This window comes from Meleagris gallopavo, chromosome 4 (genome assembly GCF_905368555.1).
Source record: "Meleagris gallopavo chromosome 4, MGAL_WU_HG_1.1, whole genome shotgun sequence".
NCBI lineage: Eukaryota > Metazoa > Chordata > Aves > Galliformes > Phasianidae > Meleagris > Meleagris gallopavo.
The window spans coordinates 37,938,555-38,060,980 of NC_139407.1; the positions used below are offsets into that span (position 1 = coordinate 37,938,555).

The 122,426-nt window shown below is 40.3% G+C and overlaps 7 protein-coding genes and 1 long non-coding RNA gene across 11 annotated transcripts; 3 read left to right on the forward strand and 5 right to left on the reverse strand.

The window, feature by feature from the left end:
- Positions 1-13,299: 13,299 nt before the first annotated feature.
- Positions 13,300-25,271, reverse strand: LRIT3 (leucine rich repeat, Ig-like and transmembrane domains 3). Its single transcript, XM_003205739.5, has 4 exons — positions 25,064-25,271; positions 23,456-23,934; positions 15,656-15,961; positions 13,300-14,656 (listed from the first exon to the last, which is right to left on the reverse strand). Exons 1-4 carry the CDS (start codon positions 25,177-25,179, stop codon positions 13,551-13,553), a joined length of 2,007 nt encoding a protein of 668 aa, XP_003205787.2. The 5' UTR covers positions 25,180-25,271; the 3' UTR covers positions 13,300-13,550.
- A 62-nt stretch (positions 25,272-25,333) lies between these two features.
- On the reverse strand, positions 25,334-43,243 carry RRH (retinal pigment epithelium-derived rhodopsin homolog). The gene is made up of 7 exons (XM_031553110.2): positions 39,086-43,243; positions 33,937-34,127; positions 32,168-32,267; positions 31,324-31,477; positions 30,768-30,936; positions 27,956-28,134; positions 25,334-27,063 (listed from the first exon to the last, which is right to left on the reverse strand). Exons 1-7 carry the CDS (start codon positions 39,189-39,191, stop codon positions 26,958-26,960), a joined length of 1,005 nt encoding a protein of 334 aa, XP_031408970.2. The 5' UTR covers positions 39,192-43,243; the 3' UTR covers positions 25,334-26,957.
- A 148-nt stretch (positions 43,244-43,391) lies between these two features.
- On the reverse strand, positions 43,392-47,891 carry GAR1 (GAR1 ribonucleoprotein). The gene is made up of 7 exons (XM_010710003.4): positions 47,832-47,891; positions 47,041-47,258; positions 46,806-46,960; positions 45,911-45,970; positions 45,378-45,513; positions 44,510-44,620; positions 43,392-44,140 (listed from the first exon to the last, which is right to left on the reverse strand). The coding sequence occupies exons 2-7, from the start codon at positions 47,243-47,245 to the stop codon at positions 44,127-44,129; spliced, it is 681 nt and encodes a 226-aa protein (XP_010708305.2). The 5' UTR covers positions 47,246-47,258; positions 47,832-47,891; the 3' UTR covers positions 43,392-44,126.
- Positions 47,892-47,898: 7 nt separating this feature from the next.
- Positions 47,899-62,780, reverse strand: LOC146544478 (uncharacterized). 2 transcript variants are annotated; one of them, XR_014883062.1, is made up of 3 exons: positions 62,647-62,780; positions 49,418-50,199; positions 47,899-48,106 (listed from the first exon to the last, which is right to left on the reverse strand). It is a non-coding gene; the product is annotated as an uncharacterized LOC146544478 (long non-coding RNA). The 2 variants fall into 2 exon arrangements; XR_014883063.1 differs by lacking the exon at positions 47,899-48,106 and adding an exon at positions 48,617-48,922.
- On the forward strand, positions 48,176-61,577 carry CFI (complement factor I). The gene is given in 13 exon segments (XM_003205736.5): positions 48,176-48,554; positions 50,478-50,814; positions 51,198-51,263; positions 51,266-51,338; positions 52,572-52,738; positions 53,427-53,537; positions 54,200-54,316; positions 55,518-55,556; positions 56,046-56,149; positions 56,751-56,866; positions 57,522-57,796; positions 59,049-59,150; positions 61,124-61,577. Coding segments are annotated over 13 exon segments (1,785 nt in total). The 5' UTR covers positions 48,176-48,494; the 3' UTR covers positions 61,342-61,577.
- Positions 62,781-62,901: 121 nt separating the features above from the next.
- Positions 62,902-68,854, forward strand: PLA2G12A (phospholipase A2 group XIIA). Its single transcript, XM_085222907.1, has 4 exons — positions 62,902-63,121; positions 63,725-63,801; positions 64,706-64,871; positions 66,163-68,854. The coding sequence occupies exons 1-4, from the start codon at positions 62,902-62,904 to the stop codon at positions 66,279-66,281; spliced, it is 582 nt and encodes a 193-aa protein (XP_085079033.1). The 3' UTR covers positions 66,282-68,854.
- Positions 68,855-71,783: 2,929 nt separating this feature from the next.
- CASP6 (caspase 6) lies at positions 71,784-82,522 on the forward strand. Of its 2 annotated transcripts, XM_085222903.1 has the most exons (8): positions 71,784-71,970; positions 73,841-73,882; positions 75,140-75,182; positions 77,194-77,340; positions 77,786-77,862; positions 78,306-78,481; positions 80,258-80,414; positions 81,036-82,522. In XM_085222903.1, exons 1-8 carry the CDS (start codon positions 71,940-71,942, stop codon positions 81,272-81,274), a joined length of 912 nt encoding a protein of 303 aa, XP_085079029.1. In that variant the 5' UTR covers positions 71,784-71,939; the 3' UTR covers positions 81,275-82,522. The 2 variants fall into 2 exon arrangements, with proteins under 2 accessions (XP_085079029.1, XP_085079030.1); XM_085222904.1 differs by lacking the exon at positions 71,784-71,970 and having other exon boundaries at positions 73,868-73,882; positions 77,174-77,340.
- A 372-nt stretch (positions 82,523-82,894) lies between these two features.
- Positions 82,895-110,641, reverse strand: MCUB (mitochondrial calcium uniporter dominant negative subunit beta). Of its 2 annotated transcripts, XM_085222905.1 has the most exons (8): positions 110,324-110,631; positions 91,015-91,090; positions 90,249-90,419; positions 86,696-86,800; positions 86,323-86,483; positions 85,262-85,465; positions 83,945-84,061; positions 82,895-83,097 (listed from the first exon to the last, which is right to left on the reverse strand). In XM_085222905.1, the coding sequence occupies exons 1-8, from the start codon at positions 110,447-110,449 to the stop codon at positions 83,020-83,022; spliced, it is 1,038 nt and encodes a 345-aa protein (XP_085079031.1). In that variant the 5' UTR covers positions 110,450-110,631; the 3' UTR covers positions 82,895-83,019. The 2 variants fall into 2 exon arrangements, with proteins under 2 accessions (XP_085079031.1, XP_085079032.1); XM_085222906.1 differs by lacking the exon at positions 85,262-85,465 and having other exon boundaries at positions 110,324-110,641.
- Positions 110,642-122,426: the final 11,785 nt, after the last annotated feature.

A 122,426-nucleotide genomic window follows, 5' to 3' on the forward strand; every position in this document is an offset into this window, starting at 1 on the left:
GTCCACTAAAAGCAACTGTTTCTTTTTTTTTTGGAGTCTGTATCCATGTTCTGCTTGCTCAGTCTTCGTTGCTACAGCTAATGCAACTGATTAAATCTGGGCTGACAAATGTGAACCACGTTTTCATATACCCTGCTCAGAACTGAGTCTCTATTCTGTGTGTTATAAAATCCAATAATAGTAATGCAAATTATGCAGGGGCAGACTCATGCCAAACAGTATCTGCTTCTCCAAATAGTCCCCTGGAATACAAAAGGGCAACCAGTGTGAAAGTGGAGCAATGCCATTCCACTGAGGATTACAGGATCCTTCCAGGATCCGTGGTACATGCCACAAGGGTCTGTTCTACTAATTCTGCTACGATGGGTTTCTCCTCACATTATTTTCTTTGCTGTTCACACTGTGAACACACAACCAGAGCAGCTGGGAAGGAATGTGGCACTTCTTTGTGAGTTTGCTGGATTGCGACAGTGGCAGTCCTGGCGCTGCTCCGAACTCTTCCAGAAGAGACTCAGGCAAATCACTGGAAGACAAAACCAATAAACTCCCCTTTTCATGTTAAAATGCAGAAGTAATTTCTGTGTTGCTTCTGAGGCTCTCACATTATTTTAATCTCTCATTTACACTGTTGTCTTTATGGAACAATTCCTTCTTTCTTTCCCCTCTCTACCACTATTCATTTACTCTTTTTGCCTTTACTCAAAACACTGTCAAAACCATGTCCAGACCTTCCCTTTGTTTTCTAAATTAACAGTGAAAAGAGAACTGTCCAATGTGTCAATACCACAATGATTTTTTTCCTGGAAGAAGAGATCTTTTCTCTGCACTCAAAGAGTGGTTTAGAGAGTCATTGATATCACCACCCTAGAAATACAGGGATGGCTTAAAAACAGGATGAATAAACACTTAATAGTAGAAATAGGTTTTTGATTCTTACAGGTCAAAAGTACTCCACTACAAAAATAAACCTCAGCCCAACTGTGTGAAATGATAAAGGCCTGAGGATGTACACGATTGCAAGTGGATAGAATTGATCATCTTCCCCTAGACCAGACCAAGAAATTCTCAACAAAAGATGAAATCCATCCAGCTGTACCACACAGCTAATCCTCTCACACATACCATTTTTCGCCATGTAGTTAGCATGCTGTGCACAATTCCTTCCCACCTGAAATCATTCAACATTTAACTCACTTCAAGTATGCTATCACAAAGCAAATTATTGTGCCCATCTAGAGGTATAAAGTACAGCAATATATTTCAGCCTAGCATTCACACAACAAATCAGATAAATTAATACAGTAGCCTCATTTGTGGCACTCATTACACAATCAGCCCAAATGATCTCAAGTTCATCTGTCCCTGTACATCAAATGCAGAGAATTGATTTAGTTTAAACTGATCTCCTGATTCAATAATTGATAAATTAATAACAAACAAACATTCTTTTCTCCCTTTCTTTTGGAAGCTGGACTTCCCACTATCTCACTGAGCTTTGGAGGGCTCGCATTGCCAAAGCTGGTAAAGATCAGCTAGTCATCCTACTGGAGAGCTTCTTGTCCCCTACCTTGGCGAAGAGCTGTTGTCTGATTCAAGGACAGTATGTTCTGGCTCTTTCTGAGCTGTGAAGGAAAGAGACCCTCCCTCCATTTCCCAGGGCTTTCAGTATCAATATTGTATTAATTTGCACATTGTTCGAATCATATATTGGCTTTTATTCTTGCTTACTATACATTATACTAGCTTGTCAGCACTTCAAATTCTCTTCCTGTCAGCCTCTGGAAGTTTGATCCTGGCCTCAGCCATATTCTAATCTGGTTAAAATTATACTTTATACTTAGTACCATACTAATTACTGCCAATAGAGGTTAATGATTATATACTGCATATAATGATATATGCAGTATACTGAAACAGAGTAGAAAATGTGTAGTGGCTATTTCTATTAAGAGCTCACAGCAGAAAGGAGCACTCATAACCCCACAAAACAGCCGCTCAGATCCATCCCAATGGCCCCAGGGAACCTGCCAGCCCAGGGTCACAGTGCCCATGGGACAGAAGGTATATTGTCAATGAGGCAGGAGCTGATGAACACAAGTAATTTTAATGACACTAAAGATTTCTGATAGCCTCCAGGGTAGCAAAAAAGAAGTAAAAAACAATCAACAAGTGAGAGAGCAACATATTCTAGTGATCTCCAACAGTCAGGAATGTCTGAAGTCTCCTCCCAAGGTATGATGGCCATTCTGTTTTTTGTCCTCAGGCATGCCACTCATTGTTCTACTCAACCTATTTGAAAATGATACTTGGCTGGCAGGATATTTTAATTTAATTTATTGGTAAAATTAATTGGTGAACAGAGCTTTAACCACAAAAGCATTATGGAAACCAAGAGCTTTTGTGGGTAATCTCTTCCCAGTTGTCTCAGTTTCTTTTACGGCAGCAATTACAACAAATACCCACAGGAGTTTTTTGGCTATTTGCAATTTTTCCAACTTCAATCTGATCTTAAGGAAAAGAAAAAGGGAAAAAAACACAACCCACTCAATCCTCTGAAACTTTACTCAACTATAACTAATACTGTATTGTTAAAGCCCATTTATGTTAAACATTTTGATGAGCGCCTTCCACCACTGGCATCCACAGAAGGATCCAGAAGGAAAGTTCAGCATGCTCTCCCTTGCACCGAGACAGACAGAACAGCAGCGAAACATTCTGGGGAAGCCACATAGCACATTGCTGACTTATGACATTTATCAACGTTAGATGCCTACATTAGGCCTCTATGTTAGCAGACATAAAGGAGTGGCTAAAATAGCATGTTGAAAGAGTCATTTGGCTCTCTGAAGTGGAGATAAAACTGAAGATAAAGCAAGTCGTTAGTTACCATGGATAAGGTCCGTGCAGCTTGTTACGTGAAAACGTTTGAGAAAAAAAATCTTAGTAACAGGTATGTATCATTACTTCACTATCAGGGTCAAAAAATGTATCCTCCCCACCTTCTCTGCTCCACAGCTACTTTCCATAGCACACTCATAGCAAAGTGATTTCTTACATATGCATTAGGCCTTACAGCAGATCTCTCCAAAGAAAGACACTCACTGAAATCTGGCACTGATTTTCAGAGCTACTGAGCACTCAAGGGTTTCCACTTATACCAGTAAAAGAGCAGAATTTCACATAGGCTCAAGGTGCTTACTCTGAAGCCCATCTATTAAAAATATTGTTACTTTTACCTCTTTGTTTTATCCCAAGTTCCAGGCTAGAAAGATAAATATTTGAAATGATTGTTTCAGTAAACTTTGGTATCCCCATTACAGACCTTTTCAGCTGGTTTGTTCTTCTTGTACATTTTCTGTACACTTTCTGCTTAAGCTTGTGTCTGTGCATCACTGACGTATGTGGTTGTTAGTGACACAGGACCCAACCAGATGGTTAATAAATAGAAGGAACAGCCATTGCCACAGCCATCTTTCCATAGCAAAGCACCTGAGATGAACTCAAGAGCAGAATTACCAGAGATGGAGCCTGTGCCTGGCACTGAGCTCCCATAGGTGGATTACAGGATGCTCCTTGTTGCTGCCAGACTTGAAAGCTTAATTCGAAATAATGATATCTGTGAAAGCTCTTCACCTGCAGTGGATCTAGGCTGAGCACATACAAGCCTCACTCTCTTTGCAAAAATGCAACACTTTCCTGTGAATGGCCGCACAGCTGCTGCCAGACGAGCCAGTTGGTGAATGCATAGGCAATCAAGAGCAGGTGTAACTAAACATTGCTAACTGTTGGGAACGTTCAGTGTCTTGCTGCTCATAGGATATACTCGGGAGATCTCCAGAACCAAATGTGTCCTAATTAATAAATAGCTGAGCAGCAGAATCTTACAATGAATTTGCCCACAGCCTGCTGAAAGTTAGTTTGCACTGAAAGAGCAAGTTGACGATGTGATGGAATTTAGTGAATGAAATAAATTTAAAGGCACACTGCAGATTTAAGGAAAAAATACACATAACGCAGATCCTACCCACAGTGGCCATAAGAGCCCCACATGTGGATTTCCTATCCCATATCAGGAAGAAGCTGGCAGAGAAAGTGGCAAGTGATCTGCACGGGGCTGCTGGCAAAGGCGGCAGCCTGACTTGACACCACCTCAGAGCAAGCCCCACAGCTGCAGGGAGTGCGGTGCCAGAGCCTCTCACTGACCCAAATGCCACCAAGAGAATGATACCCCAGAACTTGGCATCCGAATCCTGCAGCTATCAAACACACCCTGCTTGGGGCCACAGCTGTCAATTCTCCACCTAGACAGGGACACGAAGAGAAGAGCAGTGGAGAAAAAAAGGCAGGGGCATTTGGTGCAAGCAATAGCCCACATTATATTTAACTTTCAGAGTGTGGTTCTGCATACCCAATAACTCAGACAGATCCTGCACTGCCAGCAGGAGTGTGAACATGGATACTCCAGCTTTTACTTGACTAGGAGCCTATTTCAGAGAAGGGGAGACAACTCTTAGCATCAGTTTCTTTGCTTCTGGTGTCTTGCAAAACACTACTGTTCTACAGATATCCACTGACATTGTCTATAGGACTCAGAGACAGTGTTCCTCGAAGATAACGACACAGCCTTGGCCCAAGACCTCTCAGCGCTAGCTTAAGCATTAAGGAGCAGGGAAAACCAGCACACAGTGACTGCAGAAGCAGCAAACCAAACTGCAAGCAAAATGCTCACTAACAGTAACACACGTTCTTACAAAATTTCTAGTCAGCTGCGTGGCAACCAGTAACGTCTGCCTAGCTAGAGAGTGAGCAAGCAGACTCCTGAAAGATCTGGCTACCTCATTCATATCTGCCAGCTTTTATTGGTAGGGAGATGGATACACAGAATCCATCTGTGATTTTACCAGAGCTAGCACATTGCTTCAGTAGGAGCATATCGTTTTGCATAAAGTAAGGAGAGCATTTCTGAGACTCACTGCCTTGTATGCTACATAAAAAAAATGCTTCACTCTCTCAAGTCATTTCACTTGTTAACAAACTAAAATACAATTATAATGAACACAATAACATAATGTCACAATCTATAATATCTACCCCACCTTGTTACAGCATCTGTTTTAATATTTAGAGTACTTTAGGGCAACTCTGCCTAATAATAAAATTCTTCCATAATTAAGGTTAATTGGGCATTAGGACAAAATCATAAAAGGAGGTACCCACCCAAATCCTTTCCAGTAACACTAACAGGAGGGGGTTGGATATATCCCCTGGGCAGTGTTTTGAAAATCAGCCATAGGTGGCCAGTTTTCCAAAATGAAACAAGACTCCAGTAAGGGGAGAGGAATTCTATTCTGAGAGTATGCATGCATTACGCAGTGCTAAAGAAACTTCTCCCTCTGTGCCTTTTCATTTGACTGTTTTATTTAGAACTGGGCTGATTGGCAAGACAGCATGCATCATCAGAAGAAATCTAAATACTAAAACACCTGGGCCAACTAGTAAAACTCTGATATCATCTATATAAGTCTAGGCAGACTTAGAGAAGGACCTACCCTACAGATGTTGGTATAGAGGTCAAAGACAGCAATTCCTGCATAAATTCTCAATATCCCCTAGATGTTCATCACTGCAAAACATGTGGGCCAATGGCAGGGACTCTGCTCAAGCAGATCCATGTTCTTGGATCACATGCTCATCTTCACATTCCAGGATTAAATACTCAGTGTGACAGCTCTTTGCATTCAGACACTAAGGAGAAACTTATCCTGAGCTAACTGAAATAAATAGCAAATTTCCAATGGCTGCAATAAAATCCCGCTCAATTTGGCATATACTGTGAAAGAGATAGATTCTTTCCCATTCCCATATGGGAAAATTAGCATATTTTCTTTTTCTCCCACAGAAACCAAAACAGATCAACATCTCGGTAAGAGAATATCTTAATGGTATGATCTCCAGGGGTCACATAAGTTGTTTTGTTGTTTTTTTTTTTAAACCTGTACAATGTAATTCAAATCCAGTTACCAAAAATAATAGAAATACTAATACTAATATATGAATATTTTCCTAAAGAGTAGCAAAATTAAAGATAAAACAAAAGTAACATTTAAGTAAGGTTTCAAGATATGTTTTTTAGGCTAGGTGTAAATTTACACCTATCCCAAACACATTGCTATTGCATGAGCATACGATGCAGGCATTTCATTTCTGTCTCGTTCCTAATAGATCTCTCAGCAACATACATTAATTAGCAATCGATAACAAAGTTTCTTGTTCTCTACCAGCAACAGCCATTGCTTACTGCTACCCAGCAAACCAATTACCTGTCAGAAATGAGTTACTGAAAACTCTCCCAGTCATAACACTGCATGGATTAAGTATTCCACTATTATTAATGCTTTTGTCAGGAGGTGAAAAAGAATAAACTAATAAGTGCAGGAAGATTCAAGAGAGAAAAGAATTACAAGTGCTTAATACAGAAAGGTTTGCCTGGACTGCTGCATGGCTGCTGAGAACTCCTCCTATAGCTGGAGCCAGGAGGAATAAATGGTAATGTCTATATTTCGCATCACACTGGTTCTCCCAAGACCCATCAGATGAAGCACCTGGTCAAATTCAGACAGCTGTACAAACAGGGAGAGACTGTCATACTCCAAATTCATGTGTAAATGTAAATCAATTTATGATGAAAACTCTAAAGTTGTCATAATTTCTCCTGATTTACAAGCTGGCCTACTCCTAGAATTAACGTGCTCACCATTAACTAAATTAAAAAAAGAAAACAATTCTTTTTGACACAGCAAACACTTTCACAATCAGCACTCATATAGTGGTTAGGAATTGAAGACATACTCTTCAGATTTGACTGCCAAACCCAAATGAACTGCTTTTCTGTGGCTCCCTGAAGAATTACTGAGGAGCAGAATTTCCACAAAACCAGAAAAAGTAGTCAGCCAACGCCACAGAAGGAAATGGTATGCTACCTTGTAAGTGGCAGTCACTTTACCTTTCTGCAGCACCGTTACTGAGGCAACAGGTACATTAAACTCTGTGAATGGCACCTTTATGGCAATTAGCACGGCTGTTTCTCACAAACTTCTGACCTCTGAGGATGCTGAAACTGCAGTGAAACTGTCAAACAGTTCACTGCTCTTGCACAAGTGCCAGGTATGATGTAGATTCTGGATGGGTATGTAGACAAGCTAGAAAAATTATGAATAATATTCGTTTGTCTGTGATTATCAGTGATTACTTACACACATCAGCTTTGTATAATGATGTAAAGAGAATACACAGTAGCATTTGCACAGGCTTCCTTACCACATGAAAGGTCTTGATCACCTATGGTCTCCCTAATAGGCTGTCAGTTATCCTTGGAGACTTTCCCTGCATCATCATTTTTTGAGATAGTTTTGAAACTCAACAGTAAGGAATGCTTTTTCTAACAGTTACTATCAATACAGCAAGTGGCTTGTCATCTGCTTGTCATGAGGCCAAAATTATTGAGATGCAGAAGCATCCTCTCAATCTCTCCCTTGGCCCAGCCTCTCAGCAGACATTCTCCTTATTTGCATGTACTTATTCTTGGTGTCTGAAAGTTACTTGAAACAATGTGCAACAGGATTCATCTCACTGTAATGGAGTACTGCTTCACATTCTCAAACTGCTGGCATCTGCTGAAACGGCTGTGGGATTAGAAACACCATTGAATGCCAGTTCCCAGGATGTGGTCAGTAAGTTATTTAGAGTATCCTTTCAAAACTTTTCCTAATTTTTATCCCCAAGATTAACATCACACGGTTCAAGGAGAATATGGCCTCTTGCAAATTTTCTCTAAATATTCATCAGAGTAAGAAACCTCATCATTCAGATATATTTTTAGGTGGGATATTTGACTTCAACTTCCTTCAGGCCTGTCCCCCTGCCCTTCTGATGAATCACAAGTTATCTGAACTGTAACGATTTAGTGCATGGTCCATCTCGTTTGTCAGACCTGTGAGGCTCCTTTGACAGCAAAGATGTCAATCACACAGCTCCTCACCTTCATAGCTTCATCAAATTCAAGAAGCCAATTTCTTTCTTGTTTCCTTCAGCCCAAGTCTAGGGTTCCTCGTCCACAAGCCTTGTTACAAAGTAGTTGATATTTGAATTAATATTAAATGAAATGCAGAAATCATGTAAAGGAACACTGTCTTTTATGTATCAGGCCAGATTTCCCTCATCCTACTGAATATTGGATCCTCGATCCTCTACTGGAAGTATTCATCTTCCTTGAAGTTCTTACTGGTGATTTTGTAAGCCCAAAAACTTGAATTAGGTATCTCCACTTAGAGAACTGAGTGGTCTTCAGTAAAGCATGTTTATTTTCTGCTTAATCTTACTTCTGTGTTTCCTGTAGGACTTTTTCCTTCTCTACTCATGCATTCTCATTCAGCGCAGCTTGTTCGATTCTCAGAATCTGTGTTTGATCAGGATGCCAACTTGTTGCTCTCTTCCAGGGCAGATTTGAACATGAACAGCTATACTAAAAATTCTTATTTCTTATCCCACTCTTTCATATTCATATATACATATGTATAGATATATATATTAAAAAAAAAAATGCAGTCATGCACTACTCTAGGTGGGGTTTTGTTTGGCATCAGAGGGCTGATCAACCCTTGAAAGAGTTCTCATTTCTTTATGAAAGTCAATAAGCTTTGACAATCACTTTTTCTTCTCTCAGATTATTTGATTTACACTTCACTTCTACATAAATTTTCAGCAATATGAAACGGAAAAGTTTAATCAACTTGTTACAAGTTGAACTTCTGCCTGAATGTGAAGCATTTCAGATAATCTGTAGAGCTAAATCATCACTGAAAACTCAAGAAATTGTCACTTTTCTTTATCAATAAACAAGGAATTGCATTAGTTCTCTCTCCAAACCTCACCTCATGAATTCTCCTATCACAAAGAAATACTCCATCTATGAATGTTGGAAGACATCTATTCAATCATTGTGCCTGACCAAAACAATGAACGTTATTTGTCTGGCTTGTGAAAAACATGGCTTACATTGTTTCTGCTGCTGATTACCATATCCAAAGAGAATGTCTGCTCCTCTATCAAAGAATAAAGAATGCTCAAGCAAAATGAAAAACAAATAACATTTTTTGTCACAAAAATGAGCCTGTATCTCTCTAGGAAGATTCCTTTCTAATGTAGAGAAATAATTAGAGACAATCTACTAAAATAAACTATGCTCAAATTTTAGGATGAAAACAGATTGGAAGGGATCACTAGAAACTGAGTGCTTTGTGTACAGCACTCAGATGTCGCAGCAAACACTGCAACTGCAAGGTGAAGATGATCCTTATCTATGAGTTTGAGTTCCAGAACAGGCAGGGGCATTAAAGTTTTTGATTTCACTCTCCTGCTTCAGAAGGAAGGAAACCATGTCACCACATCACATTTGCACTAGAGGACAAGGAGTGGAAAAGTAATTTTTATTTTTAAAGTAATCACTGAGAAACTAAAAGAGGTCTCTCAAGATCTAAGAGTTTGCTCTGTGAAAACACTCGCAGATAATGTCATTCACATGTAACCTGAAGCTAACTGCACACTGTGGGATTAGTCTAACATAGAAAAATGTTCTATCAAAAAAGCAGGATAAAATTTAAATTTAACAAATTTAGTGAATTTAACTTTCCATGTCCCATAGCTGGCTGTTTACTGCCCTCTTTTTCCCCTCTGTAATTTAAACACAAGAGACTAGGCTATGAAACAAAACAAAATATAATTGATAAAGGTTATTTTTGGAGGTTCCAATGTTTGGCCAAATCTTAGCAGCATAAAATTCAGGACACATGACTCGGAATCTGATCCGATCAGCTCAAGGCTTTAGACTTCAGCACCATTAATTAAATCAGATTCTCACAGAAAAAAAAATGTACTTACAAGTACTGGATTTAATATCACTTTTCTTCAACAAAAGTACAGTTGTTGTAGAGACTGGAAAATTTTACAAAGCAAACTATTCACACTATTTTGTTCCTATTTATCAAACGACATTAATCTGGGAGAATAAATGCTAGAGAGTTAAGCAATAACATGATTTTGAGAACTGTTTAGGAATTTACTCTTCGAAGGATTAGAGAAACAGCTTGAGGCTTCTAAAGGACTCATACAACTGTATGTCTAAGTGAATAGAAAGACTAAAAATATACCAACAAATCACTTGTTCTGTTTACTGAATAGGCAAGCCATTGAGTTTACGTAACAGCTGCACTGATTCTACCAGTAATTGTCTCTTTGGATGGTTCTTCTGCTTCTGATGTACCCAAGTAGACTTTAATTCCAGTTTCAAGCACACTTTTAAATTCCCCTAGTGCCCTTGTTCCATACTTCTATTTTATAGCTGTCCCCAGCTGTCCCCCAGAATAGCCCAAGGAGGATATTATCCCTCTCAGCCTTCTTTTGTATTTTCTCTCATTTCTTCTCACAGTTACACTCATCACATATAGTCCAAAGCTATAGTTGAAGAAGGAAGGGTCAGGCAAGTACATGGTCACATATAAAAACAGTGTTTTATTTTCACATCAAAACAATTATTACTATAATTACTTCTTTAAGAGTAAAGAGAAAAGGTAATGAGTTTAAAACATTCTTTCCTTAGTCTACTAACTAAGCCCAAGTATATATGGTTATGCTATACAGACATTTTCACAGTACACGTGAAAGAGTTTTCTTTCCTAATCCCTCACTTGGGACAAGTATGAGACTTCTACAGTAGTGCAAAGAATATAAAATCTAGTGTGGGTAACAGCAAGGACCTAAAACATGACTCTAAAGTTTGGCTTAGTAAGTGCACATTGAAGATAGGATTGTGTTTAACTGTAATGAGTGCTGAGCCCCTTTTAATTTTCAAGTAAAAATTGGATCTACTTGGAGTGCAGTTCAGTTATTTCATTGAAGGTAATGTATAAAAAGGTTTCTAACCGTTCTGGTGAAACATGGTATTAATTGAGCCAACAAAGTGCAAAAACATGTGAAAGGCCACACATAAACTTTGCTCAAATCTTCTCCAAAGACTCCTTCTGGCCAACCATAGGTTGCAGTCACTCACTGTTCATCATGACGATTCACTCAGCATTGCATCTTATAACAATTCTATTATGAATCTTAAGAATTTACAATATAAAATCATTCATCTCTTCCAAGAAGTACTTCAGTTATACCAATTCTGGGTGATGCAGTGTGCACATCTTTACTGTGCACTCAATTCCTATTTAAATTCTCCATCAGAAGTTTTGACATGAGGTATAGATACACATTCAGGTTATATAATTCCATTGTTTCAGGAAGTGTGGAAAAAAATAACGTGTATGGTGTTTTCTTGAAAAAAACACGCCCTTCACAGTATACCTCATCTTCAATATACTGATAGCACTCATGGACCTAACTCATTCCTAACTATAAAACATATTAATTCCTCAAAGATTAGTCAAACCAACAGGTTTCACATTTGCAAATGAGCTCTCTCAAATGAGCGTTGCACTACCACAATCTGCTATATTGACACAGTGTCTAAAAATCACCCTAGAATTAGATTCCAGTTTCTCACACAGCTCTGAAACCTAAAATCAAATGTTCTCCAAGAATTAAAATAAAGGTTAAATTAATTACTCTTATTAATGAAAAACACAGTGTTTTTCATTGGGAAAACCTTCAGTGACAGCTTCTGGCTCTACTACCTATATGAAGAATAGAAGGCAAATAACGTAACACTTCAAGTTAACACATCAGATCTCATTAAATTTTATCTCAAATATCTTTTCAGACAAGCTATGTTTTTGAAACAATAAACTACTTCCCTTTAAAAATGTCAAATAAAAAACACAATTCCAAATCAAATTCTTTCCACAGAGAAAACTAAAAGTATTTTTGTTGAAATCAAAATTATCCATGGAAGAAGACAGAACACTTTTTAACCACACACACTAGTAACAGAAGAAACAACAAGGTCAATTCTAAAAGCACATGCGGGTAAAGTAATGTTGCACTTCTGAATATCTCATTTGCTTCCTTAGCATAGCTCCCTTAGTTTCAGACATGGGTCCTGTTATCCCTGACTATGGAGCCCTGACACGTAGATGCTATGGAAATTTTTGAGTGTGCTTTCTGCTATGATCTTATTTATGTTGCTTTTATGACAAATAGTTATCCTCATCAGCCTATACTTTAAACAAGGCAAGCTCTCCAACATTTCAGTGGGTAAAATTTAATGCTACACTAATGACACTAAGAGATGCCACTGTTTTGAATTTAAAGGTAACCTTTGGTTTGTAGCTTCTAGGCAATATTTCTTACTTTGGAAAAAGAAGATTCCCAGTTTCCAAGCAAAGTAAACAGTTCTTCCAGGTATAAAAAGGTCCAAGAAAATAGTGCAGTTTCCATTTTTAGAAAAAAATGTGATTCCTAATTCATGTGTTATTCTAACCGTAATACCTGAACCTTAAACAATGCAGTTCTGTTATTTATTTCAAGTATTGAAAAAGCAGCTTCAGAATAGACAATTCATTATTATTAGTAACAGGTAATTCTACATTCATTGTTATTACTAATGCTGGATTTTCTAAAGATTGGGAAGCATACTCACAATTAACTTTGTTCATTAAACTTCATTAGGCATCCAATGTGGCCTGAGGACAAGACCTCCTCTTACGGTATCTCAAAGTATACTATAGTACTCCAGTGTAGTATGTAATACTGTGTAATATCTATGTAATACACTGCTATGTGACATTGTGTTTTGTATTACAAAATGCCACAAAATTCTCTCTACAGAGATTTCTGAAATTGAGGTATATAGCCACATGAATGCAAGTAAATTCTAAGGCTGGGATTTTGTAATAAGATTGTTTGCTGTAAATTTACAGTATCAATATACCATATCACTCAGAGTTACTCATAATAACATCTTACCCAAGTTTCAGGACACTAAAGAAGCTCCTTCACTATAACATCTCCAAAAGGACAATATGATGTATATTGTAGCTCTCAAGAATCCATAAACTGCGGCTACTTAGGATCACCTCCAGTTCTACATAGTTTACAAACAGAGCTGTATGACAAATTTTCAAAGCTTCAACTTCAATAAAAGTGATTTCAGCTTTTTTTTCCTATCATCTTTAAATACATAATTTTTTTAATGAAAGTTGTGATAATGTTCAATTCACACAACGAGCACATCATACAGTTAAATGAGAGAAAACAATGATGTTTTAATTAAAGCAGAAATAGAAGATCTTTAAGCCAGTAACCATTTTACGCTATATTTATCTTTCAAAGAATGCCATCCATTCCTTCATATTCAAAGTCACAAGTGTACAAAAAAAAAAAAAATCTTCAGTTCCCTCTGCTATCCACCACTCTACCCATCTGGTAGGGTCCATGACATCAGATGATATATTCTAACCACCACCTGACACCAATTTTCTTCCCCATGCAGTATCATCACTTTGGATAATTTTACCCTTTGTGTATTCCATTGCCTCCATCCTTACTCATGTTCAACAGAGATACTCAGACCTAGAGCCTTCACTTTTGAAGGTCATTTGAGAATCCATACTTGACCTAGAACAAAGGAGAAGTCTTTCTGATTCGTCTGTGTATCTTCTTGCCCAGAGTTCTCCTCCTGCATTCACTGCTCGAGGCTTGAGAGAGAGTGTTTCAAATTTCACATAAGTCTCTTTTGCAAGATCAGCTTCCTTAGGAGCTTTGGGTTTCATATGAAGTTTTAAAACTTTGTAGATTAAGAAAATTATCAAAGGTAAAACAACTACACATGCTGCACTGCTGCCCATTATCAGAATAGAAAACTGAGAGCTGCTTTCATCATTTAACATGTCAGTAGTGAAAATAATGCACTGATCTTTTGTAGGTGGCACTCCTTTTGGTGAAACACATGCCATATACTGAGTACTAGGTTGCAAACCATCAATTGTGACTTTGTTTTTGCTAGAATCAGTGCTCAGAGGCAACATCTCTTCATCTCCGTACTTTGAATATAACACAGTCACCGCAGTGTTGCTTGAGGCATTGACAGTTTTCCAAGTCAAGGTCACTCTTTCATCTGTTTCAGTGATCACCCTTAGGTCCATCACAGTAATATTTTGCTCAGCTGTAGCTGCTGCCTTAAGTGAAGTCTCCTCACCTTTCTTGCTTGTCTCCTCAGTCTGCTTTGCCTCCTCACCTTTCTTCCTCATGTCCCCAGTCTGCTTTTTGCTTCCATTTGTCACTGTCTTTGAATTTTTCTTTCCATCAGCCATGGACCTGGATTGCTTCTTGTCAGTAATTCTGACATTTGTTGATCTTTCAGTGGTAACCTGTGCTGTTATGGTCATTGATGTGGTTAGAAGAGGTGTGGTTGTTTTCTCAGGTTCCTTCTTGGATTCCTCCAGTGTGGTATTCTGTCTCTCAGCCTCCTGCTTCCTTCCATACTTCTGTGGCAACACAGTTGTAGTAACAACACCAACCACTGTGACAGTAACAGCAGCTTCTGACATTCCTGCTAAATTCTTTGCTTTACATCTGTATTCCCCTGCATCCTTGTATGAAATCCCTGTCAAGCTTAATATGGACCATCGGACACCTTCTCCAGGTGTTTCTTGAATTACTACAAGAAAACGTAAAGAATAAAATATTATAAAAAGAAGCTAAAGAGAAAGTAATCATTGGATTACCTTTCTTTTTCTTTGAATTATTTCTATCAGAATGAAGCATATGTATTTAAAATGAAAAAAAACATACATACACATCAACTATGGAACTTCTGGTGGAAAAGTGCTCAGCCTGGGTCAAAATGGAGTTTCAGGAGGAATTACAAAATAGTTTTTTAGTTTTATTAAGTAAAACAAGAACAAGAGAAATCAAAACATCTTAAAGCCAAAGAACTACAAAGCGTGTCTCCCTGACTTCAAGAGACACTGAACACAACAGCTATTTAAAAAAATGTCAGAAGTTACCTTTGTCATAAGATACTCCAATACGTAGGATTATTATTCTCTTCAGAACTAAAAGATAACTGCTAGTTACTTGCCATTGACAATATATTTTTTTTTATACTACTGCATAAAGATGTACTGTAGCACATTACAGCAAGAATGATATTAGATAATCACAGTCTCTGTAGTATTCAAGGTGGGCACTGCAAATAAGCAGTAAACATTTGCAAATAAGAAAACATGTTTTTTTGGAAAATCCCACATTTACAGTGCTATGTTTTAAGTTGCTCAGTTATAGCCTCGCTAGCTTTTTCTGTTAACACAAAGATTTCAAATGAAAAAGGAGATTTCAGTAATAAATTCTCCTTTCTGCTTCTCAGCTTCTAAATTATTACCCAACTGTGCTAACCTCTGTTTTTCCTTCACCCTTCTCTCCTTCATTCATTTTCATACACACACTGTTCTTGTTACAGATCACAAACAGAATCAGAACAACTGTTGGACCTAGAAAAAAGTTTCCTAACAGCTGTTCCATGGATGCAACTGCCAGAATGGTGCAATACTTAGTCCACTGTTACTAATAAGAATAATCTCAAAGCACAGGAAACCCAGTAATTTCAGGCTCTCTCATGTCCTATAAAAGAGCTGTTTCTATAAAATAGCTATTATACCTGTATAGTTCACTGGTATATTGTCTGACCTAGTCCAGGTAAGCTGTGGTGTTGGGTATCCGGTTGCATCGCAGCGTAGTAGCACATTGCTTCCCAGCGGGGAGGTGATTTTGGTTGCTGATGTCATCACAGATGGCTTAAGACACTGTTCTAACTCAGCTCTCTGGAACAAGATCCCTGCCAAGCTCTCCGGTCCACTACATGTAACCAGTGGGTCAAGAAGTACAATTGAGTTGTCCACAATTTTGGAGAATTCAATTAACTTTGAAATGCGACAGTCACAAAACCATGGGTTGTCCTGCAAACCTGAAGAAAGAAAGAGTAGGACAAAAAAAAAAAAAAGTGTTGTCAGGCAATATTCAAATACTGTGATTTAAATACGACATACGACTACCATCAAGTACAATCAAGAAGAACCACAGGCCTATTCTGAATTAATATTTTTCTGTTGTTCTCCTCTGTTAGCTGACAGGGAGGGAATTTTTTTTTTGCAGAGGTGAAAAGACTAAAAATGCTTATTAAGTCTTTTCTTCACATAAATTTGCAGGAGCACAGTAATAAATTGGTGTTACCTTTGCTTAACTTTGCTATTTATCTAGGAAAAAAAACACTTTGAAAAGATATCTTAAGATTGATGATACATTTTCACCTGCCCGTGGCTTCTAGAGAGAGCTTCTCAGAGTTATTGCACCCTGTCACCCTCCTCTGCTTTTAGTACTTCTTTGGGCTCATACAGTTTAATCTTCTCAGACCCTTGCTCTGTGCTTGCAGAGAACATGATTGGGGGGTGGGGGGGGAGGGAGAAGGGGGGTAGAGCTTACATCAACATCTCTGCCTATGGGAAAAAAGAATATGGGCTAAGGAGAAAAAGCACTAGGCCAACATTCTTATCTGGCTCTGAACCATACCAATACTCTTAGAAATCTGGTTTTAATTTATGACAGTCTTGGAAACATTCAAATATAAAAGAATAGAGGAAAATGGGAAGGATCCTGAGAAAAGTGGCAGTTATAATGATTTTTATGGTGGCATAGAAGTATACTGTCTCTTCTTTTGTTATTGGCTATAACATTTTCTTCTTGGTTCTAAGGTCTTTGAATGGGAGGCTCCTGCACTTGATGAAGTTATTATGACAAAACAGAGTAGCCACTTCTGAGAAAAGCGTCTAAATCATCAGGTGGTGTCCATTACAATGTTGACCTCAACACAGCAACAGCCACTTTACTAGGTAAAAAACTGCACAGTGCATCACCCGTGAGTTCAAATATTTTCTCCCTTGATTTGTACTTTTGGGCATAACTTTTCCATTTTCTTCTAGCTCTAGCAATAAATAGAGTTCACAGACTGAAATGAAGGATGGTATGTAAGAGTTGCTCACTATTGAATTTACTGACTAGCACAACAGACAAAATCATGTCAACCAATTCACAGTTAAAAGAAAAAAATGAAACATCTGCCAGTATTTCTCAGGGTGCGTTTTTAGGAATTATCACATCAGCAAATGGAAAAAAAAAGCTGCCTTCCATTTTGGAAGAAACCTTTTGATAAAAGAGTATATGAATAATTAACTACTAGTTTCTTTCATCACCTGACCAAGATTAGGTTATTTTAAGCACCATAGCAGTGATTGGCTAAAATAGTGATAAATCCTGATTAATCCCTGTTTTTAAAACAAGACTTGACCTGAAGAGATTCCCTGACTTTGACATCACAATCCAATTTCACCCCTTCAGACACAAGAGATTTTGTATCTATTCACCACCTACTGCCCTCCGGAATGGAGAAATCAAGGAAATCTTATCAGCAACAGCTCTGCTTTAAGAAAAAAAAGAATCTCCAAAATATAAAACTAATTTTCATTGAAACTCAAATATGTATTTACAAGCAAAAATGATATCACTGGATTGTTTGCCATATGTCTAAGCATATCAATTGTTTCCTTATACAAGCTCTGCCCAATTAAGAATATGCACCTACCTACTTGTACTTACCTTTTAATTTAGGCAACCTTAGCTTGTAGTTAGGAATATATTCCTATTTTTTTTATTCTCATTTGCTTCTTAATTTTCCCTACCATCTCAAGCAGAAAAGACCGTAGGAGTATTTGAAAATGAAATTCCCCCTAAGATATAAAAAGGGAATCAAGACCCCCCTGGAAACAAGTCCTCCACCAACAGTCCCTCTGTACCAAATAACGTTGAAATGCACGTGAACTTTCCAGCACAGTCTCTATGCAAAATGATACTAAATATATATCTTATGTTACCTTCTGTTTCCTGCAAGCTTCAGTGCAGGAAAGAATGGATTTATTATTGTTTCTAATAGCAGTGTAAAAGGTCCTTCAAATATATAAGTACATGGTTTTCACATTCTACCAGTGTCGAAGAGGAGAACTAAAGATGTTACAACTTACACAGCCTAAAAGAAATAGGCAAAATAGAAGGAATGGTGAAACAAAGCCATTAGATTGAGTGGTTGTTCAGTCTAGTCTAGGACACAGGTTTGATCATCTCAGATTGTTCTGAAGGCCTAGTTTCAATGGATGAAGAAAGCTGCAGTCCCAGAGGACTCTCTACCTTCTGTATTTCAGTGCAATGGAGCTATTTCAGTTCATCACTTTATCTCCCCCATCTATCACAGTGTCCAGAGACAACCGGCTGAAGAAGCAGAACATACATACAGATAATACCTACAGCTACAGGAGTTACTCCCTTACTTCTGTGGCTCATCCCTTCTATTTATTTGCGTCTTGCAGACACCTGGCAGTATGCACCTTATTTGCAGTAAACTTGCAGAGCCGTTGTAAGTCATCAAGTCATATAAAATCCCAAAATAAAAAGATGAAAGCACTTAGATGCAAGGATAACACACTGAATTTGATTACACTTCAGTTAACTATTGAAGAGAAAAGAAATGGGAATAAACTTCAGAAGTTTAACAACTTGTGTTTACAAGGTGATAGAAGTGAGAAAGAACATACAAAAGAATAAAGAAAAGATTTTTTTTTTAAGGTACAAATTGAAGAAACTAGAAGTTTAATAAAGGAATGTGGTACAATTCCCTCAGAAAAACAAATTCATAAGAAGAGAATTAAAAATTAGTAAGTCCCCAGTGGCATATATATCTAATGGAACACTAAATATTTATAAATCCCAGCCTCTTTTGAAGAGATATTAAAGCAGCTTATTGACTTGAGAGAGAAATATCAACCAAAGCAAAGATAACATTGGATAAATATTTTTGCATTGCAATATACCAATGCAATGTATGTTAAAATTAAATAAGGATTACAAACTACTCTATAAAAAAAAAAACTTCCTTTATTCTAGATTTAGCATATTTGAAGTTTACTTTCACACACTTATACACGTATAATGTATAATGGATATGCACATGTGCATCTATGCATGCATATTTTTTGCAGTCTTCTCAGTAAACAAGATTTTCCCACACCATGTCAACTTTTAGCATTTGAAATAGCTATGAGTAAAGTTTCCTTCATAAATCAGTAGCTGGTTTTAGACCATAACTTCCACTTGCTGCAAAACAATAGTACATGAAATATTCAAGTTTGGGGTTGATGGAAACATTCATCAAGACAACCAACCTGCTCAAATACTCTCTTTTGACGGAAGCTACAAAATTTTGACCCATGAATCTAACCAGTAAATTCTACTTCCCTCACTGTGTCCCAGTGCTTCCTACACACTAGTGTGAAGTTTCAGGAAGAACATCATTTACCTCATAGCCCAGCACAACCAGTGGGAACCCAATAGACCTGCTGAGTTTCAAATTTTTGGCATCTCTACAAGCAGCAGAGCAAGATTTCATTTTACTGCCACTTTGTCAAATCCTGGACTCCTCTCAGTGACTCGCTAGATTTAATTTTCCATATGGAAAATGCTGCTACCATCATTCATGCCAGAAATATCAATCTCTGTACAGCAGCCAGTGCTGAAACTTAGCTGTGATTTGGATCAAAGTATTAGGTTAAAGTTCCATGCTAACCAGGATAGGGCCAGCTGAATTCACACACTCGTTCCTTTATTATTTCCACTGTTTATTTGTCAGCTCATTCCTCAGCTTTGTTCCAAAATGTACTCTCCAAGACAAAGCCAGGGGCTGAGCACCCTATAGGAACCTTTTCTTGATGGGAGTTTGGATGAGACTGCATGAAGGTTGGTTTCCTCTGTCCTATTCATTTTCCTAGCATACGTGCAGTAGGTCTTGCACCTTTAAAATCATCCTGCAGTACCTGCCAGCCCATCAGGCATGTAACATGCGTGCTGTTTCATAGTACAAAAGTGCAATGGTTGCATTTGCTCTTTAACTCAGTTAGATTGTACTGAGAAAAAGACATCCCCACCCACTCACTCACATTTTAGAGACACTGGAACATCCTATCAGAGCTGCAGAAAAACAATGGTCAAGTCCTGCAAAATGTTGAACAGCCAACCCGGTTTAAAAAAAAAAAAAAAAAAAAGAGAGAGAGAGAGAGAGCTGGCTTTGTACTCTGAGGATGTGAGACAGAGAGAACCACTCAGCCACAGGGCCAGGAATCATCCCCTGATCCCTCTTCACATAGCATAGTGTGCATATTGAGGAACATCACGCAGTGGGGAGCAATGAAACCAGCCTGCAGGACAGAAATTATGAATTGGCATAAGGAGATATACTAATCTGTCAGTCACTTTGACTTCTCCAAGAGGCCTCAAAGTGAACATTGGGAACCTGAACTTTCTCTTACATGCAACTCTCTTGATGTTTAGTCAAGACATTCCAGATAAAATTGCCTCCTGGTGTTAAAAAAAAATAAAAATACATTTGCACAAATGAATTCAGGGCTTTGCTGGTGTTGATATTGTTAATTAAATACAAGTGACAATCTTGTTTTGCCAGAAGTAGAAGATGAGCAAGTTCACACCATAAGTACTTACACTAAGTAGAATCTGACTGCTATTTTCCCAACTAGACAAAAACAGCATTTATTTGCTTCAGTTTCCAGCTTCTAGCAGTGCTCTGGCTGCAGTACTCATTCCATGTAGGTACATGGGCCAGACTGAACGCTCCTGCAGAGCACTGCTCTTGAGCATCAGAATGAGTACTGTGTGTAACCATGGGCATCACATTTAAGGAGAAACTCTTTCCTCCCCTACTTGCCCACTCAGCCCCTTCCACTCCTCTCCCCACCCCCCCAAATAAAAAAGTGGCCAAAGAGAACCAGTAAATATGGGAGGAAATGAAAAAACTCATAGTCTATAGGAAAGAGATGAAAGAAATAGTGCAACCAGCTAAGAAAGCAAAAGACCATCAGGAAAGGAAAATGTGTGAAAGGTTATTGTAAGAGAAGGCAATTAGTTTTTCTGCATGTTCATCTCATGTAGGACAATACTTAATCAGCTTAATGAGCTTAGTTTGCAGTAAGGGAGATTGAGGTTAGGTATTAAGAGAAACTTTCTCACTGTATTGAAAGATAAGCACTGGAAGAGGTTGCCAGGGAAGGATCTGGAGCAGTCCACCTCTTTGCCAAAGGGTAGGCAGGGTTCAATTCATCTAGATCTGCATTCCAGCAGGCTAGAGGCCTTTCTGAAATCCTTCCTGGTTGCTTACTTCTATGATCCTTATCTCCACCTCAGAGAAGAGGAGGGGCATCAATGGGATATGATTCTCCTCCCTCAAGCTCCAACACAAGGGGTGTCAGAGAGGAAATAGGGTCAGAGAGCACACTACACTCCTGTTGTTCTGAGCCAGTATCTCCTATGGTTGGAGCAATATAGAGGCACCTCAACTCCTAGGGCATCTTTCTTGTTTCTTTTGACCATTCATTCCTAAAAACTGACTGTTTCACAATAGTCCAACAGTGACCAAGGGTGAGCCTCTGGTAATGATTATGAGTGGCCTAACTGCAACTTTCCAAGCTGCAGTATTACAGATAATAAAGCCAACACCAAGTGGAAACAAAGTTTGTGAAAATGTCTGGTTACACAAAAAGCACTCCAATTTCTAATCTCCAAAGAAAAAGAGCATTTTCTGATTCACTATAGAATTTCTTATACAGCAAGCATTGTTTGCCTGCAATGAAACAGTCATAGAAGGTTATGCAGTCAACAAATGAATATTCAGTACATTACCCACAGATTACCTAAGGTAAATTTATTCAGCACTACCCACAGATCTATATTCTCCCGTTGAAATCTACAGTAACTGCACAGAGCCTCCCTCAGAGTGTAATGTTAAAAAAGGAGAAGCGAGGCTCTGTACCCAGTGCACATCCCTCTCTGCACATCTGTGCCCACTTGTAGTTCATAAGTGATAATGAAAACGATCCAAAGGTCACATCCTACGTTGCTAGAAAAGTCACCGATGGTCTCAGAGGGTTTACCAGGACTGGAGGAGCAGGCAAAGAGTATGCACCAATGAATTGTGCAGATGGCGGGAAAGGGAGAAAGGAGAGGAGAGTGTGTGGGTTTGTTTTTTTTATTATTTATTTATTAAGTAGTAGTAATGAAGGCTATGTAAGCAAAGGCGACTGAATAATCTCAGGGATTCCCACATGAAGACATCATAAAGAGGATTAGACTTAGCCCACTCAGCTCCCGTGTTACTGCCTTCAGTATGGGGTAGTGAGCCGACTTAATTTTACAGGCTTTTTTGTGTTTTTTCTTTTTTTTAAATCCCAAATTAACCAAATTCCTTTTTAAAGCTGCAAACATACAGTTACTATGCGTGCAATTGCTCAGCCCACTATGAAGTTATTTACAATCTCATCTGAATGAGAACTTCAGATCAAACTTTTTGTTGTAAAATAAAGTAGCTGAACAAATGAATGCTTAATAATGGTCAAGAAGGTGGAATCAAGAATGTGGAATTAGTGGGCAGCACAGCGCATGGAGGATCTTTACCAGTGGGTACCAAGCCACCCCTGCAGCTAGATTGTGGGAAGCCAGCTATTCATCTGGTGCTAGTTTTCCTCCCTTCCACTGCTGCACTGCATTACAAAAACACCGAAACACGCACTTACACAATGACATACAAGAAAGCTGTCAATGGACTTGATCCAGCTGTATTCTGAAACTGCAAATGGTAAATGGTTACCTGCAAGGCTACAAAGTGAACGAAAACTAGACAGAGCGCAAGGTCACAAAAAGAGCTAACATCATGATCTAAAAGAAACTGGAGAGAGAGAATAAAACTATGAACAATGAGAGTCCAGCCAAGCTATTTTTAAATGCTCACTTTAAATACTATAAAAAGCATTGCGACACTGTGTGTATCAGGGATCCTTATTCTTCCTCTTGTATTCACAATGTGAATTGGCAGAAATATCAGCTTTAGAACAATGCAGGGTCAACATGAGTCATAGGGAGGCTACTGTATTTCAGAACAGGCTTTTTATAAAGCATCTACTCTAGTTCCTCATCTGGTTTGCAAGTCACTGCTAAAAACAGCTGCAGGTGGACACACTTGTGTTTGCAGCCACATTCAGTGACAAGAGAAATGTCCTCAGAAGCACAGTTTTTGGAAGTCCTGCATTTATTTATCTGGATATTTAATATTTCATTACGAAACAGGAATCCAGTACATTTCACACACTTTTATAACCCTGAGATAACAATATGCACGAAGATCACTATCTTTCCTATATATTTTTCTATCAACAGCAGAAAATAGATGGACAGACAGATGACAGACAGATAGATTGCAGAGCAAGCCTGAACCCAAGGCCCATCTCACCCTGCTCTGACTTCCAACTGACCGTTTAGGTACATTTTAATAAGGAATGATGGAACATTAACATACCCAAAATGACTCTCTGAGTCACCAGAATGTCTGTGCTCTTGGGAGGGACGACTTCTGAGAAGGGCGGCCAAATGTCCATCAGGTCGGAGGGCAAGGTGGTGAGCTTATTGCTGGAGATGTCCAGGTAGGTGAGGTTCCTCAGGTACCTGCCAGCCTCGGCTGGAATGCTGGTCACCTTGTTGTTATGCAAATCGAGAGTCCTCAAGTTGGGCATTTCTGCCAGAGACTCCCAAGGGAAAGTCGAGATCAGATTGCCATCCAGCCGGAGCTCGTGCAGTTGTTTCAGGTTGTAGAAGCTGCTAATATCAACGTTGGCTACACAGTTGTAAGTTACCCACAGATATTTGAGGTCTACTAGATAGTAAAAGGCTTCAGTGGGAATCCTTCGTATGACAGTTTTTTCTATACGAAGTTTTACAGTATCCACAGGAACATTCACAGGGATCTCAAACATGTCAGGGTCATTACAGAGTACAGACCTAGCACCAAAAAGAAAGAGAGAGATCTGCATTTCTTTATCAGAAAGTTGTATTTCAGATTTAAATGCTATTAACTTTTGCAAAATTAAAGTCAGAATAAAAAAAAAAATCAAAAACAATTTAAAAAGAATGTGAATTTTCTAAAGAAAAAATGAATGTAAATAGCAATATTTGTATGTGAAATTTAGATTTGTTTTTTTTCAAAGCATGCAAGCACCACCTTCCATTAATGTTATACTGTCAACTAAAAAGAAAAGTCATTGTATAGTGAATCACACATTTACATTCTCAAGTGGGAGCTGTGTAACATTTTATTATAATGAAGAATGCTGGATACTAATCTTTAGTTTTCTGTCATGATGAAGATTCAAAGCATTTGTATGCCTTCATTTACTTCTCAGAACAGACTGAAAATTGAAAATGCCAGCATATTTCTCAAAAGAAAAGATTGCTAGCCCTATTTCTGATGTCTAAGCAGGAACAATCTGCTTTTTAGTGATTCTATATAACTTCCTGTTCCTATTGATTTCAGTGAAATGAGATTCCTCTGCATTCTCAGGAATCAGGAAGTTTCCCTTCCCTTTCGATATACAGTTTGCATGCATTAGTTTAAAGAGTCCCTTCCTATCTAGAAACTTAGCTTTAATTTACTCCATTTTCTCCTCTACATCCTTCAGTTTTGCTTTCTCCTTCTGTCATTTTATATTGGATATGCTGTGACAAGTAGCTGAAACAGTATCTCCCAAAACTGACACAATATTACCCAATTAACCTAATTTTTATCATCAAAAAGTATGATTTCCCTGTGAATACAGGAAAGAAGAAACTACTGTATTTATTTAAACCAGTATCATTTTACAATAGGAAAAATAAGGGTCAGAAATTGCTTTCTACAATGAAAATGAAGATTTAAAGTAGCTATTGTTAAGCACAAAGCCATTAAAATAAAACAAATACCATCTGCTCTGATTCAGGAACATTGCTAGCTGTGTAATACTAACATAAATTATGCCATTGTTTCAAAGTAACCATGATAAACTGTAATTTGCAGTGTATGTCAGGATGCTATTTCCAGTTTCCTCACTCCTTTTCCCTATAAACCAACTATAAGAAAGAATGAAACACATACCTTGTTCCAGTGCCATCACTTCTGCCGTGGTAAACACAAGTGCATTGCGAAGGACAAAAACCATGCACTTCTGCAGAAATGCTCATTATGAGGCATAAGCAAAAAAGCAGAGACATGGCTTCCTCCCAGCACAACTGACACCAAAAAAACTGAAGACTTTATTCAGACACACGCGTGTGCAGCATGCTACAAATGCGAATGCAGACATCCATTTAGTAACAGCAGATTACATCAGATTAGCTGAGATCTTTAGTTGCTTAACCTTCAAATGTATCCTGAAAGGGATCTGTTAAACCAGCTCGTTCTTCATCATGTCACAACACCACACTGTGTCAAGTTCTACACAACGTGTTTCCAGGCTATTTTAATTCGCACTTGTTGTATGGTTAGTATACAGTAAAACATGTATTTGCTTCTTCTGAGGGGCAGTGCATGGGTTACTGTCCATGCAGTGTTCCAAGGTTCTGGGAAGAAAGCGAGTGCAGCAAGAAGACATTGTATGGCATTTACTTTATTATTGAAAAGTACAAATTAATAGGAAGCATAGACTCTAGAACTTTCAAAAAAACCTGTAAATACAGGTTTTTACCAATAATACACAAATTTTAAACAATAGCTCCACACTGCAAAGCCACACTTTGAATGAATGCATATACAATTATATCAAAATAAAATGGTAGAAAGGAACCATCAGTTGGTGCAAATTGTACTCAAAATTAAATTTCACGTCAGACTTAAAACGTACTTTCTAAAAAGTTTCTTTCCCACCATTCTGGGGGACCTCAAAAAATTACATCACACATTTCACACAAATTAATAAAATTAACATTTAGCTTTCCCAGATGACTGCATCACTTAAAGTGGTACTCTGTCAGACCAACACTAGAGATCCTAGGAGAAAAAAGAATCCAAGCAATGGAGTAACTGTAGCTGCACAAAGTCACAGGGGCTGAGGCATTTCTGAAGGATCACTAAGACTTTGGATTGGCAATCAAAAAAAGATATTTCTTTTCAAAATCTGAGAATCATCAAGAATGTATACTACCATCCATCAATAGCTCTATCTGCAGCCACTCCCTCCAACCCAAATAAATCCATTGCTGATATTGTCAATGTTCTTCTTCAAAAATTATACAATGGATGTCCATGAGATTAACTTAGAAATAATGAGAAATCATCTTTACTGTTTTATGTGCCACCTGAGTGTCAACCAGGGAGCATTTTGTCCCACTGTCAGGATTTGCTGTGCAGGGGCGAGCGCTAGAAATGTACCATTACTAAAAAAAAACTGTCCATCTCACAGATTTATTTGATTCTGTGAGCCAAAACTTCAAAAATACACAAAATATCATGAAAGTCTTTTAAAATCCTAAAAGCTGATAAAAAGCTATATCTGGTTTGGCTAGATATTCTGATAACCTTACCATATTCACAGAAGCAAAACAAATGTCAGTACAGACACATGATATAGAATACATACATACAGGGAGAATCCAGATCTGGAAACTTTTAATTGAAGTTGGGAGAAAGTCATTCGCAAGAGGAATTAAAGGTGCTATATCTGTTACTGAACCTAAGCACTTCCTACTTCAGCCTCTCCCTGCCCTGATGTCACCTTGTCCAACCCTGCAAGTCACATGGAACACTTCAATGGCCTTTTTTGTTTGTGCCAGAAATATCAATCCAATAAGCCTCATTCTTGAAAACTAAAGTTGCAGTGCTTTTTTTTTTTTTTTTGTTATTTTTCTTGTTTTTTCTCTTTAACCTAAAAAAATACTTCAGTGATTAACAGAAAACAGTTGACTGGAAGAGGCAGATTGTTATCCCAAAAAATAAACTGTAACCCAGAATTAATTTGTTTCCACAAAATCTATGCAGAAAAACTAATCGAGTTTTATGACGTCAGTGCACTTTGAGAAACACTCATGGGCAAGGCATTGTTTATAGTTATTTCTTGTCTTGTCTGACATCGCACCATTGCCAGGATTGCTCTCCGAAACCTGCAAAGGACAAGAAAGTGAAAGTAGAAATATCACTAGCTGGAGAACCATACAGAAACACAAACTGGGTATGCTCTTTTAAGTATTACAGCTGCTTTCAACTTTGGTAAAACTTGCTTACTAAAAAAAATTGCATATCTGGAATTCAAAATAACCTGAATCTTTTACATTTCCATGTACAGGAATAACTCAATCAAGTGTTTCTCCCATAAGAGTCTCAAGCAGCTTTTGGTAATTGAAGACTGGATGTGTAGCTATGACAAAAGCAAAGTTTGGAGAACAGGGTGAAAAGGTGATGGACTTTCATGGACTCAGCAGGATCAGGGCAGACAAGCCAGACAGAGATCACAGCCTCTTTGTAGCTTGGTAGTAAAGCAAGGAAGGATTCCTGTTTGCAAAATCCAATTCCCATTCAGAGGCAATGGGTTGGTTAGAGCATTTTATATGCTTCCTCAATACAGAAGAATAGGCTTAACTAGCTTACTTTAGTGGAAAGTGTAAGTCCCTCCTAATCAATCACAATATGGAACATCTCAAGTCAAGCAAGGAATTCCAAAGTTACACTTCACTAAGATGATGTGCAAGACATCTTGGCCACAGTCACTAAAACAACTAGTCTGCTGCTGATGAACTCAAATTCCACAATAAGTCCCTCTGAGAAACCACAAAAGGATTCTCAAAATGATCTCACACAATCTTCACTAATTTGCTTTCAAAAATCTTTATCAATTTAATATATTCTGATGTTGATCAAAGCAATTTCTTTTAGATCTTGCTGCCCAAAACGTTATCTTTGGTAAATCCAGAGCAGCTTATCCCCAATCTCTTCACCAATCAGTTTCTCCTAGTCTACAGATGACCATTATGTAGACCAGTGCCGAAGAACACTTACTTTTTGTTTGCAATGACGTAAATGCAGGGATTATAGAATGTGGAGGATTTTGCAAATAAAGGAGCTATGATGGCCATTGCAGGAGAAATTTTCTTCGGGTCTCCAAAGGAAGACCATAAACACACAATGGAATAGGGAGACCATGCCACCAGGAACATTACAATCATCACAACAGACATCTGTAAAACAAGGGGAACGCACACATAACCTGAAGATTAATCTAACTCAGAAAGTACATACACCTGTGTGATAATAAGAGGTATCCAGAACTAAATAATGACATGTAAATGAAAACATCTGGTCATTCTCAATATCTTATAGCAAAATCTCATTTTAGGGATTTAATAATGCATCATGCTGTATTTTGGCATACTGTTATTTTGTTACCATTTTCCTTTGTGATTAGCACTAACTGTTATTTTAAATTCAATCATCAAAAATTTAAAGGGCCATAGAAGACTTCACAAGTGAATTATGGCCACCACTTCAGTGCTAAAAAAAAAAAAAAATGCACTGCGTATCAGCAAATCTTCTTCTCCAAAATGCACACTAGAGTATCTGTATTACTGTCTTTATTACCACACATATCTCCAACATCCACCAAACATGGCTATATGAAAATAAAATACAATATCAGGTACTCAGTATCATTTATGTTGTAGAAAGTACCAACTTTTGTATAAATCACATTATTTTAAACATTTCCTAGCTAATTCTGTTCTATGTCCAGGTGTAAACAACCTGAAATCTACTTTCTAACCCTGCTAGACAAAATATTATAAACTGGGTGAAATGCTCTGTGAGAACGACAGACTTCCTTTCAAAAGTGTCTTGAGATACACATCAAGAAAAAGAGCTCAGAATGCTTTTTTTTTTTTTTTTTTTTTTTTTTGCTATTCTGAAGAGAGTGGAAGGAATCCAGTGAAAACAGGTCACCTTGGGATGCTATTACAGACAATAAATACGAACAGAAAGAACAAGGAAACTCAACATCTTGCAGACAAAATTTTTCTAGAAATTGATGTTTCTCATTCACACCCAGGAGAAAACATTTTATATAATAAAAAATACATAAAATATCTAAGCCAAACAACCAACCCAATAAACATATTTCAGAAGGCTTAAAAAAGGCCTGATTAAATGTTCTATGACACATGACACACAGACTCTGTCCTTATACTTAAGAAACCTAGAAGCGTTGTCTTCATTCTATGAAGCATGACAGCCACATTCAACCATTATATGGAAGAAGATCTGAGTAGTTAACTGTCTTCTCTGCCTGCCTCTCACAGATAGCAGTCAGGGATGCTGGGACGGGCAGCAGGATACATTAAGTCACCAGCAGACCAAACAGCAACAACCTGAGAGTAGTGGGAGGGCAGGAGTGGAATCAACTAGGACTGACTTTTCTGGCTTTTGTCAGGGATGTGAATCAGTAATAGAAATCAGAATGGAAGCTTCAAATTAATCAGGAAAGCAAAACAAATCACCCCAAAACTAAATGAAACTGCAGGGCTCATTGAATGCTCTCTCTCTACTGTATGATTCTCTAGTGTTGTTCACCTGTGCCCATATTCTGTCCTTCTGTTTCTCATTTTGGCTCTCACTGGAAATAATCAACAAATCTGTGTGAGATGTTTCAGAGCACAACCAACAAGCAAGCTGCACCCTGTCCACAGAAGGTTTTTATTTCAATACTAACACAATGTCTGTAAGAGAATAACTTCATAACAGTGATTCTTACATAAAAGAATACTTCCATTTAGAAGTTGTCAGTGCACAGAAAGCTTAGAAGATGCCAAACTGTGGAAAAATAAAAAAATTTAAAAAAATCAAGTAATCCATTTTTAAAGGATTATGCTTAACCACCAAAGCTTCATTTTTTTTTTTTATTATTTAAATACAACTCATAGTCAACTGTGAAATATGAAAAACACATCTCAACAAATCTGAGTCTAAATCTATAACTGAATCTTCAGTTTAAAGCATTGTAAGTTATTCAGAAACATAAAATGTTCATAAATAAGGGTTGGGGTTTTCTTTCCCTAATTTAGCAACGAGAACATTCTCCAAGGAATGTTAAGCTTGCATTGATAACTAATTCAAATATGCATTCTTTTCAGTCTACCCCTAATTTCTGTATGTTTTCTTCTTGTGCTCAACCATAAACCATATCTTCATCCAAAATCAAAGGAGCCAGTGCACTTAAAGCTTTCTCAAGGACTCTTGTATGTTAAAAGAATGTAAACTTTTCAAGCAGGATGTATCATTCTATGCCATAATTCACATTTCCTATTGTTTACCTAAGAAAGAGATAAGCGCAGTAGACTGAAAAAAAAAACCAAAAAAAACAATAAGGGGTCAGAAGAAGCACACAGTTTGGAAGCTTGGAAATGCACTTTCATTTACAATCCATGAGAGCAAAACAGAGCTAACTAATCCACTTCTGACCAGTTACACTAGTGAACCTGGCAGAGCACCTAAAGACTTTGCTGACAAAGAGTAAAAGTATCTTAGACAATCCTCCTAGGCCTCTGATGAGGTATGTTTCTATACAGTGACAGAGGGCAGAGACAAGGACATGGTTCCCAGGCTTCAAAACAGCTGTTCATCTGGAAACAATAAAGAATCTAATGATGTTAGTCACATCTAGAGATTTCACTAAGGCTAAATTTCAGTTAATATTTAGTAAGAGAGAAGGAAAATGGGAATGTAGGAAATAGAAAAGCTTAAAAGGCTGCGTTGTTCCCCCATTCCCAAAACTAACACAAAAGAACATGCTTAAAATGAAACATACCCTCTTTTACCATACCTTTGTTACATCTACTTGGTCGGACCAATCCATGCTGATGCTCTCCAGGCAGTTACTGCTGGTGTATTGTTTCATTGTCCGGGAAACATTGTAATAACAGTAAAACATGACTGTTAAGGGTACAACAAAATTAACAGCAATTACACTCATTGTGTAGGAAACAAAGGACCTGATAAGACAGAAAAACAAAACACAGTAACTTACAAATATCCATCCATGAAAAGTTACTGAAGAATTTGATATTGTGATTTGACTATGAAATTTGAAATAAAATTCTAGAGAATTAGAAAAAAAAATCTTCAGTCTTTAGTTTTTATTAGCAGGTGCAGAGTTTTGGTTTTTTTTTTTTTATGAACAGTTTTCAAGCATTGCTCATTTCCTACCTTTTATTTAGACTTGCCCTAGAATATATATATTTATTTATTTATTTAAATAAATTATCTTTGTAAATTAGGTTTCATACTTCAAGAATTTATTGTCATTCTGTGGTAAATTAAATAGTCTAAGCCTTCAGTGAGAAAACAAATTTAAAAGAAAAGGTGAGGTGATATCTTACATATCATTTTTCCTCCAATTGACTGTGCAAGTTGCTCCAGTTGGATCTGGAGCATAGCCAGCCCAGCCTACGGTAGGCATGGACGCCCAAAAGACTGCATTGATCCATGCAGCCAGGATTAGAGCAGCATAGTTACAGGTAGTCATTCTTCTTCCTGTGACAAAATACATACATTCACAAATTGTTGTCATCTTTTTCTTCTTTCCAGTGTTGAATTTTAACCACAAGTAGATGAGAGCAAACCTACATGGCGTTAATGATAACGATCCTCTCAGGAAACTACACTCCCAAACACTGCAGCATACATGCTTCCTATCACTGAAATACATCTAAGCTTTCCAGACTTAAATTAATTCCATCATCCACTTCAACTCACAGCATACAGACAAGATCTGACCCTGATGCCATGCCAAAAGGCCTACTATGCACACAGAAAGAAAGAACAAAGAGGAATTGACTGTTCCAATACAGCTGCAATAAAGAAGAGTGAAAAATATTCAATACAGTGCTGATTCAATGCTGGAAGCAAATGCAGACTTGACAGAGGTCAAAACCTCTCATAGCTGAGGCATTTTGTATTATGGATGTGACCTTCTAATGACTGGAAACTGCCAGGAAAATACATGTTATAAAGCAAGTAACAGCCTACCTCTGAAATTCTCTTGTTCACAAGCAGTACCATCCATGCAAACTATATTGCTCATCATGTACTGCAGTATCATACTCTATGTTTTAATTACACCCAGCTCTTTAATTATGGAGTCTTTCACAAGAAAACAATACAATTGGACTCTTAGTTCATAGAATCCTAACAGTGAAGGATGTTCGACAAAACAGACAGTACCTATGTCAGGCCTGCAGATTGTCAGGTAACGGTCAACTGCAACAACAGTGAGCAAACCAATACTCGCCATCCCAAAAAATATATTTAAGGCAGCATAGATCTGAAATTATAAAAAACAGATAACATGGCCTTTCTGAAAAAATCTTTCAAATGCACAAGGAAAAAATTTGCATTATTAATCTAAAGCAATATGATACTTTATAATCAGTGTTTTCTTCTGTAAGCAAGGTGCCGCATGAACTAATTCAGTGCAGGCAATTTGGTGATGGTTCATTTAAAATAAACATTTCAAAAGCAATCTGCCAATTTGTACACCAGAATCCCTAAGGAAGACAGTCTAATACAATATGTGCCAATACGTAAAATTGAGATTCAGAGGCAAAGACTAGGAGGGGTTTTTCAAATCATACTTTCAAATTACATGAAAGAGTCCCAAAGAACATTTGATTCATCATTAGAAGATTAGAACCATGTAAGGCTTTAGCAAATCTGAGGTTCTGAATTATCACTCTTCCCTCTGCTACGTATTTTTTCACTGATATGGTACACTAATTTTCTCCATTGGTCTCCATTTTTACTTGGTGTTGGGTCTGACAAGGCATGGTCATACTACTTGTACACATGCTGCAGTGCCAGCACACTCCAAAAGCACCTGCACTGTCATCCCATAGGCAGCCTGATTGGGAAGGATGACTAGAAGGGTTGTGTTATCATTGGCACCCCCAAAATTCAGAGCCCCATACCAGACCACATGCCACCCACAGCTACAACAGAGCCACATGACATTCATCTGTCTCAGTTGACAGGATTTATTTGGTTTGGGTTGAAACGAGTCACATTTGAAATGATCTCAGGAACTCCCAAACCACTGGTAGTGAGATTTCTCATCAAATTCAACCTACAATAAGTCAATCTAGATGCAAAGATATAAAAAATGAGGCATTCTGTCAAAGAATGACAAGAACATTGAGTTTGAAATAATTGTGCATTCAGGCAAGAGATGCCAGATTATAAATACCCATGATACACAAGCCCAAAATATATAGCGTTGTTAACATTTTTCTTGAGTCACGTTTCTGGCACACAATTTCACATTACTGCTCATTTTCCTGAGCGCTAAGCCTAGTGATCTGTTTAAAAGTTTAAAGTTAAAAAAAAAAAAAAAAAAATCACAGAACGTAGTGAGTAAAGGGCACCTCGTCTGCTACAGAAGTGTAATTTGTTAAGTCACTCTTAAATTTTAAAGATAGGCAGCTATTTAAACTAAGTCAAAATTTTTGATAGTGCCCTTTAATAGTCTCACAGACCTTCTCTTTGGATATCCTTTGTTCCATCCTAAGGAAGACGTATTCATTAGGCAAAACTCACTAAAGTTTGTCAAGCTCATCATCAAAACAGCAGCCATATCCAAAGTCTGTTTACCATTAAACGAGTCATCAAACAAGCATGTGCTACTGCTATAACTTTCTTCATTTGGATATTTTCTTTCCTAAGGCTTGCTTCTTAAAGCTAATATAAAATTTCTGGTTAATAAACGTAAGGTCACATTTGAATGAATTCTAACTTATGATTTAAAGTTTGGAAAAGGATTCAAAACAGAATCTACATGCAGAAATTGAGGCCTTTACAGAACATAAGCTCCAAGTCTGAAGTCAAATTTTGCATTTCCATCTTTTCTCTGAGGAGAACCAATATCAATTAGAGCTACTACTTATTGCTTATCTTGCATTTATGTGCTCAAAATTTTCTCCCTGCCTAAATTGCAATACCTGGCATCCAGTGTATCCAAACTTCCAGCTTCCATGCAGGTCTGAAGCAGCAGACATGGGGTAGCCAATGCCACTAACACCAATGTCAGTGAAAGCCAGGTTGATAATAATTGCATTGGTTGCTGTCCGAAGCTCTTTGTACTTCACAAAGATGCCTAACACAACAATGTTACTGAAAATGCTTATCACTCCTGTGGAAACAGAAAATAAAAACTTTACAAGAAGTCATAGATGAGACAGTAATACCCATGCAAAAGAAAACACAGTCTACTGTAATATTTAAGTCCTAAACAAGAATTATTTTCAATCAAACACGATTTTGCAAAGAGTAAACACCTGAAAAAGAAAAAAAAAAAAGCTTTTGTAATTAGATTAATCTTACTTGGATTCAGTAAAGGCCAAAAGTGGGGTATTTTGTCAAACCTAGGACTTCCTGTACAATGGTAATAGGCAGAGCAGACATCCAAAAGCATAGCGAATTGTTATTTAGACACTTCAGCCACAGAGTACAGTGCTGTTTTCCATGGCCAAAAAGAATGCAGGCTGATGACTGGCAAAAAAGCAGCGCTTTTACATTGATTCACTTGATGTAGTAGGTCAGGTTGTAGTAGTCTCTACCACAACCTGAGTTCTTCATTTCTGAAAGGAAGTTTCCACTGTATATTTAAGTAATATTCCCAGGCAAAAGAATATAAAACATGAGTGGCTAGGCATTGTCTTTGCTCCTCCATGTCAGCCAGTTACAAATCTCTTCTCTACTCACGAGGCCTGAATTCTTTGCAAGCATCATTTCTGGAACATTGGTGGCATGCTGGGCCTGCACAAAAGCTGTTTTCTTTATCTGACAAGCTCCAGTCAGTATCATAATCAAAGAAGTCCAGCTGTGTACTGATTTTGCTCCTACCTCACAAATCTGAGTAATTGTGGTTTTTTGGGAGGGCAGGGGCATGTCTCCTACCCTGTTTCTTTCCTCTGCTTTCTTTTATAGGACTCCAGTGCTCAACCTCCCTGTGTCCCAGAAACTTATACATAGGCATCCCCAAATCCCCAACATGACAAGTGCTTTTACATTTAATTCTTCAGAAATATACAACAGAGGTGGCACCAAAGGTGTCCAGACTCTGCCTGAAGACTATGAGGCAACACCAGAAATGGTGAGTTGACAGGTTGTAATAGAGGGGGGAAAAAAAAAAAAAAAAAAAAAAATAGACTTAAGACTAAAGCTAGCATGCACACTCTCCTGTCTTCATGTCCAATGACTCTAGAATTTTCTTGGAGCCTCACAGTGCTCTCCAAGTGGTGCAGGACACTGCTCCTTAAGACCCTCTGCATCAGCAACCTTTCTCTGACCCTGGTACCTATATTAAAACTTCTTCATCCCTCATTTCTCTTGCTCTTCCTCCCTCTGAGACAAACCCTACTGCGTGGCACTTAGAGTGAATTTACAAAGCAATCCCACAAAATAGGTTTTTTTTTCATTCTTCCGATTTTATTCTCTTCAGACTCAGAAATACTCAAACTACCATCACGTAGATTTCTACTACTCTACTATTAGTTACAGTCATAAGAGCTGATAAAATTAAAATACCAGTCTGCACCTCACCTGAGAAAGCATCACAGCCCTTTATCAGCAAAATGAAGAACTGCAACGTTCAAGAAAACACAGCAATTAAAAATTAAAAAAATAATAAATAAAAAGCATAAACCAACCTTGTAAGTAGTAACAGGAATTAGTAAGCTGCTCATGAATTCCCTTGTCTCATACAGCTGTTACAATACCACTGAACCAAATGCTAAATTTACAGACTTCTGCATAATTTGAGCACCTTAGATTACAACCACAGTGGAATGTTACATTGGTAAAAGTCAAACAGTGCAATATCCATGGAAATGCCCCTCAGAAATCTTTTTTTTTTTTTTTTTTTTTCTCCTGTTAAAACACTTCACCTATGAACCAGAACACTGTAATTTGCATCATTAAAGTCCTGTTCAGATAATTCTATAAAGAACTTTATTGAATAGGTGTTGTGCTGAAAACAGCAAGAAAGTCTGAAATAATACATCGCGTTCTATAAAGGATATTAACTTCACATCCTTAATACCATGGTCACAGGACCAAGCAGATACAAACAAGTACAGATAATAAGGCTCAATGGAAACTGAGCAGCAAGCAATCCAGTACAGTGAAATCCATCTTTTGCCCTCAGGAGTGAAGTAAGGTCTGCAGAAAAGACCTCATTAATTCCCAGTTATTTCTCTTTTCTATTCTCTTTTAAAAAGACCGAGTATGTCTTTCCTCAGGTAGGGCATAGTACACAAGAATAACATTAAATGTGATGGAAGTTACAACCACTCATCTATGATACTTCACACACTTTAGGAACAGCACTGGATGCCTTGAGCCCATAAAATAAACAAAAGCAGGAAGCTGGGGATCAGATGTGAAGTGAGCAACAAGAAGCATCCTCCATGCCAGCCCACTCAGCCCCATTGGTAAGCAGTACATTGGGAGAGGAAGAATGCCAGTCAGAGGTTTCTAAAACTGTATAGGCTTCTTATGAGACATGCTTTAAAAGATTTCAGGTTGGACATAAGGAAAAATTTCTCCTCTGAGACAGTGGTCAGGCATGGAAACAGGCTTCCCAGGGAGGTGATGGAGCCATAGTCCCTGGAGGTGTTCAAGAAACATTTAGATGTTGTATTGAGGGATGTGGGTTAGCAGGGGCAGTATTGGTTGTAGGTGGACGGTTGGACTGGATGATCTTGGAGATCTTTTCCAATCTTGGTGATCCTATGATTTTACAGTTACCTAGAATGAAATCAGAAATACAACAGAGCAGTAAACTCCTACCTTCAGGGTGAAGGAAGGATCCTGCTAGACACATATTTAATGCCCAAACTTAACAAATTAATAATAGATACCAAAAGAAGTTCTGGAGAGTAACATACAAGAAAAAAGATGGACTAAATTGTGAACAAAGAAGGAAAAAAATATACAGACTCAATAAACAAGTATTCTCAGAAAGAGAGAATTTATAAGTCAAACAGAAAATCGAAGTTTCTACAGGAAGCAGTTAACCAGAGCCCATTTCTTAGAGGATAGAGAGTGCAGACAGGGCCAAAGACTTCAGTAACCTCATATTATCAGCTAGGACAAGCTCATCTGATTCAGAAAAAGCACATGGATGCTGCCACTTGGTGTGTGAAATAGCTTAGAGTTCGATACCTATTCCAACATATTTTTCATTACACCTTGTGATTTTGACAATATGAGGATAAAAGGCTCTTATATGAAATGGTCAAGAACAAAAATGTTTATTATTTTTCCTTTTCCCAGAGAAATAGCAAAAATTAAAGGTTGATGGAATGCAAACAAGCCCTAACAGAGAAAATCAGGACACACGAGTAGAGGCATCAGAAACAGTGTAGGAGAAGGTTAGGTCCATGCATTACATGGAATTTACTTTTCCAGTCAGCAATTTAAAATTACCCCAGAGCACTTCACCACTACAAGGTGAAGGACAACCATAAGGCTTCTTCCTGCAGTTTGAGTGTCCCCATTGTCGTCACTGAAATTAATATGTTAAACCGCTGTAGACTGCAATAGTTAATAACGACTTCCTTCCTCAGAAAACAAAGCAATTATTTACGAAAGAAGAAAGCACTCAATCCTTCTAAAAAGGAACAGAATGTTGAACACTGTATCTGACTTTCATTGCATTTCCTAGATATCTGCTTATTAACATACACTAAATTTTCTTGATGTGATATTCGCTGCAATAAACAACCATAGTTTGAAACATGCTATAGATCTTACTGTAAAAAACTTTACTAACAAAGAAAGTAAAGTCCAATATACAGCTGACAGATTTACTAGACTCTCCCATTCTGAGAAGAAGGTGAGTTGATTCTGGATAATACATGATAGATAGTTTTGATTCTTAACATCAGGTGCTCAAACTATCTGAAAATACCAACTGGTTGCATACAGTGTAAATCATCAATTAGAATATAACAGCACCTAATAGATGAAGTTATTTGCAAACGATGTGGTGGTACTGCAGAGTTTATTTGGTCTTCCACTACTTCACCACCATGCAGCACTACGGCTGCTCAACAGGCCCACTTATCTGTGTGTATTCTAACAATTTCAGTAAAAATCTGAAATTAACTATTGCCTTTGTATTTACATTGATGCAAAATGTCCTCTATATCACTGATTTGATATTTCCCACTTCAGACATATATGCTAAATAAAAACTATTTCATATCTCCAAATAAACATTTTAAAGTATTTGAAAAGCTAATTATAACATAGAAAATGTATGGTATAGTCTAGGAATAACGTATTTATAAATTGATCTTATTTTCCATACCAAAAATATAGAAGGCATGTTTCTAAACACAGTAGGTTTCAGTATTTGGACAAGATGTTATTTCATTGCTACAGCAGTCAATGCTTCAGAAAAACATTTCTGCAACACTTATAGTTATAATAATGAGAAATTTAAAAAAGCAAACAAACAAACAAAAAAACCTACAACAAAATCTATATCATTCAAGTTAAGCTAAAGGCCATTGCAGTCACAGAAAACACATGTCAAGCCTTGCAGCATGCTTTTTCTAACATGGGTCATCAGTGAAAAATACATCTGCAAGTGGAGTCTGCTCTTCTCTGATAAATGACCAGCTCCTCCCTCCTCCTCGGTCACATTCCAACCCTTCCCCTTACATCCCCCTATCAGACACCCGCTCACATGCTCAGACTACACATACATTAGTATGAACATGTGGCCTAAGAGAAATCTCAAGATAGCTTCAAGCACATCACAGAAAAATGCAAGATGTGACAGCTATGCCCTATTTTTATCTCTTCTGCAAGCTGGCGGAAATTAATTCTTACTCTCTTCTATAATTACATATCAACAAAATGTATTTTTTAACACATAGCGTTGCCTTCAAATATAGAGCAGAGAGCATGTAGGTTACTGCACACTTCAGTCTGATTGTTGACTTGTCGGTAAAGTATGGAGAAAAGCCATCGGTCACTAGTAAGTCAGAATGGAACACATTGCTGTTACTATACAAAATAAACATTCAATCTACAGTTGTTATAAAAAGTTATGCAACAATTGATCAATGCCCATACCTGCTGTTATTAAGTAAGCTGCGACTATGTTGTGCTCAGTCTGTGTAAAGGCAGAATGAGCTTCAGCATCACTTTCTGAGGAGTTGGCTGAATCATTCCAGTGCATTTTGGACACACAAGACTGTCGTCTATATCTTGCAGTAATTCATCTAGAGGACAAAACACTACCAAACCCCGTCAGACAAATTCTTTCATTATCCAACAGACTGAACAACTGGAAAAAAAAAAAAAAAGGCAGGGGAGGGTTCCTCACCATCAGTGCTGACAGCTTCCAAGCATGATCTAATTGGACAGAACGCAAAGAAGTTTATACCCCCAATCTATGCAGGAGAAAAGCTTGTTAATTGAAACAAAGAGCAACACAGAACCAAGTACATTTCCAACTGGATGCTTAAATTTTATTCTTACTGCTAAAGAGATTAACAGTCACATGTCTCCAAACTTTTTTACTTCAAATCTCTTGTGCAACACTTGAGAAACCTCAGGAGAAAGTTGACTCTGGTTAGTTGGCCTTCAGCCTGGTTTGGAATTACTTCCAACCATCGCAGAGAACACAACCACAGCACAAACACAAATGTCAGCTTCATTAAAATACCTTGACTGTATCCACCCCTTCAAACCCTTAAATACTTCCTTCTCCTCTTCAAGATTCTTAGTTTAACTGAAACACTCAAACTGATGGCAGATACAAGAATGTAATCCAGTATTATCTGAAGTAAAGCTTGACATTCGGAAAATTCAATTGTCACATTTCTAAAATGGCCTGGTCTGCAGAAAATGGGTGATGAACATGTCATAAAGTCTGAACACTCTCCTTCTCTCAGACTTACACAGGGAGGCTTGGGCAAGTTTTCTTAAACAGGAAATTATTGGGCATTTTCCAAAGGTGACATAGCTTTTATTTTTTAAGTTATGAGGTTGCAGCATGCTAGAGGGAGATCACAAAGTCCTTTTACAAAATCCTGTGTAAATATGAGCAGCAACAAACCTTTGCCCAAAGAGTTTACATGCAGCATCAATACAAATAAACAAAGGCCTTTATCACTGGTTCCCCTTCAAACAATTTGTACCCATACTACACATAAAAGTGATATAAAAATTCTTCAGATGTATGCAGCTTACGGGCAGCTCAGACCACATGTATGAGCAGCAGGAAGGATGTACTGCCCCAGGCAGCACTGAGAAACAAAGCCATCCCATAGGAAGGTCATATACCTGAAGAGCTACTCTCTTCTTTAACCCCTGAAACACTCACAGAGCTTTCCCCATCCAACCTCAGCTTTTTAAAATAGACATCCTCTACTTTTCATCCATTTCAACCAATAGGTGAGCAAATTTTGGTATAAAACTTATGCAGTCGTGACAATTAGTTATCATTGCTACAGATCAAGTGTCACAATACTACCACCAAACATTTTACTAGCATAGAACTACACTCACTCTTAGCTTGCAGGGCACTTCTATCAATGAGGTGTTTTCCCTGTCAGAAGAGGATTAGGCAGAAACAGGGTGGGAGGGATTTGAAAGGGAAAATTATCTATTCAGTGATGAATCTACTTCCCCAGTATTTAATTGTTCCGTCTTGAAAGATAAAAGCATAATGATGATTTGGTATCTTTACTTCCCTCCCCTGAAACCTTGGCAATATTTTCAAAAGCGTCTCCAATCATGCAGCTTGCATAGAAGTCAGAGCTTGCAATGCTTACTGCCTTGGTTAAGGTTGCCACCCCACCAGCTCAGCTGCCCAGGGCCCCATCCAATCCGGTCCTGAACACCCCCACGGATGGGGCACCCACAGCTTCTCTGGGCAGTGCCAGTACCTCACCACCCTCTGAGTAAAGAATTTCTTCCTAACATCTAAACTAAATCTCCCCTCTTATAGTTTAAAGTCATTTCCTCTTGTCCTACCACTATCAGATCACGAAAAAGTTGCTCCCCCCCTTGCTTTTAAGCTCCCTTCAAGTTCAGGAAGGTTGCAATGAGGTCTCCCCAGAGACCAGCTTTTCCTCTGCAAGCTAAACACCCCCAGCTCCTACAACTTAGGTAATCTAGGCACATCTCTAAAAGAAGTACCTCTTTTTTTTTTTTTTTTTCCCCTTTTTCCTCCTAGAACACTGCAGTTTATAAAACAAAGCCAAAATATAAAGCAATGAATTCACTATTAACAAATGCCCTTGAATCATGGAGTATTTTCTGTTGACTTGGCTCCGATCAGTACAAAAATAGCGTAGTTTATATTTGAGTCAATCCTTCAATTTGTAGGTGTCTATACAGATATGGGGCAACGCAAGATTTATTACCTGATTTAGCAAGTTGTAAACATTATATTTATATGTAAAATATTTAAAGAAATATTTCAATCCACACATGGTAGAAGTAGAAATACTGCTTGCTTTTCAAAAAAAAAAAATCCTCCCGCATTCATTAAAGTCCATCAACACTAGAGGGCTGTATAGGGCAGTACTTCCCTTTAATCTTAACTCCACAAATACTTAAATGGTTCAAAACCAAAGGCAGACAAATTAATAAATTATGAATTTCTCTCACACACAGTCTCTAGATTTAAACTGTTATTTTAAAAAGTTTGATTCTGTAAAGAGACATACAGATGACTGACAAGATGCCCTGATAAGGGGCCTCCAAATCCTTACTTGCCCTGTTTCACATACTAATCTTGATTTTCTCAAGGTACCATTTATTGCCAAGATAAGACTTTGCCAAACTGAAAGTAACTGCACCAGTATAAGAGTGCAAGGCTTTTGCCTTTCAGTGGCTTCAGATTTGAGTACGACTCACGACTCCACCTGCTGTAAGATTCAAATTATTCACTTCTTGTCCTAGGCTGCAAATTGGTACTTTGTCAGTTGCACGCAGTGCAATCGAAAGGTGATGCCAAGATAGCCAGCCTTTTGATACCCTTGGAGAAAGCACATCTCTAAAGCATGCAGCAAGAACAGCAGCACAGAGCACAGATTTGAGTGTAAGAATGAGGACTGCATTATCCCAGTCTTCCAAAGCCAAAGAATAAGGAAAGTCAGCTATCCACAACTAGGCACAGAAGCATTGGTGAAGAATGCATCTATTGCAGAGAATGCATTTACAAACATGGTTTTGAAGCACTGATATCATACAGTTGCAATGTGGTATGACAGAGATGGCTTACAATGCCTACGATTCTACAATATCTCAAGTCAGAGCCCTACCTCCATAGACCTAGTAACACATAGTAACTAGAGACTAAATGCTTTTAAGGTCTATATTTAATTGACCTAATTAAATGTTAAGTGGGTAGTAACACCAACAAAATAATTGGTATTCTATAATTCCTGATAGTGTTGTGGTCGAATAGACTTGGTTTCTTCTCACAAAAGCAGATCTAATAGAAAATTGAATGTTTCTTCTAAACATTTTTTTAACTGTTGTCCTATATAGAGCAGGTGTTCAGACTAGGCAACTGAGTTCTTGAAGCTTTGTTCAGAAATAATTCAGAACTAAGAGTTGTGTTTTTTAGTGACTAGTAGTTGTCCAATTATAGCACTGACAGATTACCTCAGTTTCTTTTGGTAAGCACAAGCCTAATGGATGCAGCAATTATGGTCATTAAAAGTACAACAGCATGATCAGTTCTGAAATATACTCCTACCCACGTCAAACACGATGCTCAGAATGTCTTCATGTCAATTCATCTATAGATCTCTTCTCAAAAATGCTTGGTATGAGATCTGCCAATGGACTCTGCTCCTGATGAAATGCAGAGAGACAAATTCTTCCTATTCTTACACAATTTCCAAAGTTAAATACAGATGACAAGGTGCTTCTCTGTGCTTTAAGAGAGACGTACAAGCTTTTCAAGACTCCTCATAATTAATCTAAGAGACTGGGAATGTATTCACACAGAATTTTCCACATATTCCACTATAATAGCAGGGTGGCAAAGTTGTTGGCTACAGCAAATGAGGACAAGCCCAAATGCAGCATCCGTGGACAAAGAAACAAAGGAAAAAAGCCACTTACCTTTGGAAGGCCTCAAGGAGGCAGGTATCTCCACCAAAATACCCACACCTCCACTGCCAATCCTTAAATGAGGTCGGGAAAGGGGTGGATTCTGGCTCCATCCCTTCTGGCCTTTCTGCATGCACCTCAGCTCCCCTGGGTTGGATGTGCTCAATGACTGGTTCAGGCCATGACTTAGCATTTCCGCAACAACAGGTTATTACATTTAAGCCCTCCGCAAGCTCAGAGCACAACAGAGGTGATCTGCCAGGACATCAAAACCTCAAGAGAAATTGGCTATGAGGAAGAGGGGAGCAGTTAAAAACTTAGCAACTTTATTATCAGTGAAATTAGATACAATGAGGTGACCTACAAATAGAATTAACTCTGTATTACTCATCAGATAATATCTTCTAAGAGTGTGTCTTAATGCCTTTGCTTTCATTAAGATTCAGGGAAAAAAAATCTACAAAATATTATTTGCTATCTTCCTTTCCTCATATTTATTTTTATGCATTAAAAAAATTTCTAACGACAAAAAAAATCTGAAGTTTAGTTTGTAAAAAATGGTCCATAATGGTTATTTAAATCACACGTCTTTTTTAGGGTGACCCAAAAGACTCCATGTAAAACAATGAGAACAAGGGATTTTATCCAAGTCACACACAGGTTACAAGTTCATACTGACAGATGTGCATGCAGTGAACCCAAAGGGGATTTTCTTAAAAAGAAAGTTTCAGTTGATTGTTTATTCCAGACTCCAACATGAAGTCAAGCATTGACTAAGTCATTTGCCAGAAACAAACAATTTAAGAATAACATTGAACCTTGTCTTAGTTACAAAAGCTCAAGTATGCTCTGAGCAGTCTTCCACTCTTCACCAAGGGCTACACGCTTTGCTCATGTGTTGACAGTCGTTAACTGTCATTTCATAGCTTCCAGTTCTTCACAAATAACTTTTTCATGGTCTTTTACAACTTTTTTTTTTTGCTCTTCACTTCTGCAGGTAACGTGGTAAGTCAGCAGGAAGATTCTCATTGCTCCATTTTTAATGTCCTCTCCCTATTTTAAGAGGGAAAAAGGACAATTAATTCATTATCATAGATACTTAATTCAAATTATCTTAGACACTGTTCAAGTAAATAAATTATACATACAAAACAGCATGAATTGATAAAATAATTTATCATTGTTATCTGTTCTTATAGTCCTTTTCATGCAGAAACTAGCACGATCTTTACAAAGCATCAAAAACCAGAGAATACTGAACTTTGGTTTAAACAAGTTACTGGGAAGCACGTCAAGTTTTTACGTAAAATTATGAACAACCATGCAAGGAAAAAGAAAATACAGCATTCTGTTTAATACTTAGAAGTTTAGAAACTGAGAGCCATTTTTATTATGGAAAAAATACAACATCTGTACACTCACCTCTAAAACCTCCTCCACCAGCTCTTCCTCCTCTGAATCCTCCTCCTCCTCTTCCCCCACCTCTAAATCCTCCTCCTCCTCTTCCTCCACCTCTTCCTCCTCCAAATCCTCCTAAATGTAGGAAAGAAGTTACACTTCCTGAACCACGTAAATTCTGTTATACATAACAACACTGACAGTTAGGAAAACCAAACCAAATCAGAAACAGCCAGCTGCTTCATCCTAGTAGCCTCTTTCTTCTGAGGACCATCCGCAGCATTTTAGGTGTTGCTGAATATCCAGTATCCAATGTCTAAAACACTAATGCTTTAATAAAACTCCAAGATAATTTTTAGCTGTCATGAAAAATGTTAACTACAATTATTACATATGAAATCTTCAAAACAATAACAGACTTAGATATATTTGCACTTCCTTGTACACAGGGTGGCAGAGTGGTGAGAACTCAACTTTAACTGAGTACCTCATAGACTGTGCTTAAAAAGTAAAGGATGAGACCTACCAGATCATTTACTCCTTCTCTCAAACACTGCATTTCAAGTATTTTGTCCAAACTACATTTCAGAACACAGCAGAAGTACACCTTTCATAGTTTTGAATGGGAATTATCCATTAACTTTTACCACAAGCTGGTTAATAGTTATGCTTTCTGGCTTGGTTACAGATCAGTGTACTCCCTTTTCTGCATTACAGAAACTAGCTCTTGCCTTGGAAAGATATCACTGTCTCTTCCACTGAGTTATCAAACTAAAAAGTGCCTATCATTTTTCTTTGCAATAGAAGTGTTTATTCAAGTACGTAATGGTAACTTCACCAAAAACAAAGAAATGAAATAACCTTTCTGTAATTTTCATTCTTGGGATCTTACCTCTACCACCACCCCTTCCTCCTCCACGTCCTCCACCACGTCCTCCTCTACCACCTCCTCGAGGAGCACCTTTTTCTCCAGGAGGCCTTGGTAAAAATCTCTGAAGGGGTAGCAGCTTTGCTGGATCAATGTAAAACTGCAGGAAGAAAGTTCCATTAGGCTTTGAGAAAACCCAGGTTAAATCCTTAACAAACAGCCACAATTTCATCTTAACTCATTATGTCAAAATGCCTTTTGCAAAAAAGCCAAGTAAAAAAATCATATGTAAATAAATCAGTGTTATGAAGTTATTAAAATACAGATTATATACATATTTATTAAGCTTCATTCACAACATCTTCCTTTTTTTGTTATTTAGGAAAGGGAAGTGCATAGCAGAGGTAAAAGTGAAAAGGATGAGTAAGCAAACATTTCCGAAGGACAGCTAGCTTTTAAAGTCAGTAAAATCTCTTAATAAAGCTTTTATTATCTATTTGATTACATATCTAACTGATGACACACACAGTAGAATTCTGTTACTGAGATCAGCTAACCTTTTGCATTTTTTTGAATGAAGAGGCTCTCATGTTCTCAGACAGTTTCACTGAAAAATACTGTTAGTTTCTTTAAGGAACACACCAGGAATAAAACATCAGGAGTAGCACTTTTGATTATTACATGGAACTACATGGATTTACACACTTCAGATATTTTCTAAATTCATATTCCATAAATGAAGCTAAACATCATCACTACAAATGAAAAATTACAACTTAATGATCAGGAATAACTGTTTCTGATTTTCCTCATAGTTACAAAGACAGCATTATATACAAACATTACTTTTTCCTTCCCATGTACTGAGGCATAAAGAACATACCAGCAGAAAAGAATACATAAAAATGTAACCATAAAGAAACAACTTGTTTGACAAGTGATTGTCTCTCAGACTTATCCAGAACAATGTGGATGCTGCAGTGGCTTTGCTATGACCGTCCTGGCCTGTACAGCTGCCTGGCTGTGGAAAGAAATGAGCCAGGAGGGGCTACTCAACCCAACCACAAGCTTTCTTTCAACCCACAGCAATATGGTGGATGCTCTCTGTAACTCCACAAACTACTATGGATCCTGTGGTTCTTAAGTGTGCAAGGATGGTTGTAACCTGCTGGCTGACTCTGTTCAACAGTACTCATGATTAAATGGGGAGCTAAGCAACTGCAAACTACACTTGAGCTCCCTTTATATTTCTAGGTTATTATTATAAGAAGAAAAAAAGTTTCTGAACTTTGAGTAATACTGGTGAAAAAAGTAAATGTGCAAATCAATACATTCAGATCAGAAGGGTGTTCTAAACCTGTTTTAAGCATATAAAATAGGATAAGGAAGTTAAGTATTTTCATATTTTAGAGCAAACCCATTGAAGAAGCCAACAGGATTTGTGAAGGATACAAAGTCTCGTAGCTGCCCAAAAATTTCATCCACTTTGCCAATCTGTTCCTTATTATCCAAGTACACTGGTGCATTGAAATAAGGAACTTTGTTTTCTTCTGTTTTACATTTACAAACAAGATCATCTTCACACGGATGCATAAACTCTCCCAGTACTGAAATAAAGAACAAACAAACTGAAGATCTTCAACACCCACTGAAAGTTAAATAAACACAGCCTCTGCGTATGACTTACAAACTACCCTCTCCGGAGGGCCCTGGTCATATCCGCCTCTGTTGAAGCCTCCTCGTCCACCTCCCCGTCCAAAGCCACCTCGTCCACCACGATTAAAGCCACCTCTGTCACCACCACTTCCTCCACGATTAAATCCACCTCCTCCTCTTCCTCCTCCGCCACCTCCTCGTCCTCCGCCACCACCTCCTCTTCCACGAAAGGACATTCTCTACTGCCTCCTACATTGTAGACAAAAATCAGTTGTTTAAGAAGTACGTATTTGTTGTTTAACATGTTGTCCAACTCAAGGTCTCCCGATGGTGCTACTTAATGGTTACCCACCTCAGCCCCAACTGAAAACTTGCAGGCAAGCCATAATCAAGTTCCCCCATTACACATCGCCTATATTAGGAAAAGTTTCATCTCCAAAAGAGTGGTCGGACACTGGCACGGGCTGCCCAGGAAGGTGGTGGTCACCATCCCCGCAGGCACTGAAGAACCGTGTGGAAGTGGTACTGAGGGACACGGCTAGTGGGCAAGGTGGGACTAGATGATCTCAGAGGTCTTTCCCAACATTAACGATTCTACAGCAATGCCTATCCATCGGGAGGGATGGGCCATATCAGGGTCGCGCACCACGCTCCGCAGCCCCAGCCCCACGGAGAGATGCCGGACCGCCAGCTTCCCACGGGACGGCCTCCCTGGAAGCAGTGCCGGACCCCGAAGGCAGACCAACGGCTTTAACAGCCCAAATGACCGCCCGCGCGCGCCCCAACCAGCACCGCAAACCCTAGCCCCGCACACGTGCGTACCCAGCGTCCATACAAGCGCCGCCTGATGACGTCATCGTCACGCGCCGAAAAAGCAGCCATTCTGCCGTAAAGGAGAAACAAGCGCCTAGCGGCACTGTCGCAAAAGGGCCTTCGCAGGGGCTGCAGCTCCGCGGTCCCGGCGAGACCGCGGTTCTCCCGGAAACCGCCCCCAGAAGGGATGCAGTGGGATCGGCCGCTGCACCAGCAGTTCTCTGAGCAAATCTCAGCTGGTTACACGCTCGCGCGGAGATAGTAGCGTTGCTGCTTCCGACTGCCTGCACGGAGACAGAAGTATGTCACATAAGAACGCATCTCCCCTACAGCACCCTGCAGAGCCGGCTGCCTGCTGCCAGATCGGCCCCGCCGCTCGGTCGGTCTGCTTTGGCAACAGGAGGGTTGTGAGACCCTGCTGAGCACTCCCTTGTAATCGTTGGCTTCAAGGGCTTTCCTTTGGTTCGCTATTTACAGTATAACAGGTTAAATGGGGCGGGATCCGTGTGGAGAGATCAGACTCATCCGTTAGTATCTCAGGCTCCTGTAATTCTTTCTGAGTTCACTTCAAAGTGTTTTACCAATGGTTAAAAATTAAACACAAACCTAACAACTGGCGATTGGGAAAATCCCGGCCAGGGGAATTTCTCTACAAAGAGATAAAACTTCATCATGAGAGTGGTTGCGGTTTTCTTGCTTTGCTTCTCTTTCTTTTCTTTCTGTCGAGCACAGGTAAGAACTGATTTTACTGTGGTAGCTTATTTAGAAATAAACAAGCAAACAAAAATCCAGCGAACAGTTAAAACAGTTTATTATTACAAAAACAGAAATATTTTTTTTATTACTATTTCCTTTTGTAGCGTTTGCATTTCATACATTTGTTTTAGTCCAGTTTGAGAATTTGAATCTTGCTGTTTCTCCTCCATATATTGGATCTATCTGAGGTTTACATTAACAGGCTTCTGGAAGATCTTTTAATCGGGATCCTATGCAAAACACAACTTGCAAGTGTGGCTCAGCTCAGAAAGCTTTGTTGTAAAATCCCTTCTGGCAAAAGCCTCTCAGGAAGTCCTGATGGGCTCCTTGTTCAGCAAACTGAGCTTTTCAGAAAAACCCGTAGATAAAGATCAGCACCTTCTGTTGCTACTCAGTCAAAACTAAGGAGAAACGACTAGTGCAATATGGGAGTTAAGCCAAGCAGGGTCTGGCTCAGAGTTTGGTATGTAAATTTAAAGATAATGCATAGGATTCTACTGACCCGAGAAGAACAGGAAGAATTTATTAAGATTATACAGCCCTTAAAAGGGTGGGAGGGGCTCGGATTAAATTCTGCCCCGGCAGCATTCCCACTGCCTTTACTTAGGCCAGGATTTCTTCATGAGAACTTTAAACTTTGGCTCTGTTGATTCAGTGGATGCACTCAAAGCCGATAAATCCCATCTGACAACTGACATTTCTTTCTCATCTTTATGCTAAGTCTAGCTACATATTTTTCACGTTTCAACATTCCCCCTACCCTCAGATCTTAGTGAACAAAAGCACTCAGCCAGTAACGGAATAACCAGAGAGCTGCAGGGATAGGTGTTATCACTTACCTAGAGACAGACAGTCAGATGGAGGAATCAGGAGCACTCCTTGCAGTCTGTGACAACCAGAAACCACACTGCAAATCCACTGCCATCCAAGATACAGGAACAAAATGGACTGGGAGGGGAATTTAATTTTAACTTTTGTTGAAGATACTTATATGTGTTACTTGCAATGAAACAAATCATTAATTTTAGATTTATTTGTTTCTAAGTAGTTATTGGCTACAGTTAAAGACAACTGAGACAATAAAAAGGTCTTGAAAAAAATCAAGTTCTTACTCTTTTTTTTTTCTTTTTAATTTTATTTTTCTGGTGTTTAAGCTAACTTACAGAAGTCAATTCTTTGAAAGGTAGATAACAGCAGAACAAGGGGAAATGGTTTTAAGTTGAAGGAGGGAAGATTTAGGTTGGATATCACGGGGAAGTTCTTTACTATGAGAGTGGTGAGGTGCTGCAACAGGTTGCTCAGAGAGGTTGTGGATGCCCCGTCCCTGGAGATGTTCAAGGCCAGGTTAGACGGGGCAGCCTGATCTAGTATTAAATGTGGAGGTTAGTGGCCCTGCCCTTGGGGGGGGGGGAAGTTGGAGATTCATGATCCTTGAGGTCCCTTCCAACCCTGACTGTTCTGTGTGATTCTGTTAATATATTGTAATTTGCTTATGGTTCCATTGTTGTGGTGTCCACTGGCTTGAAATGTTTATCATCTTCTGTTGCACACTTCAGCTGATTTTTGAAGAGTATGGTTTGTGGGTGACCAGTAATAGTGAAAATCACAGCAGGGGAATAATCTGAAAAAGAAAAAAGAAAAAAAATCCAGAAAAACAGAAAGGTGGATATCTCAAAGACAAGGGGAAAAACACTACAGATGATATTTAGCACTTCCATTCTTACAAGATAAGAAAAGGCTCACAGTCATTTTGCTGAGGTATACAGAAGATCTGCAGATCTGCTAGTGCAATCTGTAGTCCTGTTCAATATTTGGTTTGGATTTGGTTTTTTTTTTGTTTTTGTTTTTTTTGTTTGTTTGTTTGTTTGTTGTTGTTTTTTTTAAATTTGTGCCTTGCAGAATGCAGCATCTAATGATACAGAAGAGTTTTCATACGTTGAGCCTGCTCAGCCAGTTGAGCAAGACAGTCAGCCAGCTGAGCGAGACACTTACCTTCTAGAAGACTGTTTAAGCAACAAATACACACACAAGTCCTGTAAGAAAGTTTTTTGTCACCCATGGGAACGATGTGTGGAGGGAAAATGCCTCTGTAAGCTTCCCTACCAGTGTCCAAAGAATGGCACTTCAGTTTGTTCTACCACTGGAAAGCAGTTTCATACTTACTGCCACCTAAAGAGCTATGAGTGTCAACGTCCCGAAGCAAAGTTTCTGAACAAGGGAAAATGCATGTCCACAGGTACTATTATCTTTTTTTTTTTTTTCAAAATGTATCAGTCATTTGTTTGATTACTGAAAGTCCTCTAACAAAAGTCTTACACTAAGATGCAACCTTTCCTCAGAAGACCTCCAAGTATGCTTCCAGGACAGGAACTGTTATCTTCATTTGTTCTGAAGCTGGTATATTTTAAAAAAGCATCAGGCTCAAAGCCATAACATCAGTTCTCAGAAAAATCTGCAGTAATACCTCAAGCTTCTGATTCCCAACCTACTGTTCATTCCACATGAACTCTGGACACCTACAATATACTTTAGATTTCTTCCTGTGCTGTCTTTCCACTAGATACATCTATAGAATACAAATTTATATGGGATTTTTATTTATTTATTTATTTATTTTAGAAACATTTAAAATCTCCTTGGTCTATAAGGATTCACATTTGCTTCAAGTAAAACCTGTGAATAACGAGACCTTTTTGTATGTGACAGTATGTGGACTACGAATGAAGCAAACGTGGCCTGCAGACACCTTGGCTTTGAATTGTAAGTTCGGGGAATTTCTCTCTCTGACTGCAATGGATGTGAACGAATAGTGACGCTTATGTAAGGGTCAGTCAGTCAGCCAACTATTATGAGAAAATTCATGAATAATATATCGGCTACAATAAAGCTTCCTGTAAGCAAAAGCCAAAACAGATTTCTGCATTTTCTTACAAACAACAACTGTTCAAACGATTAGTATTTTACTTTTAAAATAAAGTTGAAGTCTGATAGATGAGTTTTCTCTCAGGTCTGTATAAGGGAAAGTGCATAGATGGATGATCTCCAAATGGCTCTGATCAATGAACTGCTTGTAGAGAAAAGTTTCTTAAACTGGCTGGCCGAACGGTACAGCTGTGTTTTGCTACTTACAGCAGCCAGACTAACAAGAGCCAGAACACAGGTTTTTTTCCTCCACCCCTCGACCTGTCACCATTGTTTGCTTTGCCCACCAGAAACAGCTGAGGCCACAAACAGCTTGTTCTTTTTCCCGAGACCATACCAATAATCTAAGTTACACGGTGAGGTCATCATAAAGTGTCAACTCTATATCCTGTACATAATCATTTAAAACAATAGCATAACTGAGCCATATAAGACTGCCTCTCAAACCCTACGCACAGACTAAGAATGCTATCACAGTGCCTAAATTTGTCCCCTGTAGATGAGGATTAAATATTTCCCAGCCCTGATTCATACCTCGTTAGATAGCATAGAGAGAGGTTTGGTCTGGGACAGAGCATTTAGCCCTTGACTCCCATTGCAAGTCTTTCCAGTTATTTATTTACTCATTCCTTATTTTCTTAAGAGAGAAGAGAGGCACACTGTTAGAGGGTTACATTCGGGTGATTAATGAATGCCAATCTTGCAGTGGCCTAAGCTTCCTCAATATGCACTGGTTTTGATGGCTCCACCAGTACTGAGCCTCATGCAAGATGGTTTCTATCTATCGCCATACACAGTAACTGAGATGAGAGTGTCAAAGATTCAGTGCCAGTTCTATGATGCAATTGGCAAAAACTGGCACTTTATTTAACCTTTTCTTTCAAAGTAAATATATCCTACTTTCCTCCTTACCCCTATAACACTCCATGGGAAATCTGTTTTTTTAATTTCCTTAGCCATGACTGAAGTTCTTTAACATTGGGGAAAATCATATAAGTTCTAAACAATAAAAGCAGAGGACAATCCATTGTGAAATTACAGAATTTGTTATTATTATTTGTATCTTTACAGAGGTGCTGAATATTACCACACTGACTACAACATCACAGAACCATCACACTGCTTCCAAATAACTTGCAGAGGCCTAGAGACAAGTCTTGCTGAATGTTACATAGAGAAGAAATTGAGAGCTAGCAATGAGGGATTTGTTAGCCTCCAGTGCCAGAAAACTCTCAGAGGTTAGTAGGGATTTTTTGGCTTTAAATCTACTAAAAGCTCTTCATGTTAAGTTTATTTGAAATATATGTATTTAGGATCTATTTTGCTGAAATCTCAGCCACCACAAACCTGCAATGAAATCTTTTAATTTTTATCTTTTTTTAAATAATCCTTTTGCAAACATTTAAGACAACTGAGGCAATCTTGAGTTTATGACTGTGGAAAATAATGCACTGTTGCTCCTAGAATATCTTGACAGATACTACCCAAAAGTGGACAAATTTCACCCATGGTTCTGGCTGTTCCTCCTTCCCTTCCGAGGCATATTACATCCCACAACTCTTGTTTCTCCTAGGTTAACTGATGAGGAGACAGGTGATAACCTCCTACTTCTTCTTTGTTCTTGCTTTGGGAGATCAGCTGAAGCTAACGTTTCTGCTTTAGTCCATGTCTGGAAGAAACAAAGCTCTCTTTTACGAGGTTACTGAAAGATGGAGGAATAAAATACTTAGTCACATTGAAAGTTTGAAGGGGAGACAATGAAAACAATAAAAAAAAGATTCCTATTTACTTAACTAGGCCTTAAGTCGCCTGCTTTTGACAGGTCAAACTGATGAGTGAATAAAACGTGTATGCTGAGTATTTCCTTGGGCAGTTGTGAACCTACAGTCATTTCTATACTAACTCCATTTTCATCTCACTGCACAGAATGTTCAGCTAGTGAGTTCCATTGTGCAAATGACAAGTGCATTTCCGTGACTAAAACCTGTGATGGTATAAATGACTGTGGAGACCTAAGTGATGAACTGTGCTGTAAAGGTAATAATTTACTTTCTCAGCTGTTTAAAGAACATTTCAGCAAAAAAACATCCGCAAAGAATTAATTCTTACAGTGATGTAACAATAAAGTTTCTATTGCAAACAAACAAACAAACAAACAAACAAACAAACAAACAAACCACTATAGTTTCTGTATAGGAAAGTACCAAAAAGTTCTATGGTTAGATAATTATAATAATATAAATATTGCAATTTTCCAAAGCAAGCAACTGATCTCTGAGGATCTGGATTTCTTCCAATAATTAAAAAAAAAAGAGATTTAGGAAGCTGTTGATACAAACAAAAACAAAGAAACAAAACCCAACTGTATTAGACAGAATTAAATGTATTTTCAAAAGGGCAAAACTGACAGTAATCAAACAAAACCATATTGCTTTTTTTCAGTGAACTATCTTAAACTAAAATAAGATCTTTCTTAATAGTATAAATTTTAAAACACCAAGACAGTAAAATGAGCAGAGTCAAGTATTCACTTCATTTTACACTTACAGACCCCACTTTCAGGATCTATTTATAAATAGCAAAGTCCCCAATAACATGGATATTTTATCAGGTTTATTTTTTAAGAAGCTCTTTAATTATGTGAGGTCACTGAATCATGTAGTCCTGTGCTTTACCATTTTACTTCTGTTATATTACAGAATGCAGAAACAACAGTTTCCACTGTCGATCAAATATCTGTATTCCAAATAAGAATGTGTGTAACAAAGAAATTGACTGCCTAACAGGAGAGGATGAAGCTCAAGCTCTCTGTTCAGGTTTCCTTCTAAGATGTGTTTTTCTTTCTTTTACTTTTGTTATGCTACATTAAACCTACAGACTACACAATGCATGTTCTTAAGTCATTTATCAGATTAACAAAACCAAAATGCAAGCAAGAATTAATCTTTCTGATGTTATGTTACATATACTAGGAGACTAAGAAATGGTTACATACTTTTCCTTCCCTTCCTACTAGAAATAAATGGCAAGAAAACTAAAGGGCAGAAGAAACAGATGATGTTTGAGGATGCTTAAAGCAGGTTATGACTTTTGCATGCATGGACATCTATCAAACTGGTATCCTGTTTTAGGGAAGAAAATGTAGATGGAGCATGCAGGAATATCTTCCTTGTGTATAAGGAATTAACTAGTTTGTTAATATAATAGTTCATCTGTACTGTTTTCCTTACTATTGAAAATACCTTGTTTTGTTTTGAACTTAGAATATTTTAGATAAGAGACAAAGTGTAAAGCCAAAAAGTAAACATTTTCGGTTCACGGTAATTGGTAAAGGTAAACTGAACCCTAAAAGTAAACATTACTGTCAGTAACATGAGAACAGAGCCAATCCTCAGCCTCCATTTAGGAAGTGAATTCAATGGGTATTTTGTTTGAATAAAAGCTGACAAACCAGATTCAGGAAGCATTTAGTTTACCTCTTGTGTTGAATATCCTCCCTTACCCTTAAAAGAAGTAAGTGTTAAAGGAGGCACAGAGTACAGAGCAGCAGCATCTAAATTGGAAAGAAAAAAAATATATATCCTTTTACCTTTTTACCTAATGCTCCTTTGGGCTTTAGAAAGCTCCAAAGGCTTGAAGGGGCAGGAAGAAGAATTTCTGGTGTTTCCTGGTAGAGGAGAGCACTCAATTGCTTTAGAGATTAAAAACAACAACAAAAACCAGCAAAGGAGGCCATTTCTTGTCCTCTGGACAAGAAGAAAGAAGAGTAGATATCATGTAGTTATAAATGTGTATCTGGTGGATGCAGGTCATTTGTAAGCTGTGGCAGCAAAGAGTGCCTAGGAAGAAAGGAAACAGCAGGCACCATGCTTACAAAGTATTTCTGTCCATGTGAAATGGTCTGCACCTTATCCAGTTAAAAATGTACCATGATTTTGGTACACAACCAAACATTCAAGTAAACAGAACTATATAAATATTTGTAAATATTCTTAGTATTCTATTATTCCACTACAGGCAAGCCAAAACATGAGGAAAATCTCAGTATGGATGCAGGTAAGTAACCCCCACAAACCACTGCACACCCTCTTTTTAATGGCTTTCTAGCCACCAGCCAGTTAGCCAGATCTGCAACACTCAACATGGACTCTGTGGTTTAGTAGTACACACTCTGGGACTGAATTATTTTACTAGCTTTCCACTAATCTCAACAACAATAATAATAATTCATCCTGCCTTAGGATCCACATCTGTACATATTAGCAACGGACAGAGGTAAACTCTGAGCAAGTCTATGGCAACTGCTTTGAAATTATTTACCTGAATGCTGTCAGCAATGGAAAATAAAGAGAAATAATGTGATGCTAAGACAGAAGTAATTTTCAAAGCAGAAACAGATGTTACATTCTGGGTCTTTTGCTTTCCTGCTACTTTAGCTACTTGCATACTCACAGCACTCATGATTTCAAGGTAAAGATAAGTCTGTCTCCAAATAGAGAGAATGAATGCTTGAATTCTGAGACACATTTTTCCTTTTTGTTAAAGAAAGAAAACTGGCAAAGACATTCCTTCCTCAGATAAACTGTGGTGTTGTAAATCTCACATTAACTCGACGGAAAAGAATCATAGGTGGACAAATTGCAAGAAAGGTAAAAAATAGTAATATCCCTCCCTCTCCCTTCCCTGCTCCCCCCCTCCCCCCAACCAAACCTTACAAATATAGGCTCATGTGTTCATTCAATAATAATTTAAATTTCATTATTGCCCTTCTGTTAAAATGTACAGAAATAACAAAGTCAGTTACAACATTAATTTCATATTTTACATTAGCAGTGGCAATGCACTGAATGAATATAAATAGAAGCAAAATTAATAAGGTAAAACACCAAGCTACAAAATATAGCATTACAGTGCAAGTATGCATTGAAAATGATCCAGCAAAATACTTAATACTATAGCTATGTATGATAATTATGGTCATAAGTGTAATGTTTGATCATATCAGGTCAGATCCTCCATCTGTTTTTTTTTATTCTTGACAGAAAGCTGGGGGAAGGGAGACACTGCATAATGTCAGAAAACAACAAAGTTACTGTAGTTTAGAATATAGGCCCTTTATCAGAGCCCAAATTACAGACAATTTCTTAATAGATTTAGTTAAGGAGATGAAGTGATAGGGTGTTTCCCTTTATGCACGAAAAATAGCACAATGATAATTCCATGTTATTTGGGTTTCTGTCATTTTAATAGGGTGAATTCCCTTGGCAAGTGGCAATTAAAGACACTGGCACTGAAGGTGCAACAGTGTACTGTGGAGGGGTTTATATTGGTGGCTGTTGGGTTCTGACTGCTGCACACTGTGTCAGGTAAAAGCAACAACCTGAGAAATGATTTCTTTGCAAAGTAGAAAAGATGAATCTGTGCATTTTTGCTCTTCTCAGCTACTAGGTTGTTAATTCTTATTTGCCAATTTAATGAATCAGCTAAAATCCTCACATTAACAATGGGAGGGATTCAAAGACAAAGTATTTTGTCACTGAGCAAAAACGTAATTATGAGTTACCTCCTCTCAGCACTGGGAAGGTCTAGCACTTGTCCTCCAAGAATGTCCCTGGTGCCACATATTACCCTGAGCCAGCAGGAGTGGGCAGGAAAGACTTGCCCAGCCCAGTGTTCTATGTGTATTTGCTCATTCTTTCATCTGATATCAGAGGCATAAGCCTTGCTTTCTCTTTGTGAGGGCACTAAACACACTGGCCTTTAGTACTGTCTTTCTGTCTTAACTTCAGGATTTTCAGGAGCTTCAGCTCAGCAATAAGTGTCACCAGTCTTCTACTTGCTTCAGAACAATCTGGAGATACAAGTCCAGAAAGAAACTATATATGTAATATGTATAGTATATAATATGAATTTTTATTCTATGAAAACTTTGATAAAATGCAAAAATTTATGACTAATTGAAACATACAGTGCTTGTGTGAGGTACCAAAACATATTTTATTTCATTGGCTTTTTTTCCAGAGCAACTCGAGTTCATCTATACCGTGTCTGGATTGGGCTGTTGGATACAATAGAGTATGACAAAGAGACAGACACTTACAGACTAAAGCAACTGATAATCCACGAGAAATATAATGCTGCAACATATGAAAATGACATTGCTCTGCTGGAGCTGAAAGGTCATGGAAAAGGAGAGTGCTCCCTGAAATACAGCACACCTGCATGCATCCCCTGGTCAGAGCATATGTTCAAGGCTGGCGATAAATGCAAGGTTTCTGGATGGGGACTAGAGAAAGGTATTTGATTCAGTGCTTACTACCAGAATGTATTATTTTTATCTATATTTTTCAGACAGTGGTCAGCTCTCGTATTGAAAAGGCTGAAGAGTAGTGCACGCAAAGCACCTGCAAGAGGCTGAGCACAGCAAACATATGCTGTTGGCATTTGGCTGTCAGTTCTCTTTTTTGTATTGCTTCCTGTCTTGTCCCAGTAAATTGGTTTGGAGGACACCTTTTTGAAAACTAACCTGATAAAAGGCAATGTTCGCTTTACAGCTTTATCTGCAGCCTGACTCCACTGCAGCACGTCTGTGTCAGCACAGTGCAGCAAGAGAGCAGGAATGAGACAGCAGGAGTGAGATGGCAGCATTCAGACAACATATGCATAAGCAAAAAACTTATTTGTTGTGCTGCACCTGTACATGCTTCTCAAAGAAGACAAGAGCTGTTTAGTACCTCTGAGGCATCCAGAAGAAGTGACTGTAATTACCAGTTCTCATATTTATCTTAGGTTTATCTGTGCAAACCTGGTAACAGTATTTAACACACGGCCCATGGTCACAGCCAGACCTCTGTGCCCTGCCCAAATGGATCTGAGATGCAATCAGCAGTTATGAAGCTCAGCACATCTCATCTCAACCATGCAGAGGTTCAACCCAGTGAAGGTTAGGCCCAATGCAGTCATGCTTTCAAAGCCTTCGGAAGCTTTGTATCACAGAAGGTTTGTATCACAGAATGACTGCAGCCAGGCATAAGAGCATTAGGAGTCCATAAACAAAATACAAAGTTGAGAATTACCACCAGAGAACAAAATAGGACCTCTTCTTCACCTTGTACTACATAGCTCACTTGTGTCTGCAAGTTCCTGTCCTCTCATCTTTCTGAGAAAGAGAGGTAACAAAGATGATCAGAGTCATTTCTCCATTTCACAGAAAACAATATACTGGTCTCACAGTAGTATAGTGTCTGGAAACCCTCATATGGAGAACATGGGGAAAAAAATGAAGAAAATAACAAAGGAAAGGATAAAAATCACCCAAAAAATGAAACTACTGTATTTAATACTGCAATTTTACCATTCTGCTTTTATTTTGAAATATATGGGCAATGGATGTGGGGCGAGTGTTAGCAGCAAATTAAGGTACCTGGTTTATACTATTTAAGATTACATTCAGTTGATAAGCAAATCTATAACATTCAACTTATGATATTAAAAACGTTTCATACACATCAGTTTAAATTTAGAAAAGTTTATTGTTTTCTTTTCTAGGTTATACCAAACAATATGTGCTCAAATGGGGAAATGTTAATTTGTTTCAGAATTGTTCTGAAATGTATCCAGGACGATTTTTACAAAAAATGGCATGTGCAGGCAAGTATGAATTTTCTTACTATAATCTCCTTACCATCATGCCCACAGTTTTTAAGGTCTAACATACTGGCTGGGAATCTTTTAGACTTGGAAAATGCAATAAACCAAATGCAACAACATTGTCATTAGCAAAGCACTAGCCACTGGAGCCTACAGTCATCTGTTGTTACTATCTAATTATAAGCAGTTATCGTGACAGGATGCCAAGTTTCAGTGATTGTGGGCAAATTTCAGCACACAGTTAGAGTCATGTTTTCTAAACACACAAGCACTTTACAGTCCACTGAACTTCCTCCTACCTCTACTTTATTCTGGTTCAGGAACATAATAAAGCAAATGCCTTTTTTGGAGCACATTCACAGTCCTGCTGACTAGCATGTGACTATTCATCTGCTGAGATGTTTTCTACCACTATATCACACCCCAGGAAAAATACTATAAACTTTTCAAACAAAGATTAGTCTGGCCAGGAAACTGGTTGTCATTCCTAATGCTAAAATAAGCATTTTGAGTACATATTTTTGCTTTTCAAGTAACAAAAGGTATTGCCAAACACATGTCTTAAAGAGCAATGAGTTTTCAACTTACAGGACAGATAGTTTCAACTGTTCTTAAACTCTGAAGTAAAGGCAGTATTTAAACAAACTACATAACAAGACAAATCAAAACTGGATATAAAAGCTTAACCATTTGTGAATAAATTCAGTACAGTGTGAATGCAGATATAAATTTTGGAAGTAAGGACTGGTATCTGCTGAAGTTATTGATACAAGGTAACGTTAATTCCACTGAGTAAGGGCAACAAAATCTAGTTTTATTGGATTAGTCTTTCCAATCCTGAAACATTCACAAAACTCTTTCTCAGTAATGCAGAGACTGGAGAAAGAGGTTACATATTTAAAAACATGGGGAAATTTGCTCAGTATGGGTTCCTTCATATTAGGTCAATCAATCAAGTAGAAAGAAGGAGTTAAAGACATCTTTACACACTTCTACTGAGTCTATGGGACAAAGCATAAATTGTATTCCAACTCTAAAAAATTTTTGCCAATATCATATTCTTTCCTTTCCTTTCCTTTCCTTTCCTTTCCTTTCCTTTCCTTTCCTTTCCTTTCCTTTCCTTTCCTTTCCTTTCCTTTCCTTTCCTTTCCTTTCCTTTCCTTTCCTTTCCTTTCCTTTCCTTTCCTTTCCTTTCCTTTCCTTTCCTTTCCTTTCCTTTCCTTTCCTTTCCTTTCCTTTTATTTTTTTTTACAACCGCTACATTTGCTAAATTGGAAACAAGTAGCTTCAAAACCCCAGAAACTTGTAGACAGCACCATACCCATATGTTGTGTCTCAGAGCTGTCACCTGGTGTTCCAGATGGTCCACACTTCAAGTGCCCCATCAATGGCTCCAGTTAAACACAGTTGCACTCTCTCGTATCTCATTATTCATGTACTACTCTTGGACCTGCCCACCTTTTGCCATAAAACTTGTAAAGAAAGTAATTTTGAGGTTTCTGCTTCTGCATAACTCAGAGGAAATTGGCCAATGTATTACTGGGTAGAGAGGACATCAATAGCAGATGTAGAGGAACATGCATAGTTATGATAGCTTAATTTCCAGAAGGATCAGTCTAATAATTTTACCCTTTTTTCTACCTTCTGTCCCCTTTTTATAAGCTACTTCTAATGACATAATATACAATACGTCTGAATTCTTCTCTGTTACACAGGGTACAACAAGAATCACATTCCTGACGTAAAAGCAAATGAGCTTTTGGCCCAGCCAAAATTCAAAATAACTAAGAAGTAGTAGATCAAAGAGGTTGGCAACATCCAGTACTAGTGACTGTTAGGCAGACACCTGTCCGGAAGTGACATGGATCTAAAAAGCCACCTGAGCTCTACTTTGTGTGCTAGTTTGCATATAAACTTACTTCTGAGTTGCTGTTGTTTCTTCCCCTTCCTCCCCCCCCCCCCTTTTGCTGCAGGTACTTATGATGGCTCCATTGACAGTTGCAAAGGTGATTCAGGAGGTCCCTTGGTCTGCTTTGATGCAGAAAACGTGGCGTATGTGTGGGGTGTTGTGAGTTGGGGTGAAAACTGTGGGGAGGCCGGTCACCCTGGCGTCTACACACAAGTTGCCAGCTATTACGACTGGATTAGCCACCATGTGACAAGGAGTCTCATTTCACGATATAATATCTGAAGCTCAGGAAACCAAACACTTGTTATTATCCATGCAGAAATGAACACTAGTCCATTTTTACAATAGCAGCCATATACCTTAGCAACTATTAGTACAAATCTTGAAATAATGTAGTTTGAAAACGTTCAGCTCTCCACAAATACAACAGTTTTACAGAAGTCTGGACAAAAGAGTTTTACAGTCATATAAATCCACAGCAAAATTATCTAATAAAACCATGTTTACTGCAGAGACAACTTTCTGTTGTTTTTATTTCTTTTCTCTCTCCCTACATTTCACGCTGCTTTCAGTAGTAATTGTTTATTTTAAATGGACAACCATACTGAAAGCAGTGGTCGGAAAAACAACTGCATTAGCAATATGTGAATGTCACAGAAAGGAGAGCAACCAGAGAATGTAAAAGCAATTCCATCATATCAGGGTTTAGGTCATTAGAAACCCTCAGGATGCTACTTTGCTGGGCAGATGATCTTTTAGGCTTACCCAGAAACAGAACTTCAGACCGTGTGATGGATTGAACATGACTGTGAGATTTATTGATGTTTTGATGAGTAACACAAAGAAAAAACACACCCTTACAGGCCCCTGATTCTGTGCTATGCAGTCACAGGAAATTTGGCCATGCAGTTATTCAGAAAGTTACCCACAAAGAGAATGACATGGTAGGTAGGGTAGGCCCTGAGTCCACTAGGGAAGCTCTGGCTCTTTTTTAAAAGCCAGTAGTTTTGTACAAATGACTTCAGGACCATTTCAGTCCTGTCAAACTGTGCACACTTTGCTGGATTCCCTGGAACTGCTCGGCCGAAGGAGAGCTTCCGTACAGCAACCTCAGGGACGGGCACTTTCCAGGATAGGTGCGGCAAGAGCTCCCTCTTCTGTATGACAACATCTGCTGACAGCTTTTCCTACTATTTCTCCAGTTAACAATAACGAACGCAAAAGACTGAAGAGGAAAAATAAACAAGCAAGCAAAAGCCCGAACACGCAGCAGCATTTACGAGGTATTTTTGATTTCACCTGTCCGTGTTCTTTACATTTCCCGTCCCCTGCAGTTACCTATGTCCTAAAATCCTACTATGCCTGTATTCTGAGGAATTCCACACGTCTTAAAACAAGACTTTCGCTGCAGAAATTAAAACGACTCCCGCGTGGTTCCACCCTGCCTCACCTAAGAAGCGCAGAACGCGGTGTTAGAGTACTCACAGGGTGCCAGACAGCACCCCAACGCTGGGCTTTCGGTGCTGAACAGAAGTCCTCCCGCACCGCTCTACTTGCGGCCGCACCGCGTACGCTTGGTGCCGTTACCTGAAAGCGAATCGCTCGCACGTGGAAAGGCCCCGGAGCAGCTCCGCTCCCAGCACCCCACACAGCGATGCCGGGCCACGAACGGACTCCAGCAGCGCTCCCCAGCAGGCTGAGCCCTGCCCCCAGTCCCGCCCAGCCGTCGGGGCGGCGCCCGCGGGGCCGATGGCGGCGGGCCGGGCCGTACGCGCGGAGCGCTGCGGCCGCGCGGCGGTGGCTTAGCGAGCGCCCGGCGGGGCGGGGTGCCGCTCGGCGGGTATGGCCCGCGCCCTGCTGTTGCTGCCGCTGCTGATGGCGGGTGCCTGGGTAGGCCCGCGGCCGCCGGCGGCCCGGAGCCAGGAGGCGCCGCAGACCCCGGACTGGAGGATGACGCTGAAAACCATCCGGAACGGCGTGCACAAGATCGACGTGTACCTCAACGCGGCGCTCGACCTTCTGGGCGGCGAGGACGGCCTCTGCCAGTACAAATGCAGCGACGGTGAGACGAGCGGGAGGGTGGGAGGGAGGAACCCCTCTGGCAGCCGTCTGTAGCTCCAGGAGCGGGCTTCGCCGTGCCGCCCTGCCTCGCTCCAGGAGCGGCGGCCTTACCCGCCTCCAGCGGCGTGTGCGGGGAGCCGGCAGCCGGCGGGCCGGCAGGCTGAGCCCGAGCAGCGCCGTGCCTCCTGCCAGAGGGTTGCAAAGGTTAAGCTGAAAACATCAGAGTAGTGTTCTTGATTGCATATAAAGTACCTTACAGTAAGTTCATTAATTTTTCAAAGCACCTCTGGGTTTTTTTTTAATGTAATCCTATGTGTGATGCATTAGTTTCCGTCACTCGAGGTTTTTCTTAACTTGAAATCTGAAGTGAATATTTGCTCAGGTGCCTTCTCCTTGTTTTATTTATTTATTTATTATTATTATTATTATTATTTATGAAGTGCTTAGTTCTTTTAATTTGGTAAGAGTTGCTGACATTCAGGTGCCTATGTCAGATGTGCAGCCGGTGCTCTCTCAGGCCCATCAGAATGCCTGTGCTGAATTTTGACAGTGCTGAAAATCTGGAAAAAAAGCTTTTTGAAGCACTAGAAATTATCTTTTTCAGGATCAAAGCCCTTTCCTCGCTATGGATATAAGCCTTCACCGCCAAGCGGTTGTGGATCGCCTCTATTTGGAGTTCATGTAAGTCCATTTGGGGGTTTGTGTGTGTGTGTGCTTTTTCATATGCTGACTTTCCTTGAGCTGGGTGGTGTTTTTCCTCCCACTTTCTAAGGATGACACAGCACCTGTGTGCTATGTCCCTGCTTTTATTAGCTCGGGCATATGCTTTGGCAATAACACATGGAAAATGTTAGTACTATAAGTAAACATAGCATAAACATTTTCATCATCAACATCAATAGCGACTAGCTGCTGTACTGGGTCTGACTGGGATGGAGTTAACTGTATTCCTAGCAGCCCACACCATGCTTGTGATTTGGGGCTAAACCAGTGTTGGTAACACATCAGTGATGCTGAACAGTGCTTGCACAGCACTAAGACTTGCTCGTTTCATCATTGTGCCCAGGGAGTAAGCTGGGGCTGGGCAAGGAGCTGGGAGGGGATGCAGTTGAGAGAGACTCAGAAGCCAGAGGGATGTTCCCTATCGTGTAACATCGCACTTGGCAATAGAACTGCTGTGGATAGAGAAGGGGGAGAAAGGGAGGAGGTTGGTTTCTAAGGGATAGGCTGGGCATGAGGGGTTGGTGAGTGATTGCTTTTGCATGGCTTATTTTGAGTGGCTTTTCCCTTTTCCGCTCACTTATTAAACTTCTGTCTAGAACTACACATTTTCTTGTTTTTGACCTGCCTGTTGTCTACCCTGACCTGTGAGGGGCAGGGGTTAAGCAGGCAACTATGTGGGTGTTTGGCTGCTAGCTGGGGTCAAAGCAGCACAGCTTAGTGAACAGCAAAGGATAGAGATAAGTGAATGACAGCTGCTGATTACATTAGTTTTTGTTTTCTAACTTTTATACTGTATCATGTTCATAGGCTCTTTCTTTTCTCTTATACATTACTCATGGTGCATATGGGATTTTCCCCACAGTTTGACATTGGTATCCCTTTGATGACAAAGTGCTGCAATCACCATGATAGATGTTATGATACTTGTGGCAATAAAAAAAATGACTGTGATGAGCAATTTCAGTCCTGCCTCTCCAAAATTTGCAGAGATGTGCAGAAAACACTTGGGATATCAGAGAACGTACAGGGTAAGTCTGATAAATGCCTTTTTTTTTTTTTTTTTGCCCCCAAGTTTTACTAAGGTTGTCTGGTAAAGAATCCTTTTGCTGCACAGTAATGCTACATTTCCATAAACTGATGCTGTTGCTGAAAGATGCTTTGTTCTGTCCTTCTGTATGCATCCAAGATGCAGCTGAGCAATTACACAGCATAGGGAAATGATCAGAGTTAAAACTAACCTTGAGCTGAAAAAATAAGGCTTCCCCGTCTAGGATTATCAAAACACACTATAATTGTTGCATTTGCTGTAGTGTAGCTGAATGTTCACTGTTCTGCTGACTGATTTCTGGAGCTCTACTACATATAAACAGTAGGAAAATACTGAATTGTTTCCTTTTATGAAATAAGGTATTAAAATAATATATTATTATAGTAGAATATTATCCCTTAATACTATCCCTTAGTGCATACATTTTAGGTTTTTCCCGAACAGGCTATAATCTTGTGATTGGATTCCTTCTGTTGGCTCACATCTGATCAATACATGACATAACCACACTTAATTTAGACAATAGTTCTTTTTCAGTAAAGAGTCCCACTGAAAACAATCAGTTTTTAGAATAAGCCTGTGTTTGAACTTCTCAAATTCATGTAACTGCAAAGAGGTCATCATATTTCTGCTTTGTCAGAACTGGTGAATATTTACTCATTTCTGTTGAGCTCCTATTAAAGGTAGCAACCTTTGGATAAATATGGCTGTTTATGAGGGTGGATAGTGATTAGACAAGGTGGAGGTTTAGGTTAGATATTAGGAGGAAGTTTTTCACACATAGGGTGGTGACACACTAGAACAGGCTGCCCAAGGAGGTTGTGGATGCCCCATCCCTGGAGGCATTCAAGGCCAGGCTGGATGTGGCTCTGGACAGCCTGGTCTGGTGGCTGGTGACCCTGCACATAGCAGGGGGGTTGAAATTCAATGATCATTGTGGTCCTTTTCAACCCAGGCCATTCTATGGTTCTATGATAAATTGGGAAAGTAAAAGATGGAACAGTTCTTTCATCTTTCCAAGACTGAGTGATGTTTTTAACACTGATAACATTCCATAGCCAGTGAGTCATCTTGAGTGTTCTGATTGGTATGTGAAAAATCTTTAATCACAATTTAGCTGATTCTATATCAGTTCACTCTTTCTTTTGACAGTCTGTTTGCTATGCTCAGAAAAGATTGCTTTTTAAAATCCTTCTCAGTTTGCAGTCATGCCTATTAGTTTTGTATTCTATCTAAAGAATACTTCTAACTGAATGCCTCTTTGCTTGCAGCTTGTGAATCAATTGTTCAGCTGTTGTTTGATGCAGTTATACACTTAGGATGTAAGCCGTACCTTGACAGCCAGAGAGCTTCATGTATGTGTCGCTATGAGGATAAGACAGATCTCTGAAAGGCGTGGATGTCCTGCAGTTTGGAATGAAGTAAAACAACTGGAATGAAGCAAATGTTTTACACTTCTCAGGCCTGACACAAATGCTCTTTTTTAAAAAAAGAGACTATCACGAAGTCATCCATAAAAGAGAAGGACCAATGCATGAAGAGTAGGTGCATGAAGACCAGCTTCAGCCCCATCACCCAGATCTCGATGAAGAGGTAGGCTGACTTACCAAAGACTCAAAGACAAAGTCAACAGCCATATGGAAGTCACCACTGTATTCCAGATCTACTCGAAGCTCAGCTCTTTGGGGCAGCTCTCCTCTTTGCCGACCTCCGGGCAGATGAGTCTGATGGCTTTGAAGATGGGCAGGATATTGCCCAGATAGATATCCCTGAAGCTGAGCTCCTCCAGAACCTTCCCTGTCAACTTGGTCTGGAGCAGCTTCTCAAACTCTGCCTTAATCTTACTCATCACCCAGTTTCTGACTGGGGCCGTGCTCCTGAGCTCCCTGAAGAGGAAGATGGCATTGAGGAGGTGGCACATCTTATTGCTGGAGGTGGGATTTACAAGGGGGGTTCTGGCTGCTGTGGTAGCGCTGGGCTCCAGGCCTGTGGTGAGAGTTGAGGCAGCCAGCACTGATGCCGGGACTGGCTCTGGGGCTGCCTAGCTGCCTGGTGTATATGAGGCCATCTTCAGTTCTGGCCACTCTGGGAGGCTCCAGCATCTTCCTGTAGAAAAAGGAGGAATGCAAGGAAGCAAGTGACCAGCACCAAGACAGGATGTCATACATTAGCAGCGTCATTGCCTCGAGTGCACCATGCCTCAGAGTTGAGAGGTGCCCCTGCTTGAGGGGAGATCTTGTCCCTGCAGTCCAGTGCCACACAGGAGAGCTTGAAAAGCTTTTGTGCTGCTCACCAGTTATGGGGTAAGATGAATGACTCAGAGTCATACTCTGTTTTTAGGTGCATGCTCAGTTGGCACTCAGCTGTTGAACCAGGTGCCTTCTATCCATTCTTTCAGCCTCCCAGATTTGTGGTTGTTAAGCTGTGTTAGAGAGTGTTACCAGTACTGTTCTTCATTGTCTTCCTATGCAAGGCCTTATGTACAAGGCCAGGCTAAAGGAGGAAGTTGAGAGAAAGAAAGAAGGGGTGGGGGGAGCACACCATCACATGAGTACTGTCCTTGCGGTGGCAGGAGGGGGTCTGGAGGTTTTCAGGAAATGTGTAGATGTGGCACTGAGGGACATGGGTTAGTAGGCAAGGTGGTGGTGGGTTGGTGGTTGGACTAGATGATCTTGGATGTCTTTTCCAACCTTAATGACTTATATTAAACACTGACATGAATGTATTGGTTTGAAAGTCACTACGCTATTCTTCCTCATGTTTAAAAAATAGAAAAAAAGTGTTAAGTCTTCCTTATCTTCTGTACACTACAAGTTGGAAACTGAAATTAGACTCTTCTAGTGTATGTACATTTAGGGTATGCTACTGTAAAACACAAACGCTATTTTCAATTAAAAAAAAAAAGGAAACTGCATAGTGGGGTAATCAGAGGTGCAGAAGAGTTGAATCTCAGATTATTTCTAGTATAGGCCAAGTGTTAGGTTTCCAAGCAGATGATGTATCTGATAGATAACAACAGGTAAAAGAGTTCTGCAGAGTTAAAATGGCACCTTGAATAGCCCTTCACTTTGAATAGATACCTTCAGATCTCTCTGATGTACTCTGTCCTGTGGGTTTGTTTTAAAACAAAGAAAAAAGCCCTAAGCAAGGTATATATCTGCACTATGTATTTCTACCTGATCCAGTAATGAACTTCCTCAGCACTCTTCAGATAAGTATGTTGAGACTTTTAAGGATTGACTCCTAAAGTGACCTAAGGATATACTTTTGATTTGACAGAATGCTGGAATGTGGTTGTAATGTTACATAAGTTTAGAAAGGATTCAAGTCTTTATTTTTCAAATTAAACAATGCATTGTGTATTATATGTGTAGAAAGGATATATTGTTCAAAGAGGTTGATTTATATTTGTCTCATGGCACAACTTAGTAACTGTATCTATCTTTGCTTTCATTTAGTACATTCTGATTGAAAACTAGAAGGAGATTCCACATACAGGGTCAGCATGCCCAACAAACCTTTTTATTTAAAATGCCCTCTTTCATGCTGACAGAAATTTGAGCTTTTATTTCTGTCATCTCTTCCATGACTACTCTAGCTGAAATCATCTGATGTCTGAATTATTTGGGGTTTGCCCTCTGTACTGATCTTCTGTTGCTAATCTCCAGTTGTCAGACCTCAGTTAACTTTTGCATTGAGTCCTGTCCTGCTGTCCTGATTTGCCTTAGAAATCCACAGAATATGACTGAAAATCAAAGTACTGCATCCATGAACAGGGAAAATAAACTATGCAGAAAGTTTAAAGTTCACTTAACTCACAGATTGCAATGCCATTTCTCTTCTGGAAGTATTTTTTTATGTTTTTGCTTTACTATTTTTTTGTGGTATTTTTGTTTTTCACTGAAGCTTACAGTACGTGACACAATGTAAGTGTCTCATACAATAAAATTCCTGCCAAAGTTCCTTGGCCATGCTTTCTGGTTTTATTTTCCTATTTGTGGGTATTAAATAACACGGCAAGAGACGCTGCTGCCAAGTTTTACAAAACCATGTCTGAACAACTTGTGGTGCCTTTAAATACAGGGAGATTTTGTCACAGAATTGAAGTGACTCTGTAGTACCCTGATTGTTTAAAATTAAAACATTGATGCAGTGAGTCCAACACAATGTCATAATTCAGTTAGGTAATTCAAGTAAAAGTGAACTTCAATTATATTCTTAAATGGACACAGAAGAAAAATTTTCACTGTTGGAAGCCACTGCATTTTGTTCCTTAATGTATTTACCTGTAAATGCACTGTGAAAGCATTTCATAGTTTCCCTCAAACAATTTTTAACACTAAAAAGAGCCTTAACGCTGCTAAATAACACAAATGACACTTTGATAGTTGTGGAAGCATTTATCTTCTTCCAGAGAGCCTTTGCCTAAGTTTTGCCTGTAGCAGGAGTTCTTGCTTATAGTTCCCTGCAAATTATACCAAACACATCTTACAATGCTAAATCCTAAACTACGATCCTAAAACGAATCATGGATATTGCACTCTGGATTAGCAGTGTTGTTTAACACATTGAGACCTAAGCTACCTGCTTAGGGCTACATTACAGATTTGCTGCTACAGAGCCCCAGGCTGGACTCTGCAGTTGCTCCTTCATACAGAATTACTGCAGCCAAAAGGTGTAAGGGGCAGCTCCAATAGCAGCTGAGAGAACTGAAATTTGCGGTTTGCAATAAATAAATAAATAAATAAATCTGGCTAGTAAGAATCTAACTGCTTTACAGCATAAGAAAGGTGCTGAAGTCTGGTAGTTGTATCCTGTTTTTTTTCTGAATAAACAAAATGAATTTAAACAATTTTATCTTGATCTCACGGGCTGCTAGTGGGTTGAGGATAGCAAGTCCAAACATGGGAAAAACAAGTGAAGGCAGTGAGAAATACCCATCGATCCCTCACCCACAAGGAAGCCACCATGTCCAAAATTCCTTATTTGTACAACAAACATGTAAAACAAGTCAGACTGGATAAAATACCTAAAATCCCCGTCCAGAGCCACCTCCTCTTGTGCCTATAGCAGTGCTGCTCTCTGAGAGCTGCCTCACACGTCAGTATGCCCCTGAGCCCACCAAGCAATGGGCCAGATACATGGTTCAGACCCATCCTCATTACAAACCTGCAGAGCTTAGGTACAGAAGGATGGGTTTGGGCACTGGCTTCCGTTTATACATGATTACAGAATCATAGAATCCTCAAGGTTGGAAAAGACCTCCGAGATCATCCAGTCCAACCATCCACCAACCACCAATACTTCCCCACTAAGCCATGTCCCTCAGTACATCTACACAGTTCATGAACACCTCCAGTGACAGTGACTCAACCACCTCCCTGGGCAGCCCATTCCACCACCTAACCACTTTTTCAGGGAAGAAATTCTTCTTAACCATGACAACATTCAACCTGAATCTTGCCTGGCAAAACTTGAGGACGTTCCCTCTCACCCCATTCCTAGTTACGCAGGAGAAGAAGCTAACGCTCATGTCACCACAAACTCTTTTCAGGTAGTTGTAGAGAGTAATAAAGTCTCCCCTGAGCCTCCTCCAGACTGAACAATCCCAGTTCCTTTAGCTGCTTCCCATAAGGTCTATGCTTCAGACCCAGCTTCACTGCCCTTTTCTGGATACACTCCACAATCTTGGTGTCTTGTATTGAGGGGTCCAAAACTGAACACAGTAGTCAAGGTACAGCCTCACCAGTGCTAGTATAGAGAGATAATCACCTTCCTGCTTCTGCTGGCAATGCTATTTCTGATACAAGCCATGATGCCATTGGCCTTCTTGGCCACCTAGGCACACTGCTGGCTCATGCTGAGTTGAGTGTTGATCAACATCCTCAGGTTCATTTCTTCCACAGCCTTCCAGCCACTCTGCCCCAAGCCTGCAGCATTGCCTGGGGCTGTTGCAACCAAAGTGACACTGACCTGACACTTGGTCTTCATCCCACTTACCTCAGCCCAGCTATCCAGACTCTGTAGAGCCTTCTTACCCCCAGGCAGACTGACACTCCCAGCTTGGTGTCATCTGCAAACTTACTATGGGTACACTCAATCCCTTTTCAGGTCATCAGTAAAGATACTGAACAGGATGAGCTCCAATATCAACCCCTGGGAGCAACACTCATGACAGGTTGCCAGCTGGATTCAACTCCATTCACCACCACTCTGTGGGCTGTGCCCTCCACTCAGTTCTTTACCCAAAGCAAAAAGAATACCTGTCCAAGCCACAGGCTGCCATCTTCTCCAGGAGAATACTGTTGGAGAGTGCCAAAGGCTTTGCTAAAATCTGAGTAGACTAAGTCAACAGTCTTTCCCTCATCCACCAGGCAGGTCACTCGATCATAGGAGAACAGGTTGATCAAGCAGTACCTGCATTTTGTGAACCCATGCTGGTCAGGCCTCATCCCCCTGTTGTCTTGCACATGCTGCATGATCTCGTCAAGATGATCTGCTCCATAACCTTTCCTGGCACCGAAGTCAAGCTGGCAGGCTAGTAGTCCCTCAGATCTCCTAAGGACCCTTCCTGTAGCTGGGAGTCACATTGGCAAGCCTCCAATCCTCTGGGAGCTCTTCGGTTGACCATGAAAAGGCAGAGCCTGCCCACATACAGGGCCATTCTCTGGGTGCTCTCCCCAGCACCTGAGCTCTGGTCACAGGCTCACCAAAGAGTACTTTGCAGACCGAGGTTGCAAATCTGCGAGCTTTCAACTCTGTCAGGGTTTCATTCACGCGAATGTGGGTAACAGAAGCCTTACAGCAGGGGAAACCGTGCATGGCTGTGCCGCCTGGCAGAGCCCTGAGCCTCGCCTCAGCAGCACCGCAGCGCCTCACCGGTCGCAAGGCGCTGCCATTCCGGCGCTGGGCCAAGCGAAAGCGATTCTCTGAGCGCCCTCGGGGCGCCGGGGGACGGCCCGCGGCCTTCGCTGCTCCCGCCCCGTTTCCTCCGGAGGCAGCGCGGAGGAGGCGGGCCGGGCTGGCGGGCGCGGAGCCGGGTTTCGACATGTCGGGCGCAGAGCGGCGGCGGGCGGCAGGTAGGCGGGCGGGTTAGCGGCCGGCACGCTCCCTGCCCCACGGGGCCCTGCGGGCTGAGGGCAGCGGCGAGACGGAGCCCCGGGCCGGTCCCGGGGAGCGGAGCCGCGGGGCCGCTGTTGCGCTGTGGGGGGGGGGAGATCGGCCTTTTCCGTCTACGAAACAAAGGGGTGGGGGGGGTGGGGGACGAGACGGAAACACCGATTTGCAAGGGGACCCGGAACGAAAGTACGAGAAGTCCGGGTTATTGCTGGAGATAAGCGCGCTATCAGTGCGGAGGCGGGAGGGAAAGCAAGAGTCAGGGCTGAAACGCTGCCGCTGAGAGGCGCCTGTACCGCTGCGATCGGTGTTCTTACCGTAAAGTTGATAGATGACTCAGAACCTGCCGCCAAAGCACCAGGTAGTTCAAAATGTAACTACTGCAAGCGCAAACGAAATCAGTTTCTAAGTCAGTGTTCACTTTCAGAGGAGATGAGCCATATACTGAAAGACTTCTGAAATCTGGACTGCTAAGGTGCAAATGTTGACACCTGTAATTTAACTGAGGTGAAACTAGAATGCTTGACATGGTAGAAGCCACGTGCGGGCCAAGCAGCTGCAGCACGCGTGGGCTCGGGCCCCTCAGGCTGAACGGTCCAACGTTTTCTTCTGTGTTTCCCCTTCGTTGAGAGCATCCCCCGGTGTCCAAGCACTCAAAGAGGCACTCATATCATCTGATATTGAATGTTTTCAATTTGTAACCCCTGGCATTCTCTTTTTCAAGCAAGTCTGGCTTTGGTAAAACGTACCACGTTCCTTGGTGGTAGTTGTATGTTTTTGGTTCCCCAGGATGCTGTTAGGCATACACATGCATTTTTTGTGCTGTTGGTATTTTCTAAATATCATGTCCTTTGGCCTATTTGAAATGTTACAAGATTAAAATGCATCCAAAGAACATGTAGCCAGATCTCACTGTGTAGCTCAGTGCATACCTGAGTTTTAATTCCTTTAAAACAATCCATCTTCACAAGATATAAGACAAGTAATCCCTTTGAGAGCAGTCAGTTCTTAGCCTGTGTAAAACAAGCAGACAGTTTTTCATACACCACTTTTTTTGTTTGTTTACCTGAATGAAGCTACTGTGTGGCAGTGAAAAGCTCAAGGCTGAAAACTTGCTAAACAGATTTAAAAGAAGAATTAAAACATCTTTCCCAGGTCTCCTTTGACTCAGGCATTCCATAGTCTTTGTATCTACATGACAGCGTGTTCTGTACAAAAGTCTGACTTTAACCTTTTAAAAGTCTGTTGAGGGTTTTGGAAGAGTTTCCTTCCTCCCACTCTCTTTTAAGTTGAGGCAAAAGTATCAGACAGATCTCAGGTACACAAGCAAAAAAAGTGTAAATTTAAACATACAGATCTCTGGCTCATTTTATAAACAAAATCACAGACACAAGTGTTGCTGTCTGCACTCATTTTTAACACTTCTGTCATTAGTCTGACCTGCATGTTATTTCAAGCAAACTGAAATAGCATTTTATCCATCAGGTCACAAGTGATATTTGCAGGACACAACGCTTGAAAGCATGATCAATATTTACAGATGTGAAGTTTGTGTGTAAACAGCAACACTTAAAAGGGTATGACTTCCTTTAAGCTGTCTCTCAGTCTCCCTTGCTATGAAGTTCAACATAAGGGCTTGTAAAGTCAGCTCTAGAGCTCCACGCTTACTCTAGTGTCTTTATGAACATCTCAGTCAACACCTACATGTTAATTCATTTTGCTAAAGGCTTTAGTCAGATGTGAAAAACAGGGACAAAAACTAGGAAAATCATGTATACAAAATAATTTTTAAAATATATGTATATGTGACCATGTCTTTTGTTTTGATTGCAGGCCGTGTCCAGTTGGACAGCAAACCTACACCAACCACCACAGGTACAATACAGCATATAGTTTTCATAATATGGTTGTTAGTCTTTAGTGATAGTAATAGGAACTATGATAAGAAGAGCCCACTGAGATATTTAAGGATTTAAGTATTTTGGCCTGACCATCTGCCAAGCCTTCAGTTTTGCACCCTCCCAAGATATGCAGATTCCCAGTTGTTTCTATAATGTTACCTTCATGCGCATTCTGTTACTGGTGATACTTAATTTAGCAGAAGAAAAGGTATAAATCTTGCATATTTTCAATTGTTGTTACTAACATATAGTTATACTACCTTCTGCACCCTGCTGAGGCTGCACCTTGAGTGCTGTGTTCAGTTTTGGGCTCCTCATTACAAGAAAGACATTGAGGCCATGGAGTGTGTCTGGAGAAGAGCAGTGAAGCTGTGAGAGAGCCAGTCTTTTGGGGAGTGGCTGAGGGAACTGGGATTGCTCAGTCTGGAGAAGAGGAAGCTCAGGGGAGACCATATCACTCTCTAAACCTGAAAAGAGGTTGTGGTAAGGCAGGGGTCAGCCTCTTCTCCTGCATAACTAGTGATAGGATGAGAGGGAATGGCCTCAAGTTGCATCAGAGGAGGTTCGGGTTGGATATTAGGAAAACTTTCTTCTCCAAAAGAGCAGTCATGCTGGAACAGGTTGCCAAGGGGGTGGTTGAGTCACTGTCCCTGGAGGTGTTCAAGAAACATTTAGATGTGGTACTAAGGGACATAGTTTAGTAGCGGAATATTGGTAGTAGGTGGACAGTTGGATTGGATGATCTTGGAGATCTTTTCCAACCTTGGTGATTCTATGATTCTGTGATTCATAAGCTGCACCCAACCTCAGAGATTGCTCAGTTTTGCATTAGCAACGCTACTGAAGTTTAAAAAAAAGTATATTTTTAGATAATGTAAACTCCTAATTATTGAGCCAAAAAGACTGTTTAAATATAAACTTCTAACTCCTTATGTATTCCAAGATCATGATTTATGTATTTAAGTAGCTACAGATAGCTAGCTAAATAAAAAATGTGCACATCTTGACCACCTGAAATTCATAGTTAGAGTCAAAATTTGAAGAACAGCCTCCAAATGTTTGGGGTACAAATGCTAATGAAGCTGTTAAACCGCATGCCTACTTAGCTGATGTGTGAATGAGCTTTTGGTTCATCTTTCACACTAATAGCTAAACTTTACAGTTGGATGCACAAGTTCAAACTTTTCCCTTTAAAGATTTGGTGTCTAAATCATTTTTTTCTCTCTAACAGATGGAAATCAGAACATCACAGAAGTGGATGCATTTGATATAAGGTACGGTTCTGATGGCAACAATGGAGAGATGGCCTACTGCGGGCAGCTGAAGTTTTCCTGGTTTTTCGTTAGGAATGCAGCTGGATTACTCACTCAACCTCACCCATTTACACAACATGTTTTTAGTTTTAGCAACATCAAGTGTAGAACTATCCTTCTTATGATGAAGGCATGCAGAAGGGATTCTTAGGAGTGCATCCATGTTATGGTATGCAATGTGCAGAGAGAGTGACAAAAATACCATCACAATCTATGGACAGTTGGGCAAAACAATAGTGTGTAACACAAGAATATAGTCCTCTATAGAGAGAGTGTAGAGATCACGAGGTAGTGATTTCATTAAGTTTTCCTGCTCCACCATGCAACATTGTGTAGCCCTGAAAAAGGTAAACTACCTGTCTGGTAGCTTCCTTTGCCTTGCTCACTCAGTGAATACAGCTGAGCAGAGCAAGAATTATGTAGGGAATCATGCTTTAATGGTCCTTTCATGGATCCAAGGACATAACAGTCCATAAGCCGTATATCTTGTTAAATCCAAAGGAACAAAAATTACCAGAATCTGAACAAGTTCTGGCACTGGCACAGGTGAAATATCATTCATAATTACAGAGCTAAAGTTGAGAATTTTTGCATTTTATCATGTTAAGTGCTCCAATTGGGGAGAGTGTTAGAAAGCATCCTACTTATTTTTCTGACAGTTTTCCATCTTGCACTTCAGAAATCCCCAGTTGAGGATCAGCTGTCCAGAATTCCTGCTCCTTGTTTGAATTCTTCAGGCATTATGAACAGATGTTTTAAGGAGCTGCTCATAGTAAAGTGGAGAAGCAGAAATATTTAATGAAACATTTTGGTTGCTTTGTAGTGAAATGAAAATTTTGGAGTAAACTGTAATCTTTAAGTAACTTCTACAAGTGAGTATTCTGAACTTTTTCTAGGAATTGCACCAAAACTGAACATTCTGCAGCAGAAAAAGAAAACAAAACAGTAACATGCCAAATACAGCAGCTCTGCCTACTGACAGTTCCAGGGCAGCATGACCTGGACTATCATTCTGTAAACCTACAGCACAGGCCTTTTCTTTTGTGAGGAACTATCATCAGAAGTATTTTAGCCTCTGTTCCCTGCACCGATGCCTCTATCAACTGAAGCAGCACAATTTGTCTCTCTAAATACAGCCAGCCATGCCAAAGCCTGGAGAGGACCCTTTGGGTCCAAGTGTACAGATCATAGCATGTGAATGCAGACCTCTATGTTGTGTTTGCTTATAACACAATAAAAGAAACAGAATGCTACTCCAAACATACAAATGCTCTACACATTTGTTGCCTTGATATTTAAAATTTCTCTACTTAGAAGCTGGGTTGGCCATTTGTGATCTTGCTGATAGTCCCTTGGTTGTAGGGCTCTGTTGGTTGATTGCTAGATACCAGTCAACAGTTGTACCATCATAGCTTTCATTTTGATCTGTAAATAATACAAACTTCTTGACTTCTCAAAACAGTATGTATACTATCTCATCAACCAGTATACGGTATATAGGCTGCTGTTCATGATGTAACACTCAGCTCAATTAGAAGAAGTGGAAGCAAATCTCACACAGTTAAATTTCCAAATAAATACATATGCACCATACAACTCTGCTAAAATAGTATTTAGCTAAACATGTAACATGGAGAATTGGAGCCAAATCTGAAGTGCACTTTTACCTGTCTCAGTGTGTTATTAATGTGACAGCCTCCTGAAAACAGAAAATACAAATATAGAGAAACCTGACAGATCTTTGTCCCCAGCCTAAACATGGTTTTACTGAACTGTTTAACATGTCCAAGCTTTCAAAAAATACTTAATGATTTAGGTTCTTTCTAAAATATCACACATTTTAAAGTCTTCTGAAATTGGATTCTCAAAGTCTCTAGTCCATTACAACAGTCTCAGCTAGCAGGAATACAGAAAAGGAATTCAATTAGCAACTAACTAACTCATCAAGAAAGTTTTCTATCTCTGGCAACAGACAAACATTTGACCCTGCAGAGCAATACAAAATGAACCATCAGAGAAGAGGAGTTGCGTTAATCTTCAATCACGAGCACTTTTTTTGGCACTTAAGGCTGCCAGATAGACGTGGGACTTTGGCAGACAGAAACAATCTGAAACGCAGGTAAGAAACTTGGTTTCTCCCCCAAAGCTTAAAAAAACCTGAACCTCAGAAATTGAGATCAAATAAGCAGCTACCTAGATCTTAAGTTTAAGTACAGAAGAAAATATTTTGCAAACATAAGCATCTATGCAATCTTGACAAAGTAAGACATAATTAAAAAAACTTCAAGAGACATTCCTGTATGTCACAGAAGCTGCTGGTGTGAGTCATACGAGTGCAGCAAGTCCAGACCTCTTCTAGGCCAAAGTCTTCAAAGTAACTTGAATTAGATACTACATATGCACTGGGTACCAGTTCGAGTCCAAAATCATTTTCAATTATTTTCATAAACAATGCATAAACATGAATATTAACTATCTCATAGTGAAAACAATTGAGTTGGTAGTAATCGATATATATAATTTGAGAAAATGTTTTTACTAATATGTATGTGTTTTAACAATAGTTTGACAGACCTTGGATTTGAAGTCCGAATTTTTGACGATCTGAAAGCAGAAGATGTGCTGCAGAAAGTTTATGAAGGTAGGAGACCATATATTAGTTACGTCTAACTGCTGATAGCAGAATTTCTAGACTTATGTTTTCCGTTCTCTATGCTCAGCTAATTTAAAATTTTTAATTTTCATGCACAGTGTTCAACATACAAAGGGTTTAAGGGTTAAACTTCAGATTTTTTTTATTGCAATTTAAGGAAGTCTGTGCTGAGAGCTAATGAAGTTGCTGAAAGAAGTTAGCTTTCAGCTGGGAGAAGTTAGTAACATTTTTTTTTTTTTTACTTTCAGTGGCTTATCTTGAGCCATGCTTAATCACTGTGCCTTCAGATTTCTGCAGTCTTATGCTATTTGAAAATATAGTTCACTCGAAAAATAACTGATCTGAGATGAAATTACATGATACAAATGTGCCATGTTTTTTTGAGAGCGAAGATCACTGTTTAGTTATCTAAAGTGCACTTGATATTTCAGCCTCTCTGGATGACTACAGCAATGCTGACTGCTTTGTTTGTGTGTTCTTGAGTCATGGTGAGAATGATCATGTCTACGCATATGATGCCCAAATCAAAATTGAGACGATCACAAACATGTTCAGAGGAGATAAATGCCAGAGTCTGGTAGGAAAGCCGAAGATATTTATAATTCAGGTAAGATGTTGTCAGTGTACACTTAATGGCAGAGAAGAAAGTATCATTAGTTTTTGGAGAAAGTTGTGCACACAGCTTCACTTCCTCCCATTCATACCTCTCATCCACAGGTTAGGCTGAAAAAAATTATCTAATTTTCTTGCATTCACTGTTTTCTACCAGGCAAGTTCCTTCACTTGATAATGGAAGAAGATTATGTTTTTTTTTGTTTTTGTTGTTGTTGTTATTGTTTTTATTTATTTCCATGATCAATACTCATCATAGAATTGTTAAGGTTGGAAAAGACCTCTAGTCCATCTGTTGTAATTGGGATCTCTAGAAAAAATAAAGTATCACATTAAGGCTTTATTGTCACAAAAATACTGATGGTGCTAAGCAGTCAAACAAAACTCATACAATAACTTCTGATTTCACTCCTTGCTTCAAAGGATAATGCAAGCTGGAATGAATCCCAGATCATCTGTGGTCCAGCTTCTTGTTCAAAGCAATCAGATGTGGGGTCAATCCAGATTTTTAAGGGCCCATCTTTATGTTACAATTAGTAAACTCAAACAAGAACTTGACCTTTAGTAGACTGTGATTTTAGTAGTTATATAGTAATTCTAAGTTTTTTCAAACGGAAGTGACTTAGGCACAAGGTTGCTATAGATGTCAGCAAGCTATTAATTAATTTTTCATTAGGATTTATTCAGCTTTTTTTTTTTTTTAATCAGGCCAAAGATGGAAAAAATATTTAAGTATTTTGATTTTGTAATACAAGTTATACTTGGAAATATTAATGAGATATTTATCAAAGAAGGAAATTGCATCAGTTCAGTTCAGGAACAGAGTTCTTTTACAGCAGAAAGAACAATAAGTGTAACACTTACCTTTGGAAATCATAGAGTAAACAGCAAGGACAGAACTTCATCATGGCAAAGGAAGGGAAATTTTCGTATTTCTGTATTTTGTGATAGCTCTTAAGTAATGCCTGTTGCCTACTTTGTAACTTTTTAAGTGTTCTCGTACTCTCTTTTTCTCCACATACACTTTCTGCAACACAGACAATCCTTGGCTTATTTAATGGCTTATCTTAAAATAAATAAATAAATAATTCAGCAACATAATATAACACAGGATATTACAATGGCTGTGCTTCAGGGCATTTATTCCTTGCTGCATTGTCAGGTTTAGGGAGGTGATCCTTTCTCTTTCTCCAGCTGGTAAGACTGCATTCAGAGTCTTGTGTCCAGTTCTGAGCTCTCCACTATACAAGATACAGACTTATTGGAATGAGTCTAGTGCAGGGCTGTGAAAATGATTAGGGAACCAGAGCATCTTTCATACCATGAGAAACTAGGGTTGTTCAACCTACAGAAGAGGAGGCTTGGGGGATCTTATCAATATACATGAATACCTGATAGGAGGAGTGGGAATGAAGAGGAAGCCAGGATCTCTTCAATGTGCATAATGGATACAAATTAAACACGTAGAACATCTCAACACGAGAAGACACTTTTTTACTGTGTAGGTGAGCAAACACTGAAAGATGTCACACAACCTTGGAGACAGAAGCCAACTGGACATAGTCCTGAGCAACCTGCTTTAGCTGACCCTGAGTTTTTATTGGATTTCATCACCAATATTTTAATTGATAGAGAACTACATGGGTCTTTATGAATCTACAATTATGGTTAATGTAGAATGTAACAGGAGTCCTCTCCGTTTAAAAGTATCATGGTAACACAGATCAACTTCACAGAAGTAAAAACATAATCATCCTTCTCTCCCCAACAGGCATGTCGAGGTGATAAACATGATGACCCAGTTCTCGTTCAGGACTTAGTAGACAGCAAAGATGAAACCACTGTTAACCAGACTGAAGTGGATGCAGCTGGTGTCTATACCCTGCCGGCTGGTGCAGACTTTATTATGTGCTATTCTGTGGCACAAGGTAGGATTCTATTTTATGTCTGTGTGTCTGATATTTCACTATAACAAGCGTTAACATTTCCTCATTTTGCAGTCAAAATAATGAGTACAGTTCCATGTCATCTGTTTTGCTCCCTATTAAGTGTCATCTGGGAAGGAGCCCCTTATGTTAGGAAAAAAGTAAAAACAAATACTTAAAATTGCAGTTAATTTGCCAAACAGAATCATTCCCTTTATAATTTTGTTGCTGAGCTGTGTGCTAACAGCAGGCATTCCTCTTTTCTCCTAGAGTGTGGTATTCTAGAGGCTTATCTATTCCCCCATACTATGTGGCCGTACTTCCCAGTCCATCATCTGTCTTGTCCTCAGTCCCATCTGCTGCCATGCAAATTGCAGATAAAGTTCTGTGGACAATAAACTATCAGTTCCTAAACTGTATTCCTCTTGGCTAGACTGAGTAAGTGATATCAAAACCATTTCCTTCTGCCATTCCCAGTGAGACTGCATAACTTGACGTGGTAAGATTTACATTCAGTAGTAATTCCATTAGGTGAAGCTAGCAAGGATTAACTGTCGTGAATGTTTTTCAGTGGGAGTGGCTACTTACAACTGAGTATAATTTTATTTTCCTGTTCTACAATAGGTTACTTTTCTCACCGTGAAACTGTGAATGGCTCCTGGTACATTCAAGATTTATGTGAGGCTCTCAGGAAGCACGGCTCTTCCTTGGAGTTCACAGAACTTCTTACTGTCGTTAACCGAAAAGTTTCTCATCGCAAAGTGGATATGTGCAGAGATATAAATGCTATAGGAAAAAAACAGATTCCTTGTTTTGCTTCAATGTTGACCAAAAAATTGTATTTTCACCCAAAATCTAAGTAGGTTGCTACTTAATAATGACATTCTTTAATGCTCACCGCAGAAGTGAGAAAGCTACCATCTTAGATAAGGAGATTAATACTCTATAAAATTATTTACAAAAACACTGATATCAAACCTTATAGTTTGTATACGCAATAGTTTCAAAAATCTTAAGGCAAATTTAAAGCTAATATTACAGCTCTGTTCATCTCAGGGAATTTGGAAAAAGTTTACTGGTGCTAGATTAGTAAGAGGTGCTCAGATTTTATTGAAATTAACTTCTAAGGAAAAAGAAAGATTTTTGCTCAATTTATCTGTTTAGTTATGGCACATTTTTTACTATTTCCAAAACTTTTTAAACAATGTAATAGGTTAGCTTCTCTTGCTCCAAGAGTACAGTGTACAGGAAATATACTTGTAAGGCATCTTTTTATATCTGTACAACAGTGTCCACCATCTAATTTTTATGCATTTATTGAGGGTGGGTTTTTTTTTTTTTTTCTCTCAACACTAAAAACGTACTTAATTCCTTGAGTACAGTTGTAGTTCTAATGCAAATAAAGGGCTTCTTTTGCTGGCACGTAATTTTCATTTGTGGCACAGTTAAAGCTTGTGGTGCTTTGCATCCTCAGAGGGAAAGAAAGCAGTAGTGAAATAAGGCAGCAAATATCTTGCTTTGGAAAAGCATGATTTTGGGTACATACACACTCTTTGACAGGGGTAAGCTTACCTGCTACACATCACTAAAGCAAATGATTTATATGGTTCAGGTTCACTTGCCACTCTTCTTGATATCTTTAGGCAGCTCCGCAATACACAACATAAGCAAACCTTGGTACTTCGGAGGTATTGGTGTTGGACCAGACTGCCTCCTCTTGGCTCCAGAGATCAGCTGTACACTGTCATTTTGTATACAGAACTGATAGTATACTTGTCATCATAGGATGTTTCAGGTTGCTACTACTGTAGCATTAGTAACTGCAATACTTAATAGAAGCAATTTTTTAAAAGATTAGTTTTTACATTATTGGTACGTAATGCTTAACTCTTCTGGACAGTGGAGAACTCACACTAAGGAAAGTTAATTCACTTTTCTGGATAAAAAATAATTGACTTACTGGCTCTACTTTAGTTATATCCTTTCATATATTGTGTTCTGAGTCACGGATATTAAGTCTCAATATGGCTACTTTGAAGCTTTGAGTAAATCATGTATTTGCGAATGTTTTTGTAAGTTCTTTCAATAAAATGCAACAGTAAAACAAATAATTTTACAGTAAATGAGTTTGATGTATGTGCTATTTTTCCATTAAAAACACTGACTACAAATAGCTTACTTTTGATGAAAATCTAACCTTCACCAATGGCGTTATACCAACAAAATCAGAGCATACAGAGCTAGGGAAAAGGAAAGAACAATTTCAGGAAAAAAAATCCATAATACTTGATGCAGGAGTTAATTACTTGCTAATTGTCTGAAAATGACAGCCCTCACTTTTCCTGTCACTTTACCTGGAAGCAGAATGCCTCCATTTTACTAATATGACTTGACAAATATCTGAAGAACTTTGCTTCAGCAGTTTCTTTATAAGACCAAAATCTAAAGCAAAAAACAAACCCAAAGCCGTCAAAGTAATCAAATCATTTTTATAAATATTTATTGTAACTTGCAAAATTATAGTGGTCAAAAATATCCAGTTTCTGTATAGTAAATAAATGTTCCTATCAACTTTGAAAAGGCAATTCTAACATACACCAAAACAAAGTCAGTCCTTGTTAGTAATTTCCTGGATTGGAAGTCTGAGGTGCAGAGCCTGGCGCAAACGCTTCAGAGATTCTTCTGCCTGCAGTGGGAGAAAGAATGAATTCATCTTCTGCGGCCCTTCATTTTTCCCTTTCTCAGAAGACACTGGTCTCATATAAGAAACCAGACTACTCAAATGGAGGATGCTCAACTCCACAGGCCTACTCAGGCCATTCAGTTTCCAGAGAGCAGAGTGTGTGCTACTACACCACCAATCCAAAGTATTATTTTCTTGAAATTACACTTAAAAAAATCATTTTCACAAGCTATTGAAAAAGCAACAAACTCTAGCCTGTGCATGTCCAGCCCGCAGGCCACACGCAGCCCAGCTTAGCCCAGCCCACCCTGCAGCTGTACCCTGTCCATTACCATGGCTGTGGCTCTGCCCCACTGAGCAGCCCAGCGCAGCCCCAGGCTCGCACCCATCGCTAAGCACCAACTGAACCTCGTGTGTGCCATCGGCACTGTATGGGCTGAAACCAGGGCATGGGGAGGGTGCAGTGCAGTGCCGATTCAAGTGTATTCAAGCAAATACACATGCATTGTAATACATTGGCTAAATGCAGTTATTAAAATAGCTGGAAATGTAACATATTCTAATATGGGGGGGAGGGGAGAGGTGGGAAGGCAGTGTAGTGCTCAAAACCTAACTTATGCGTTTGAAATTTAACTTGGTGAAAGTCTCCTTTTCTGATGAACTACTGAAGTAGTTTACATGTCAAAGGCAAACACGGTATGGTTATTTAAAAAGCGCAAACTGGTTAATAAGCAATATGCCATTCTGAATGTAAGTAACAAACCCTGAGGTCAGTTTTCCAATAGCTGAGAGTTTACTGAAAAAGTAAACCCAGAGAAGACCACCTTATTTCAGGATTGTATTTAAATACCTCTGCAAGTTCTTCTTTTAGCTTGTTGTATTGTTCCACATTAAAATGCTGGGCTTTGGATTTCCGGTAGAAGTAGTGGAGGAGCTGCCTGTCTTTAGCATCAGGGTAAATGTAGTCCTAGCGAAGAAAGAAAGGCACATATTTGAGGTTAGCAAGAAAAAGGAGTCCAGGTCAGAGAAATTCAGCCTGTTTCACAATTATTTATCTACTTCCACAGGCATGTACACATGAGCAGAAATACACATGCTGTTAAGAAACTACACACACAAGCATGCTCTTATTTGTCGTAAGGGCCCTCTTAGACACATGCTAGAAATCATTTTTATATTGTCTGAAGTAATTTTCTATAATAAAGACACAGCTTGAACCTCATGACTGAAGCCACCTGAGAAAATGGACATGACTTTCCAAGGAGTCAGAGAAAGTTCAATTACTGTTTTTTCAGAGTTACTTGAAAGTCTCAAGCATTCGTGCCAATACAGCTGTTCTAAAAAGATAAGCAGTAATCTGTATAAAGAGATTTACGTGTATCTGGATACATAAAGTAGGAATACCTCTGCCCTTGCTAAGAATCAGTGAGAAGGAATAAAACTCACATTCAATGCCAGTTGTTCATAAAAACAGACACGTCTCCCCTTTTCACAAATGGAACCTAATATATCTCATGAGGTCTATGGATCCACCAGTATTATGGAAGGAAGCAGTGGCTACTCTTCCACATAACTGCTTAGTAAACAGAGTTTTTCCACTACAAAAGTTGGACATCAAGATGTCTACTTTGAGAGTAAAGTAGAGAACTAAAAAAAGAAGCATTCTTCAGAATCTTACAGGATTTCAGGACTGGTCTGTATTGTGCAGCTCAGTTAACATCTGGGTGAATTTATTTATTTATTAATATTATTGGGCAGTGATTTGCTTCCTGGTCACTTGTAAAGCAGTGTTCATGAATTGGTACAGAACTACTAGTTGCTCTCCCTTTACAGCAATGAGCCAGGTACAATTTACTATTCAAACTGACCTACAAAAATTAAAATAAAATGACAGATTTCATTCATCACTGCTCATATCCTGGCTGATGGAGTTTTACAGGTAGTAGTTCTGCTCAGAAGCTAGTCTATAGTGCAGGTGTAACAGTACTTGGCCTGATAATGAAAGGCATTTTTATCCAATCCCATCAGAAATCAATCCCAACTCCCCCAGTCTGATGGCAAAGCTACTTAATAAATTACATTTTAATCAGAGTTCAAGCACTAGGATTTTCAGTTTCTCTACTCCTTCTTTTCAATACTCCAGACATTTACAGGAGGGGGAAATCACCTGTTTAGTAAGAACAAAGTAGGCATAGAAAGCCATGGCACTCCCATAGGTGATGAAGTATGTGACCGGCTCCATGATGTCCCACGAATAGACCCACCATGTGAGCCATGCCAATGCTCCACCTTGCATTGACATCAAAGCTAAACCAACCCATAGAAGTCTGGAGGTCTTTGCATCAGCACTGTCCATAATTCTGGCTTTCATCTAGGGTGAAGAAATAAACACAGGAACTTGTTCAAACAAACATTAGTTGAGGAGCTCATCAGTTGCACTGCGTTTACTCCTGCTGGGCTGGATCCTTTCTCAAGGATCCTTTCTCAAAGATCCTTGCTCTCCTCTTACACACTTAACTTGCAAAGAAAGAAAAGGACTGAAATCGAAGGGCAAACAGACCTCCTGGCTACTGAGCACCAACAGATGACACTGTTAATTTTCCCTTCCCACTGCTTGAGATTTACATCTGCTGGATTTCTATTTATCATTAAAGGCAGGTCTTGTTAACACTGAGGCTAGTCCTCACACATAGCAGGTCTGAAGTCAAGGAAAAGTTCGCTCATCTTGTCAGACCCTTGATTCCTTCCTTCAAGCTGAGTTACCTTAACCTGCCCCAGATCAACGTATATAACTTCATTTCTTAGATTACAGCAACCATTAGTCAATACAATCTGCCTTTTGACTTGGGGACAAAGGAAACTGCCACAGATAATTTTTAAGCTCACTGTTGGTTTTTTGTTTTTTTTCCCTTTAATAGGTATTCAGAACTCATACAGCAACAGGTGATTAACTGGGTGTTCAATCCCAATACCAGCCATGCTAAGGCTTGTTCCTGACAGTCTTCTCCAGATGTTGCAGCTTTTAACCAGGTAACATGCACTGCAGGAGAAAAGAAGAACTGAACTGCAAGTTATTTGAACTGTATTTGAGTTGACTTTGTTTGCATGACAAAATAGACACCCTATGCATCCATCTTATCATTTTCTATCACAGGACTTACTTCTGATATGAGGAAATGCTTTTGCACTTAAAAACAGAACAACAAAACCACCTCCCTTTCTTCCAACCTGTTCAAGAGGCATCAACTGTTCTTTCAGGTGGTCCAGTTTCTGTAGCAGTTCTCTCTCTTTTTTGATCTGGTGATCTTCTAAATGCAGAGCCACAAACAGCCTGTGAACCAAGGATTTGATATCTTCCATTTCAGTAGCATGCTCACTACTCAGCTTATCTGAAAAGAAAGTGTTTATCATTTCAAAACATTTCAAGAATCTATCCTTCATCGTTCTCTCTCCTGACTTACCCCCCTAAAAGCAAGACCATCCAATGGTACAAAAATGAAGAGAAATTTTTTTCTCTAGAGAGATTCCAATTGTCTGAGACTTCTCATGCCTTTCACTAGATTAAGCCAGACAATCAGAGCTATTAAACCATGGCTCTTACCTTTTACAGGAGTTGACACACTGTACGTTGTGTTGTTGATAACAAGCTTAAAGTCATTCATCAGTAAGACCTCCATCAAGGTTGCATCAGAGACCTTGCTACCATCTGCAGAATAAGATTTAAGATCTAGACAGATCATAAAGAATCTTAAACATTAGCAGATCTTTATTAATATTTGGAAGGGAACTTTGGAAGGGTACTTTTAGTAAATGCTGTAACTGATGCTAAACATTAAAGAGGAACTTAGTGCAGAGACTTGAATGCTTTCTCTACCAGCATCATTTGGGCAATCCTCTCATTAGGATTTACTATTATTTTTACTACTATTTCACTATGTTGTCTCCAGTGCTTTTCTCCAATGATTGGCTTAAATTGGAAATTGGCTTGGTTTGGACAGACTTGCATTTCAAGGCAGAAATAGCATTGAAAGAGCTCAGCCGCACAGGATCTGACTCTATACAAGCTTAGCAGATTGCCCATCTGTATTGCATACATTTCTCAAACTTAATTTCACCATGGTCTTCAATATTAGCATCTGCATTTGCATTACTTGGATAAAGGACAATATGACTGAAAATCTTGAAAATTCACATACCACAATTATGGCCTTGGAACGTGCACATGAATTTGAAAGTATTTTATTCCCTCAAGCATCTCTCACTCTGACAATAATTAAAGTTTATATAGTTGATCATAAAGAAAGAGCCTGCAAGTGTTTCTCATAAGAGACTTTTAAATCCCTGCTTGTGAGAATGTTCCCATGAATCAAAAGGAACATGCATTTGAGTAAGCCTCCAGAAAACTAGGCTTGGGGCTTATTTTTACGAGTTTCAGTGGATGTAAAAATCAGGCCTGTGAATCCAAAATTGGTTAGAAGTGTAATGATATTGTCTCTACTACAAGCAGGCTCATATTTTCTCGTTATGATTATGACTAGAATTGACCAATTGGATCCGTAGGGTAGAGGAAAAAAGTCTTGCATAAAAATCCGTAAATTGTGATGGAAAGACTTGAATTTTGGATTTGCCACCTACACAACAGTTTGCATCTCCACTTAAACCTACAATAAGGACTTTCTGGAAATTAAAACACCTTCAGAGACCTTACATTCAATTACAGATTTATGTATTTCCTTAAACAAGCTGTTATAATCAACAGGAACAAGTCCTGTCAGTAGCATTTTTCATATTTTTATTATGGTAAGTATGAAGTATCGTTCATACAATCATACAATGCAATCATTCTCTTTTAATGCCAGTTCTGACTGAGTTAAGGTAGCTAGACAAACTGTCCAGTACAAGATAGACCACGAGCCACAGAGGCATTAGTCTAAAACACCCTAGAGAACCCTTTTCTACTTCTCTCCTATGAAAAAAACTTGCAGGAACTCTACTCCACCAACACCACAGAGGACAAGCCAAGAAAAAGATATTGTTCATACTATTTGCAATGACTTAATACTCCAGATAAGGGAAAAACTGGAATCTGCTATCAGGAAAGCTGCTGTAGAAGTTTTCTTCCTGCTTTTATACTTCTTTCCTACATTCCCTATTTTATTTTGCAAGAGGTTCTTTCCTGCCTGCTAAGAGGAAATATTGCGGGGACAGGAAGGGTCCAAGAGCCAGCAACAAGCCACTCCAGAACAGCTGTTTGATCTGGGCTTCATTCCCCATACATACAGAGGGCGTCTTCGCCTGCTCTGCAAAGGGCTGTGCAGTAGCAGAAAACAGAAGCTTTATTCTTGAGCAGAATTATTGGACTACTCACCTCACGTGGGTAGGTAAGTAGACCTGGAAGGATTTCAGTTCAGAATTTGAAATGTTAATGTGCCCATTCAAATGTTTCTTCCCTCTTCTCTTTTTATAAAGTGGTGTAATAGAACATCAAATGTCATTTGCATGTAAATTAAGGTGACATTTATAAAATGACATTAATGCAAAAAAATGTTCCAAAAAGAAGTGCTGGACAGGTTCTTTGTTCTGGATCTGATACATTGCAGATTTATTAACCTGTCCAAACCTTTCATTAGCTGAAAAGTTGGAAAGTTTGGGGAGAAGAGTTTGTTTTGTTTTAAAAAATTCCATGCAGACTTTCAGAAAAGTTTACTTTTCCTCCTACACTTAAGCACGGGTATTTAAAGGTGAACGCTTTTTGTCTATAGGCATTTTGCAAGACTAAATCTACTGAAAATGAAAGCGAGTCATCAGATAGAGAACTAACACTTTCAATTAAGGCTGAGTTTCATTTAATGGCTAAACGACACTGAAAAGTATCTCTATTAAGTCAAACCTTCATAATTTTTCATTAATAATACATGCTTAAATTCAACTCACAATACTTGACCAATAGTTTCTCTTTACAGTATCAGTTTCCTAATGAATTAATCATCTAAGCTGTTCTCTACCCTTATAATTGCCTGGCACTTGAGAATACAGAATAGAGAACCAAGATATTTTTAATCAAAACAGACAGCATTTGTATTACAAAGTTGGAGGTTTAAAGAGATGACACTAGGTGAAAAGAGCCCAAATTTCGTTGCAGTTTGGAACCCAGTGTTCATCTATACTGAAAATGCTAGACTTTTAGGTTTCTCACAGAAATCATCTCGTGTTTCACAGAAGTCTGAAGTTTGCTCTGAGCAGAATGAGTAGTTAACATAAAGCTTTTGCAGACCTAACACGGAAGAACGGGGCTCAGCAGTGAATCACAGATACTTAATTCATGGGTGCTCTTTTGCAGAGATAGCAGTACTGAGAGATACTGCAGGAGAACGTTCTTGGTTAGCCCTGCCTTATCTATCCCCATGGAAGAACCATTTTTACTGTGAACTTCCACGTTAAGGGGAAGCTACTGGCAATGATGACTTGCCACAGTGCTGTCTGAAAATATGGGAGAATCCTACAGAATTATCTTTTCTAGAGACGTTTCTACCTTTGCTGCCCAGTAGATACAGTACTCAAAAAGAACAGCACAAGACCATCCTGCCAGGAAAATCAGCTCGCACAACTTCTTGCATACAGGAAGCTCACGCACTGCGATCCACACAGATTATATCTCTCCAGAATTTCAGAAAGCTGGCCTTTATCACTGCATGCTTTTTCTGTTTGCTTAGCTCCCAATATGTTTTCCACATGAATTCATATTTGCATTAAGGCAAGCAGTCTTCCAGCTTCAGAGAATACAGAACAACAGGCAGACATCTGGAAGAAGCAGACTGGTTGCCTTTCAGAATGATCACAGAGGACAAGGATGGAAAAAGATGAAGAAAACTAGAAGCAACATTTATTCAAAAACAGCATGACAAAGAGAAGCTATTTGAAAGAGATAACAGAGGAGTCTACTGGGAAGGTTACAGTAGTATGCTCAACTCTGCATTTTACATCAGCTCAAGAGGACTCAGATACTGAATGTAAAACACAAAAAAAACCTCAGAAGCATTAATCTCAACAGTAGCAAAGCAAAATCTAATGCAGGTTTTAAATCATGTTTCAGAGGGAAAGTACAGGTGATTTGAACAGGAGATTCATTCTGAACAAAGACAAATGTAAGATACCTATTGCAAAGACTTCTGCTTTCACAATTCCTTTATCTTCTCTCTGTACATCCTGCAGAAATGCCCCCACTGTGGCTACCACTGGTTTAACAGCAAACTGGCAGCGTTCTTTTCTTGTAGGCAATGTCAGAGTTATCATGGGAAGACCATGCTTGTAATTAATAGTTACGTCTGGGAAAAGAAGAAAAAAAAGAAATAAGAGTGAAAAAGCTGTACTGTAAGTTGCAGCTTAAGTTAAAGCTGTGTTTTAAAGCATGGGATAAATAAAGATCACGACATGGTACGTATCCTTAATGAGTACAGTGGTTTTTTTTTTATCTTCTGGGACATGCTGCTTCATGGCAACCTAAAGCTCCACACAGGAAGAAGAGGGGCAGTGCTGAGCTCTGCTCTCTGGTGTCAGCAACAGAGCCCGAGGAAACAGCAAGAAACTATGTCTGGGGAGAGTTAGGGCTGCCCAGGGCAGTGGTCATAGTGCCAGGTTGCCAGAGTTCAAGAAGCATTTGGACAACGCTCCCAGTCAAAGGGTTTGAGTTTTGGGTAGTCCTGTGTGGAGCCAGAACTGGACTCAATGATCTCTGTGGGTCTCTTCCAGCTCAGGGTATTTTATGCTTTTGATTCTATGCATGTGACACACAATGAACTTGGTCTCGCAGCAGAAGCTGCACCACCCAGCTGAGTTAGGTGCCGGCCTGCCTGCTCTCAGCTGACAACGTCATGCCTCCTGCTCACAGAGAAACTGGCTGACAACAGCAAACAGCCTTACCGTCAGAGGGCACCAGCATGCTGTAGCAGGCTCCTTCCCGACGTGCCCAGGTCCCAGCAAGCCTCCAGAGCTGCACCTGCAGCACAGACATGGGAAGATCATTCCAGCAAGGTGAGAATACAAGACAGCTCGTCACAGGCAGCACCTCCTATGGGGATCCATTTCTGTACCACGATAGGCAAGATGTGCTTCTGAAAAAGCCCTTTCCTTACCAACTCTTATCTAAAAGGCAGAACCATCTTTCTGGAAAGCATGAATGCTGTCACAGGTATAAGGGACCTATAATTAAACTTTTTGTGCAGCACAGTTTAAATAACTCAGAGAAAAAAGGGAAGGAAAGAAAGGGGAAAAAATAGTGTTTCTGAAGTGCTTCATGCAACTCTCTCTCTCCTGAAGGCACAAGAGCTCTGCAACACTCAGCTTATAACGAGACCCAAAACTACATGCATCACTTCACTGCAGCCTCACTGTTGAATCACAAACAGAACGTACTCAGTTGTATCAAATAAAACAAGAGCCAGTGCAGCCTGATGGCACTCTTTGCTTCATTACACACCGCTAACCACAGTTTAAGCATTGGCATTCAGGGCATTAAAAAGCACTGCTAACAAGGCAGCTTTCCAAAGCTTGCCAAGCACAAAGCATTCCCTCTCCAACAGCTGCTGGTGCACTGGGGAGAGGTGACCAGGACTGGTTGTTTCCCAGAAAAGGTTTGGATGTAACACAGCACAACATCCTGAAGGCCAAAGCATTTTGGAACCTGCAAGCTAAAGCCCTGTGAAAAAGCAGGGAAGGCAAGCTGCAAAGGAAGGAGGCCTCCACCCTCACCTGCCTGTAATCCTTATGGGATTTACTGGTTTGTAAAGAATCCCAGGCTCTACTATTTGAACAGTAGTATCTCCTATTAGGATGAACACAGAATTTGTATGTAGGAAACAAATCTATCACGCACTGTGTGATTCAAAGGCACTGACTCCGCCCTAGGTTTCTGCCTGGAACAAGCACTGCTTAGGATTTAAAGATAAAAATAAATCACTCTGGAAACGTCCAACACTGAGAAATTTGTACATTATAAACTTCAGGCACCAGAGGCAGTCAGAAATCTACACAACAGCAAAATGCCTAAACATGCCAGCATTATTAAGCACACAAGCAATAGCAGTCCCAGAAAGACAAAAAGCTGACAATACACACTGGGACTTGCTCACATCCTCATCTGAGCAAAAGGCTTTCCCCGTAACAGAGCACATTTGTACACACCTACCAGACTCCACCTACAGCAGGCAATTACACACACACAGAAACATATGTAAAGAAACAACATCCAAAATGTAATCTGTTTTTCACAGAAGATCCTGAAATACACAGAACTGCCCGTGTGTAATCTTAACAGGTTCCCTTACAACTGTTACTTGTTTGTTCTAATGGATATGTTTAAAGAAGTCACAGTGCAATAGAGTATAACTGAGTTCCCAATAATGAGCTCTTTCTATGCAAGAGTAACTGGGAAGTGTGAGGGACTGAGCAATCCTTCTCTGTGCATTCTCCAGGTTTGTACCTTGTGTTTGTGAAGCCATTAAGCCATGAGTTTGTCCCCTACAGCAAAACCACCATCCCCTTCTCAAGCAGCCTGGAACAGCTGCTGCTGGCACAGAAATGAAGGCAGCCACCACCATAGCTGGAAAGGAAGGCTTGAGCAGGGCAGGAAAAGACCAGAATAGCAGTATCACCTTCCTGTTTTAAAATAAATAAATAAACTTTAAGGAAAACAAAAACACGCTGCCTAGCTACATAGCATTTTCTGGCAGTATCTGTTCCAGCAAGCAATCTTTTAGGGTGTTGTCTGACTGCTGCTGCAAACTGAAGCTCAAATTTATGTGTGACGAGTTTGATACGAAAGCCAGCACCATCATCGCTGCAGGAGGCAGCAGGAAAGCCTCTCATCTTCCTCTGCACCATGTATGCAAATACAAACTGAACAGCAAAGATAGCATGCTACTCCCACAGCTGCCCACTCAGCTGCACTCCCCAGCGCAGGGCTTGCTGTGCCCTTGTCCCAGCAGCACCTCAGCAAAGTTTGTCAATCCTTCTAGTGTCAACACAATGTCAATAGTGCCTCAAGACAAACTCATGAGTGGCCTTTACAAAAAAATACAATACTACAATCCCCAGTATCCTCACTTCCTCCTCTCTCCAGTAGGAAAATGAAATAAAAAACAAACACACTGTAATGCAATATGCCACTGAGCATGAGGTTTTTCCCTTTATCTTAAATACGCTGCACTAAAACACAGTAACTAAAAGGCATCTTGCAGCAAGCTCTCCAACGGCATACTACAGAAACCTATTGTTCCATATTGACTGGTATGCTTTTTGGTTGTGTGGTTTTTTTTTTGTGTTTGTTTTTTTTTGTGTGTGTGTGTGTTTTGTTTTGCATTTTGTTTTAAATCTGCAATAAACACAGCCAGTCCTCTACCTATCAATAATGTCCACTTCAGTCTGATTCTTTAAGAAAAGCAAACCAAGCAATCAACTAATTACAGAATAACAAGCTACAGTGTGAGAGTCAACTATCCCCAGACATTCCAGAAAGGCTGAAAACCAAGGGAAACATAGTATTTCCTTTTACTTTTTTCGCAAACCTTCTTCCCTTACCCTTCCTACTGAGGAAGGAGATCTAGAAGTCTTTTTGCATCCAAGGTATCAGAAATCTTCCATCTTCATCCAGTTTCAGTCGAGTCTACCCATCCAAAAGGTGCTGTCCTTCCCAACCTACCTCCTCTTTGGAACAGAAGGAAGGATACAACACCTAGAAGTAAGCTTGCAAACCCAAGAGGCTAAGATTTGAAGAGAAAGGGATTACAGCATGGAGAATGTGCTTGTGTTTTATCAAAAACAAAAGCAAGCCTTATCTGAGAGCTGTGCCATCTGCTCTCTAACAACACACAGTGAAAAGAGCGGTCCGTCAGCACAGACAGGACTTTTCATTTCTCCCACTGAACGCATCTTTGTTCTTGTGCTGTGCTTTCTTGATAGAAATCCCAATCAAAAAAATGCTGCAGTATTTGACTTCAAGGATAACAAGAGAGACTTTGTTTTAAAAAAGTACACTTATAATATATCTCATTAGATAAGAAAATGGACTAGCTGAATCTTTTCCTACAAAGGTTCAAGAAAGTGCACCTCTTAATGCATACAGCTGCTTTCATATCTCTCAAAAATATGCTTCTATTCATCTCTAGGGGAAATAGTAATTCTTCAAATTGCCAGTCAAGAAAAATCTTGTTTATATTGCAGAGATAACAGAAGAGAAATAACAGGATGCAAAGTCAGATTAATACATTTTCAGCTTTACCACAGTTTTAGCCAACTCCTGTTTTCTTCGTAAAGCACTTCTCAGATTGAAATCATTGGGCAGCTTGCAGCACATAGGAAAAAAAGGCATTATTCAGAAAACAGAACCTGCTTGTTAACACTTCCATTCAGAATGGACTCCTCTACTTGGAATATGACTAGCCGTACCCATGCCCCAAACCATAAAAAGCAGGGGATATCTTAATATATCTAAAAGAGGCACTTTGCAAAATGTACGAGTATTGTTTTCTCAGACTTTTCTTTAACTGTGCCTTAAGGCATTTGAAGCTTGGCTGAGCAAGAGTAAAGTGCTTGGGAAATCACACTGATGCTGGGCTTAAAATTAGTACCTGGCAGAGGTAAGAAGGTGAATGAGAACCACTAGCAGCAGAGGATCTCCCAGGGATGGCTCATGCCTGATTTTCATTAAATTTGCTTGCAGGTAATGCACTGCCAATCAGCTCTGCCAAGCAGGCCATGAAAAAGAAGCAGCTGCCGAGGAAGAAAGGAAAGCTGACAGCTCAACAGAATTGCTGTTCCCACTTCACCAACTCTCCAGCAAATTTTCATCTCATCTCCACTGCAGGCACAACCAGTTCCTGCCTAGAGAGTAGGTACTTAACCTTATGTCCACGTCTGCCTCGGCCCCAGCATAATTTAGCACAAATCCAGGGGCAAGTAGCTGAATGCTACACTACTAAAAAAATTTATCCTTTTTACCTGCAGCAACATTTGTCCACATAATTATTGAAACACAACAGACCGTAAAAAAAAAGTCTTTATTATAAACATCCATACTTCTGTTTCTTCATTTCTTGTTAAAGGTCTGCCATAGAACTTGCCCAAGCATTTTGCACAGGCAACTGTGAACATGTACTTTTCCAAAGGGAGAACAGTTTTCTTTTGATTAGTTGATGAAAAATTGCTTGGAACGGACAGATAAGGTCAGTCTGATCTCAGTATACTTTTTAACCAATGAAATCAATGGCATAATAAGGCAAGTAAGCAGGCGGCTAACTGCTTTCCTTCCAAGAAATTCTGATAGGCAACATCAAAAATATTTCTAAGGCAAACACTCTAAGAACATCCACAGCCAGTAACCAGAAAACTTAAAAATATAATTTTAAAGAAAATTGCAACAGGTTTTGACAAACAACCAACACCAGTTGCAATATGTAGAGCTGCCCAACCCATCCACCTGTCTTCACTCTGTATTATAAGGCTGCTCATTTATTTAGCTTTTCTATTGAGCAGGCAATGAGAATGGAAAAACTGAACATTTCCAGTAGAGCTTTCCAAAGGCTTTTTCTAAAGCATGTTATCATAAAAGAAGCAATTAAGCCCAGCACAGGAAGATGAAAGCCGCCATGTGCCCTGAATGGTCTGGCACCTGTGCTGGGATGTGCCCGCTGAGCCTCCCCCAGAGCAAACCTGCATGTGTGCTGCTTGCTGCTCATCCAGCACCTTTCCGCTCCATTTCTTCTTCCTCTATTCCTGTACTCATTCCCACAGACAGGATGCCATCCAGAGGGATCTAGAGAGGTTTGAGCAGTGGGCCCAGGTGAACCTCATGAGGTTCAACAAATCCAAATGCAAGATCCTGCACTTGGTCGAGGCAATAGCAATACAATACAAGCTGGGGGATGAAATAATTGAGCACAGCCTGCTGAAAAAGACCTGGGGGTAATGGTAAATGGCAAGCTGAACATGAGCAAGCAATGTGCCCTCACAGCCCAGAAAGCCAACCATATCCTGGGCTGCATCAAAAGAAGCCATCAAAAGTGGCCAGCAGGGCGAGGGAGGTGATCAGATTCTATGATGCTATGAATATATATATTTTTTAAACTCTTTCAAGAGTCCTTGTAACTTCTTTAAATAGGATTCGGATGTGGCCACCACATATATCCATGCTCCATGTGCCTCACAGGACATTTGCATCCTTTGTTTCCAGATGGATCACCTTATTTTTGTTGACATATAATTATTATGATTTTTGAACATATTCAAGTGATGCCACCATAGCGTTTAGATGTAGAGACTACACCTCTACATTTTACCTGTAATTGTATTTCGCTCTACAGGCTTATGATGCTCAAACATCAGTAGGTAGGAGCATCTTACACAGCCTCCTAAAACACACAGCATCCCCGAATTCACAGTTTCTTTTGTACCATCACTTCACAGAATCAGAGAACAGCCTGGGTTGGAAGGGACCTCAAGGACCATGAATCTCCAACCCCCCCTGACACATGCAGGGCCACCAACCTCCTCATTTAATACTAGACCAGGCTGCCCAGGCCCATCCAATCTGGCCTTGAACACCTCCAGGGATGGAGCATCCACAACCTCTCTGGGCAGCCTGTTCCAGCACCTCACCACTCTCATAACTTAGTGACACTCAGTCAAAGAAATTAGTCACACTTCAGTGACATCTTGTTTATGAATAAGACAAGTACAATTTAGTAAGTATTACAAACCATTATGTTGGTAGCTCCACTAGGCCCTTGCTGGCTCCTCTCCTGGATTTGTGAATCATTAAGATTTAAAATAGACTATGGTGTCTTTTGCAAAGACTCCTTGTTTAGAAAGAAGACGAATTTTCCTGAGTTTTACAAAAAGAATTTGCTCCAAGATGATGTATCACAGATGAAATGCAACAGAAATAATAGCAAAAGGTTTCATATAGCACAAGCATATTAAGTGCTGAAGGATTCGCCACAATCAGAAGAAACTGCTTATTTTCTTCTCGGTCAAGTCGATCTGCCATTTCCTACTTTCATTGTATCATGCATGATTGTTTGCTTCCTTACAAAAATGCCTACCAGGCAGACTCCAATTTTTGTCAAATGGTGATAGCTGAATTTCTTTCCTTTCTGTTTTCAAATCCTAAGCTGTCAGCTGCAGTTTCCAGGCAATCAGTAAGCAGCATTTTTAAAAATCGCTTGCTTTTTATGTCATAATTAGGGCATTCATACTGCCCTACAAGTAATGCTCACATGTAGGCAAAGCAGAGTCAGAAATTTCCAAGAAAATCATTTACTGCCTTTAAGGGACTCAGAGACTATTTCTTCCATGGAAAGGCAGGCAACATCAAATGCCTTCCCTTCCCTGTTTATTTATCAGCCTCGCAATCAGCCCCAGGATGCATTCCAGCATCCCAAAGCCCATAGCAAGAAGAGGACCTTATGTGTTGCCTCAGGTACCAAGCTGAAAGCAAGAAGCCATGGGGCTGCCAGTCCCTGCCAGTTAGGTAGAGGCTGAATCCCAGTAGGAAGCCCCACTGTTATTCCTTGCTCCTTCCTGCTAGATTTCCAGAAGCTTTACACAGGAGCTTATTAGTTGAGAATCATAATAAGCATGATTAAGAGATAACATGAGATATCCAGAGACAAAAACGTTCGTTCATTCATACCAGCCAAGAACATGAAGACATTCACACTGGGGGAGAAATCTACCATGTATCCCAGTGCCCACCCAAGGCCACCTGACCAGGGTGGTCAACCAGTAACAAACAAACTGGCAAGTGAAAGAAAATGATGTCAGTGCAGAATCACAAAGATTTCTGCTTGCCATCTGTTCTGTTTCTCCAGCATGCTGCTGCACTGAATAAAAAAGACAGTCCTTTTTGCCTATGAGATTAAAAAACAGGAATAATGGCTAATAAGGCTTTCCTTGTTTCATAAATTAAACAACACAAGTTTGCCTCTCTGAAAACAGCCACCAGAAGGAAGGCAGAAGCTGATGGATTTAAATGCCCAGTGTTGCCTGTGCCCAGCCAGCAGGGAGCCAGTGAGGTGCACATGCAGAATACAGCTCTTCCTCTCTTCCCAGGCCACCAGCAAGCAGCATGAAGCCTCCTCAAATGGTCCAGAATCACATGCTTGAGTTCGAGATGGTTCCTCAAAGCAGCACCTTTCTGACAGTGGGGTGCACACCGTACCTATCCCACTGCAAATCTCTCAGCTTTTGCAGTAAGGTGAAACATTGCCTTATGTTACTGCATAGAACTCAAATGACAGTTCTCCTCTGCTAGAAATAGCTCATCATTCTTTCTATCTTTGAAAACGCACTACACCAGGACATTTAACGTGGGTTTTGCAAAGTCTGGCAGCTTGATGTCTTTGTCACGCAGTAGTTCTGTTTTGTCTCACAACTGTCACTGCAATAAGCATACTGAAGATACTCAGCAACTTAGCTTTAGATTCACTTTCACAGCCTTTGGCTATTTTGCTAAAGGCAGTAGAAAGCTGCAAGAAGGGGAAGTGATAAGCAGAGAACACAGGATTAGCTGAGTACTCAGCTCCCCTCCTGTGGCTGCACAAATGAGGCCCACTCCCTTGTCTGACATTGGGTTTTCCTTCCCAATGAGTTGATGAAGTACAGCTAAAAGAGTAGGCTGTCCTGTAAACCTGAGATTCGAGCTGACTATAACACTGCCATTGAGATGAGCAGAGCGTGGGGATATTGCCAGGCTTGTAAATGCACATTTGCCTGCAGGCACCTAGCACAGCATGACTCACTTTCTGCATGTCCTTCACAACAGATTCAAATAACGCTGACTGTGACTAATGCCACAAGATGAAGCCAGACTCAATACATTGATGTGGTCACCCTAAAAGGACAAGATTTTTCATTCTAAATATTTATTGGATTGCTGTCTAGCATAGCTCTGTGTCCATCCAGGAAAAAATTCCCACCCTCTCCTTGGGGAAAGTGTTTAATAGTCAAGAGTATTTCACTCTTGAGGAGTCAATATGGGATATCCAAAGTCTCCTTCTCACTTCACCCTTATCCCCAGCCACATGCACAGTTCCTATTTTCTATGCTCTTACCTCTTATACTTGTTGACTGATGAACATCCGTAGTTACTGCCTAGGCCAGCTATGTGTATTTAATCCTTACTTTCTTTTCCCTAATAAATTAAACTCTACAGCTTTTAACCATTGATACTCCACATGATTTCTCTTCAATGATCAGTGTCTTTGAAGCAATAGGAAGCCTGAAGACAAACACAGTATTTCTCTCGCTATACTACACCAACACCGCAGCTCAAGCAGCAACTTGGTTTTCCAGTAGCTCTCACCAAACATTCAGTGTGTTTTGTACCAGGAACTGGACCCTAACTGTCTCTGCTCAAGAAGCAGGTCCCTTTGCAGCCATATCCCAGAGAAACACGATCCCTGCATGCTTTATTATGTCGGGACACTGAGGAGTGAAGAAAAATGAGAACAGGAGCAGCCTGCTGCGGGTAAATAATTAACTATCAGAACAGCGCCAACCTAATTCCCAGCTTGCTTCTCCTCTCCTACGCTTCAGCATGACACTTTGATGTCTGAATCTGGTAGCACAATGTACTCACTAGTGCAGGCTGGAAGCAAACAGCTCCTACTAGCAGACTACTTTCTTTAAAACTATTTGGAGGAGACAGAAGGGTGACATTTCCTGGCTGTGGATTAAGTGTTCTCTGGGTGGTTACAGATGAGCAGTTGGCCAAATCAGGTCCCTGTGGCTATGGGCAAAGGTCAGCAGAAGGCAGCCCTGAATACTGGTACCTCCCAGCCCTGGTGCTGCTTGCTCCAGAGAATTGCCAGCCCTCCCCTTTCGCTAATGTACAGTGAGAACGCATAGTTACACCACTTCCACCAGAAGAATTGTTTTGGTTTTTTTTTTTTTAAATGAGAATTTCACAATCTGCTATTTCATCATTTATATCAATGCCAGGATGGCCCCCCAGCAGATGCCTCCAGGTTCACAGCAAGCCACGGATCTCCTCACTGCAACAGCTGTTGAACGCTGTATTTCCTGGATAGCACAGGACTCGCTCTCCAGGCACCTTATTAGCATGAGTAAATTTATTCCAGCACTGGTAGCAAAACAGGCCGTTATGTTGTATTTGGCAGCAGGGCAGAAAAAGCGATGCCCCATTTCTTTTTCCTTCAGAGCTCCTAAACTAGGACTAATACCCGTTGCTTGGATTTACCAACTCTAGGGCTTTGACTGGGAAATCCCTGCCATGGGAAATGCAGGTCCCCAGCAACATGCCTCTCATAGGAACAGAGCAACTGGGACCAACTCACACCACCTGCTGCTCTGCTGTGATGAGGACCAGCACTGGAGAGGAGCAACCTTCCTCACAAACACACAGCATGAGAATTCTTGTAAACCTTTCTCACATTGTAACATCTGCACTGTCTTGAGAAAACAGCATGTTGGACAACCTGCAGTAGCCTGTAGTTAACACCTTTATAACTCAGGAGAGCTTTTCTGGAGTACAAAAGATCATCTGACTTTTTCAAGGATGGCTTGCTGGCAGTCTAGCAAATGAGCAAAAAAGCATCTAATTAGCAATAAAAGAGCCATGTTTGCAAAGTGCTATCCTGGAAGAAAATACAAGGGAAAGAACAGTCACAGTCTCTGACACCAAAATATTTTGCTGCAGTGTGCTTTTGTTGTCTGCAAGTTCCACAAGGAAAGATCTGATATGGGTTAATGAACTCACTGAAAATCTCTTCATTCACTTGCTCTGTGGGCATGAAGGGCACAAAGAGACACACCAGACTCTGCTTGCTTTCCTCATCTCTGTATTTTCCCTTCATGCAGAATAACACTATTTACGTTCAGTTAAGAATCTGCCTTATTCTGCATCTACATTTGCATCTGAAGTGTCTGAAGCAATCTGCCAAATGCTCATTTTTAAGCAGACGCATTAATTAATGCTACAAAACAATTATTTAATCTAAATGGGATATCCTGAACATTTCTGCATTTGTAAGGAGATAAAAAGGCCACAGAGTACATGCCACATTGAGCAAAGTGCACCAAGTCAGTAACAACATAAACTACTCACTAAATATTGATAGTTTGAGATAGACCAAAGTCCAGCTGCTCTATTTCCATCATATCCTCTGAATAAGCACCTTTGTTCAACATTTCCCTTCCTCTGCACATGCGTTGCTGTGGCTCAACCATAGTTTCTAGAACTTGCACATGAGATTTTCCTGCTGCTTCCCCTGGAGCTCTGTGCTGCTCTGACAGCAGACCTTGATCCTCTGAAGACTGGAAAAGGTGCTATGTATTTTCCTTAAAGCTTAAGTCCTAGAGTCAAGGGTGACACAGAGGTCTCCCTCACCACCACAGAGCTACCTCCAAAACCTAGGAACTACTAGGAAAACCACAAAGGCCAACAGCAGTACCTAAGGGCTTGAATTCCAAGTGTTGCGCAGCATCCAAAATCATTAGTACATGAATGAGCAACATCAGTCTTTTTGTTCAAGATTGTTCATAACTTCTGATAGCATCTATTTTATTATGTTATTGCATGCAGCTACCTGCAGCATTACAGCTGGGAATATTCATAACTTGCTCAAAAGCTTCTGTAATACATAAAGAGAACTACGAATTACTGATGGTTAATGCCAAGGGAGACCAGACATACTGTAATGGTTTGTGGGGGAGTGCATACTCATAAGATCGGCCCCCCAACAATCCCAAAGTGTATTCGTATTTGAAAGGCAGCAAAACTACATTTTGCATCAGCTGGTGCAGGGAATCCTCGACGACAGTTGCATCCCTGCTCACCAGACGAGTGACAGCCATTGCAGAAGGCAAGGCAACTGTCACACAAGGAAACAAGCTTTTTGAAGTGCAGAAGGATGGCACTATTGTTATGGCTTGCACAGATTAAAGTCATATCAGGGTGTGGTCTATATCAGATTATTTTTGCTTTACACTTTCACTGTCATAAAGGATAACTTGGGTCAGCACTCTCAAGAACACAGACGACTCAACAGCTGCAATTCACTTGCAGAAGGCCTGGGCTCTTTCAATTGACCCAGCTCACTCACTTACCTTTCTAGGATGCCTACAGTCACAAGCACTGCAAGACTAAGCCTGAAACTACACAGCTCTGGGCCACAATGCTTCAAGCATATCCAGTTTTATTACAGCAGAAAGACGGATTACAAATACTAAGCATGCACCCTTGGCTTCTGGCTAAAGATGGCAGACCTAAATATGAACTACACTTTCATATCCTACAACATGTCAGACTTTATGGCTTCAGATACAGACTGCTCTCATTTCAGATGACTACAATAAAGAACAGAGCACACTCTCACAACAGATTACAATGAGAAAAAGTGATGGAAATCTCATTGCAAAAATCTTATGTGTCTGCATATTAAGGTAAAGCTAGCTCCAGCTTTGGAGGAAAAGGAAGGAAAAGATATCATCATCTTCAAAATAAATTGCTTTTGCTTGAAAGCCATTGCAGCTAGCTGAGAAATTGTACCAGCTGGATTGACTGCAAGTAAAAGATGCTGCCATGGTCCCAGTGCCTGGGAACACACTCTGGCAGGAATCCTTTGAGATTTTTATTAGGCCTCTCTCAGTTTTGAGAAGCATAAGCCAAGCTGTGAGTCATTCTGCAGCAGGTCATCTTCCACATCAAAGCCCCAAAGGGTCCACCCATTCTGAATCTTTCCAGCTCCTTGTGCTGCACCTTTAGTGAGGCTTATGCTTGGAGATAATGAAGTGAGAACACTACAGCTTCCAAAAGTTTTCCAAACCAACAAGAGTTATGCTGCCAAAATGTATGCCACAGTGTAAGCGCCATGACAGCTGAACAGTCTGCGAGTCATTTTAAAAGCAGCCTTTGAGAAAGCATGAAGAAGAATCCAGGATACAGCTGGCAGCATACACGGTTAAACAAGAATGTCTGAACTAAAAGAAAACTCATATCTAGCACATATAGGATTTAACAACAGGGTTTGGTTACAGCACACAAAAGTTCTTCACAAAAGAGCTTCAATACTTGACTCAGTTTTTCCTGTTTGAACACGTGCTGAAGTGAAACCAGAGGCAGTCAGAAGAGAGGCACTTTACCCTGGTAGGATAAGAAAACATATGGCTCAAGATCACGAGTCGCTGTGCCTAAATCCCCTCCCAACTCAGACCCAGAAGATTTCCTGCTTTTCATTACCAATATTAGCACAACAGTGCTCTTAAGAACCCACTATTATTGACATTGCATTTTTATGGCAGGTGTGTTTCTTCCATCAGGCTTCTATTTTTGCACTCGTTTTCATTTTACTGTTTGCAAACTTCTCTTTCAGCTTCTTTTGTTCTCTAGGGCATGGCAGAGATAGGATTTGCAGAAGAGAAAACTGAGCTACCCATAGCTAAAAGCACATTTGCCATCTTCTTAAACATTTTTAGATACTCTAATGCATCTTCTTATACTGTGATTAATTTAAAAATTTGCTATTCACCTGTACAGCTCAGGCTAGCCCTAACCTCTGACCCACTCCCTAAGAAACACTTCAGCACGCAGCCTCTGGCCCACCCGCCTACTAACCCACCACTGCAACAAAAGGACACAACCAACTCCGCCTCCTCTGCCCCATAGCTGCAGCCCTCAGATACACCCCTGCTGCAAGGCCAGGTTTATGCCAGCTATGGGAGAGGCAAGGTGTGGAAGATGAGGGCCACAGAGGGCCCTAGGGGAGCAGGTGCTCAGCGGCTATTTAAACCCACTGGTAAAGGTGTGGGGGTGGGGGGTGTTACTAAATAAAGAAATAAATAGAAGTCTGTCTTCCACAGATTGCACTATGGGATATGGCATTGCTCTGCTGAGAGGCTAGTTCAAAAAGCAAGAAAAGAATATCAAGTAAGAGATAGTTTGCAAGAGAAGGTAAGAGGAGAGATAGGTCCTAGGAAAAAAAAAATACAGAAAACTTGAACAATCCATAGCAACATTGTCCTGTGAACATCACAGCATAAAGATGTCAGCCCAACAGGTGACTGCACCTTCCATATCTTTTTGTCTTCCATGTCTTTTTTTCTATTTGTCTTTTGCACAGCAGAACACTCTGCCCCAAACCAATTTATTCATGATATATTATATTTGATTTGCCAGGAAGAAGAGCAATGTAATTTCTCCTCATACATGAGACATTTAAAGATATTTTTGTGATCTCTAAATCAACCTCATGGTCTCTTTCTCTACAGTTAAGCAATAACGGAGATACAGCAGGAAGATGAAACATTTCATACAAGAAGACATAACACCTCCTTTCCATCTGACTAGAATGCGAAGGCTGAAGTAATTTTGATCTGAAACGACCAAAGTGCAAATGACAAGATAATTGCTTCAAAATTGCTTATCTGAAATTGAGGGAAAAAAAGTTACAATCTTGTCTGTGTGTAATGTATTCAATTTTTCTTTCCTTCTGAAGATGCACTGTCTGCTCATTGTGATAAATGCAGCTTCTAGAAGTGTAAGTTTTCTGTTTTCACAGCAAATGTTTCTTTTTTTTTTTCGTCTGAAGGAGCACTACACATTCCCTCCCCAGCAGCAGGAGGTTGTGCACCACCACACCAGCACAAAGCTTTCTGTTTACCCACGCACTGCCTGCTGGCACTTGACAGCCACACACAGCATGAGATCACTCCCAGTCAGCCAGGCATGGATGAAGAATTGGTTCATGGACCAAAAAGAAAAGATACAATATTTAGCAGGCAAGTGGCCAATCAGTATTCATTTTTAATTTCTATTCTCTTCTTCAGCTATTGTGTTATAACAGATAAAGCCATTCTAATATGAGAGATTTACTTTACGAGTGATGAACTCGACCTTCAGAGTCTATATCCATACTTCCCAACCTCTGGGGATCGTGGACGTAATGTCATGCATTCCCTGCGAGCCATCTATCCTCACAGTGAACAGACCACAAATTCCTCATCTACTCAATCAGCTACAAATGGCACACAGCAGCACATTTACAGAGCAAGTCGATTCGCCCACACTGCAGGAATTAAGGAGCAGCCAGTCTGGCAGATACAAAACACTCTGCGGATGGCATGCAAGAATACCTGCACCTTCAAGTGCAGTGTCAAGATGACATATGAGGACATATGAGTCAGACGAGGATGGAAAAAGTCACAGCAAGCAAGTGGCAGGCCTGGGAGCTGTCCTCTGCCCACACTCCCTGCCCAGTTCAGAGAACAAATGGTTTAATTGTTTGCTGGTCTCATCGCTTAAGCTTAGGACACTTAGCTTAGGAGAGAGCCTGTCTCTTCCTTTCATCTTTCTGGAAAAGAAAAAGGCATCATCAGCTCAGAGCCAGAACTGGTGTTAGATGCCCTTAACAGAAGTATCTCATAATCCACACTGTATAGCAACAAGGCCCAGAAGTGACTGCAGAACACCTCCGGGCCCAGAAGAGCTTACTGCCTTCTCACTTGGCTGCATTAACTGTGCTGCCAAGCAGCAACCCAATGAGAAATTCATCTTTGCTGCTGACTTGCAAGTATGCTGCCAGGGTGGAAAAGATCCTGGAGAAATCAACTGCAGCTCCAGCAATTCCATTCATTTTCCTATAGCTCATTTCCTTCAGGTGGAGGAAGACAGTAGTAAAAAGTAAATAAATAAAAAGTAAATAAATAAATAAAAATTTTAATGTTTACTACTACATGCTGAGAACAGGTGTACTGCTTGCTTTCTCTTCAGTGCCAAAAGTCTTACAGGAAGGCCTTCAGAAGGTGAAATCTTTCCACAAAACAAACAAAACAACCAAACAAAAGAAACATCAATCCCTTTCATTCTTCTCCCACTCCTTCAGACATAAGTTATTAGGGGATTTAAATGTTTTACCTTTAAGCTTCAAAACAAGATTTTAACACATAAAAAGAACATCCAAAGGAAAAAAAAAAAAAAGGCATTATTAGAAGAGACTAATGTTCTTAAGACACGCACTACATTTGTAAACAGCACTAAGTATTAGTGCTCAAGCAGTGATTTGTGGTAAATCTTCAGAGCATCCCAGGCATTTGCAGAGCAATTTTCTCAGACATTCTCTATTAATCAGCCTTTTTACAGGTACAAAAAAGAGCCTCATGCAGAGCATTGGAAGGAACAGAGCCTGACTGAGATTTTCCTCATCCCATAAAGCACAAAAATGTACTCACACTTACAGCACTGTTTGGATTATCACAGCACCGCTCAAAATGAAACTGCAGCATCATTTCCTGTTACCTCCTTTACAATGACAGTGAGCCTCATAAAGGTACCACTTCATGGCATGACTCCTCTTATCCCCATTTTAAATTGGAAAAAAAACAACAAAACAAAACAAACAAAAACAACAAAAAATCCCACCCAAAACATAAAAACAAACACTGTCAGAAGGGCTACCAACAGGGAAGTACCTACATATGCGTGTTGGATATAAGTAGAGTCACTTATTTCCAAACTTTTCAGAAGCACAGCCTATTACTTTGCTATCACATGAGGATGCTCTTCACAATGTATGGCAAAATAATGAACAGCTAGAGCATGCTTAGAAGTACAAAGGATGATGAATTTCCATGATACAGACACATACCTCTGGTATGTACCTCCTATATATCTATCTCCCACATCTCTCTCCAAAAGCATATTTAGCAGAGCAAATGCAGCCATCTCCCAGTTGCTAGACATGGAAAGAGTAAGAGCAGAAAGCATCCAGCTGCCATCCCCAGTGCCATTCTGTTTTTCTAGCATAGATGCAGTATCCAAAGGCAATGAAATGAACTAGCCGAGATAGGCACACTTCCTGCAGTAGATGACTAGGATCTTTTCAAAGACCTGCTGAAGACATTTGTAAGTTAACAGCACTTCCATAGACAGTTCATGGGTGTGCATAGAGTTAGACATCCTCCAGTAAAAACACAAGGTTTCTGAATTAGAAAACAAGGTTTGGATCATTAAGCAAACTTACGTTGTAAGAAGCAGAAAGAAAAGAGGGGGAAGCTCACTGAATGGTCACAAATTATTTCCAGCTCTCAGCTTCAATTATACCTCACTTTCCAAAGGACCTATGAAGACTGCAAATATACAGCAGGAACAAAGAGTGTTTAAGAGAAATACTCAACCACCCAAGACACTCAGAGGTAACCCACTTCTGTAGCTGCTGTGATTGCTACTTTGGTGGGGTATCTTGAAAGGAGGCAAAAGTTAAAACATAGCAGGAAAAAAAATTTTTAAATTATCCTGTGGCTATTCAGACACATCTAGACTGATACTCCCCAGACTATCTAAAACCAAAGGATAAACTGGAAATGAGTAACACTAAAAATGGTACAGCAGTCTGGAAGAAAACAAGAGTAACTAGACGTCATTAACAGGAAGGACAAAACAAAGTTAGGGCCAGCCTGAAGCACGGTGTAGCCAACAGCTTGTCAGCTGAGAGCATTAAAAGAAGCATTTTTGACAGATATGGATGATACTGGGAAGGACAAGACCAAAAATACTCACTGCCCTGCTTTCTGCAGGTAACCAAACCCAGTGGTTCCCCAACTGGCTGCAATTTGCAACCAGGAAAATCCTTTCCTCAACAACAAGCATACATCATTTCCTAAAACAGAAAGAAAACAAAAACACTTTTCACAGGCATATTTGCAAACCCACCTTTCAGCTTACACACAACCTCTATTGTGCAGATATGCAACCTAAGAGAATCCCACACATAAAAGCGGGACACTTTCTGAATTAACAATGTTAAGCAGAACTAATGCTTCGTAAAACAAACAGTTTTCCCACTTCAGTTCCTTACTCTCCTAATACAAGCCATGCCCCTTGCAGGAGACACTGTCACCACACCAGCAACTCCACACTGCACAGAAACAGTTTTGCTAAAGGGGACACCATGCAACTGCAAGGGAATCCGATTTTAAAAATACACAGGAAACAGCGTAATTCAGGCTCCTATGCCATTAGCAGCTGAAATCCCCAGTGCTGCAGGCAGCCTTGTACAGATCTCTGCTACATGAACTAAACCAGGAATCTCATGTACGTGAATGGCCGTAAAAAGCAAATCCGTTTTAGCTGCTCCGCAGTGCCAAATCTGGTATCTAATTAGGTTGTGTTAAAAATTTTTTTTAAAATCAGCTTTTTAAGTGTTCTCTGGCTCAGACTGTTTATGAACAGCCAAGAAAAACTGGCAATTTTCACCAATTTTGTGTTAACACATCTGTTCGCCATCATGATCGAGGAAGAAAAACTCTTCCTCACAAAGAACAGCAGAAGCAGAGCATTTCTTTGAGCACAGAGTTAACACGAGCAAGGCAAGAGGAAGTGAAATAGCTGGCAGCTCTGAAATTTCAGCGCAAACCAAATAGCTGTGGCATTACAAATCCGGGACTCTAGCAAAGTGAACTACATCCTTCTGGAAATCAAATTCTGTGTAGCAATAATAAGGCCTGCCCAAAAAACATAACACGTTTCACTGAAAAACTACATGTCTGTGTAAATGCTGAACACTTCTGAGAACAAAGAAGTCATGCTATACAAATCAATTCCTATAACTAATAAACCAACTTGATAAAATTAAGTTGGATTTCTATAAACCTTATACTGAAAGCATAGTGACCTTAATCAGAGCCATCAAAGAAGGCGACAATTTTGTCTAACAGCTCAGCTGAAAAGCTGACAGTTGAGGATCCTGTTCATGTTGGCTATCACTGCTTTCACAGAAAAATTACAGCAAAAATTAGGCAATCCAGGATGGCTGATTTACCCCTGGGCTGATTTATCCCTGGGGTAGTAAGAAGCACAGCATGCAAACAGATGCTGCGCTCACACATCTGCTCACCAACACAGTAACTCACAAGCACCTCCATGGTATGTGACAACCCTCATGCTAATGGCTCTGTAGAAAAGTTAAAACTCTTAACCGTACATATAAAAAGCATTTCATGTTAACTTATTGTAAACATTTCCACTTTAGAAAAGTCCTCAACAGAATCCTTCTCCTAAACCAGAAAGTGTAAGAATTTGACTCCTGAACTTTGTCACTGTCATGTTCCTTCCCACTGGGTGACACAGCAGATCATTCTCCTGCTCATTTCTCCTCCTCCTCCTCCCCCTTTTAGGTGCATCTTCATGAACCTTCATCAGTTTTCAGCTTCATCTCAGAGCCCTAGAAAAGCACAAAGCTTGCCTGCAAAGCTGCACCCTGCAGAAGTCAGAGGTGATAAACTGAACAAGCAGCATCAGAGCAGGCTGAATGGCAGCGTAAATGCTTACTGGAAGAGGCAACACATTCTTAGCACTCCACATTTAAACCTTAAGAGATGAAGGTGGCTAAGCCAATATTTATTTTAATTCCCTTCTTAAGTGTCCTCCTAACACAGCCATGATTGAGCTGAGAAAGCTTCTCAGATTAACAGAGTAGGGCCAAATTAATGCTAGGGGATTCTGCAGGTGACTCTTGGAGCATGCTGTGTGCAGCAATCCTTGTCAAGACGCACACATGGAGGTGCTGGGTGTCTCTGAGTGGCCACGACACCCGTGCAGGCTACACAGCTCTGCTCAGTGCTTCCTTCTGCCTGTCACCTCCTGGCACAGGTCCTCCTTCGGGCAGAGGACAGCATCGTGGTCTGCTTCATCACAGCAACACTATCAAGCGCACATGGCATTTCTGCTGTTAAAAATGGTCCTCAGGGACTATGGCTCGTCCTTTCCTGGCAGACAGCCACAGGCCCTGCTAGCTGCCCTGCCTGGTGGCCTGGGAGCATCTGTCAAGCTGCAACTCCAGCTGCAGCCCGGGCCCAGCACAACTCACAATCCCAGGCACTGCACACAACGAAGTTCGGCAGCAACACTTGAGGAAAAGTTTTGGTTGTTTTTTTTTCTTTTTTCCTTCCACTTCTATTTCGTAACAGAGCCCCGTAATTCCCCTACCACGCCCCGTGCCTGAAGAACCCCGCTGCTGGGCCCGCGGACGAGGCGACAGCCGCGGCTGCGGTGGCGGAGCAGCCGCCGCCAGACGCCGGCACCGGGCGTTCTCGGGCGGCCCCACCAGCGGATCGCTCGCTTCCCCCTTCCCCCCCCCGTCCCGTCCCCGGGGCTATCGCCCCGCCCCGCCGCTCCCAGCCAGCGGCTGAACTTCTCCGAGCGGTGCTCCGCCGCACTCACCTGAAGCTCCGAGAGGGACGGGCGGCCATCCCCCCTGCCCCGCGCCGCCCGGCCGCCCACCAGCAGCCGGAGCCGCCCGTCGCCCGGCGGCATACTCCGCACCGCCCGCCCCAGTCCCGCCAGCATCGCCCCAGACCTCCTCCTTCTCCAGGCTCGGCTCGGGGCGGGCGTGGGCGAGCCCGAGCGGAGGGCGTTTCCTCCGGCGGTGTGTGCGGGGCTCTTCCTTCCCGCTCGCCGTCCGCCTGGCGGTGCGAGCCCCGGGGTGCCGTCCGCCTACTGCTCGGTCCTGAAAGCGGATTTCAATAGCTGCATTTCACAGGGTGAAAAATTCTGGATTTCTCATACCTGAACGCCTGGTGCTTATACAGCTGATAAGTAATAACCCTTTGTCTCGCACTAGGTGATTTACTAGCCAAATTGCCCGGCGTGAGGGAACCTGATTGTTACCAACCGGTGCTTCAGCAGAATAAACAATGTGATAGCACAGGAATGAACAGCTGCACACAAAAGAAAAACGTCCCAAACGTCCCGAAGTTCAGTATTTTCAAGAGCAGTCAGTTCACAGCGGCAGAATGATTTGCAGAGCAAACTGCAATTGCCATTTACTGCGCGTTAGTTTATCCCACCAGTCTTCACGACCACAAACACAGGTTTTGTGCTCAGTGCAGAGCTCTGAAGCGAAAGGGCCCCATGGTGTTACAGCAAGGAAATAGAGAAGTGCTGGATTCATTGGTTTTCTCCTCTGTTGGTAATGTTCATCCAGGCAGTACTGTATACTACAAAACACAGCTGCACCCCATGGTGATTGAAGGCTCTTCAAAACTACAGATCTGGAAGAGCGTTGCGAGCACGGGAGAACTCCAGGGGACTAAGACCCCACACTCTTCAGCTTCCAGCTGGGGAAGGGGAATGCGTGCGTCCCTCTCCAGGAACTGGAAAACAAAGTAGTATGTTGTTTCTACAGGCCAAGAGAGCAGGCAGAACATTTTACCCACTAGGCCTTGCATCGCTGCCACGTTAAAACAATGACCTTACCTCTTTGAAAAACCTGCCCTACGTTTATATTTCACACCTCTCAGATTGCATCATAAGGTAACTTCTGCTTCACTCTAAGAGCGAAGCATTCTGTGCCTTATTTCTTAACCGTTCGCTGTAACTTTGCATCTCATACTTCAAAGCTATCTGCAAAACACTTCTAAACTAGCACCGTGCATAACTAACACTTGATAAAAAAAATCTATATATACATTTAGCAATACAAAAGTTTATAAGGGAATGAATAGCAACGCTAGTAAAACCAAGAAAATTCTTGTCCCCTGCTCACAGGGGCTTCACCTGAACCCGTGACTCAAGCAACAACCAAAAGGAATGAAGGGCACTGACATGGAAGCCCAGATGCTCCAACTCCCAGTGGGTAGTTCTGACATCCCACAGGGAGAAGAACTGGTGTCCCACAGGTACCAGGCTGTCATCTAAGCAAAGCACCAATGAATCCCAAAACCAACCACCTAGAGGGCTGAACCCTGATTTCAGGCAAGTCTCACTACTCATCCCTAAGCCATTAATAAACAGCCAGAGCTTTCCAGTCACACAGATGAAACCCAGACTCCTACATTTTCACAGAGAAGGTAGCAAATAAAATTCTTTTGATTCTTTTGGATGGGATAACAATACCAAGGCTATTTGCTGTAAAGAGACAGACCAACTTTTTCCACCAGAGAGAATTATATTCTCTCCACAGGCAGAGAACAAAGATCTGTCTTCAAAACAGTAGTAGTAAATATTAGCTTGCTAATCCTCCTGCTGGTGTGTGTGAGTGTGTGTGTGTGTGTGTGTGTGTGTGTGTAAGAGTGAAATGAGACCCATTCCTGACTTACACAAGACAGACAAGAGCTCTGCATTTTCTATGGAGCAGTGGATCATTCAAGTAAGATTTCCTAACCAGACTGCTGGAAGACACAACACTGTGTGGGAAAAGATCTGGATTCTGATTATAGAGATAAATTCTGACTGAAGGAATGGAAAGTACTTAGATTGGATGGAGGGAGGATCATAAATTGCACTCTTTATTACAGAGTTGCCAGGCTGCCTAGATTGCACTGGAGTATTTATTAAGTCAGCAGATACCTGAATTGTGATTGTAAAGGTTGTATCATCATTTCAGCATAGGAAGTTTTGCACGAATGTGCGTAAGAACTTCTTCACGGTGAGGGTGACGGAGCACTGGAACAGGCTGCCCAGGGAGGTTGTGGAGTCTCCTTCTCTGGAGATATTCAAGTCTCGCCTGGACGCCTACCTGTGCGACCTGGTGTAGGGAACCTGCTTTGGCAGGGGGGTTGGTCTCAATGATCTCTAGAGGTCCCTTCCAACCCCTACAATTCTGTGATTCTGTGATTCTGTGATCATAGTTCCAGAGCCATCTGAGGCTCAGCTGCAGCAGGGACCAGCAGGCCAATCTGCCAACAGTGGGACTATGGAAGAGTTCAGCTGTGCCCTTGCTGCAGCACCTACACCAAGAGCCTCAGCCAATCTCAAGTACTTCAGCTCCTTGACTGCACTATTAACACAAGCTTAGAAAACCTTTATTAACATGCACAATTTTCCTGACTTGGGCAATTGTAATGACCTACAATGATCACATAATCACAACATCACATCCTTGTATGTGGGCAGCCTTAGCAAAGGCTCCACACAATGCTCAAGGCTCTAGTACATTCTGGCTTCTCCCAGAAGCAATATAACAAAACTTATTTTTTATAACAGACATTTAGTAAAAGATCCAGGTAGAACCACTAGAATTGACTGTAACAAGAAGTTCGGATGAAAAATAACAGAACAGGGAGAAGACTGGTGTAAGTCACTTCATGCACCACAGGTTGAAATGCACTGCATAAAAGCAGGCACCCTATTTCAAGTATTGTCTTAGTGAGTACTGCAAGAAGACAGATGAACACCATAAAAAATTTAAACAGGGAAACCGAAAGCCAGAGAAAGAAAGATACCAGCACAGCAAAGACAAAGCTGTTGACTCTCCTGCTTACCCCAGCTGACATTCACAGAAGCTACAGAACATACACAACTTTTCAGAAATAAAAAAGGTTACTATGCTTTGTTCACAAGTAATTAGGTTGCAAAACTGTTCATTACAAGAAATGATTAAATCTAAGGTCAACAGTGCTATTAAACTGATTAGCAAAAATGCTGACAGGGTGCTTCACTTGTCGAGGTTTAAGCTAACCTCTAAACATTCAAGATACAGAGGAAAGCCAGGTCAGGTTAACCTGCATATTACAAGTTTCTCACATTTCACCCCAGACCATTTGATCCCTGTCACTCTCAGGACAGGATCCTGGTGCAGGCTGATCTCTACTGCCACTAAATGATCTAGCTGCTGTTCAACAGTTAAGTGGCTGATGGACCCCTCTATCACTGCTCTTCTCAAGGGTCACATTCTTCTTGCAGAACCAGAAACAATCTATCCAGGCTGCTTGGGATGTCAGTCATGGTTGCAGAGCCACTTCCCACTCTTTTCTAGAGCTTTCAAAATACATATTTCGGAAGCTGAAAAATGTAATGCTTAGTTTCTAAGAATGAATTACACTGTTGTGTAAAAAAAAGTATACTTGTTAATTGGGAATGGTAATTTGGATGTGGGGGAGTTTGGAAACTCTCATGGTCTTATTTTGAATTAGGTACTTAAATTATAAGGTGCTAGACAGAATATATGGTACTTAGAAATGCAGTCATATAAAAAAATAGCTGAAATCAAACATCAGGAGAGTTCAGAAGCTGTGCATGTGCTTAGCAGCCCTGCTAGAGACATTCAGGACACAGACCAACAGGTTCTGTCCTACTTCTCCTTGTTTCTCCCAAGCTCCACTCAGGACAACAATGGCAGTGCATTCAGATGCAAAGAAGTGCAGAGAAAAATGCTTTGCAGAAGGTGATCAATACACAATAAATAAGTATTTAATTTTCTAGTTATCAAAGTTGTAAAGGAAAGAAACAAAGACCCTGCAAGTGGACATCCATAATCAAGAGTAGAGGACCAGAACAAGAAATTGAAAAATTTTACAATGGGGTTTTTGTACTTTCACTGCTCTTGTAATAATCTCTTTTACCCAGTGCTAATCATGTGAGAATTCACTTGTTGCACTTAACCTTTGGACTTTTTGTGAAAACAAATCACCAGAAGCTTGCAAGCAAATAGAAGATACTATTAAGAGACTTCTAGTTACTTGCAGTAGTCATTGTAACGCTACAGACTCCTGCGTTTCACTATAAACATCAATTTAACTAAAACTTCAATTTATTTAAAGGCTGCTGTTTTTATTCTAGGAAAAAGGCAGGTGAAGATGTATCAGTAAATCACTGTAGTCTCCTTCCCTTCCTACATGTACAATTTTCAATGCCATTGTACCAAAAAACACGTTACAGTCTCAGAATTACATGGGTCCAATAGCCTTTGTATTACCCAGTTGTAGTTGGAAATTTGCCTTTGTGATTCTGCAGAAGTGATTACATACAGAAATCAGAAGCAGATGTCATGGTGCATTTAAATTGAAATACGCTTTTGTCATCTTTGCAATTACAGTAATTTTTAAGATAGTCTGCTCTGCAGCAAATAGCCTTCGTTACTGCTAAGTCATCTATGAACAAGCACATAAGCACTGAAATCCCGATTTAGAAACAACATTCTTCATTGCCTCACATTTATTACGTGATAGTTTACTAAATGGAATTTTTTTCCTCAAGTAATCTTTGGGCAATTTAAACACATTTAGTTAAAGACACAAATTATATTTTCTCCATACAATGACCCACATCTTTCCTATATCGGAAGCCCCAGACCTGGATGCAGTACTCCAGATGGGGCCTCACGAGAGCAGAGTAGAGAGGGACAATCACCTCCCTGTCCCTGCTGGCCACCATCTTTTGATGGAAACAGGATATCACTAGCCTTCATGAGCTGCACACTGCTGGCTCACATTCATTTTTTCATCCACTGGGACCCCCAGGTCCTTCTTCACAGGGCTACTTTCAAAGAGTTCTTCTCCCAGTCTGTATACATATCTGGGATTACTCCAAACCAAGTGCAAAACCCTGCACTTTGCTATGTCAAACCTCAGTAGGATCACATGGGCCCACCTTTCGAGTTTGTTGAGGTTCCTCTGGATGGCATCCCTTCCTTCTAACGAGTCAACTGCACCCTCAGCGTGCTGTCATCAGCAAACTTGCTGAGGGTGCACTCAAGCCCACCATCGATGTCTCACATACAATGGAGAGCAGCTCAGCAAGCACATCAGCCAGCTCCTTTAGGACCCTGGGATGCATGTCATCTGGCCCCATAGACTTGTATACATTCAATCTCATGAAGTGGTCTCAGGCATGCTCTGCCCTTACAGGGGAGGATGATTTACTCACACAGTTCCCACGTAAAGGCTCAGGGATGAGCTTCAGGAACATGAGAAATATGAGAATCCTGGCTGCCAGTGAAGACCGAGGCAATAAACTCATTTAGTACCTCAGCCTTCACCGTATCTGTTGTAGCCAGTTCTCCTTTCTCATGTACCAAAGGAGATGTTCTCTCTTTTGGCCTGCCTATTCTGGCCAGCGTACCTATAGAATCCCTTCTTGTTATTTTTAATATCCCTTGCTAAGTTTGGTTTCATCTGTGCCTTGGTTTTCCTAATCCCCCCTCTGCAAGTTCAGACAGCATCCCTGTGTTTTCCCCAGGAGACACATCCTTGTTTTCACAGCTGGTACAATCCCTCCTTTTCTCTCAGTCTAACCAGCAGGTCCTTACCAAGTCAGTCTGGTTTCCTGTCTCCCCTGCCTGCTGTCTTATTCAGAGAGATGGAGAGCACTTGTGCTCTCAGAAAGGCATCCTTAAAGAGTAGCCAGCTTTCCTCCACTCCTTTGTCTCTAAGGACAGCTTCCCAGGAAATTTCATCCAACAATTCCTTAAACAGCGTAAAATTCGCTTTCCCAAAGTTCAGGGTCCTGACCCCACTCTTTGCCAGGTCCACGTTCCTCAAGATCACAAACTCAAACACGCCTAAGTGTGGTCACGGCAGCCTAGGCATGGTTGAAAAATCCCAAAGTTCCTGTGGCAGCATCAGCCTCTCAGCCACTTATTCATTACCTGAGTTTTCCCAGCCCACTCTGTATATCCCTCACCACCCATGAAGAATACAAGAAAATATCACTTGTACTCCTGCTCCCTCAGCCAACTGCTCTAAAGCCCTGAAATCTTTTTTAACAGTTCACAAGCTTCTCTGAATGACTTCATTGCTGCCTGCCTGAACTATCAGTAATGAGTAGTAATCAGAGGAGTGAACCAGATTTGGGAGTTTTCTGGTTATGTCCTTGACACAGGCCCCAGGGAGGCAGCACACTTCCCTATGGGTGAGGTCCGGTCTGCATACGGTGCCCTCCATTCCCCCAAAAAGGGAATAGCCTACACCAATAACCCTCCTGTCTTTCCCGGCAGAGGCAGTCTCCAAACACAGAGCTGACCACCTTGCTCTCGGCACCATCTTAGGCAAACCTTCCCTCCCCTCCTCGTTCAACTCCCCTTCACCATCCAGTGATGGTGGGGGGAAACCTGCTACTTAGGGAAGGGAGGTAGATGGAAGGGATCTGCCATGACACCGAGCCAAGACTGTCTTCCAGCTCTCCCCATCTCTCAGGTCCCCATCTTCTGACTGGCAGCGACAGGGAAGGGGGTGCATCACTTTTTGGGGGCTATCTCCTTTGCACCTTTCTCTCTAGTATACCAGGGAGTTACTCCACCAATCAGTCTCTCGCTCCCACTCTCTGATGGTCCTTAACTTCTCCATCTGCTCCTTAAGCTCTGCCACCGCGCTGAGCAGATCCTCCAGCCGCTCACACCTCACACAGCTGGAGCTCCTGCCGCCCTCCTCGGGCAGCAGCAGGCTCAGGCACTCCCCGCAGCCGGAGACCTCAGCAGCCACATTCTTGGGCAGGCCCGCCGTCCGGGTCGCCGCAGTCTTCCGGGGGCGAGCTCGCCACCTGGTGGAGACCGTGATAAACCTGAGATCTCGGAGACTGTGAGTCGGGAAGCCAGTCTCCCGGACGAGGAAGGACAGAGCTTCAGCGTCCCGCCGCATGAACGCCTGCTGCTGCAGTACGCTGCGGGCATTGCGCACGCACTGACTCCCCGGCTATGTACCTGACGGACAGAGCCGCACCGCTGCCCGCCCGCAGGCTTTTTCTAACGCAAAGGGCGTAGGAACTGTTCCGTTGTCCTGGCAACGCCCACGCCACGTCAGCCGGTCTCGCGAGAGTTGCCGGGCCGCTCCGCTTTCTCAGGGTTCCCCCGGCAAAGGAACCTAGCCCTATAGTTCGACTGTGTTACTGTGGCCGGGAAGGCTCCGAAGCAACTGACGTCGGCCACCAACCACCATTTTAGTAGCGTTTCATTGAACTGAAGAAACGAAGCTGAGAAACTAAACCGCAAACTTTTGCTACCGTTAAGTCGGGCATTCTTTATTAGCGGCGCCGGGAAGCGCTGGGGATATTTCCACCATAAGATGACGTGATTCAGAGTCCATTAGATTTCCACAGATTGTACATATTCATCACCCACTCGCGTGCTAATTAACATACACACGCCTATCTCAGGGAGTGATAGAGGAGCCGTCCTGTCTTCTATTCCATGGTCTCTGCTGCCGCCTGGCGTCCTTTTAGCGCCATGACAGCCCGGCCCCGGCCGTTTCCTTCGCCCACCGCCTTCCTCGCTCGTCCTCTAGGCGAACTTTTTTCGTTGACGCATGCTCAGTGGGAGAATGCCTATTACAGGTAATCTATAGGTACCAAAACCCCAACGTTTGCTCACTCAGCACTTGGCCATTATTTCTAAACATCTGCTCGTCCTTGGGTAGAGATAAGTTCAGCAACCTGTCTTTTAATGATATGGACTGGGATGTTGGAAAATAAGGAGGATGGAGGGGAGTACCTTGACATCTGCCTCTTGCATCCCAATCTACTCTTGAAGCGAGACGATTCAGCCTTGCATGGGAGCTTCTTTTAATGTTTGATAAGCTTACTTGCATCTTTTCATTGTTGTGTTTCATTTGCAGAAGGTCTTTTGTTTAAACAGAGCAGCCTTGCAACATGCTTTCTAGTCTCTAATGCTACATCCATAACTATTCACAACATCTAAAGGCTATTACAGTTCTGTAGGCAAAAAAAAATTCTCTTCATACAGCAACTCAACAACTATATCTCTAAAAATACGCTACAAAATATATTGTATATTTACTTATTCAAATCAACATCAAACAAACAAAAAAATGCCAAATACTATGCATGAGTGGTTATGCTTTGGGAATTATTTCTAATATGCCTAAAAAAAAAAAAACCCTGAAACTGAACCATCCTAATTTGAAAACCAAATTTTAAAATCTGGGCTAAATCTAACTGAAAACCCGCCATTAAGGTAACAAAACATTAGCAAGAATAAGGTTTCAGAAAGATTCGTCAGTTATGTCATTTTGCAATCTTAACTTAAAAGATTAAAATTTTATTTTAATGCCTTTATCTTCATCACTGCAAGTTCATTTATTCCCCCTTCCTTCTTTGTCCGTCTTTATAACACAGCAGAAATCACTGCGTCAGGTCAGACTGGGTAACTACCTATGTTTACTCTAAATGGCAGGCAAAACAAATTACAGAAGCCTGGGCCAAGACTACAGCAGTTTACAAAAAGTAAAATAAGGTTAACAGATATGCCTCCTTTAGGTTAATAAGGAGGGAGAGTTTTAGGAACATCAACTATTGTATCGATAGCTCATTTCAGACTATGCAGTGTTCCAGACCCCCTTTCTCCCCCCCCAGAGATCTGTGAAATAAAGTGGTAAATATGTACTCTTCAATATGTTGTTCAGTTAGAGTCCAGTTGCAAAAACATTATACTTGCATAAATATGAAAACACATGAAAAAGCAAAACATTTTTAATTAGTCAGTCTTAAATAAATTCACCTAAAATAATTAAATAGAGCAAGAAGTCATGTTCTTTCTACTGAGATTTTTTTCAAGCATGTTTTAGTAGTCAATTTGAGACTGAAACAATTGATAATCACTCAACAATTTCATGCACTGTTTTTTTTTGTTGTTGTTACATTTTTACATTTTCTTTACAAATGTAGTACGTACATTATATATTTCATTTCTGCAATTAATTTTCTTTAGTGAAATTCTACAACATTCATGGGGAATTTGCTCAAGTCTTTAGTAAATACAAATTGTTCCTTTCAAAAAGAAATTCGTATAAACAATCAACATACAGCACTGCACTTTGACACCTCTGTTAAGAATCTGTACTTTGAAGGGCTGCCATAACAAGCATAAGAAAAAAGGCTTTGAGACACAAGTATGGTAAGAATCAATCATATGGGAGGAAAAGAAATCAAAAGGAATTGATTTCATAAACCTATATGCCTAAAGCTGAAAATGAGAGAAAAGTAGGAATAAAATGAGTGGGTGACTCCGTGGTACCTGCGTAGCACTAGGATGGTTTTCTTCAGAGAACAGGGAAATATCATCCCTGGATACATTGAACAAAATGTTTCCAGTTGAGACACTAATTCCGTTACAGAAGGCTACGTCAGTGAGGTGTCCCCAGGGTGCCATGTCTCATGTTCAGGGAGAATACAAATCCGAACAGGTGTAAAGAAAGGCTACTGAGATGGCCAGGAGTGCCACAATCTTTCCTTGCAAACAGAGGCGAGGCAAGCGCCACTGCTTAGTCTAGGAAAATGGAAGGTTGACAGGGGATACAATTTCCATCTAAAAATACACGGGAGTGAAACTGCGGGGAGGGAGAGGAGCTATTTAAATTTGTCTGTGACTAAACTTAGTCTGGAAATAAGATGCAGGTTACTGGCCATTGAGACAGAGGCAAGGGTGGTCTTCTGATGGGAACAGCTGAGGGGAAAAAAAAAAAAAGTACAACACTTCAAATGTAAATTCAGCTGGGAAGAAACTCTATAGCACCTCGGGAAGGAGAGACAGAGGCTGGGTGATGTTTTGTGTCTGATTCCTGCGTCCATTCAGGTTGTGTACAGGGAGGTGACAGCCTCTGATGGGCAGCTGGAGATGCAGGATTCTCTGAGGTGCTCATTGTCATTTGGTCACTTATGTCATTTCTGATCTACATACGATGTTTCAACAAAAATATTGGCGCAGTGCAGGTTTCATTTTTCTGCCTCTGACACCCAGATCTGTGTGGCGGCTAACCTTGCAAAACCAACGAGTAACCAGAGTTTTCACAAGCCACAAGAGGGCTATAAATCACTTTTGTGCTGGTATATAAATATGTGCTGGTGTGTGCAAATTTGGTACAAGTTCTTAAAATGTATAAATATTAACTTCTCTGTTTCTTTTTCTCTCCATTCCTCTTGTCAGTAAAGATTAGATGTCTTTTATTTACTGTGGGAATAGCTATTAGTTGCTTTAATACTTTTTTTTTTTTTTTTTTTTTTTTTTTTTTTTTTTTTTTTTTTTTTTTGTGGGCAGCAGCTAAAATAAGGTCTCCTTGTCATGTTCCCAGGTCTTGCTGCTGCTCTCATAGATGAATCGATGAATCTTTTTTTTTTTTCTTTTTCTTTTTTTCTCAGAGGAACATAAGTTTAAAGGCCATTGCAAAGGCCTAGAGAGGCTTCTCTAAGAGCTGTTTCTTTGTATGGATTTACCTAAGTTGTTATAAAATCCAGGTCTGTTCAGTCACTGAAATGGGCAAACTGTTTGTTTTGTTTTGTTTTGTTTTGTTTTGTTTTTTATTTCCAAATGTTTGTAAGTGCATTGCTATGCCTGTCGATGCTGTTTCACCAGTTTACACTACCCTGATTTTTGTATCAGCATGCAAAAACCCCACGGAGTGTCGGGTGCAGTGAATTGGCTTACTGAAGGTCACTCAGGAACGCAGTGGCCAAGCCCCAAAGGGCATCACCTGAGTGCCTCTGGTTGAACTGCAAATGGCTCTTGGGAAAGGCTGCACGGAGCTGTGTGACTGAGTTAGAGGTACTGGTGGGAGGAATGCAGGAGTGGTGTCATGGTGGAGCTACGCTGGGCTGCTCCTCATCTGCCAGGCAAAGTACTCATCATGCTCTGGCTTGTACCGGTCCCCTCCCTTGCAATACCTTACAACAAGAGATTATAGGCTTAGCTGCACCTCTTCTCCCGTGGCATTAATTAATATAAACAACTGCAAGGATCGCTCTGAAGGTTTGGATGTTTACATGCCAAGCCCTACATAATTGGTGATGGCGGTATATGTCAAACCCAGCTTTAAGGTTTCACTCAGCAAGCCCTTCCTGCACAGCTGATGGATGGCAATTAGACCACGCCAAGTCAGAGATTCCTGTGCAAACACTTTCCTGTTGTTGAGGAAAAATAGATTTAAAGAGTAAATAGGGTGAATGATTGAAGCAGCTACTCCTGTAACAAGCTGGGCTCTGTTAAGAATGGGAAATATGAACTACGAGGTTTTTCCATTCATCAGTGTGGCTTAAGTGATATGTCAGCCCAGGGTAGGGTAATACAGTAGTCAGGAGCTCTGCAGGAATTTGGAAAAACTGGTTTCAATTCTTTGTCTGACATCTGATTCCTAGCACGTATAAATGTTTATTACCTCTGGTCACCAGCTGCAAACGGCAGCTAATGCTTCACAGCGGGGCTGAGCATGAAGCTGTCCAGGCTGCAGAGTGCAGGGAAGCTTCACATAGGTTTCAGTCCCCAAAACAATCCATGTTAAACATGATAAGGCGGTAACCTATATTTTCTCAAAAGGCCGCTCTTGTTCCCTGAAGTGAAAATATTGGGTTGGTGTTGCATTGATTCAGGCTGGTTTGGAAGAAATGTTGAACTTGCAGCGCGGGCTGTGGTCTGCACATACATGGTCCTTCCTTTATCTCCGTCAAGGGAATGAAGAAGATTGAAGTTTCAGGATGAACGATCAAGATTCAACTGTGTCTGCTCAGTTACTGCAAAGAAGTCCAGTAGTATCAAGCACTTATTCCCTTTGTTTATATGATTTATATAAATTTAGGGGGACATAATAAAAAAGATTTATTTTAT

Bases quoted from the DNA above. Each gene is read 5' to 3' on its own strand.
- LRIT3 (XM_003205739.5), bottom strand. From the start codon at position 25,179: ATGTCTCTGCTTTTTTGCTTATGCCTCATAATGAGCATTTCTGCAGAA. The intron at 23,935-25,063 runs GTATGTGTTTCA...TTTTGGTGCTAG, and splicing joins AGTGATGGCACTGGAACAAG to GTCTGTACTCTGTAATGACC. The intron at 15,962-23,455 runs GTATGTTAATGT...TTCTTTCTTCAG, and splicing joins GACTCAGAGAGTCATTTTGG to GTTTGCAGGACAACCCATGG.
- RRH (XM_031553110.2), bottom strand. From the start codon at position 39,191: ATGCACTGGAATGATTCAGCCAACTCCTCAGAAAGTGATGCTGAAGCT. The intron at 30,937-31,323 runs GTAAGATATCAC...CTGTCTTATCAG, and splicing joins AATTGGAGGAAAAATGATAT to GTCCTTTGTTTCCTACACAA. The intron at 27,064-27,955 runs GTAAGTGTTCTT...TGTCCTTTGCAG, and splicing joins TACGTCATTGCAAACAAAAA to GTTTCGGAGAGCAATCCTGG.
- GAR1 (XM_010710003.4), bottom strand. From the start codon at position 47,245: ATGTCCTTTCGTGGAAGAGGAGGTGGTGGCGGAGGACGAGGAGGTGGC. The intron at 46,961-47,040 runs GTAAGTCATACG...TCTTTATTTCAG, and splicing joins CCCTCCGGAGAGGGTAGTTT to TACTGGGAGAGTTTATGCAT. The intron at 45,514-45,910 runs GTTAGCTGATCT...TTCTTCCTGCAG, and splicing joins CATTCAAAAAAATGCAAAAG to TTTTACATTGATCCAGCAAA.
- PLA2G12A (XM_085222907.1), top strand. From the start codon at position 62,902: ATGGCCCGCGCCCTGCTGTTGCTGCCGCTGCTGATGGCGGGTGCCTGG. The intron at 63,802-64,705 runs GTAAGTCCATTT...TTTTCCCCACAG, and splicing joins CGCCTCTATTTGGAGTTCAT to TTTGACATTGGTATCCCTTT. The intron at 64,872-66,162 runs GTAAGTCTGATA...CTTTGCTTGCAG, and splicing joins GATATCAGAGAACGTACAGG to CTTGTGAATCAATTGTTCAG.
- CASP6 (XM_085222903.1), top strand. From the start codon at position 71,940: ATGTCGGGCGCAGAGCGGCGGCGGGCGGCAG. The intron at 77,341-77,785 runs GTAAGAAACTTG...TTTTAACAATAG, and splicing joins AGAAACAATCTGAAACGCAG to TTTGACAGACCTTGGATTTG. The intron at 78,482-80,257 runs GTAAGATGTTGT...TCTCCCCAACAG, and splicing joins CGAAGATATTTATAATTCAG to GCATGTCGAGGTGATAAACA.
- MCUB (XM_085222905.1), bottom strand. From the start codon at position 110,449: ATGCTGGCGGGACTGGGGCGGGCGGTGCGGAGTATGCCGCCGGGCGAC. The intron at 86,801-90,248 runs GTATCTTACATT...CTTATTCTGCAG, and splicing joins AGCAGAAGTCTTTGCAATAG to ATGGTAGCAAGGTCTCTGAT. The intron at 83,098-83,944 runs GTATTTAAATAC...CTCCCACTGCAG, and splicing joins TAAAAGAAGAACTTGCAGAG to GCAGAAGAATCTCTGAAGCG.